The sequence below is a fragment of the Chiloscyllium punctatum genome, chromosome 40 (genome assembly GCF_047496795.1).
Source record: "Chiloscyllium punctatum isolate Juve2018m chromosome 40, sChiPun1.3, whole genome shotgun sequence".
Classification (NCBI taxonomy): Eukaryota; Metazoa; Chordata; class Chondrichthyes; order Orectolobiformes; family Hemiscylliidae; genus Chiloscyllium; species Chiloscyllium punctatum.
In genome coordinates, this window is record NC_092778.1 from 2,645,253 (window position 1) to 2,760,675 (window position 115,423).

At 40.6% G+C, this 115,423-nt stretch overlaps 3 protein-coding genes across 10 annotated transcripts; 2 read left to right on the forward strand and 1 right to left on the reverse strand.

Annotated features, from left to right (window-relative positions):
- Positions 1-2,991: 2,991 nt before the first annotated feature.
- bricd5 (BRICHOS domain containing 5) lies at positions 2,992-25,704 on the forward strand. The gene is given in 7 exon segments (XM_072560272.1): positions 2,992-3,070; positions 7,995-8,206; positions 8,733-8,873; positions 10,737-10,874; positions 14,904-15,011; positions 24,802-24,976; positions 25,389-25,704. Coding segments are annotated over 7 exon segments (948 nt in total). The 3' UTR covers positions 25,484-25,704.
- Positions 25,705-26,599: 895 nt separating this feature from the next.
- On the reverse strand, positions 26,600-62,311 carry mlst8 (MTOR associated protein, LST8 homolog (S. cerevisiae)). Of its 4 annotated transcripts, none has more exons than XM_072559173.1 (9): positions 62,215-62,311; positions 59,869-60,019; positions 55,657-55,708; positions 54,979-55,141; positions 36,057-36,132; positions 33,595-33,747; positions 32,647-32,771; positions 29,942-30,105; positions 26,600-27,512 (listed from the first exon to the last, which is right to left on the reverse strand). In XM_072559173.1, exons 2-9 carry the CDS (start codon positions 59,995-59,997, stop codon positions 27,394-27,396), a joined length of 981 nt encoding a protein of 326 aa, XP_072415274.1. In that variant the 5' UTR covers positions 59,998-60,019; positions 62,215-62,311; the 3' UTR covers positions 26,600-27,393. The 4 variants fall into 4 exon arrangements, with proteins under 4 accessions (XP_072415274.1, XP_072415270.1, XP_072415271.1 ...); XM_072559169.1 differs by having other exon boundaries at positions 55,657-55,715; positions 59,861-60,019; XM_072559170.1 differs by having other exon boundaries at positions 55,657-55,715; positions 59,861-60,019; positions 62,165-62,253.
- A 2,810-nt stretch (positions 62,312-65,121) lies between these two features.
- Positions 65,122-115,202, forward strand: LOC140464288 (hexosaminidase D-like). Of its 5 annotated transcripts, none has more exons than XM_072559174.1 (14): positions 65,122-65,202; positions 74,396-74,498; positions 78,455-78,692; positions 86,000-86,109; positions 87,036-87,123; positions 89,087-89,251; positions 92,170-92,353; positions 94,394-94,465; positions 94,702-94,906; positions 96,519-96,601; positions 104,285-104,363; positions 106,046-106,147; positions 107,583-107,672; positions 111,199-115,202. In XM_072559174.1, the coding sequence occupies exons 1-14, from the start codon at positions 65,181-65,183 to the stop codon at positions 111,380-111,382; spliced, it is 1,725 nt and encodes a 574-aa protein (XP_072415275.1). In that variant the 5' UTR covers positions 65,122-65,180; the 3' UTR covers positions 111,383-115,202. The 5 variants fall into 5 exon arrangements, with proteins under 5 accessions (XP_072415275.1, XP_072415278.1, XP_072415276.1 ...); XM_072559177.1 differs by lacking the exon at positions 65,122-65,202 and adding an exon at positions 65,231-65,300; XM_072559175.1 differs by lacking the exon at positions 65,122-65,202 and adding an exon at positions 65,307-65,460.
- The last annotated feature ends 221 nt before the right edge of the window (positions 115,203-115,423 follow it).

Below are 115,423 nucleotides of genomic sequence, written 5' to 3' on the forward strand. Positions count from 1 at the left end.
ACCACCCTCTGAGTGAAGAAATTTCTCCTCCGTTCTAAATGGTCTGCCCCTTAATTTGAGACCACGTCTCCTAGTTTTTGACTCTACAGCCAAGAGAAACCTCCCTACATCTAACATCTATGTACACTGTCAAGCCTTTTAAGAATGTTGTGTTTGAATGTGATCCCCTTTCTTTCTTATAGATGCTAGCAATTATAGCCTCAGTCTATTTCATCTTTCCTTAAAAGACTCCATTCATAGAATCATAGAGATGTACAGCATTGAAACAGACCTTTCGGTCCATCCCATCCAGGCCGACCAGATATCCCAACCCAATCTAGTCCCACCTGCTTGACCCGGCCCATATCCCTCCAAACCCTTCCTATTCATATACCCATCCAAATGCCTCTTAAATGTTACAATTGTATCAGCCTCCACCACTTCCTCTGGCAGCTCATTCCATACACGTACCACCCTCTGTGTGAAAATGTTGCCCCGTAGGTCTCTTTTATATCTTTTTCCCCTCTCACCCTAAACCTATGACCCCTCATTCTGGACTCCATGACCCCAGGGAAAAGACTTTGCCTATTTACCCTATCCATGCCCCTCAGAAGTTTGTAAACCTCCATAAGGTCACCCCTCAGCCTCCGACGCTCCAGGGAAAACAGCCCCAGTCCGTCCATTAGCTCAAATCCTCCAACTCAGACAACATCCTTGAAAGTCCTTTCTGAACCCTTTCAAGTTTCACAACATCTTTCCGATTGGAAGGAGGCCAGAACTGCACACAATATTCCAACAGTGGCCTAACCAATATCCTGTAGAGCTGCAAATTATCTCCCAACTCCTGTACTCAATACTCTGACCAATAAAGGAAAGCATACCAAATGCCTTCGCTATCCTATCTACCTGCAACTCCACTTTCAAGGAGTTATGAACCTGCACTCCAAGGTCCCTTTGTTCAGCAACACTCCCTAGGACCTTACCATTAAGTGTATAAGTCCTGCTAAGATTTGCTTGCCCAAAATGCAGCACCTCGCATTTATCTGAATTCAACTCCATCTGCCACTTCTCAGCCCACTGGCCCATCTGGTCTAGATCCTGTTGTAATCTGAGGCAACCCTCTTCGCTGTCCACTACACCTTCAATTTTGGTGTCATCTGCAAACTTACTAACTGTACCTCTTATGCTCGCATTCAAACCATTTATGTAAATGACAAAAAGTAGAGGACTCAGCACTGATCCTTTTGGCACTCCACTGGTCACAGGCCTCCAATCTGAAAAACAACCCTCCACCACCACCCTCTGTCTTCTACCTTTGAGCCTGTTCTGTATCCAAACGGCTAGTTCTCCCTGTATTCCATGAGATCTAACCTTGCTAACCAGTCTCCCATGGGGAACCTTGTCAAACGCCTTACTGAAGTCCAAATAGATCACATCCACTGCTCGTTCCAGGAATTAGTTTGGTAAACTTTCATTGTGTTCTCTGTAGAATAAGCATATCCTTGCATAGGTAAGGAGACCAAAGCTGCACACCAGACTCTAAATCTGGTTTTATGAAAGATTTGAGTCCTAAATGTGTTGCAGCTGTAGAGGACATTGTTTAGACCACTGTTGGAATATTGCATGCAATTCTGGTCTTTCTATCGGAAAGATGTTGTGAAACTTGAAAGGGTTCAGACAAGATTTACAAGGATGTTGCCAGGGTTGGAGGATTTGAGCTATAGGGAGAGGTTGAATAGGCTAGGGCTGTTTTCCTTGGAGCGTCGGAGGCTGAGGGGTGACTTATACATATTTATAAAATCATGAGGGGCATGGATAGAATAAATAGACAAAGTCTTTTCCCTGGGGCGGGGGAGTCCAGAACTAGAGGGCATAGGTTTAGGATGAGAGGGGAAAGATATAAAAGAGACCTAAGGGGCAACTTAGAGGGTGGCACATTTATGGAATGAGCTGCCAGAGGAAATGGTGTAGGCTGGTACAATTGCAACATTTAAAAGGCTCATGGATGGGCATATGAATATGAAGGGTTTGGAGGGATATGGGCTGGGTGCTGGCAGGTGGGACTAGATTGGGTTGGATATCTGGTTGGCATGGACGAGTTGGACCGAAGGGTCTGTTTCCGTGCTATACATCTCTATGACTGTATGACTTGTCTGTTTCATTGCTTGCTCTACCTGTAACTTATGACTCACGAACTAAGACACCCTTTGAAATTCAACACTTTCCCACCTTGCCATTTAAGAAATACACTGAATTTTAGTTTTTCCTATAAATGGGATAAGTTCATGTCTTTCTACATTGTAATCTACCAAATGTTTGTACAAACACTTATCCTTGCCAAATCTTGAACTGTCCTTGCCTCACAGCTCACACTCGTACCGTACTGAAAATAAGAAGTGCTACAGATCACAGTGGGTCAGGCAACGTCCATGCAGAGAGAGAAAGCAAGCTAATGTTTTGAGTCCGAAGCATCTGGATGATACCTGACCTGCTGTGATCTCCAGCCTTTTCTGTACAGATTCCAGCATCTGCAGTAACTTGCTCTCACACTCATAACTAGTTGTGTATTATGTGCAAACTTGTAAAAACCATATTTAATCCCCACATCCAAATAACTGATATAGATTAGGAATTACCCAAGCATACATCTGTTTTTATTTCAAATGTCCAGAATCTGCAGTATTCTGTTTACTCGGCTTACAGAGTGCATGCTGAGGGTCTTGCCATTTCTTGATTCCTGTGGCCATCCATGATTTGTCCAGTTACAAGTGACTAAAGAATGCTGCAGCTATTGCTCCTCTTGAGTTGCTGCCCCAGTCACTATGCTGTTGAGGTGGAGGGTGCTGCATCCTCTCCTAAGTGGTCCAGCCAATGTCCATACAGGAAGGCAAAGTTAAAAAGCACACGAACCAGGTTATAGTCCAACAGGTTGGATTATAATTTGGTGTTGTGTGATCTTTAACTTTGTCTAGCCCAGTCCAACATTGGCACCTCCACATACATGATGAGACTATGGCATTGTACAATGTCTCTGGTGATAAGGAAATTTGTTCCTATTGGTATGCAAAGGACTTCAATGATTCAACACCTGGTACAGCATAAGCCTCTGCATGTGGTTTGTTGTTTTTCCCCCTTTTACAGCGCTGATATGACAAATTCAGTCAATGACTTTGCTATCACTTTCTCCAGCTTGCTGATTTGCAGATACTGCATATACCCATGTGTTGTTGAGAAAGAACCGCTGCATCCTTAAAATGGTTTTATTTGCTGTAAGTCCATCAAATAGCTTCTCACTAAATCTAACTTGCAAGCCATCCCTGGGAAAGTTGTAAGGGGTAGGATCTTGATGTCACGGAGGACCTCAAGGAGGTGAAGGGCCAGCAAGCCTCACTCATTGCCTCGGAGGCCTCCAAGATAATCTTCCGGTCCAGGGTCCGCTCTGTGGAGCAGGACAAGACGTGCTCACATTTCTTCTTTCAGAAGGTGCACAAAGAGGGCTCCGTGCTCAGCAGCCTGAAGGAAGAAGATGGCGCGGTAACGTCATCTCAGGCTGACGTCATGAGGATCAGCAAGTCCTTCTATGCCAGTCTGTATGATGCAAAGCCAACCGACAGCATGGCCTCCCAGTCATTCCTGTCTTCTATCACAGAGGTCTTAGATGACAGAACACAGGAGAGGCTGGACCAGTTGCTATCTCTGGATAAGCTGACCAAGGCCCTCGAGTCCTTCGAAAAAAATAAAACTCCCGGAAGCGGCGGCTTACCGGTCGTGCTCTATTCCACTCTGTGGGACTTGATTGGCCAGGACCTGCTGGAGGTGTATGTCAGTATGCTTCGGGCAGGTACCATGAGTGAATCCATGAGGAAAGGCATCATCACCCTCATCTACAAGCGGTAGGGGGAGAGGGAGGAACTCAAAACTTGGAGACCAATCTCACTATTGAATGCGGATTATAAAATTTTGTCAAAGGTTATTGCCAACCGGGTCAGGTCTGCTCTGGGGTCGGTGATTCACCCTGACCAAACCTGTGCTGTACTGGGCAGGAAGATCACTGAGAGTCTCGCACTCCTCAGGGATACGATCGCCCACGTGCAGGACACAGGGTTGGACACCTGCCTCATCAGCCTGGACCAGGAGAAAGCCTTTGACAGGATATCACACAGGTATATGAGAGATGTTCTCTCCAAAATGGGTTTTGGGGAGGGAATCGGCAATTGGATCAGACTGCTCTACACCAACATTGTCAGTCCAGTCTCAATCAATGGGTGGGAATCAGATAGCTTCCAGTCAGATCTGGAGTCAAGCAGGGCTGCCCTGTCTCTCCTGCCTTGTTTGTGTGCTGCATAGAGCCACTTGCCAAGTCCAGCAGGAAGGATGCGAGCCTGAGAGGGGTGACTATTCCTGGCAGTGGGGGCCTGCAGGTTAAGGCCTCCCTGTACATGGATGACGTCGCCATTTTCTGCTTGGATCCGCTGTCCGTGCACAGACTCATGTGCATATGTGACCAGTTTGAACAGGCCTCGGGGGCCAAGGTAAACCGAGGCAAGAGCGAGGCCATGTTCTTCAGGAACTGGGCCGACCAATCCTCGACCCCCTTCACCGTCAGGACCGACCACCTGAAGGTGCTGGGTATTTAGTTGGGGGTGCTGGGGTGTGCATCAAGTCTTGGGAGGAGCGTATCAGCAAAGTGAGGCAGAAACTGGGCAGATGGAAGCTACGGTGGCTCTCCATCGCGGGATAAAACCTGGTCATTAGGTGTGAGGCACTGTCACTGCTGTTATACGTGACACAGGTCTGGCCTATTCCCAGAACCTGTGCCACTGCAGTCACCTGGGCCATTTTCCAATTAAAATGGAGATCAAAGATGGACCGGGTCCAAAGGGACTCAATGTATAAAGATCTGGGCAATGGGGGAAAAAATACACTCAATGCCACCCTCACCCTGATGGCCACCTTTGTGTGTGGCTGCATCAAGCTGTGCGTGAATCCCCGGTACGCAAACACCAAGTGTCACTACGCACTGAGGTTCTACCTGTCCCCGGTGTTGCGAAGGATGGGCCTGGCCTCATTGCTGCGGAACGCTCCGAGTAGTTGGACCGTTCCGTATCACCTGTCCTTCATGGAGAAGTTTATGAAGAAAAACACCTTTGACCACAAGTCCATCAGGAAGTGGTCAGCACGTAGTGTCCTTGAGACCCTTCGGGAAAAGGAGAGGGCGGATCCTATCGAGCAGTTCCCTGAGCAGACTGTCAAAGTCATTTGGTAGAATGCCTCACCACCAGAACTTTCCAACAAGCACCAACACATGGTTTGGCTGGTGGTGAGAAGGGCTCTGCCTGTGAGAACCTTTATGCACACCCGGACTCTCAGCCGCACTGCACACTGCCCTCGAAGCGGCTGCGGGGGGGTGAGACTGTCACACACCTCCTTCTGGAATGTGCCTATGCAGAAGAAGTCTGAAGAGGAATGCAGTGGTGTTTGTCGAGGTTCGTCCCGAGCAGAGCCGTGACGCGGGACTCCGTGCTCTAGGGTCTGTTCCCCGGGACGCACACCGAGACGAACATCAACTGTGTCTGGAGGATCCTCAACTCGGTGAAGGATGCTCTCTCGGAGGTCCGAAACCTCTTGATCTTCCAGCTGAAGGAGCTGACCCCGACTGAATGTTGCAGACTGGCACATTCCAAGGTCCAGGACTACTACGTGCTGAGGGACGCGCTGAAGCCTGAGGCAGCTGCCGCTAAGGTGCGGTGGGGAAAGATCACCGTGTAATGTCTGCCCGCCCAAGCACGGGGGGCTGACACAGTAAGGGGGCTCCGCTGACCCCCCCAGCTAAATATGTGGATAGTAATCGTACAGACCTGTATATATGAATGATTACTCTGTCTCTGTATGCAAAGAAATGGAATGTTTACGTATGTATGGCATGACCAATTGTACAGATCATCAAAATATTTTATGAATAAAGCATATTTTTGAAATTAAAAACAATCTCAAACCAATGTCATTTTCTGCAATTTCCCCACTTCAGTTGCCTGAATCATGCCTCCAATGACCCATGAAATTTCAGTTCATCATGTTCCTCATTTGCTTCCTCTTTTTCACTCTCTATGCTTGGTGTTATTCTCTATTTCACCCTTTGGGACACGTGTTCTCCAGTTGCTATCATGCCCCATTCTAATAAGTCTGCAGATTGCTGAAGCAAACATCTTTTTGTCACAGTTATTCAATTTCCTCTCGACTGACCTGCCCAGTCCAAAGGTACCAATACCACAGTGGGTAGCAGTTGCCAAGTACTGGACGTCCTCCATTGTCTATTGCATGGTTCTGGTCAGTGAACAGAAATATAATAGCAACAAAGCCAAGTATATCACCCACTGGTGCCTTCAGCACACCCTATGCAAGGAATTTGAATCTGCATGACACTTCATTTTCTGGCCCAACATTTTGAGGCCAGTTACATTAGTCACACCAATAACAGATAACATCAGCAACAATTTACATTTAATAATATTTTTACTAGTAGGAAAAAATAGTACAAATGCACCTCATAGAATTACAATCACACAAAAGTGAATGTTGAGGTACAAAAGGACTGATTACCATTGGTTTGGTCAGAGGTTGATTTTAAAAAGGACATTAACAAAGGATAACCAAAAGATTTAAGAAGGAAATTCTAGAGCAGAGACATTTGTAGTAGAAGGTTAAAGGATCATTGCAGGGTCAAGAACACAGAGTTCCAGCATTCTGGGAATGGGGCAAGGGATTGGAGGGGATGAATTGTGAGGCTCATGCAGAAATATGAAGGATAAGTATAGAAACAACAGAGTTTTAAACAACATTAAGTGAATGGAAGGCACAGAATTGGAAAGTCAGCTAGAAGAGCATTAGAATGCTTTCAACTTTAAAACAAAGGCATGGAGAAAGCCAGGGTGCTAATTTGGTTTTAGATCTACGCAGTCATGGAAAAGTAACTTGTATCTTTCACTATCATTAGGAGTTCTCAAGGTGCTTTCTAGCCAATGGAATATTTTTGAAGGGTAGCCACCATTGTAATGTAGGAATAAACATCCAGCGCCTTTCACAGAAACTGGGTTCTTTTCCTTTATTTGTATTTTTGTCTTAATTGTAATGCTTGACATACATATCATTTCTTAATTTTTCTCTAGGAATTAGACCTGTGTTTTAAAAATTGAGTCTATGATTTTCTCTGTGAAAATCGCACTAACTAAGCTAATTAGAAAAAGAATGCACAAGAAAAATAAGCTTCAAGGAGAGTAAGATAAAAGGACAGATTTCTGGAAGAAGTGAAACAGATTTTACTGAAACAGATAATAGAATAACAAAAAGATATAAAAGGACCCAAGAAGGGTTTAGGGAGCAACAGATGTTAAACACAAGGCTAAACATTCCTACAGTATCATAAGACAAACCAACCAGTTAGAGAGAAAATAAGAATTCTGACATGTGAAATTGAATATGAGGAAATTAGTTATCAGAATTAATATGACATTGAACTGACCTTTACACAAATTGTGTCTTGGCTCCTCACTTGCAACTTCTTTCTGTTTCTCTGTTACTTGATATCAATCTCCTCCTCGATTTCTTTCCACATTCTGTCACTGCTATTTGTTGTATTCCTACCGCTTTGCAAATTGTTAGCCTTTTCAGTTTTGTTTCTATTCCTCCTCTCCTGGAGACACATATTGCAATACTCTTCAGATACAGAAACTCAAGGAAGCATATTAAAGGTTCTCTTAGATATACCTGCACATGTTCCAACCCCTTTCAAATACACCAAACATTCTCTCCCTTCGATTTAAACTCCTTTTACATCTGAACTTATTCTAACTGCTATCAGTGACTGTGTGTCATTGTCCACCTGAACAGACCTGAACACCCCTCACATTCTTGAACATGCTCTTGTATCTCAGAGACTTTCTGGCACCTACTGCTCTTTGGCTCCTGTCTTGTGATACTGGCATTCTTCAGTGCTCTCCTTATTGTTGCTCCATCAGACCTGGCATCAGGTTGCAGTCCTTGGCTCAAACAAGCTGAGGCTCAGGAAAGGGAAGGGAATTCAGCCACAGAGGTTTCGGCTCCATCACAAAGTGTCGATGTCCACTGCAGCAGCAGGAGCCAGAAAGGAGAGGGCAATTGCAGGCAGCATTCTCAAAGTATGGAGAGAAGCAGCAGAATTGTGAATACCCTGAAAGGTGTATTCCCATTTGTAAGTATTAAGTATCAGTAACATTCTAAGATATGCTGTTGCTTTAAATTGGTTGTAGAAGGGGGTTGGCGGTGGGGCACAGGAAGGAGAGATTTTCTTCAAGTACAACATGCAATACGTGACAAGCAACATCATAGGTTGGCTGAGCTGGAGAGAAACTCCAGTGAGTAGTTTCTTTCATAGCTGCCAGTTTTATTATTTCAGAACCCTTGGACTTTAATATCAAGGTTTAGATTGAATGTTCAATCACAAGGGACTGTAGCAAGTTTTGCAGAAGCTGATACTCTACAATGGGCTGGATCCTCATTCACTTTTAAATTTTAATTCTGACTGAGACTCGAGTTTGTCTAGCAAAAAAAGAAGAATTCCTTTCTGAATAGGTCAGAGACCTCAGAGAAACTCCATTTCCTTTCCATTTATGCAATTCAGAAAATAATTCTACCTGATTCAATTGAATGTGAGTGCAAGTTGTGCCAATCTGCAGATCCAACATTTAAACTCTTTCCTCTTTACATTGTTCCCTCAGCAAATACAAGCAGATTCCATAGGAACTCAAGCCAGGATGAGACTGCGCATCTTATGGGGAGCTTTAGTTTTGCTGGTTGTGGCTGCAGTTATTGGGGTCTCAGCTGTGGGCATCCTGAGTCTGAGAGGAAGCAACCAACAGGTAAGCTAAACGCTCATCCTCACTCACTACCTGACCCCAAATCTCAGGTCAATAAGCAAGTTTGAAAAGTGGAAAGAAGTTTGAGACCAAATAGGAATTGGCCAGTTTGGAGGTAAATTGCAGATACTGAAGTTCAGGATTTTTGCAACAAACTGGGAATTTTGGAAACAGCAAAAGACTGAACAACCCAAAACTTTAAAATGTGTACTTACAAGCAGCCAGAACGCATCTCAAATTCTGACCTATCTGCTGTGTATTTTGGAATCTGTGGTTTTATCTCCAGTCTAGTCTTTTCACTCTGACATAACATTTCATAAACCAAAGTCACCTGACCCCAGCAAAAATAAAAATGCATTTCCATTTTAGTTAATGATTAAAGTTGATTCAAGTCATATAGGAGACAACACTAAGAGGACTTATGGATATTGCTTTTAACTGTAATTCTTTCAGATTACACTTTTGTTTTCTCGAACATTTGTGGGCCATTTCATGTATTTCTAGCATTAGCTCTGCTAAATAAAGATGTTGTTAATATTTCAAGGTGTTTAAATTGAATTTAAAATGTCAAAGTTTGATGGATTCCCTGGATTGGTCCCAGTCTCTGAATTATGAGTGCAGCAAAGAAAGAACTTGCTTTGATAAAAAGCTATTACAATCCAAAATACCCTACATCCAATAAAATATCCAGCGTTTGAAATTCTAATGCAAATTTGCCAGTAGCAAGCTCTCATAAACAACAATGAGGTTAATGTCCAGGTAATCTGTTTTTAATTATCCTGGTGAAGACTGGACCACCAGGAAAATTCTACAATTTGAATTACTGTGGTGCAGTGTTTTACGTTGACCCAAGAGAACAGATGAGGTTGTGGAGTCGTAAACTTATACAGCATGGAAACAGACCATTCGGTCCAGCTCGTCTGTGCCGACCAGATAGCCTAACATGACATAGTCCCATTTGCCAGCACTTGGCCCTTATCCCTCTGAACCCTTTTTATTCATGTACACATCCAGATGACTTTTAAATGCTGTAATTGTATCTGCCTCCACCACCTCCTCTGGCAACTTATTCTGTACATGCACCACCTGCTGCGTGAAGAAGTTGCCCTTCAAGTCCCTTTTAAATCTTTCTCCACGTTAAACCTATGCCCTCTAGTTTGGATCCCCCTACCTTGGGAATAGACCTTGGCTACTCACCCTATCCATGCCCCTCATGATTTTATAAATCTCTGTAAGGTCACCCTTCAGTCTCCAACACTCCATGGAAAAAACCGTCAGCCTGTTTATCCTATCCCTATCACTCCAACCTTTCAATCCTGGCAAAGTCCTTGTAAATCTTTCCTGAACTCTTTCAAATTTAACAATCTTTTGTTTAGTATGTGTCCAGTGCTGGTTTTTTGCTTTAAAATCCCATTCAAATTTACAGCTCCAACAGTACAGTATTCACCTGACAGTGAACTGGAATGTTAGCCAACACTTAACAATGAAATCTCTACAATGAGGCTTAGACCCACGGCCTACTGCGTGACAGGCAAGTGTTCTAGCCAATGTACCACAACTGGCACGTTGGTTTTATAGTAAGCCAATCAGCTGGATTCGTCATGCTTAGTATTCACCTACAATTGTCCTGTTCATGTGGCAAACTCATGTAAACTCAGAGTAATGTATACATTCATGTACAGTACATACACTTGAATAAACTGTTTCTTCCTGTGTACATTTGCATTATCCAAGTCAACCTCTCTTCCTCTGTCCAAGAAGATTTCTATGTTGTCATGTCTGCTGAAATTCAGTGAAACCAAGAGGAGATCGTAGTCACTACAGGTTGTCGCTGGTTTTAATATACACGTTTCTGCCTCTCTTTAGGCTGTTCAGATTACATTTCATGATGTGCAGGGTGCTATGGTCAGTCAGTCAGCGGTTGTGAACAAGGAAGAGGATCTGGTAACGTACCATATAATGGACAGGAACCACACAGCAGTAGTGCTGTTTGACAGTAAGAATGTAAGTAAGGGGCTGGTATGGCTCCAGTATGTTTTCTAAATTAATTGTGAGTTGCTGCTCAGATCTCTCTCAGCCAAATCTCAGGTTGAATTTGTAGTGGCTTCATCTCAGTACAATCGAATTTATTGTGTGTTTATGGATTAAGTTTCACTTAACCTGCTTTCCATTTAAATTCTTGTAATCTCATCAGCATATCCTTCCCTCGTTTCCATCATTGACTTAGCTAGTTGCCCCTTGTATTATATGCATCAATACTATTTCAATCCAACCACTCCACGTGGCATATTGACCACTCTCCAGATAAAGAAGTTTCATCTGAACACCTTATTGGATTTTTTTTATTAGTGACTGTTACATAATTACTGACTCCCTTTGGGATGGAAAACTTGGAAACCTGTGGGTTTCCTCCATTTTGTGGCACTTTAGTCCCACAGACTGCTACTTTTCTCAGTAAGATTTCACCTCTCCCCTCGTGGAGAGTTTCTTAGGGCAAACAACCACTGGATTATATGTGGGGAGGGGGAGAGCTTGGGAGGTACTCCTGCTCCATCCAGCTTCCATATACTTAACATCTCCCTCAATATCGTCCCTACCTCAGCAAACTGTCCCTCAACAAAGTAGATTGTCTCCCCATCCCTTATCTTATATCTCTTAAACCTGAAAATTGTTAGGTTTAAGGTTTTAAAAATGTTACTATCTCCCCAAGCCCATCCCATTAATATTTGGGTCCTAAAACATATTCCACAACTTCATAATTTTGTAACTTCTGATACATCATGAGACAACTGCTAATATTACAAAACAATCGCAATAGTGCAATAGTTCTGCATCACATATGAGAAGTCAAACTCACCAGCAAAAATCAAGGTTTGAATATTGTGTTGCTGCTCAGAGGTGCAGCAGCAACCCAATTGGTAAGTTATAGATCTTATTACTTAAAGTCAAATTTCCATATTAATTTGCTCATTTGAGACTTTAACCATATTGAAGTAACATGAGTAAGTCTAGGGCTGTAACTCAGGAAATTTTACATATGTTATAAATATTACCTATTAAAGCAGGACACCAACTTTATGGGCACACTGTAGCTGTTCCTTGCTGGTTCAAGTTAGAGTTCAAGTCAACATGGTATCTGGTTTCTCTCCAATGCCCCCGTTGGCCAGCAGGATAACTTCGAACTTCTTGCATGCCTCGGTGACTGAACGTCGTTGCGTGTTAACTCTTTCCAAACCACAATCCACAGCATGGTTAATTTCATCATTGCATACTTATTGATTTGGGTTGGGTAAGTGTAATAGGTAGTACATCTCTATGACTCTAAGTGCAAGATCAGTCTCTAATTAGCTCTCAAGGGTGATGGGCATTGACTGATGTTACCTCCTACTAATTCCTGACTGGTTCCTTATGTTGAAAAGTGTAGCACTGGAAAAGCACAGCAGGTTAGGCAACATCTGAGGAGCAGGAGAGTTGAAGTTTTAGGCATATGATCTTCTTCAGGAATGTGGAGGGGAAAAGGGGCTGAGAGATAAATAGGGGTGTGGGGGTGGGGCTGGGGGGGAGGGGGAAGATACCTGGGAAGGCAATAGGTGGATGCAGGTGGGGAATAATTGTGATAGGTCGGTGGGAAGGATGGAGCAGATAGGTGGGAAGGAAGATAGACAGGCAGGACAGGTCAAGAGGGCAGTGCTGAGTTGGAGGTTTGGATCTGGGATGAGGTGGGGGAGGGGAGATTTGGAAACTGGTGAAGTCAATGTTGTCTTACTTTCTCCTGGTTCCTTATGTTGTCAATTATCCATGGGTCCATTGTCTTTATTAAGATTGTTATCATCATTTTATGACATTTTACTAAGAGGATAATTTTAAACGTTCTTTACCTCTTTGTGAAAGAAAAAGGGAGGTTTATGCAGTCAGAATCTAAAGATTAATATTCTCGAGCTCATTTCTCAATTCTTACTTAGGAGTATGGAAAAGTTCCCATTAAATCACTGATCATTTACCTTTCCTGAGAACTCTCTGCTTTGTGATTTTACTTTTAAGATAAAACCAATACAGACAATCAGAAAGTAGTAATATAAAGATACAGGTTTTTACAGTCTTGAGATGGGAATAAGTTCGACAGAGGTCTCTCAGCATTGCATATGTAACTCTAAAACATTAATGGTCTTTACTCTGTTCATAATCCCATATGCTTTTGTTTTGTCAAATGAAGCTAAGCAAAATCACATGATATTACAGTACCAAGATGTGCATTGGCTATAGAACATAGAACAGTATAGCATCGTACGGGCCCTTCGGCCCTCAATGTCACGCCAACCTTTTATCCTACTCTAAAGATCAAAGTAACCTACATACCCTTCATTTTACCATCTTCCATACGCCTATCCAAGAGTCACTTAAATATCCCTAATGTATCTGACTCTGCTCCCACTGTTGGTAGTGCATTTCACGCACCCACCACTCTCTGTGTAAAGAACTGACATCTCCCCTAAACTTTCTTCTAATCACTTTAAAGTTATGCCCCCTTGTGATAGCCATTTCTGCCATGGGAAAACGTATCTGATTATTCATTCTATCTCTGCCTCTCATCATCTTGTACACCTCTATTAAGTCACCTCGCATCCTTCTTTGGTCCAATGAGAAAAGCCTTAGCTCCCTCAACCTTTCTTCATAAGACATGCTCTCTGTACAGGCAGTATGCTGGTAAATCTCCTCTGCACCCTCTGTAAAGCTTCCGCATTCTTCCTAGAATGAGGCAACAAGAACTGAACATGTGTGGTCTCACCAGAGCTCTATACAGCTGCAGCATAACCTCGTGGCTTTTAAATTCAATCTCCCTGCTAATGAAAGCCAGTATACCATGCATCTTCTTAACAACCCTATCAATTTGGCTGGCAACTTTGAGGGATCTATGGACACGGACCCCAAGATTTCTCTGTTCCTTCACACTGCCAAGAATCTTGCCTTTAACCCTGTAATCTGCATTCAAATTCAACGTTCTAAAATGAATCAAGTTGAACTCCATCTGCCACCTGTCAACCCATTTTTGCATCCTGTGAATGTCCCTTCGCAACCTACATCAGTCCTCCACATTATCCACCACTTCACCAACCTTTGTGTCATCGGCAAACTTCCTAACCCATCCTTCCACTTCCTCATCCAAATTATTTATAAAAGTTACCAAGAGCAGAGGTCCCATAACTGATCACTGCGGAACACCACTGGCCACCAAGCTCCAGGCTGAATACTTTCCATCTACTACCATCCTCCATCTTCTATGGGCCAGCCAATTCTATATTCAGACAGCCAAATTTCCCTGTATCCCATGCCTCCTTACCATGGGGAACCTTATCAAATGCCTTGCTAAAATTCATGTACACCATATCCAATCCTTTACTTGATCAATGTGTTTGTCACATCCTCAAAGAATTCAGTAAGGCTTGTGAGGCATGACCTGCCCCTCACAAAGCTAACCTGACTATGGTTTTCCAAGTAATCATAAGTCCTGTCTCTCAGAATCCTCTCCAATAATTTGCCAACTACAGATGTAAGACTAACGGGTCTGTAATTCCCAGGATTATTCCTATTTCCTTTCTTGAACAAGGGAATAACATTTGCCACCCTCCAATCATTTGGCACAACTCCAGTGGACAGTGAGGATGCAAAGGACATCACCAAAGGCACAGCAATCATCTCCCATAGTAACCTTGGGTATATCCCGTCAAGCCTAGGGGTCTTATCTATCCTTACATTTTTCAAAGTTTTCAGCATATCCTCCTTCCTAACATCATCCTGTTCGAGCATGTCAGTCTGTTTCACACCTGTAACACTTAAGCAGAATAATAGATAAATGAATGAATATACTTTGACTGTAACTAAACCAAATCAATCATGAAATGTTAGTTTCCCTACCAAACCTACACATAGATTGAGCCTAAAGAAATACATGATACTCTTTCTTTAACTGCACAGTGCTGAAATAAATTATTCAGCTTCTGACATAGACTAACTGATTCTTTGCTTCCTTGGCAGGGTTTAGTTTGTTATCAGCCCGGAGGGGGAAACATCTGTCTAATTCGAAAAATGTTGGCTGCTGACCAAAAGAATATTCACACTGTCATCACTGCCCAGAAGCATAAGGTAAAACGCGGTATGGAGACTCAACAGTTGACACCAAGGTCTCAGCTTCAATTCCATCTTTGGGTGACTGTCTGTGTGGAGTTTACACATTCCCCCCGTGTTTGTGTGGGTGTCCTCTGGGTGCTCCAATTTTCTCCCGCTGTCCAAAGATGTGCAGGCTAAGTGGATTAGCATTGGTAAATGAGTGGTTATGAGGATAGGATGGGGGGGTGGGTCTGGGAGCGATGCTGTTCAGAAGTTTGGTGTTAACTCGACGGGCCAAATGGCCTGCTTCCACACTGTAGGGATTCTATGAAAGCAATATTTACATCTCCCAAAACATAGCCCAAATCAGAACATAGCTTCGTGGAGCAACAGAAACAACATGTTCCAAATAGTTCTCAGATGTGTCCATGTGCTGTGATAATAACACTGTCTGGACAAAAAGTGCAAATAAACTGTTTAGTTTTGATCGAGGTATAGTTATAGAGATGTACAGCACGGAAACAGACTCTTCAGTCCAACTCATCCATGCCGACTAGATAGCCTAAATTAATCTAGTCCCATCTGCCAGCACTTGGCCCATATCCCTCATAGAGCTCATTTCATACAAGCACCACCTTTTGCATGAAAAATTTGCTCTTAAGGTCCCTTTTAAACCTTTCCCCCTCACCCTAAACTTAAGCCCGCTTATTCTGGACTCCCCTAACCCAGGGAAAAGACCTTGTCTATTTACCCTATCCAAGTCCCCCTTGATTTTATAAACCTTTATAAGGTCACCCCTTAATTTTGCAGAACAGTTGGGAAAAAAAATGATGAAACAGCAAAGATACTGAGCATACTTTTCCATAGCTGACTGAGAAACAGGAATTGTGACAAAATTGTGAGCAGCAAATATGGCAAAAGGGAAATAACTAAAAAAGACATAGTCCATCAACAAAAACTGACAAAGATGATCAATGGTTGACTAAAAAAATTAACAATGGTACCAAATGGAAAGAAAAGAATGGTGCAATGCTGCAATCTAAATGGTATGACAGAATAAAAGGAAAAAATTTAGAACCCGGCAAAGGATGACAAATGAAATAGAGAGATAAATTAGAATAAGATTAAACTAGCAAGAAATATTAGAAGACTGTAGGAGTTTCTAAAAGTGTACAAAAAGGAGGAGAGTAGGTAAAGTTCGTAAATGAGACTTGAAAATTAATAACAGCCAATAAAGAAATGGCAGAGATTTTGAGCAACTGTTGTTTATATCTGTTTTCATAACTGAAGGCAATAAAAGCATCAACCTATAATAGAAAATCAAGGTGTAAAAGGGAGGGAGAAATCTAAAACAATCTCTGTCACAAAGAGATAAAGTATTAGTAAAACTGTAAGTCTGAAGGCTGACATGTCCCCAATCCTGATAGTCTTCATCCTAACATCTTAAAGAAATGGTTATTGTAGTAGTGAATGCATTGGTTATAATCTTCCAAAATTCCTTAATCTGGAACAGCTCCAGTAGATTGCAAATGGAAAATTGCAAATGCAGCACTCCTCTTCAAGAAAGGGATGATACAAAAAGTAGTTACCCTAACATCTCCTATTGGGAAACATGCTGGAATTCTTGATTATGTAAGAAGCAGCAGGAATTTAGATAACCAAGCAGGATCATCAGGGTTTTATGAAGGGGAAATCATTTGAGAAATTTATTGAAATCTTTGAAGCTATTACAAACAGGTTTATAAACAGAAACAAGCACATGTAGTTTCTTTGGAATTCCAAAAAGCATTCAATAACATATCACATAAAAGATAATGCAGAAGCTAAGAACTCATGGTGATGTGGGTAATATGTTAGCATGGATAGTTTATTGGTTAACTGATTGCAAAGAATCAGGATAAATGTGTAATTTTCAGATTGATAAAATATTGACATAACTTGTATGGTGTCACAGGTATTAGGGAATAAGCCTCAACCATCCACAATCAATATGAAGGTATATTGTAGGCAAATTTGCTGATGATTTAAAGATAGATAGGAAAGCAAGTTGTCAGGAGAACATGAAGAGTCTACAAATGGTGAGAGAAGTGAGTGGGTAAAGTTGACAGACGAAAAATATTGTGGGAAAACGAGAGGTGGTCAACTTTGAAAGCAAACAAAATGGCAGAATATTACTTAAATGAAGAGTCTCTACATCTGAGTCGCTCATACCTAAATCATAAAGTTAGCATGCAGGTACAGCAAGTAATTAGGAAGGCAAATTGAATGTGGCCTTTCTTGCAAAAGACTGAAGTATAAAAACAGGGACATTTCACAAACTTGTACAGGGAACTGGTGAGAACACACCTTGAATACTGTGTGCAGTTTTGGTCTCCTTATTTAGGGGAATATATACTTGACTTTGAGTTGGTTTGCTCGGTTGATCACTGATATGAGTAAATGCTGAAGTTGAACCTTTACTCATTGGAATTTGGAAGAATAATAAATGATCTTAATGAAACATATTAAGATTCTGAGAGGTCTTAACAGGGTACTGAGAAAATGTTTTTCCTTTTGGGTTTGTTCACAACAAATGACAGCTTCAGAATGGATGCAGAACAGGCTCAAGAATTGAAAGGCCAACACTTACTCTTATTTCATGTGCTGTGAAAATCAGATTCTGAAGTTATTACAAGTGTATGATTGACAATTTATCCTTACAGGGGATTTTTAAAAATTATTAGTCGGAAGCAGGAACACTGATCCACAGCCTTCCGGTTTTCTTTAATGTCAGCGATATGTACTGTATTTAATTTGGAGTTAAATTCTTGCTGGCAAGAAGCCTAAATAACTCAATACAAGTAAATAATATCTGAAATGCATCTGTAGTTTGAAGTGAAACCATAAATGAGGACTGAGCAGGCTCACAAGGGTTTCTACTCAGACATCTGCAACATTCAGAATTTACATGGACAGGGCAGTTGCAGAATGTGCACAAGTGCTAAAAGACACTTCTTATAAGAAATAGGACAATGAATACTTAAGAAATATATTAATATTCTTACAGACCTGGACATCAAATTCATTAAAAGTTGAAAATTGTTGCCCATTAAAACAGGTCATTGCAGCTAGTAAGCAGAATTTGCCCTGAGTATTTCTGGTGGTAGGCTAAGGCCCAGAATGAAATGCATCCCTTCATGAGCGGCCTTGGATTTAACACAAAACCTGCTTTGTTCCACTCTTTCTGTAAAAGTTGTAGGACTAATGTGGAATGCTGGGCTGAAACATCATCTCAGTTCACATCTCCAAATTGATTCTAGTCATGCTTTTACACGGACTTCCCATCATCGAGGAAAATTAGGTTCCAATAAAGTGCAGATTACTCACTTGTATCTGGAGGAGTCATTAAATATTCTCCTATCCTCTTCTGTCGGTACTGACCATTTCTGGAATACAGTTCCACAGGTTCCAGTAAATTTGTCTAAGCAACTATTTTTCATTAGTGACCCCCGACTGAGCTGGTGAATTATGATGAGGAGTCACGGCATGCGTGATCAAAGCATTGCCTGATTTCCACTCTCCAGCAGATGACCATGTACATTCATTTTCTTCCTGTCTAATTTAAAGTCACTAAAGTCATTGTGCACAAGCATTCTCCATCTGAGTAGAGTTAATTTAGCACCAATAAGGAATCAAACCTTCTATAGTTCTGCTTAAAGCATTTCACTTACTATGAAGTGTTTGTTAGTTACTCATGAGTTTTGCAAAATTATATGCTCACATGTTCAGAGCTTGCAATCATTCATCCTGTGCAAATTGCATTTCTTCTGCACTTCATTTCCTTTAAAAAATAATTTCTTTTATTTCTCTCTTCCTTCGTTGGGAATTCCTTTCTCCAATGATCTTATGCATTCCATCTCAGTCTGTTGATTAGTCAAATGGAGAACATGGTTTATGTTCAAGATGTCTGGCTTGCACGAGTGAAAGAGGTGGTCAGCGCAGGCAAGATCAAAAAGTAAAATTAAGATTGTGGAATTTTAAACATCTTAAATTATGTACTACTTGCAGCACAGTATTTTCAGTCATACACATGTGTGTATACACACACACACACACACACACACACACACTCATCATCTTTCAGTCATGCACAGGTCATTCAGAAACCACAAACTGAATAGTCATAGAGCTGTACAGCACAGAAACAGATCCTTCAGTCCAACTCATTCATGCTGACCTTGTATCCTAAATTAATCTAGTCCCATTTGTCAGTATTTAGCCCATATCCCTCTAAACCCTGCCTATTTATTTACCCATTCAGTTGCCTTACGAATGTTATGATTTGGAGGAACCAGTGTTGGCTGGGTTGGACAAAATTAAAAATCACACAACACCAGGTTATAATTCAACGGGTTTATTTGGAAGCACTAGCTTTCGCAGTGCTGTTTCTTCCCAAGGTGATGAACACGCAGCGCTGCGAAAGCTAGTGCCTCGAAATAAACCTGTTGGACTATAATCTGGTGTTGTGATTTTTAAACTTGTAAATGTTGTAATTGAACCTGCCTCCACGACTTCCTCTGGCAGCTTATTCCATACACACTCCACCCTCTGTGAGAGAAAGTTGCCCCTTAGATCCCTTTTAAATCTTCCCCCCCATCACCTTAAACCGATGCCCTCTAGTTTTGGATTCTCATGGAAGATAAAGTCTCACAACTGAACAGTAAGATAAACTGATGCTCATGGGATAAAAAAACATGGTCAGAAACAGAACATACACAAGCTATACAGTATACTGGACATATATAGTGAAGAAACTTTAAAAAGCTAACTGATAAAGGGATGGAACAGTTTGAATGGAAATAGGGAGGTGAACCCCATGGTGGGGGGGAAGGTAGGAATTTGCATACATAAGGATGAATAATAATCAAACACACGTATTATTGAACCAAGAGTTAATGTGTCAGTGAGCCTTGGTGTGAGGAATGATAAAGAACAGAAAATGGATAGTGGGAACAAGTAGGTCATTTTTCAGGTTCAGGCTGGTATTAGTGGGTATCACAAGGTATTACTCCAGACACAATTCTCTATAATGTCTATCTGAGATGACGGGATCATGTTTGAAGTTTGCTGATCACACAAAGTTATGTCAGGCAGTAAAATAGGAGGGGGGCAGGGAAAGGCTGGGAAGGGGATTGGACAGGTTCAGTGAGTAAGCAAGCAGGAAATAGACTTTGCAACATCAAATAGAGAAATAGGCAGCTTGTTCCTTCTTTTAGACTTGAAAGTGTTTCAGTCTATTCTTAGATTTTTTACATGATGATCGTAGTCCTAGATCCAGAAGCAGAAGCCTTTCTCTGTCACCCAGCAGTTTCCATTATTCACTTGAAAACTTCAATAATCTCTGATCATTTCAGGAATATAACCCTGGATTTGTGTCATTTCACTCCCTCACCATTGAATCCGTGCTGTCCAACTATCATTCTGGTCAATCTATGCTGCACTCGAATGGACAGACTCCCAAGTCCCTACTCTTCCTTGCCTTTCCCTATTTATAAAGTCAATATCAGATCTGCGCTATCAATGAAATGGCTGCCATGAACAAACCTTAAATGGCCGACTGACTGACTCCTGCTGAACCTTGGATCATTTATACATTCCTGCACTATAGAAATGTTAATTAGCATTGATGTTGAGAACTCGGTTACAAAGAATATGTACATTTAATTGGATGAAGTTGCAAATTCCAGGATCTGTTTAAAGTCCGTATCCAGAGAAAGTGTCAGCGCTGTCTGTCTAATTTTCCAAACTTCAAACAGGAAAATATAATTGGAGTATACGAAAGATAATATATCTGGTCAGCCACTGCTGAATTTTAGGTGTTAGACCTTGTTCAGAACCTGTCACAGAGTTTGAATCTGGAGTCAGACATGTTTCATCCAAAAAACAGGAATTTATCAAATGCCACACTGTTGGACTTAGGCTTCAAATTGTGTGCTGTCTAAAAATTTTTTTAAATGTGGATTTGCAATTAAACAAATCTTCTGAACCCTTAGAGACATGTGTGTTGTTTGTACATACTTGTGAGGAAATATGTATGACAGTGAGGGAGTCTGTGTGACTGTGAAGTGAGAGTGCATGTGAGGTAGTGATAGTGACTGAGGGGGAGTGAGAGTGACTGTGGGGGGGGGGGGGGGGCACGAGAATTTGTGGTTGAGCTAATTTGAATGAGAGATTGTACTTGAGTGCGCAAGAGAGGTATGTGTGAAATTGTGTGATTCTGAGAGATGGTGAATGTGTAATTCTCTACATGTGAGTCTGTGTGAATGCGTGTGTACGTGTGTATGACTGAAAGTCTGCAAGTGTGACAGAATGTTTATGTGTGAACATGTATCTGTGCAAGAGATTTTGTGAGTTCCAGTGTGTGTGAGAGAGAGACTGAGTTAGTGTCTGTGAAAAAGGAACTCCAAAGGGATATTGATATCTTCAATGAAAGGGAAAATCTGACCTAGAGATTCACAGCAAGACTTCTTCACTTTCCAAACAACATCTCTTGGCAATAACTGGCAATGTATCATTTGTCCTCCTAACTGTTGTCTCTAACATCATGTTAACTTTCTGATATTTGTGTACAACATCACCCTAACCCCGCTGGACAATAATGTTTCACAAATTCTCATCATTTTGAATAGTAACATTCTGTTTTTCTCTTACAGAGAAAATACATAGAGTTACATAGCACAGAAACAGACTCTGGTTCAACCAATCCATGCCAACCATAATCCCAATCTAAACTAGTTCCACCTGCATCCACTTGGCCCATTTCCCTCTAAACATTTCTTATTCATGTACTTAACCAGATGTTTTTTAAGTGTAATAACTGTACCCGTATCCATGGTTAAATAGCTGTAGAATAGAATTGAGAATTACCAAGAAAGCCATTAGAAACTATCACCTAACTCTCCAAATATTAATCTGTATTTTCTTAAAATCTTTTATACTTCACCTCAGATTTGATAATTCCTAATTGTCAGCAAATACTTGTGTATACACTGAGTATCAGTTACTGTTGTTAAAATTCAGTTTAAGATAAAGACAACAATACTAGCAGAGGAAAATAACTGTTTCCATTGAGATGTAGTAATCAAGTTGCAGTAGCAATGGAAGATTAATGATAAATAACATAAACCAGACTGATAATGAAGTTTAAAAACAGAAAAGAACTGTGGATTCTGTAAATCAGAAACAAAAACAGAAGTTGCTGGAAGGGTCACCGGACCCGAAACATTAACTATGATTTCTCTTCACAGACCCTGCTGAGTGTTTTTCAACAACTTCTGTTTTTGTTTCTGATAATGAAGTTTAGCAGGGCAACATTCAGATTTCACTATTCCATGGGATCATTCTTAACTCTGACAATTAAACATATGACTTGGTTCCAGCCTTTTAGTGGTTTTTTGGAAGATGGTTGTGGAATGACATTGTTGGAATTTGCTCAACTAGGTTAAGGCCTCAATATTCTTTACAAGTCTTTAAAATGTACAATAGTACAAATAGATGTTAATTTTACACAACAATGTAATTGTGACCAGAGTGGAATTGCACACATTATACTGAACAAGGGAACATTGTTGTGGTGTAGTTATAGCCACAAACTCAGAAAGACATATCTTTTCTTTCCCCTCAAAAGGATAATAAATGTTTGGAATAATCATAAGCATGATGATTAGAGGCAAGAACACAGAAGTTATTTGAGATATAATTGTCTCTCAGTGAGCAAGTTAATATAACTGAGGAATGAACTTCAAAGACAGAGTTAACAAGCAGGAAGAGCTGAACTTAACTGAATTGATAAAAAGGATTTTCTTCAGAGTGCTGATGCACAAGAGACAGAGATTTCAATGGGAGCACATGCATCAACAGGCTGAACTTCAATATTAGATTTATACTGCTAAAACAATAGAAATTTATGAAAATATTCCACACCATTTCCATGTAGAGGGTGAAGGCTCACCTTGACAATGAATAGTGCAGTTCTGACAATGCAATTCAGGGTCAAAGAAAACAGAGAGCTAGATGGGACAATCGGGTGGGAGTTGGTTGCATTGAAAAAATGGTAAGGTGAGGTTGCGAAAAGATTTTATAATGAATATATGCAGGGGAAGGAACCACTTGAGGTTTGTGAAGTTAAGGCCGATAGGGTGATAGTATTTAAATAACAACAATTTATATAAGCGTATGAATTTAATGAAAAGACAATTGACCTTTGGTGCAATGAAAAGGTGTTACAGAACAAACCATGACAATAAGCCACTTAAGGAGATATTAAGTCAGATGACCAAAACCTTCAGAAGCGAAATAGATTTTCATGAGTGACTTAAAGAAGGAAATTGAGGAAGAGTGTTGGAACAAAATTTTGTCATGCTGAAAATGTGACGTAAAATCAGAAAATGCTGGTAAACTCAGCAGGTGCGGTAGCAACTGTGAAGATTGAAACTGAACTAACACAGAGTTCAATATGACTGTTCCTCAGAACTGAAAAGATTTAGACGTGATTAGGAAAGGAAGAGGGTAAGGAATTGGTTAGAGAGCAGGCAATATAACTAAAAATGGAACAAAAGGCAAAGAGAGTAGAAGTAGTTGTAATGAAGATTTGGGGCGAAGTGTTAGTCGCAGAAGGAAGCAAACTCTATCAGAAAGGAAAATCACGAAACAGGGCACATACTAGCACTAATATAAAGAAACAAAGTAGATGCCAGAGTTCACGGTCTGAAGTTTAGTTGAATGTTGAATCCAGAGAGTCTTGGAGTTCCTAAATGGGAGATGAATTGTTGTTCCTCAAGCTTGTGCTGGAACACTGCAGCAGGACGACAGAGATGTGAGTATGAGAACAAAGTGGTGAACTAAAGTGGCAAGCAAAGTGATCACCCAGTTTGTATTTTGCCTCCCCAGTGTAGAGAAGACTGCATTGTGAATAGCAAATACAGTGTTCTAAACTGAAAGAAGCAAAAGTAGTGTCCTTTCTTCTGGATGGAGGGTTTAGGGTCATGGACAGTGAACAATGTCTTGACAATAATAAAGGAGGAGAGAAAGGTGGAGAGATAATAGGAAAGAATTCTATAGCTTAGAGCTTAGGCAGCCAAGGTACAGATACTAATGGGATACATATAGAAAGAATGCTGTGAAACTTGAAAGGGTTCAGAAAAGATCTACGAAGATGTTGCCAGGGTTGGAGGGTTTAAGCTATGATGAGGGGTTGAATAGGCTGGGGCTATTTTCCCGGAACATTGGAGGCTGAGGGATGACCTGAAAGAGTTTATAAAACCACGAGGAGCATAGATAGGGTAAATAGATAAGGATAAGGTATAAGGCAAAGTCCAAAACGAGGGGGCATAGATTTAGGGTGAGAGGGGAAAGATATAAAAGAGAACTAAGGGGCAACATTTTCACACAGAGGGTGGTGCGCATATGGAATGAGCTGCCAGAGGAAGTAGTGGAGGCTGGTACGATTACAGTATTTAAAAGGCATCTGGATGAGTACATGAATAGGAAGAGTTACAGGGATATGGGCCAAATGCTGGCAAGTCGGACGATATTTATTTAGGATATCTGGTCGGCATGGACAAGTTGGACCAAAGGATCTGCTTCCCCGTTGTATATCTCTATGACTATAAATGGCCAGTTGAGAGCTGCACAGTTATCTCACGAGGGTTTTGGGGTGGAGGAGGTTAGAGACAGCAAAAGGGAAGGCAAATGCCGTGGAAGGATTTCAACAATAAGGACAAGTTCAGGATTTACAAAGTATAAGTAACCAATTTATCATGTGGAAAACCTGAACAGTTATACAGAGAAAACATTGATTTCCTTTTAACTTAACCAGCTGTTGCTGCCAAGAAATGAAACCCAGTTCTCCAGGGAATATCTTGGAATTCTGAGTAGAAAGAAAGTGGACCCACTGACTTTGGGCGATCATATTGACAGGCTCTGCAATCACACCTCTATTTATTGGCTGCAGAAAAGTAACAGTAAGTGTTGTATTTTTAAAGGGCTTTAACAATTGCAGTGTTATTTTATAAAACACTAAGTATCAGGGTTGGATTAGCTCCTTTTACTTATTTCTGACGAACTCAATGTCAGTTGTGTAACTTTCCTTTTGCTCCTTTACATTAAACTCTATTCAATAGTGTTCTTGGAGAAGAACATGATGCAGACAATCCATTTAAAGACGCTCTAGCTCAACAAGTAACATAATTTTACTTGTAACTTGTTCAAGTGCCACTGAAGGGAGGTGTTTCATAACTTACAATGCTGTGCCATGGAAAAGGTGCGGCTATGCTGTATATTCAGTGAATAATTAAAGGTACATTAGTGATCCTAAGAGCTGCGTTCCATTTGGCTGCTGATTTTTCTCATAATGCTATCTTTCTGCTTCCACAGGGCCTGCACGGCAACGGCTGATCTACTTCTGCATCGATATCTGTTTTCCAAACAATGTCTGTGTCTCTGTGTGTTTTTACTATCTGCCAGATTAAACATTTCCTGCATTATTTCCTTACATTAACCTTTACGATGAACATAGCTGATTTGTTTTAAAAACAGTGACTTAATTGCTTTTCCCTTACTCTTACAATTCTGATTTCTTTCTTTCCCAATTCTTATTCAAAGCTCCAACTATTAATTAATAAGCTTCAATGCAAGAATAGATAACAACCTATATATGCCGGGGGGGTTGTTGTTGAAGGGGAGGAAGTTATTTTTGTTAGCCTGGTTAGTCTGTTGAATACAAAATGTCACTTCTTCCCTATTTCAGAATTAAACTATTTTGATATTGAAGTATTAGTGGTTAAAAATCAACAAAATTCAAGATTTTACGATGACATCAGAGAACTAGTTTCTTTACATTGCTTAATGCCATTGCCTATTTGTTCCACGATGTACCTCATCAATTTATATGTTTTTGAGGTTTCCAGAGAAACAATAAAACTGATGAACTCATCATGGATACATCTTTATTGCCATAGTTTATAATATCCAGACATGGGATCACTTCATTGTCAAAGTCTCTAAACTGCACCCATTCACAGAACATGGGATGTGGGAGGGTAGAATAAGGCCACTCATTGCAAACTCAGTACTGATATGGAAGAGGTCCTTAATCTGAACCATACATGCAGAATACCAAGAATATATGTGCTCAAAAAAAGTGAGACTGAAAAACACATGTGCACTTCCTCAAAGCTTTTCTTGATCCTGGATCTTTCTAGTGTTTTACACCCAAAGGACTTTTGGGTATAGCCACTATTTTAGTTTAGAGGAAAAAGCATCAAATTTGCACACATATTTTGTACACAGTGTATATTGCAAAAACGTTAAATCTGTTCCTCCATAGATGTAATCTGACTAGTGGAGTATTTCTAACATTCTCTGTTTTTATTTCAGATTTCCAGTGTCTTCAGTAATTTACTTATGTATGTGTGCTGAAACATTACGTGGTTTTAAAACCATACAGTTATTCAGAGACAAAAGAGAAATAAGATTTGCACTTATAGAGTGCCATGTCTCCACAGGCCATTCCAAACATAACAGTTTAATGATAGGATATTATAGATTCTTTCTCCTGTCTCTCAAAAAAGGAAAGCAGCATCCAGTCGGGTGTAGAAATAATTTTTATTTGTCTATAATTTTAATAATCTTACTCAGCATCAGGTTAATGATTAGGGCATTCAAATGATTGCACTGTAAGTTCATTGGCCCATATTGTCTCAGTGCACAAAATGTTCAATGATTATGCTACTGGCACCAGGTATGCCCAGTTCCTGCAAATCAAACAGCTTCCATTCTGGCTCCCACAACAAGTAGGAGTAAAAGCAAACCTGTTCATGTTGGAGTTCTAGAATTTTTAATAAGCTTCTCTTCTATCAAAACTACTCCATAGAAGGAAGTAACAACAGAAAACTTATGCTTTAACATTGCACAAGACATCCCTAATTTGTACCTTCAAAAATACTCACACTATTGTCACCAATAATAGACTTGTACTTACCAATACTTCAATCCAGTATTAGAAAGTTCACAATTTACACCTGACTGTCTAGGTCTGGAAGAATAGTATCTAGAATTGTGCTGCTGGACACTTCTTCACCATTCAAGTGGATACTGTGTGGAAGGTTCACTCATCCGTCGCTAACTTTATTGAAACCTTGGTGTCAGAACTGATGCTTCTTGGGCTATTAATTACTGCCTCACAGGTCATGTGATGGTGAGCCTGCCAAAGTTGCAACCACAAATGTTCCAGCATTCAGCAACTTAGACTGATCTCAGAGACTTCCAAAGAAAAACTTTGACTGGGAGTTCATTTAAAAAATAGCTTGGAATGGAAAAGGGAATGGGGCAAAGACAGGGATGGAGGTGAGCTGGGGAACAAGCTTTTTTTTGGAAATCTTCAGCCCAGAACGCTGTCATTAAAGGCCAGGCACACGACTGCCTTCTGATGGCCACTGTACTCTCGTTTAATTTCACCTGTCTCCACACACCACAGGCGCGCAAGGTTATCTGAAGAGGCTGTGAGCGAGAAAAATAACAATATTCTTCAGTACGCAAAGAATGCTCATTGGCAATCAATTTAGTCTTCTGGATTAAAACATTATAACATACTCTATAAAGGTCTTGAGCTCACTGCTGGATAAAGTCAGTTACCTAAATGGATTTATGCAGAAGTGGGTACGGTAGATAGAACATAGAACAATACAGCACAGAACAGGCCCTTCAGCCCTCAATGTTGAGCCAACCTGTGAACTATTCTCAGCTCGTCCCCCTACACTATCCCATCATCATCCATGTGCTAAATCCAAAGACTCTTTAAATCTCCCTAATGTGGCTGAGTTAACTACATTGGTAGGCAGGGCATTCCACACCCTTACCATTGTCTGTGTAAAGAACCTGCCTCTGACATCTGTCTTAAATCTATCACCCCTCAATTTGTAGTTCTTCCCCCTCATACAAGCTGATGTCATCATCCTAGGAAAAAGACTTTCACTGTCTACCCTATCTAATCCTCTGATCATCTTGTATGTCTCTATCAGATCCCCTCTTAGCCTTCTTCTTTCCAATAAGAATAGACCCAAGTCTCTCAGCCTTTCCTCATAATACCTTCCTTTCAGACCAGGCAACATCCTGGTAAATCTCCTCTGCACCTTTTCAAATGCTTCCACATCCTTCCCAAAATATGGGGACCAGAACTGTACACAATATTCCAAGTGTGGCCACACTAGCATTTTGTTCCGTTGCAGCATGATATTGCGGCTCTGGACCTCAATCCCTCTACCAATGAAACCTAACACACCATATGCCTTCTTAACAGCACTATCCACCTCGGTGGCAACTTTCAGGGACCTATGTACATGGACTCCAAGATCCCTCTGCACGTCCACACTACCAACAATCTTTCCATTGACCCAGTACTCTGCCTTCCTGTTATTCTTCCCAAAGTGCATCACCTCACATTTAGCTGCATTGAACTCCATTTGCCACCTCTCAGCCCAATTGTGCAGTTTATCCAAGTCCCCCTGCAACCTATAACTTTCTTCCAAACTGTCCACTACTCCACTGACTTTAGTGTCATCTGCAAATTTACTAATCCATCCACCTATGCCGATGTCTAAGTCATTTATAAAAATAACAAACAGCAGTGGTCCCAAAACAGATCCTTGTGGCACACCCACTAGTAACTGGACTCCAGGCTGAATATTTTCCATCAACCACCACTCGCTGCCTTCTTTCAGAAAGCCAATTTCTAATCCAAACTGTTAAATCACCCTGATTCCATGCCTCTGCATTTTCTCCAATAGCCTACCATGTGGAACCTTATCAAAGGCCTTACTAAAGTCTATATATACCACGTCTACTGCCCTACCCTCATCTACATTCTTGGTCACCTTCTCAAAAAACTCAATGAAGTTTGTAAGACATGACCTGCCCTTGACAAGACCATGTTGACTATCAGAAATCAAATCAGATGCTGGAGATCAGAGTCAAGATTAGAGTGGTGCTGGAAAAGCACAGCAGGTCAGGCAGCATCTGAGGAGCAGGAAAATTGACAGTCTGGGCAAAAACCTGATGAAGGGCTTTTGCCTGAATCGTCGATTTTCCTGCTTCTCGGATGCTGCCTGACCTGCTGTGCTTTTCCAGCACCACTTTTACCTAAATGGTTTTGTCAAGTCAGTGTACTTTTAAAAAATATAACTTGCATTTACACAGTATCTTTCACAATCTCAAACAGGTTCCAATATGTTTTAAAGCCAATCAAGTATTTTGAAGTGTAATAATTATTTATCCAAATAAATACAGCAGTCAACTTTTTGACAGGGGTAGTCTCACAAACAGCAATGTCATACATGACTAGTCTATCTATTTCAGCAATGTTGTTTAAGAGACAAATATTCAGCTGTATTGTGGAAGAACATCCCTGCTAGTTCTCAAAGTATATTCCAGAATCCTTTGTGCCCAGGTGAGGTCAGCTGGGGCTTCATCTTAATGTCTCACCTGAAAGTCAACAACTCTAACAGTGTGGTCATCTGTCAGTACTAATCTGGTGCGTCACCTTAGATTATGTGCTCAAGTCTTGGAGCAGGACTTGACTTTACAACCTTCCAATTCAAGGCTATTGAGCAAAGCTTGGTTTGAAAAGCAGAGTATGTTAACGGTCTTTAAGGCACAAATAGAGTTTTATTTCAAACCCATAACTCCTCGAAACTGCTCTGCTATCTGACACTTCCACAATACTAATCTGTAAGATCTCATTTTGACATCATGATTAAGAGCAATGAATCAAGATTTTTTTTTAAAGAGGTCCAAATCACAAATGTTTCCATGAAATCAATTTTAAGTTGGAGTGAATCATTCATTTTCACAAACCTGATGATAATACCAGAACAGTTCTAGGCAGATCTAAAAATGGAACCATTTCCATCCTTGTATGGTACTCTTCTTACCTGTGACGATATATTGTGAATCCCCAGAGAATGCACAGTCCCACATCCAGCCTCGTGATGTCTCTCCTGGATTGTTGCTCTTGATGCTAAGCTCTGTCATCAGCGAAAAATTTGAAGTCCTCCATATTTTACAGGTCTGGTCAGCTGAGCATGTAGCAAGAAGTCTAACAGAAAATAGTAATTGGACTTGTAATGGGATCATAATATAGTAAACAAGAATATATATTAACAGGATGATTTCAAGTAGAGTTATTATAAAACACATTATTAACAGTGTGATTTAAAGTGGAATCAACTTATAATATGCAACAATAGAGAGTACGAGAGGGTTTGTTCTAAAATACTCAAAGCTTTGTTAGCCTGAGCCTTCCCTGTGGCAGCTTCTCTGACATAGTCAGGTGTTTTTAATATCAATGATGTATCGCCTGAAAGGACAGCACAAGTCATTTGGTTCTGATTAGTTCTTCCTTCAATTGCTTGTGCTTGTCCAGATATCTGAACGCAGGCTGTAATAAGGTCAGGAGCTGAGTGGCACTGGCAGCACCCAAACTGGGCATCATTGATCAGGTTATTGCTGAGCAGATACTGCTTGACAGCACTGTCGACGACCTCTTCCATCAGTTTACTGATGAACAAAAGGAGACTGATGGGGCAACAATTTGTTGAATTGGATTGGTCCTGCTTTCTGGGCAACTTTCCACATTACTGGGTAGATATCAATGTTGGAACTGTAGTGGAACAGCTTGGCTAGGGGCATGTCAAGTTCTACAGCATAAATCTTCTGTACTATTCCTGGAATGTTGCCAGGACCTATAACCTTTGTATTACCCAGTACCTCCAAATGTTTCTTGATATCAGATGGATTGATGCAAATTGGCTGAGGACAGACATCTGTAATACTGGAGACCTGTACCTTGCAGGACTATGCAGATGGAGAAGCAATATGGGACTGACGGGATTTCTTCACAGAGAGCCAATAATGAAGCTGAATGGCTTCCTTAGGTGCCATAAATGAACTCTGCTAACTTTTCTGATAGTATTGACTAAGGGAGTAAACCACCTCCTCCAAAGAAGTCAAAAATTAGCAGAAGCACAAGGCTGAACATCAGTGTGACCACAGAGAAGCACCACTGACTTTCCGATATAAGGTTTGATGGACAAGGGAAGGAAGCATCAATGTCGTCGAGTACTTGAAGTAGTGAAACAAGGTAAGTACCGGTAACAAATACCATAGGAGAGTGTCTACTGATTCAGTACAAAGTTTGGAGCAGAATTATTTCATCATGTCAGATGTTGTGAAACTTGAAAGGGTTCAGAAACGATTTACAAGGATGTTGCCAGGGTTGGAGGATCTGAGCTACAGGGAGAGGCTGAACAGGCTGGGGCTGTTTTCCCTGGAGCGTCGGAGGCTGAGGGGTGACCTTATAGAGGTTTACAAAATTATGAGGGGCATGGATAGGATAAATAGACAAAGTCTTTTCCCTGGGGCTGGGGAGTCCAGAACTAGAGGGCATAGGTTTAGGGTGAGAGGGGAAAGATATAAAAGAGACCTAAGGGGCAACTTTTTCACACAGAGGTGGTACGTGTATGGAATGAGCTGCCAGAGGATGTGGTGGAGGCTGATACAATTGCAACATTTAAGAGGCATTTGGATGGTTTATGAATAGGAAAGGTTTGGAGGGATATGGGCCGGGTGCTGGCAGGTGGGACTAGATTGGGTTGGGATGTGTGGTCGGCGTGGATAGGTTGGACCGAAGGGTCTGTTTCCATGCTGTACATCTCTTTGACTCTATGACTCTATGTCCAGTCTTTTACTAGACTTAATATTAAGTAAAATAGAGGGATGAAGAAAATTGCAAACATTTCAGACATTTATTACTTGAAACAGTTAATCTGAAGTGTGTTGCTGTTCTATTTGGGTACAACTTACACATGCATCGATTTATTATTCCTACTGCACACTTTCAAAGAGAGTAGGGTCATTGTTTGTTGCCGATGGGCAGCGCGGTGGCTCAGTGGTTAACACTGCTGCCTAACAATGCCAGGGACCCGGGTTCAATTCCCATCTTGGGCAACTGTCTGTGTGAAGTTTGCACGTTCTCCCCTTGTCTGCATGGGTTTCCTCCAGGTGCTCCGGTTTCCTCCCACAGTCCAAAAAGATGTGCAGGTCAGGTGAATCGGCCATGCTAAATTGCCCATAGTGTTAGGTGCATTTGGGTATGGGAATGGGTCTGGGTGGGTTACTCTTTAGCGGGTCGGTGTGGACCTGTTGGGCCAAAGGGCCTGTTTCCATAGCATAATGAATCTAATCTAAAGTATACTCGCCTGCAGATTAATCTAAAACATACATAAAGCTGCAACAGACCTAGGGCCATAGGGCTGCGTTCTTATTAGAGAGATACGACTGGTGGTGATTTAATTTGAGGGTCACCGTTCCTCAGGTGAGGAGCAAGGTCAAGAAGGTAGGACTTTCATGGTGACCTTAGCTGGTATGGGAATTAAACCCATGTTGTTAGCATCATTCTGCATCACAAACCAGCCATCCAGCCAAGTAATGCAGTCAGTCATGTTTTGGGTCTCAGGAAACAAAGTACTTTGCAGCAGGAATAAAATGAACTATCGTCCCCAATACATTTCAGACCCACTTATGACACTGAGCAGAGTTTGACAGCAGGTTAGGAAAACACAGAAACAGAAGGACCTACGTGGAATCAGGGCTGAATTTGCAGCGGAGAGCATAACGTTTGTGAGCTGGGATCTTGGTCTTGGGAATGAGCTGAGTGACATCATCACCAATTCCACCTGTCAGGTTCCACACATAACAATTACCCTGGAGATAAAGAAAAAACTGAGAAATCAATTAAGCTTTTATGGATAGTATTGACCTAGGGAGGAAACCAACCTCTCCAAAGAGAACAAGATTAGCAGAAGCACAAGGAGGCCGAACATCAATGTGACGAACAAAAAAAACACTATTGACTTCCGCCATAAAGTTTGATAGATAAGGTAGAAGAGCTCAGTGCCACTGTGTACTGAAATTGTAGTGAAACAAGCGTGAAGAAGGAAAAAACACCAGGTCGACAATTGTTGCATAACACCCCACCAGCACTGATTACACCATCCTGCTTTTCTTACACAGCCCCTGCTGCTCCCATCCACCCACACTAGGTCCCTGCTCCCAGGGTCCAGCACAGACCCTGACACCCCACCAGCACCAGGCCCATGCTCTCACCCACTAGCACTGTTCCTGCAAAATTCATCTATGATTTTCTAATTTCTAGATAAGGTGAATAGCAAGGGTCTTTTCCTAGCATGGGGGCAGTTCAAAACTAGGGGGCATATTTTTAAGGTGTGAGGAGAAAAATTTAAAAAGGACTCTAGGGATAATGGTTGTACATAGAGAGCAATTCATACATGGAATGAACTGCCAGAGGAAGTAGTGGATGCAAGTAGAGTTACAATATTTAAGATACATTTGGATAAGTACAGGAATTGGAAAGGTTTGAAGGGGTATGGGCCAAATGCAGGCAAGTAGGACTAAGTTTGGTTTGGGAACATGGTCAACTGAAGGGTCTGTTTCCATGCTGTATGACTCTATGCCTCAATCTGGTTTTGACACAAATGAAGATATGTTCTACTCATGGTTTACTTACTGAACTATTGATAGCTGCCATGTAACTCGCATCTGGATCGATGTGTACTGCATTGACTGAAACATCTGGCTCTGGAATCAGCTGCTCATTGTGGTCAGTTTTCAGATCCCAGATGTGAATGGCACCACTCTGATCACCAACTATCAGTTCTGCCTGTAAAACAATGGTGGCAACATCCCATGAACATGATCCATATGGTCCAGAGTCCAAAACAGAGTTTTGTGTTCTACAATGGGGATAAGATGGTGAGCAAATAAAGACACCAGGAGCTGATGCTATTAACATTCTTGAATAGAACAACTTCTACTATGACACTCAGACATTCGTGGGAATTAAACATTTCACTTATAAGCAATTCAGTGGTTGTTCTCCTTAAAGCAGAGAAATATAATGAGAGGTATTCAAAATTCTGAGGCCATTTTGATAGATTAGATAAGAAAATACAGATTTAAACATCTTTGGCAAAAGTATCAGGGAAGATGAGGGGACAGCACATTATGGTGATTTGGAATGCATATCCATAAAGATGGAGGAAGCAGATTCAATAATATTTTTCAAAAAGGAATTCGATTTATACTTCCCCAGGAAAATTTAGCACAGCTTTATGGATGGAGTGGAGCTGGGTGGAGAGCTCTTTCAAAGAACTAGCACAGGAGAATGGCTTCCCATTGTAATGAGAGAGTTTATCACTAATCCAATCTCTAAACGAATATTCTACTTATTCTATATCCCATTATATGAAGACATAGTTAGTAATTGAAGCATCCATCAGCATTGAAGTTCAGACCTTCAGTTGCCCTGCTACACCCTAACTCTTTCTATCCAGCCATCATATGATTTTTCACATGGTTATCTTCTTCAACCTGTTACAAAACCTGAATTTATCTGATTTCTGCCTCTATTTCTCAGCAGGCCCTGAGGTCAGAGCACATACTCGGAAGAGTAATGCGGCAGGATACATTTGCTTTCTGTCTTTCTGTTTTACATTTAAAGGGCTTGACCATCAGGGTGTCAGAAGCACACCTATAGGATTGCAGAGGAAGCAGAACTGGCCATGAGACATGGACTGGTGCAAATCCATGGCACAAAACCCAGGACAATGATAAAGAGCAAATGAACAGCAACTGGGAGAATGAGACCTATCCTGAAAAGTTGTCTTTTAACAGATTCTAAGCAGTTAGGGCTCAGAGAAGTCATGGGAGCCAGGAGATTCAGTTAAGTGTTGGGGTAAGGCTCAGGAAAGGTGCAGGAGTCACAGGGGCTAGAAAGAACCCTGAGGGTCACTAACTTGCTTAGAGAAGCTGTGACAGATGTGATGGAAGCCCACGAGCAGTATTTGTTTGCAACAGCTGAGAAAGACTGGAGCTTGGAGAAACCCAGGGACAGTGCTAGCTTCCAGAAACTAGCAGCCAGTGAAAAAGTTAGAATTGTATCTTTATGTAGGTGCTGCAATGCAGTCTCAAGAATCCAGGGGAGACAGTGTCAGAAGAGGACTTTAAGGTGCCAGGATGTGAACAATCATCGAGGCTGTCCATAAAGAAATTACTTCAGAGGGAATTTGAGGCTGAGTTTTTGGAAGTGAAGAACTAGAATCCTTTATAAAGAGAGGTACGGTGACATTGACATTTGGGAGGATTTCAGAGAAAATAGGATGTCTCTTGAAAAGTTTGTATCTTGACGTGCTCTATGGGGTAATTCAACCATGGTTTGTCTAAAATCCATAGTTATCTTTTTATTTCTGAATAATTTGAAAGTATAAATTGCATATTTAAAAATCAAGTGTTCCACCATTCTAGTTTTGTATAGTAAAGTTCATTTCATTTATTCAAAATCATTGAAACTGGTGGTTTTATTCTCTTCAAAAGTACTTGGAAATCACTTTTTATCTACTTCAAAAAAACCTTATTCTTTTCTAGCCAACTTGTAACATAAATTTGGTGGTCTTGTCAGAGGTCATAACAATCTCCGTCCTTTTGTTTCATTTGCTCAAGTTTAAAAGCTGACTTCAATTTAGGTTGTATATATTGGTCATTTTTGCTGATGTGAAATAGTTATTACTTTCTTCAACACATGTACAGTGTCCAGCACTAAAAAAAACTTTGCTCTAACATTATAATTATCACCAGGGCATTGAATCATATCTAAATTCTTGATTTTCATAAGATAAACTTTCAATGCTTAGGCTGAATTTGTAGGTCAGGAGCTACTGAAACAAAACAGTTTAAGTCAGGCTGGATCAGATCAACGATCCAATCAGTACCAACAAATTATTAAGAGACTTTGCAGAGGACAGCAGCGCCACACACTGGCAGGAAATGTTTACTGTGGCAAAATTGAAAGATAAGATTTCCAGCTTTAACTATTTGCATGTCTCCATTGGAAACAGCACAAATTTAGCTTCTCAGGGTGAGGTGACAGGCAAAGTCTGTTTGCAGTTTTGGGCGCGCAATGTTTCCCCTTACCTGATTGGGATGCAGGCAGACACAATTAATAGGAGCATTGACCTGGAAGATTCTCTGACATTGCAGGTTACGTGACCTGTTGAGGGGGAAAGATTTCAGTCCAAGTTTGAGATGAAAAACAACTTGTACTTATCTAGCATCTTTAATATAACTTCCTAAGGCACTTTGAAGCAGCATTATAAAACAAAACAAAGTTATTTGCATAGCCCAGAGCATCACAGAAGCCAACCTCCCATCCATGGACTCTATTTACACTTGCCATTGCTATTGAAAGGTTGCCAACATTATCAAAGACCCCTCCCACCCCGGTCATGCTCCACTACAACCTCTTCCATTGGGCAGAGGATACAGAAGCTTGAAAACACACACACACACACACACACACACACACACACACACACACACACACACACCCCAACAGGTTCAAGAACAGCTTCTTCCCTGCCATGATTAGGCTGATTAACTCACTAACTTCAAATAATGTTGATCTTGCTTCATGCACCTCCTGTGCAGTATAACCCGTGTGCCTCATTCTGTCTAGGTAACCTATGCTCTGAATGTCCTTGCTTACTATGATATACCTGTACTGCTCACAAAGCTTTTCGTTGTACTTAGGTACACGTGACTACAATAAATTAAATCTGCAAATCAAAACCATCAAATATGATGTTAAGAGAAGTAAGGAATCATTAGGGCAGCAATAAAAAGTTTAACTAAAGAGGTAGGTTTTTAAAAAGTGGACCTTAAAGGAGCAAAGGGAGGCTAAGATGTTTAGAGGGGGGACCTCAAACCTGAGGGCTCGGACAACTAAAGGGATATCCATCAATGGTGAGGTGAATTTTTTTATTTATGCATTCAGAAACATGGTGGTCTTTGGCTAGACCTGTATTTATTGCCTGCTCCTAATTGCCCTTGAACTACACAAGAAGATTAGAATTACAGAAATGCAGAAACATTGGTATACTGTGGACCTGGAGAAAGATGCATAAATAAGCAATGCAAAGACCATGAAAGGTTGCATGAACTTGAAAAATCATGGTAAGTAAATCTGAAGATTCATAATAGAAATAAAAATAGATTCAATGGTTTGATTCATGCACACCCTCCACCCCACCAGGATTTCTCTCAGGTAATTGGCTGGGCTGAGCCACACATCACTAGTGAGCAAGTGCTGGAGACAGGGACAGTAGTGGCAAGGCAAATCTCTGACAGAGGTGTGGGACACTTTAAGCTCTGAGAGAGAGGCTAAATGTTGGCTTGGAATAGAAAGTAAGTACACGACCAGCATGATTGCGTGACCAAGATGGTGCCAGAAAATGGTGACCCTGTACATCTTTTCACTGTACTTACTCATTTGTATATATGACAATAAAATCTAATTCTCATTCTAAATGACAGGAGTAGCGAATGAGCAGCAAGTGCCAGTGAAATGGAAGGATTATTGACTATAGAAATGCTTCAAACTGGGCTAGGCGAAAGAAGAGACCAGTGGGAACAGCTGACAAGCCAGGTGTCTACATAGCCTTAGCTGCAAGACACCTAACTGGACATCACCACTAATTAGGTATGCAGCTGCAGGCAGCCTGGCAAAATCAGACTTCTCTTCCTCTTGGTGCTAATCCTCTTCATCTAAAGATAAACGTGATCATCACATTTGTCTCCTGCAGCTCCAATTCTTTCTGCTCTGCCATGTTTTTCAAAGTATACTAGTTCACTATAATTTGATACATATTGTGCATACTGAAAGGTGGTCACTATCTGTCCAGGTAACTCAATCACACTTCAACAGCCTAACTGTTTACACAATAACCATCCTTGTTCATGTGGCTTCTGTTATATCTTTCCTATACACTAATGCACAATTAGACCCCCTCACAGGCATCATTAGCAATATCTGCAGAGGTTATTCCTTGTCTCAAATGAGCCTTCTGTTAAGTCGTTTTGGAGTTTGGAAGATCTGTGGCATGCTTCATAAATATTTTACACAGATATGCACCCAACCTGATCCATTCCCTTATTCCTCCACACTTCCCCTGACTAATGCACCCAACATTACAGGGTAATTTAGCATGGTCAATCCATCTGACCTGCACAGCTTTGGATTGTGGAGGAAACCGGAGCATGGGGAGAATGTGCAAACTCCACACAGACACTTGCCCGAGCCTGGAATCGAATCAGGGTCCTTGGTGCTGTGAGGCTGCAATGCTAACCACTGAGCCACCGTGGCACCACCTTCTTTACTCCTAAATGCTCCTAGTTTCCTTGAAGATGCCTGGGTTTCCTGATGGGTGCAATCTGACTTTCTAGACTTGTAGGAATCCAGTCACTGCATCTAACACAAGGGCCCTCTCATTCCAACTGGCTTTCTAAGTTGAAAAAATGGTTGGAAGTGGCAGTCTTTGCAAACATGACAGGAGCCTGGAATATAAACTGTTGTCGTACAAATTGTGAAATTCTTCAATTCTTCTTCCAGCTGATGCCTGGAAGAAGTTGAAGTCAAAGAAATCTGGCACCTTGACCACAACTAGCAGTATATGACTACATGACTCAGTGGACAGTAAATCTTCCAGAACAATGCAGATGTGTGCAACAATCATAATCTTCATATGGATTTGCAACATGCACAGCAGCAGCTCAGCAAATCCTCTTTTAAATAGGCTGCCTCAACTTCTAGGAGGGCAAGGGCATGGAAAAACCACTATAAGACCGCTTCTAAGTGGTCTACCATTCTGATATCATTATTCCTTCACTTTCACTGCATCAAAAACCAAGGACTCCCTTCCTAATGGCACTGTGAGTTATTGACATCAAATTGATTGCAGAGGTACAAGGAGACGGCACGGTGACTCAGTGGTTAGCACTGCTGCCTCACAGCGCCAGAGACCCGGGTTCAATTCCTACCTCGGGCAAATGTCTGTGTGGAGTTTGCACATTCTCCCTGTGGGTTTCCTCCGGGTGCTCCGGTTTCTTCCCACAGTCCAAAGATGTGCAGGTGAATTGGCCATGCTAAATTGCCCGTAGTGTTATGTGGATTAGTGAGGGGTGAATGTAGGGGATTAGGTCTGGGTGGGTTGCTCTTCGGAAGGTCAGTGTGGACTTGTTGGGCCGAAGAGCCTGTTTCCACACTGTAGAGAACCTAATCAAAAAATCTAGCGAATCTAATCTAATTGAGGCAGTTCAACACCTGCTGGGTAACAAATGCTGGCCTTGTCAGTAACACCTGCATCTCATGAAAGAATAAAAGTAAATTCTGCCAAGAAATTCTTGCTTCTAGAGGATCATAGTTACGTCGTATCCTGAAAGTTACAGCACACCCCATCAGGGAATTGTGTCCTGTGGACTGGAGCACTGAGGTCATCCTGCCCTGTAAAATGTCAGGTTGCTGAGACAAAGACAGCTGCCATTCCTGGTGTTGCTCCTCTTTATTATTAACTGGGATATTCTCTATATCTGTATCAGTCAAATTTCACTTGCCATTCAATCAGTACTCTCTCTTTATTCAGCATAAGAGTTGGTTTTCCCCTTAAAATAGTATTCTTACAAATTAACCTGACAAGTGCAAGAAGAAAAGCTTCAACAAAATGAATCTTTTTTTCAGCAAGTTCGGTACTGCCAAATGACAAAAAGCAGCCGCTGTTTTGGTTCAATACATAAAAGATTTCCAACTGTTAATTTCCCAGGTTCACTCTCCATTGTGCTCCTAACCTTGTGGACCCTGACAAGTTTCACCCAAGAAACCTAGTTAAAGTCAGGAGAAAAGTAAATCTTCAGATAACGGTCTCTCTCTATATCCAAATTACAGATTTACCTCAAATTTCACACCAGTTAAATACAGAAGTGGGTAAGTTCATGTCAGGTCTCTGGCAATTTCTTCTTCTTAAACACCTTCCAGGAATACATATACACCTGTATCCTCTTACAGGTTAAAGTTCAATCCAATGTCACCAAGATCGTGTACTATTTGCCAGGGCATTGTAAGAGATTTAAAATAAATAATGAACTCATGAGGATAAAACAGGTCAATTGACTTATGATGTGACTTATGGAAATAGTAGTATGAGTTATAGCCACAAACCCATATCTTACTGATTGTAAGAATAAGGCACTCCTTCTGCCTTATCCAAACAGTTTGGACAGGTGATTTACTCCACTTTTCTAGCCCTGCGGCAGAATTCAAATATTTCAATATTTAGAAAAAGCTCCAATCCGGGCCCTTGAAATGATCATTGGTTCTGTGGAACTGTTATGGTCATGATAGGACAGTAAATTCACAACGTTAAGAAAGACAGTGATAAATTTGCAAAATGATTCCTCAGCTTAAGTTATCTGTATGTTGCGTAAAATTGTCAATTTAAACACATATCCGTGACATGGTGTGCATAAATATGGGGCATCTCATCGTTCTGCCATATGTTGTACATGTCTGCTCAGAGTTTAGACCCAGTTGCAGAATTCAAATATGAATAGAAGAATAATCAGTCTCCATGCCTGTCTCACAGGTTGTGGGTTCAAGCCCCACTTCAGAGACTGGAATAGAAATCTAGGCTGACACTCCAATGCAATACTGAAGGGGCTCTGTACTGTTGGAGGTGTCAAACTAACGTAAGGCCAATCTTAATCTCTCGGGTGGTCATAAAATGTCCTATGGTAATATCTAGGGAAGAGTTCTCCCAGGCATCCTAGCCAATATTGAGCTCGAAATCACGCCATTAAGTAAAAAAGATGATGTAGTTATTAATATATTGCTTTTTACTTGTAAATTAGAATATAGATACCTAAAGAAATACTTCACTTGTGAGGTGCTATGGATCATCCCATGATGGGTGCATAGTGGGACTCAGTGGTTCGCACTGCTGCCTCACAGCGCCAGGGACCCGGGTTTGACTCCCACCTTAGGCAACTGTCTGTGTGGGGTTTGCACATTCTCCCCATGTCTGCATGGGTTTCCTCCGGGTGCTCCAGTTTCCTCCCACAATCCAAAAAGATGTGCAGGTCAGGTGAGTTGGCCATGCTAAATTGCCCGTAGTGTTAGGTGCATTAGCCAGGGGTAAATATAGGGTAGGGGAATGGGCCTGGGTGGTTTACTCTTCGGAGGGTCAATGTGGACTTGTTGGGCTGAACAAAATCTAATCTAATCATCCCAAGAACAAAGAACAGTACAGCCTATTCATACATCTGCCAAGATGCCTCTTAAATGTTGCTAATGTATCCTCCTCCATCACCTTCTCTTGTAGCACATTCCAGTGTTTACCATCCTCTGTGTAAAGAATTTACTCTCTTTTACCTTAAACCTATGTCCTCTACTAATTACCCTACTAATAACATAACTACCCTTCACATCTTAGATTAGATTACAGTGTGGAAACAGGCCCTTCGGCCCAACAAGTCCACACCGACCCGCCGAAGCGCAACCCACACATACCCCTACATTTACCCCTTACCTAACACTACGGGCAATTTAGCATGGCCAATTCACCTGACCTACACATCTTTGTGACTGTGGGAGGAAACCCACGCAGACACGGGGAGAATGTGTAAACTCCAGACAGTCAGTCGCCTGAGGCAGGAATTGAACCCGGGTCTCTGGCGCTGTGAGGCAGCAGTGCTAACCACTGTGCCACCGTGCCGCCCATGTTTCTGCTGCTTGTCCCATTTTAAACCTTAACCATAGTGTTAAAAACTCTGATTATCCATTCTATACATGCTAAACTTCTATCAGGTCTTCCCTCATCCTCTGAAGTTCAAGAGAAAACAGATCAAGTTTGTCCAATCTCTCCTCATTGCTAATACCCTCAAAACCAGGCAACAACCTGACAAACCATTTCAATACCCTCTTCAAAGCTTCCACATCCCTCTTGCAGCATGGTGACCAGAACTGTACACAATATTTCAAATGTTGCCCAACTAAAGTTCTAATGAGCTGCAACAACTTGCCAATTTTTATATTCTATGTCCTGACCAATGAAGGCAAGAATGTTATATTCCTGTTTTGAGAAAATTTGTAGCTCAGGTTGGGGTTCTGGATGTAGGTTTGCTTGCTGAGCTAGAAGGTTCATTTTCAGACGTTTCATCACCATACAAGGCAACATCTTTGGTAAGCCTCCAAATGAAACACAGATGTTTCACTAATAGAAACACTTTCTATTAATATGTTTGAGTTTCCAAGGGTGGGCAATGTCATTTCCCGTGGTGACGTCATTTCCTGTGGTGACGTCATTTCCTGTGGTGACGTCATTTCCCGTTCTTTTTCTCAGGGGGTGGTAAATGGGATCCAAGTCAATGTATTGTTGATAAAGCTGTGGTTGGAATGCCATGCTTCTAGGAATTCTCACACGTGTCTCTGTTTGGCTTGTCCTAGGATGGACATGTTGTCCCAGTCGAAGTGGTGTCCTTCCTTATCTATATGTAAGGATACTACTGAGAGTGGATCATGTCGCTTTGTGGCGAGTTGATGTTCATGTATCCTGGTGGCTAATTTTCTGCCTGTTTCTGCCAAAACACTACATTGAACAAACAGGTAGAAAACTAGCCACCAGGATACATGAACATCAACTTGCCACAAAACGACATGACCCACTCTCTCTAGTATCCTTACATATGGATGAGGAAGGACACCACTTCAACTGGGACAAAACATCCATCCTAGGACAAGCCAAACAGACACACACGAGAAAGCCTGAAAGTATGGCATTCCAACCGCAGCTCTATCAACAAACACACTGACTTGGATCCCATTTACCACCACCTGAGAAAAAGAACAGGAAATGACATCACCAATCCTAGGAAACTCAAACATATAAACAGAAAGCAGGCTGCACTACCAGTACTTTATTTGGAGGCCCACTGAAGGTATTATCAGGTATGGTGACGAAACATCTGAAAACAAGCCTTCTAGCTCAGTGAGCAAACCCACATCCAGATGTTATATTCCTCTTTGTCCACCTTATCCACTTGACTTGGCACTTCCAGGGAACTGTGAAACTGTACACCTATATCCCTCTGTGTGTCGATGCTAAGGGTCTGCCATATACTGTATATTTCCCTTCTGCATTAAACCTTTCTCAAAATGCATCATCTCGCATTTGTCTGCATTAAACTCCATCTGTCATTTTTTTGCCAAAGTCTTCACTGTTCCAACTGCTACTCTGTCTTCTGGATCCAACTTGCCAGCTCACCGTGGATCCCATGCAACTTCACCCTCTGTATCAGCCAGCCATGAGGGACCTTGTCAAAGCCTTTCTAAAGTCTTTATAGACAACATCTACCACCTGCCCTCAGCAATCACCTTTGTCACTTTCTCAAAAAAACTCACTCAAGTTTGTGAGACACTACCTTCCGCACACAAAGCCATGCTACCTATTGCTAATAAGTCTATTCTTTTCAAATGTGAGTAAATCCTACCCCTAAGAATCTTCTCCAATAATTTCCCCACCACTGATGCAAGACTCACTGGCCTGTCATTTCCTGGATTATCTGTATTACTTTTCTTGAACCAACAAACAACATTGGGTCTTCTCCAGTCCCCTGGGACCCCTCCTCTGCTTAAAGAGTAACAGAGTTTTCATACAAGACCCCAGCAACTTTCTCACCTGCCTCCCATCAGATCCTTGGGACTTGCCTACTTTAATGCTCCTTAAAACACCCAATACCTCTTCCTTTTTTATATTCACATGTTTTCCCCCCGCCCCAATATCTACATACCCCTTCCGAGACTCACCATCCACCATGTCCTTCTCCTTTGTTAATACTGATGCAGAGTTCTTTAAGGAACTCACCACTTCCTCTGGCTCCACACATGAATTCCCTCCTTTGCCCTTGCCCTCCTTCCCTTTCCCTAGGAACACCCTTTCTCCTTACTTATGAATAAACCACGTGGGGATTTTCATTAATCCTATTTGCCAAAGGCATTTCATGGCCTCTGTTAGCCCTACTAATTCCTTGTTTGAGTTATTTCAAGCTATCTTTGGAGTCTTCGAGGGCTCCGTCATCTTCAGTTTGCTAAACCTTAAGTATGCCTCCTTTTCCTTTTTGACTAAGCTCTCAATTCCTCTCGTCATCCAAGGTTCCTGAATTTTGCCATCCTTATTCTTCACTTTCACAGATACATGCTGGTACTCTCAAGCTGGAACTCTAATCAACTGGCATTTAAAAGATTCCCACATGCCAGATGTGGATTTACCGTCAAACAGCTGCTCCCACTCTACATTCCCCAGTTCTTGCCCAATATTGTGCAAGTTAGCCTTCACCCAATTCAGTACTTTCACTCAAGGACTACTCTTGCCCTTATCTGTAAGTAACTCAAAGCTTACAGAATTACGGGCACTGTTCTTAAAATACCTCCCCCCCCTGAAATTTCAATCCAGGTACATTCCCCAATACCAGGGGAAAGTGAGGACTGCAGATGCTGGAGATCAGAGCTGAAAATGTGTTGCTGGAAAAGCGCAGCAGGTCAGGCAGCATCCAAGGAACAGGAGAATCGGCATTTCGGGCATAAGGTTCCTGAAGAAGGGCTTATGCACGAAACGTCGATTCTCCTGTTCCTTGGATGCTGCCTGACTTGCTGCGCTTTTCCAGCAACACATTTTCAGCAGGTCTAATATGGCCCCTTCCCTAGTTAGACTACTGAACACATTGTTATAAAACAATCATCCTAGACACACCTAACAAATTCTCCCTCATTCCTAACTGAGGCCCAATCAATATTGGGGAAGTAAAAATCTCCACCATATCAACCCTGTTGTTTTTATATTTTTTCCATAATCTGTCCCCATGTCTGTTCCTCTATTTCCCACTGGCTGTTGCGAGGCCTGTAGTACAATCCCATCAAAGCGATTGCACTCTTCCTATTCCTGAGCTCTAACTATATGGATGAGCTCTCCAACGTCATGTCTCGCAATAAAACTATGAAATTCTCTCTAACCAGTAAAGCAACTTGCCCACCTTTTTTACATCAGTCTCTTCCATGCCTGAAACATCTAAGTCCCAGAATATTAAACTGCCAGTTTTGGACCTCTCCCAACCAACTCTCTGTAATGGCTACAGCATCATAGCTAAAGACCTAAGACATAGGAGCAGAAATTAGGCTATTCAGCCCATCAGATTTGCTCGACCATTCAATCATAGCTGATAAGTTTCTCAACCCCATTCTCCCACTTTCTCCCCGTAATCCTTGATTCCCTTTACAATCAAGAACCTATCTATCTCTGTCTCAGATATACTCAATGACCTGGACTCCACAGCCTTCTATGGCAGTGAATTCCACAGATTCACCACTCTCTGGCTAAAGAAGTTTCTCCTTATCTCTGTTCTAAAAGGTCTTCCCTTTACTCCAAGGCTGTATCCGCAGGTCATACTCTCTCCTACCAATGGAAACATCTAGCCAACATCCACTCTGTCCAGACCATTCAGTATTCTGTAAGTTTCAATTATATCCCCCCCCTCATTCTTCTAACCTCCATCGAGTATAGACCAGAGTCCTCAAACGTTCCTCAGATATAAAGCTGTTCATTCCTGGGACCATTCTGGTGAATCTCCTCTGAACACGCTCCAAGGCCAGTACATCCTTCCTGAAATTTGTGGCCCAAAACTGTGCACAACACTGTGATCTGACCAGGGCCTTATAGAGCCTCAGAAGTATATCCCTGCTTTTATATTCAAGTCCTCTCAAAATAAATGCCATCATTGCATTTGCCTTCCTAACTAATGATTCAACCTATAGTTTACCTTGACAGAATCCTGGACCAGAACTCCCTCGTCTGTTTGCACATCAGACTTCTGAAGTCTCTCCCCATTTAAAAAAAATATTCCAAGCATCTATTCTTCCTACTAAAGGTGTATAACCTCACACTTTCTCAAGTTGTACACCATCTGCCACTTCTTTGCCCACTCTCCTAACCTGTTCCAAATCCTTCTGCAGTCTCTCCTCAATGCTGTCTGTCCCTCTAACTATCTTTGTATCATCTGCAAACTTAATGCCCTCAGTTCCTTCATCTAGATAGTTAATGTATAAAGTGAAAAGTTGTGGTCCCAGCACTGAGCCTTGTGGAATACCACTTGTCACCAGCTGCCATCCTGAGAGACCCTTTTATCCCCACTCTCTGCTTTCTGCCAGACAACCAAGCTTCTATCCATGCAAGCACCTTTCCTAACACCATGGGCCCTCATCTGACTCAGTAGCCTCCTGTGTGGCACCTTGTCAAAGGTCTTCTTGAAGTCCAGGTAGGTAAAATCCATTGGCTCTCATTGGTCTACTCTGCTCATTACTTCCTCAAAGAATTCCAGCAGATTTAATGAAACCATGCTAACTCTGCCTATTTTACCATACACATCCAAGTAGGTCAGAAATCTCATCCTTCACAAGGGATTCCAGGATGTTACCCACGATTAAGGTTAAGCTAATCGGTCTGTAATTTTCCATTTTCTGCCTTATTCCCTTTTTAAACAGGAGTGTCATGTTAGCAATATTCCAGTCCTCTGGAACCATCCCTGAATCTAGTAATTCCTGAAAGATCACCACTAACGCCCCCACTATCTCTTCAGCCATCTCCCTGACAATTCTGGGCTGTAGTCCATCTGGTCCAAGTAATTTATTTACGTTCAGGCCATTCGGTTTTTCTAGCACCTTCTCAGTCATAGTCATAGAGATGTACAGCATGGAAACAGTCCCTTCAGTCCAACTTGTCCATACCGACCAGATATCCCAACCCAATCTCGTTCCACCTGCCAGCACTCGGCTCATATCCCTCCAAACCCTTCCTATTCACATACCCATCTAAATGTCTCTTAAATGTTACAATTGTACCAGCCTCCACCACATCCTCTGGCAGCTCATTCCATATACGTACCATCCTCTGTGCGAAAATGTTGCCCCGTAGGTCTCTTTCATATCTTTCCCCTCTCACCCTAAATCTATGCCCTCTAGTCTGGACTCCCCGACTCCAGGGAAAAGACTTTGCCTATTTACCCTATCCATGCCCCTCATAATTTTGTAAACCTCTATAAGGTCACCCCTCAGCCTTCGACGCTCCAGGGAAAACAGCCCCAGCCTGTTAAGCCTCTCCCTATAGCTCAAATCCTCCAACCCTGGCAACGTCCTTGTAAATCTTTTCTGAACCCTTTCAAGTTTCACAACATCTTTCCAATAGGAAGGAGACCAGAATCGCACACAATATTCCAAAAGTGGCCTAACCAATGTCCTGTACTGCCACACCATGACCTCCAGACTCCTGTACTCAATACTCTGACCAATAAAGGAAAGCATACCAAACGCCTTCTTCACTATCCTATCTACCTGGGACTCCACTTTCAAGGAGCTATGAACCTGCACTCTAAGGTCTCTTTGTTCAGCAACACTCCCTAGGACCTTACTATTAAAGGTGTATAAGTCCTGCTAAGATTTGCTTGCCCAAAATGCAGCACTTCGCAATTACCTGAATTAAACTCCATCTGCCACTTCTTAGCCCATTGGCCCATCTGGTCAAGATCCTGTTGTAATCGGAGGTAATCTTCTTCGCTGTCCACTACACCTCCAATTTTGGTATCATCTGCAAACTTACTAACTGTACCTCTTATGCTCGCATCCAAATCATTTATGTAAATGACAAAAAGTAGAGGACCCAGCTCCGATCCCTGTGGCACTCCACTGGTCACAGGCCTCCAGTCTGAAAAACAACTCTCCACCACCACCCTCTGTCTTCTACCTTTGAGCCAGTTCTGTATCCAAATGGCTAGTTCTCCCTGTATTCTGTAAGATCTAACCTTGCTAATCAGTCTTCCATGGGGAATTTTGTCGAATGCCTTACTGAAGTCCATATAGATCACATCTACCGCTCTGCCCTCATCAATCCTCTTTGTTACTTCTTCAAAAAACTCAATCAAGTTTGTGAGACATGATTTCCCATGCACAAAGCCATGTTGACTATCCCTAATCGATCCTTGCCTTTCCAAATACATGTACATCCTGTCCCTCAGGATTCCCTCCAACAACTTGCCCACCACCAACGTCAGACTCACTGGTCTATAGTTCCCTGGCTTGTCCTTACCACCCTTCTTAAACAGTGGCACCACGTTAGCCAACCTCCAGTCTTCTAGCACCTCACCTGTGACTATTGATGATACAAATATCTCAGCAAGGGGCCCAGCAATCACCTCTCTCGCTTCCCACAGGTCCTGGGGATTTATCCACCTTTATGCATTTCAAGACATCCAGTACTTCCTCCTCTGTAATATGGACATTTTGCAAGGTGTCACCATCTATTTCCCTACATTCTATATATTTAATATCATTTTCCACAGTAAATACTGATGCAAAATACTCGTTTAGTATCTCCCCCATTTTCTGCTGCTCAACGCAAAGGCCGCCTTGCCGATCTTTGAGGGGTCTTATTCTCTCTCTAGTTACCCTTTAGTCCTTAATGTATTTGTAAATATTCTTTGGATTCTCCTTAATTCTATTTGCCAAAGCTATCTCATGTCCCCGTTTTGCCCTCCTGATTTCCCTCTTAAGTATACTCCTACTTTCTTTATACTCTTCTAAAGATTCACTCAATCTATCCTGTCTATACCTTACATATGCTTCCTTCTTTTTCTTAACCAAACCCTCAACTTCTTTAGTCATCCAGCATTCCCTATACCTACCAGCCTTTCCTTTCACCCTGATAGGAATATACTTTCTCTGGTTTCTCGTGATCTCATTTCTGAAGGCTTCCCATTTTCCAGTCGTCCCTTTACCTGCGAACATCTGCCTCCAATCAGCTTTCGAAAGTTCTTGCCTAATACCGTCAAAATTGGCCTTTCTCCAATTTAGAGCTTCAACTTTTAGATTTGGTCTATCCTTTTCCATCATTATTTTAAATCTAATAGAATTATGGTCACTGGCCCCAAAATGCTCCCCCACTGACACCTCAATCACCTGCCCTACCTTATTTCCCAAGAGTAGGTCAAGTTTTGCACCTTCTCTCATAGGTACATCCACATACTGAATCAGAAAGTTTTCTTGTACACGCTTAACATATTCCTCTCCATCTAAACCCTTAACACTACGGCAGTCCCAGTCGATGTTTGGAAAGTTAAAATCCCCTACCATAACCACCCTATTATTCTTACAAATAGCTGAGATTTCCTTACAAGTTTGTTTCTCATTTTCCCTCTGACTATTAGGGGGTCTATAATACAGTCCCAATAAGGTGATCATCCCTTTCTTGTTTCTCAGTTCCACCCAAATAACTTACCTGGATGTATTTCTGGGAATATCCACCCTTAGCAAAGCTGTAATGCTCTCCCTTATCAAAAATGCCACTCCCCCTCCTCTCTTGCCTCCCTTTCTATCCTTCCTGTAGCATTTGTATCCGGAACATTAAGCTGCCAGTCCTGCTCATGCCTGAGCCATGTTTCTGTAATTGCTATGATATCCCAGTCCCATGTTCCTATCCAGGCCCTGAATTCATCTGCCTTCCCAGTTAGGCCCCTTGCATTGAAATAAATGTAGTTTAATTTATTAGTCCTACCTTGTCCCTGCCTGCCCTGACTACTTGACTCTCTTCTGTTCTCATCTGTACCAGTCTCAGATTGATCTCTTTCCTCGCTATCTCCCTGGGTCCCACCCCCCCACCTTACCAGTTTAAATCCTCCCGAGCAGCTCTAGCAAATTTCCCTGCCAGTATATTAGTCCCCTTCCAATTTAAGTGCAATCTGTCCTTCTTGTACAGGTCACTTCTACTCCAAAAGGGATTCCAATGATCCACAAATGTGAATCCTTCTCCCATACACCAGCTCCTCAGCCATGCATTAATCGGCTATATCCTCCTATTCCTGCCCTCACTAGCTCGTAGCACCAGGATTAATCCAAATATTACTACTCTTGAGGACCTCCTTTTTAAATTTCTGCTTAACTCCCTGTAATCTCCCCTCGGAATCTCAACCTTTTCCCTTCCTATGTCGTTGGTTCCAATGTGGACAATGACCTCTTGCTGGCCCCTCCCCCCCCCATGAGAACATTCTGCACCCTCTCTGAGACATCCTTGATCCTGGCACCAGGAAAGCAACACACCATTCTGATTTTTCACTGCTGGCCACAGAAACATCTGTCTGTATCTCTGACTAGAGAATCCCCTAACACAATTGATCTCTTGGAGTCTTATGTACCCCTCGTTGCATTACAGCCAGTCTCAATACCAAACCTTGGCTGTTCATGCTACGTTCCCCTGACAGTCCATCAGCCCCTACATTTTCCAAAACAGCACGCCTGTTTGAAATGGGTATATCCACAAAAGACCCCTGCACTAGCTGCCTACCTCTTTTACCCTTCCTGGAGTTAAGCCATCTATGTGACTGTATCTGAGACTTTCCCCCCCTTCCTATAACTGCTATCCATCACATACTGTTGCTGTTGCAAATTCCTCATTGCTTCTAACTGTCTCTCCAACTGATCCATTCGATCTGATAAGATTTGCAGCCAGCAGCATTTATGGCAAATACAATCCACTTTAAACTCCCACATCTGACAAGAAGTGCATATCACTCTATTAAAGGCCATTTTTGCTCCTTCACAATCTGCAGACCCAGAAATTAACACCATCTTAAATTAATAGTTATGTCTTAAATTTTAAGTTTAAATCAAGAAACAGATCTCTAAAAGCATACAATCAGGCAAGAACCCACTCTACTCACAACTGCAGATTCACTGTAGGCCACACTTAAAACAACAATTAACTTATCTGATTCTGTGCTGTGAACTTTGCCCAACAGTTCCTCCAAGATCAGTTGTGAATTTCACTGTTTGTTAATTTTCCCAGATGCACTCCAATGTCCAACGATACATGAATTCAAACAGCAAAGGCAGTAACTGTGCAGGTTCTCTCTCTCTCTCTCTCTCTTTCCCCCCGCAATGACGTCACCATGTGCTTCCTTTATCTGTTATTTTCCCTTTTAAAACTGCTGTTGTTTTGACTTTTTTTTCCCCCCCAAGGTTCCAAAACAATGCAACAGCATATAAAACAGTAATTACTGCTCCTGGAATTAGAGGAAGTCACCTCCGGCACCTAAAATACCTCAAAAAAAAAAGGAGCAGCTGTTACAGCCAGAAATTTTTCCCATCCTCCATCTTGGATTCTCCTTCGTGATGGCCACCATACCCAGCTCTGCCCCTTCACTCTCTTGAATTTTTGGGATATTATTCATGTCTTCCACTGCGAAGACTGACGTGAAGTAATTATTCAGTTCCTCAGCCATTTCCTTATTCCACACTACTATCTCTTCAATGTCATTTTCCAGCCGCCCAATGTCCACTTTTGTCTCTCTTTTGCCCTTTTTTCATTGAAAGAAGCTATGACAGTTTTCCTTTATATTCCTGGATCGCTTATCTTCATATTTAATCTTCTCCCTCCTTTTGTTTTGTTGCCCTTTGTTGGTATTTGTAAGCTTCCCAATCCTCTAGTTTCCCACAGTCCACATTATATGCTTTCTCTTTACTTTTATGCTATCTCTGACTTCTCTAGTCAGCCTTGGTTGTCTCATCCTCCCTGTACCATGCTTTTCTTTCATCAGGATGAATCTGCTGTGTCTCCTAAATTACTCCCAGAAACTCCTGCCATTGATGTCCACTGTCTTTCCTGCTAGGCTCCTCTCCCAGTCAATCCTACCCAACTCCTCTCTCGTGCCTCTATAGTTGCCTTTATTCAGCTGTCATACCATTACCTCTGATTCTATTTTCTCCCTCTCAAATTGCAGAGTAAATTCGATCATATTATGATCACTGCCTCCTAAGAGTGCCTCCACCTTAAGTTCCCTTATCAAGTCTGCCTCATTGCACAACACTAAATCCAGTATTGTCTGTTCTGGTGGGCTACATCACAAGCTGCTCAATCTTGTAGATATCCCACAAATTCCTTTTTTTGCAATCTACTACCAACCTGGTTTTTACAGTCCACCTTTACATTGAAATTCCCCATGATTACTGTAACATTGCCTTTGCTGCACATCTTTTCTATCCAATTGTGTACCTTATGCCCCAGCTCCTGACTACTGTTTGGAGGCCTGTACATAACTAATTATGTTTTTTTTTACGTTTACAGTTCTCAATTCTACCCACACAGATTCTACACAATCGGACCCTACTTCACTTCTTAGTAATAAGGTAATCCCATCCCCTCCGCCCTCCTGCCTATGTTTTCAATAGGATGCATATCCTTGAATATTCAGCTCCCAATCCTGATCCCCTTGCAACCATGTCTCTATGATGCCCACATATCATAATTGCCTATTTCGATCTGCTCATTCCCTCTTCTTATTATCATTCATTTATCCAGTGTACTTGAAGTTTGATTGCTAACCCTTTCCAGATATTCTGTCCTACTCGTGCCTGTGCTGAAGATTTTAATCTTACCTCCTCTTTTAATTCAGGCTTTCTAATTCGTCCTGTAACTGATAGCCCCCACCAAACCCCCACATTTAGGTTATGCAATTTGCCAAGACTCTGGTCCCAAAACAGTTCAGATGAAGACTGTCCTAACAGAACAAGTCAATTCTTCCCCAGTACTGGTGCCAATTTGCCACGAATTTGAACCATTTACTTAGATTTAGATTACTGACAGTGTGGAAACAGGCCCTTCAGCCCAACAAGTCCACACCAACTTTCCGAAGAGCAACCCACCCAGACCCATTCCCCTACATTTACCCCTTCACCTAACAAGACGGGCAAATTAGCATGGCCAATTCACCTAACCCGCACATCTTTGGACTGTGGGAAGAAACCGAAGTACCCCCAGGCAGACATGGAGAGAATGTGCAAACTCCACAAAGACAGTTGCCGGAGGCGGGAATTGAACCCAGGTCTCTAGTGCTGTGAAGCAGCAGTGCTGACCACTGTGCCACCGTGCCGCCCACAATTTCTCCCACACCAATCTTTGAACCATGCACTTACCTGCTTGATCTTATTGACCCTGTGCCAATTAGTTCATGGCACAGGTAGTAATCCAGACAATATTACCTTTTTGGTTCTCCTTTTTAATTTAGGTATATGTGCTAATCCAAGTTCTAAGCGCATCTGCCTTACCTTGCATTTAAACAAATGTCTTCTGGGGCAGGAGGAACCTGTACAAGAAGAACAAATTGCACAAACTAAAACTTCAGACCACCACTCCTGCTGTGTTCAGTAACCTCCTCTTGTCTGTTCTTCCTCTTAGTTTTGCTGGCCTTAATCTCAGATTCTTCTTCAGCATTTTATTTGCTGACCTACTTCTCTTCCTCTTGCTCCTCTGACACCTTAGTTTAAACACTCCCAAGCGGTACAGGCAAACTTCCCTGGCAGGACATTGCACATACACTGAGGAGGCACCAATCTGTTCTACTTGTACAGGCTCCACCTGCCCCAGAAGACATGCCAATGATCCACATATCTAAAGCCTTCTCTCCTACTCCAGGTCTTTAGTCACATACTTAATTATGCTATCTCCCTATTCTTAGTCTCACTGGCATGTGGGACAGGAAGTAAACCTAGAGGTACTGCTTTTCAACTTCCTAACTAACTCCCTGGACTCCCTTTGAAGGTCCTCATCTCTCTTTCTGCCTATATCATTGGTACCAATATGGAAAACAACCTCTGCCTGCTCACCCTTTCGTTTCAGAATATCCTGTGTGTGCTCAGAGTCTTCCTTGACCCGGATACCAGGGAGGAAACACACCATCCTGGAGTCTTGTTTGCAGCCACATCTGTGCTCCTGGTTACAGAGTGTCTATCACTACTGCTTGCCTACACTTCAACCCTCCCTGTTGTACAACAGAGGCAGTTGTGGTGCCACTGATTTGGCTGTTGACATCCCAAAGAATCTCAAAACTAAATATTTTGGAAAAGCAGTCACTGCTACATTGGAGTTAAATGAGGTTGTGCACTGCAAGATCCTAGAAATAGCTCCACTACATTCTGTTTGGTTTGCAGGTGCTGGAAATTGGGGTTGCCTTTAAAACTGTATTCTCTTACTCTTCTTAATCCAGTATTTCCTGTGTAGCTTTAGAACACATTTAACTGTGGTATAGTGGTAAATAGCCTTCTATCAGTGTAAACAAAAGATTTATCGGGTTTCATAGTAACTTATTAGGAAGCAAATTAAAAAGAAAATTGTGCTTGGAAGGAACAAAAGCTAACTTTCAAATGTAGTTGAGCAAGGAGTCAAAGTCATCCAATGTCATGAGTAGCTGCCCATGGCTATTAGCCAAAAGGATTCATACAACTGATTGACACTGCGTAAGCTAAGCACCTAGAAGGAGGGTATATCGCAAAGTGCTCAGGAGCAGTCACCAGTCCTCATCAGGCAGTCCTTGTAGGCAGCGATGCTCATCAGGAGCTGTCTTCTCTAGGTGGAAGATGGTCCAGAAGAGGAGGAAGACCACCTAGAGAAGAGTTCTTTAACATTTTGGCTAGAAAACAGGATGCTGTATTCACAAATCTGTGCCAATTGCCTGTTTGTCCTCTGGTATTAGTGAACCAACCTGATTATTATGGTTGTATACTTGCTTTGACTAATTAGCTAATGTATTATATCTAATCTGCTGCTTCTTAATCATCTCAATAAGCTATCTATTAATTGTTTAGAAGTTATCAATTGTCTACATTAGGCTGTGATTACAAATCCCTACAATCAACAAAGGTTAAATATTGGACAGAATACTAAAAAGAAATGTATTGTTCGTCTTCAGAATAATGCAGCAGGGTCTTTCCCACCCAAGAGGACAAATAAGGCATATATTTAATGATGCATTCAAAAGACAGCAACTCCAATGGTACTAAAGGAAGACAACATTGTTAACCAAGATTATGTGCTCCTGTCTCTGGCATGGTACTTCAATCCACAACTTTCTGGCTCAAAGTCTGAGCATGCTCCTGAATGGACCACAGCTGACAATTTGTTATTGGTGTCTTAATAAATACCTCAGGTCCCAGATTCGCGCCATGCAGTCCTCCCCGCCAGTATACATCCAGCGCCCATCTTCGTGGAATCCCACTGAGGTGATGTTTTTGCTGACTCCATCATAGTTGATAACTGGGTTCGGGTTGTTAGAATTCAGGTCATACATTCGGATATGCTGGTACCCTACAAGGTGAACCAGAGATGTAACTTTACTAGACAGCACATGCACTATGGCACCATCTACATGAGATAACTTGGTTCAAATCATGCTCCATGCTATAAGACTGTGCAGCAACATGGTCAAAAATGACGTTCTTGTTCTTCAAGAAAGTGGGCAACAAGATGCATCAGGTCCGGTGATGAAATAATGCCACTCATTTTCATCTTTCAGGAAAATTAAGTACTTTGGGCATAAGTAAATAATTGACAAGCCTTGAACAAGAATAGAGATTGAAAAAGACATTTATCCTTTTCTTCTCTCACTCATTAGGAAGTAAATCTATGGATGTTAGAATCCCAGACATTAGGAGTAAATGTCTGCCTTAGTTACTAATGCCATCTCAACTTTACACTCAAACAATGTTAGATTTTCATCATTAATAAGGAACTCAATTATCACACATTTCCCAGTATGCAAGGGTCATGACTATGGGGCTGGATAAAACAAACATGAAGAATAGATTGCAAATTGTGCTTACCAGCTGCTGCAATCATACTGCGGTCTGGGGTGATTTCCAAGGCATTCACTTGCTGGAAACTTTGTTAAGGAAGCAGAATGAATGAAACAGGAATTTACAGTAATTCACAAACTCAGTTCCTAAGTGGATCCTCAATAAAACACTGAAGATTTCACTGAAGCTTTTCAAGGCATACATGCGCAGCAAGTGAGGCTCAGTCACTCTACACAATAAATGGTCAGAGACATTACTTTCAGCTTCAGACACAGACTAACACTTGCACATTGGTACAGTATGTGGACCTGGCCTATAACCACAAGGGGAAGGCATACTTACAGCATTATGAAGCTTAGGCTCATTCTCATGGCAAGAATAAGGTAACACGAATGTTCTAAGTACCGTGAGAAATAATAAGGAAATAGGAAATATAGAATGAGGGGAAAAATGTTGCAATTCAGGAAATAGAGTAAAAACAGCTGGAAATTGACTAGAGGTCAGTTGAGCTTAGATGGGGACTGTGCAGCAAAACCTGCTTCTATTTAAGTTTTACTCCATTTAGTTTTTTCTTCCTATATTTGTACTTGCTTAGTTTCACTTAAAAGCATAATTTATCATAAAGAAGCCTTACATAATATAAACATTTATTGGACTTCCTGTAACAAGTCCTGAATTCTGTATATTCCTGATATTTCACGAAGTACAAGCATAATGTCTGCTGTCAAGATATGATGCATCAACCACTGCATATCCTTGTATAATAGTATAGGCAAAGTAGGTGCCACAGACTGTGTAACTGTATTAAATTGCTGTTTTACACATACTGTTTATGCAACGAGGGGATGTTCATTCACATTTCTATCTAAATTTACAATTGGGATCCATTGACCTCTGGAGATGTTTGGACTTTTCAGGAATTGTGCATACAGTTGAACAGCATGTGAATGAGCAACAGCTGGAAGCAGCCTCGGTGTGAGCCAGGAGGTAGGATGTGGATGGGAATTTAGGAGACATGGTTAGAAGTTTGCAGATGACACCTAAATTGGTGGTATAATAGATAATGAAGGTGGTTATCTAAGATAACATAGGGATCTTGATCAATTGGACCAATGGGCTTAGGAGTGGCAGATGGAGTTTAATTTGGATAAATGCATTTTGGTAAGGCAAATCAAGGCAGGATTTATATACTTAATCATAGAGCCCTGGGTATGTTGTCAAACAAAGAGACCCAGGGGTTCAGGAACATAGTTCTTTGAATGTTGTGTCACAGATAGACAGAATGGTTAAGAAGGCATTTAGCACGCTTGAGTTCATTGCTCACACCACTGAGTATAGGAATTGGAATGTCTTGTTGAGGTTGTTCAGAATGTTGATGAGGCCACATTTGGAATACTATATACAGTTCTGGTCACGCTGCTATAGCAAGGATATCATTAAATTGGAGAGGGCTCAGAAAAGATTTACAAGGATGTTGCCAGGACAGAAAGGTTTGAGTTATAAGGAGAGACTGGAACTTTTTTCACTGGAGTGTAGGAGGTTGCGGGGTGACTTTATAAAGGTTTATAAAATCATGATGGGCATAGATAAGCTGAATAGCAAACGTCTATTCCCGAGGGTGGGGGACGTTAAAAATAGAGGTCATATTTTTAAGATGAGAGGAGAAAGATTTAAAAGGGATGTGAGGGGAAACCTTTTCACACAGAGGGTGGTCCTTATGTGGAATGAACTACCAGAGGAAGTGGTAGATGCAGGTACAGTTAGAACATTTAAAAGACATTTCGACAGGTACATGAATAGGAAAGGCTCAGAGGGTTATGGGCTAAACAGAAGTGAAGACACTAGTTTAAATTTGGAATTCTAGGTCGACATAGATGAGTTGACTGAGCAGTCTGTTTCCGTACTGTATGACTCTATGACTCTAGGTGAGGAATGTATCTGCCACGGTGATTGCAGAGAGGCCTAACTCACACACTAAGGAGATTGTGAATGGAGGGGTGCTTACAATCCCTTTAATAAAGATCATTATGTAGATCCACAGTTGCTAGGGACAGGGCACAAGGAGTTCACTCTTACTCAAAACAGGAGGAATTTTTAAAAATATTTAATTTAGATGCTTGGTTTTCCAAAAATATTTGGACTACTACAACCCCAAAGATTCCAGAAGAATTCCTATTGATTATACAGGACCAAACATAACCTTGCTGTTTAACAAAGGAGAAAGACAGAAAATGGGGAATGATAAGTCAGTTAGCCTAATATCAGTAATAGATAAAATCATTGATTTTATTATTACAGATGTGGTAAGAAGGCACTGGGAACATTATGGTATGGTTAAGCAGAGTCAATACAAATTTACTTTTGATAAATCTGATGGCAATTTTTTGAAGATAAAACCAGTAGGATGGATAAAGGAGAACTAATAGATAAGAACAGAAGAAATAGGATCGGGAGTAGGCCATCTGGCCCAGTGAGCCTTTTCATGGACTCAGTTCCACTTACCTGCCCATTCATCATAACCCTTAATCCTTTACTGTTCAAAAATCCATTTATCTTTGTCTTAAAAACATTCAACCAGGTAGCCTCAAAAGGGAATTCCACAGATTCACAACCCTTTGGGTGAAGAAGTTCCTCCTTAGCTCAGTCCTAAATCTGTCCCCCTTAGGCTATGCCCCCTAATTTTGGATCCACCCATCAGTGGAAACAACCTCCCTGCTTCTATCTTATCAATTCCCTTCATAATTTTATAGGTTCCCCTCATTCTTCGAAATTCCAATGAGTATACTGGTATATTTGACAAATTGTCATACAAAAGCTTATACAACAAAAGCTTAGGACTCATGGGATTGGGAATCATTACACAGATGAAAACTGGTCGAAAAACAGGAAAGAACAAGCAAGAATAAAAGTAATTATTAGTCATAGAGATGTACAGCATGGAAATCCCTCGGTCCAAATCATCCATGCCGACCAGATAGCCCCACCTAACTTAGTCCCATTTACCAGCACCCGGCCCAAATCCCTCCAAATCCTTCCTATTCATATACCCATCCAGATGCCTTTTAAATGTTGCAATTGTACTAACCTCCACCACTTCCTCTGGCAGCTCATTCCATACATGTACCACCCTCTACGTAAAAAGGTTGCCCCTTAGGTCTCTTTCATATCTTTCCCCTCTCACTCTAAACCAAGCCCTCTAGTTCTGGACTCCCCAACCCTAGAAAAAAAGACTTTGTCTATTTATCCTATCCATGCCCCTCATGGTTTTATAAACCTCTATAAAGGTCACCCCTCAGCCCCTGACGCTCCAGGGAAAACAGCCCCAGCTTATTTAACCTCTCCCTATAGCACAAATCATCCAACCCTGGCAACACCCTTGCAAATCTTTTCTGAACTCTTTCACGTTTCACAACATCCTTCTGATAGGAAGGAGATCAGAAGTGCACACAGTATTCCAAAAGTGGCCTTACCAATGTCCTGTACAGCTGCAACACGGCCTCCCATCCCCTGTAGTCAATGCTCTGACCAATAAAGGAAAATAACCAAACGCCTTCTTCACTATCCTAGCTACCTGTGACTCCACTTTCAAGGAGCTATGAACCTGCACTCCAAGGTCTCTTCATTCAGCAACACTCCCTAGGACCTGACTATTAAGTGTATAAGTCCTGCTAAGATTTGCTTTCCAAAATGCAACACCTCACATTATCTAAATTGAACTCCATCTGCCATTCCTCAGCCCACTGGCCCACCTGATCAAGATCCTGTTGTAATCTGAGGTAACCTTCTTTGCTGTCTACTACACCTCCAATTGTGGTGTCATCTGCAAACTTACTAACTATATCTCTTATGCTCATATCCAAATCATTTATATAAATGCCAAAAAGAAAAAAAGATATGGTCAATGCCTAGGCCTGAGTTACAAGTTATATTAATAAATTAAAGGCAGGTACTGAATGTAAAGTATCCTGGTCTGGATGTGGTACAAGTTAAGTGGAAAGTTAGCAGTGAGGAAGACATAAAAAGGCCATAGAGGGATACAGACAGGTTGAATGAGTTAGCAAGAATATGACAGATTGAATACAACGTGGTAAGAAAAGCTTAATTGGAAAAATGAAAGAAGCAGATTATTTTTGGAAAGGTGAATGTGTAATTTTTTCTGTCTACAGAGAGATGTGGGCGTCTATGTACATGAACTACAGAAATAATCAGGTATAACCACATATAAACTGACACAGATACAGAGTCCTGATGTTGCACTGTTCGAGTGCAGATACCGCTGTGTGCTTGCCAAAAGCGGACGGTGTGATCATAACCAGCGGTGGCCAGAATGACAGGGTCACTGCCCACTGTGCCCGGACTTGTATTCATTGTATCAGCCTTGAACGGTCACCTGTAACAAAAAAAAGAGTATCAGCTTCACTGCCTATCATCAAGTCCTTAATTATTGTTATACCAACATTTGTCAATGTAGTAGTATAGTGACCACAGGCCTGGATTAGAACCCTGAGGATTGTACCTTCAAATCAATTTAACCCAAATTAATAAAGATGAAAAAGTTAGAGAGCAAGAAAACTCTAGCTAGATATAGAAAATCAGACAGTAAGAGTTTCTAAAGATATTTATGAAATAAAATAGTTAATAAAGTAAACATTGGTCCTTCACAAGTAGATTCTGGAGAATTAATAATGGAAAATAAGAAGAAAGCAGATGAATTAAACTGGTATTTTGCATCAGTATCTATGATACAGGATAGCAGTAACATGCCAGAAATAACTAAATTAGCAAAGGATATGGAAGAACTTTAAAAAATTACAATCACCAGGGAAATGGTACTAAGTAAATTGTCAGAGCTGTGGGATGACAGGTCCGTATCCTGAGACACTTCATCCTCAGATCTGAAAAGAAATGGCTAATTGGATAGATAGTTTTAGTTTTCCAAAATTCAAGGAAGGCTCCATTTGATTGGAAAATATAAATGCAATTCCTTTACACAAGAAGGGAGACAGAAAGTAGGAAATGACAGTTCAGTTGGCTTAACATTTTTCATGGGAAAGACAGTACAAGCTACTATTAAAGACATTATAGCAGGTCATCTCAAAATGTTTAAGGTAATCAGGAAAATTCAACATATTTTGTAAAAGACCAATTGATTGTAATTCTTTGAGGAAATGAAATGCACTGTTTTGGATAAAACATGGATGTGCCAAACTTAGATTTCCAGAAGGAGCTTAATAAGTCCACACCAAAAGGTTATTACAGAAAATAAAGGTTCATGGCATACAGGATAATACATTGGCAAGGACAGTAGATTTACCAGCTGACAGGAAAGACAGAGTAGGCATAAATAGGTCATTTTCTGTTTGGCAAGATGCAACAAGTAGTGTGCCACAGAAATCAGTGCTGAGTTTTTAACTTTTTACAATTTATATGTTACTTAGAGATAGGGATTGAAATTGTGTTTGCTAAATTTGCTGATGACACAAAGATATGTAGGAAAGCAAGGTGCAAACATGAAATATGATGGCAACATATACATATAAGATTCAATATAAGTGAAAAAGGGGGATCTGACAAGTAGAGGATATTAAGTGAAATTGTCCATTTTGTGGGAAGAATAAAAATGGTGAGGGATTGCAGAAACATGTGCATAGAGTAATCTGGGTGTCCTCGTGCATGAATCACAAAAGTTAATACACAGAAACAGCAAGTAATTAACAAAGGTAACAGAATGCTTTCATTTATTGCAAGAAAAATTGAACATAAAGGTATGGAGGTCATGCTTCAGTTGTTACAGGCACTGACAAAACCATATCTAGAGTGGTGTACAGAATTTGTACCCTTACTAAAGAAAATACATAAATGCATGAGAAACAGTTCTGAGCTTTAACTGACTAATTCTCAAAATGGACAGATTGGCTTTTGAGAAAAAAATGGTCAAGCTCAGCTGGTATCCAGGGGAGTTTAGATGAGCAACATGTGACTTCTTTGAAACAGACAAGACCCCGAGATCTTGATAGGACGTAAAAGATATTGCCTTTTGTTGGAAAATCCAAAACTCTGGGTCACTGTTTAAAATAAGAGGAAATCCATTTAATACACAAATTAGGAGATTTTATTTCCTCATGAGTCTTTGGAAATCTCTTCCTCAAAGGTGGTACAGGTAGAGATTTTTGTCAATAATTTAAGGCTTAGATAGGTGGATTCTTTGGAAGCGGGAGGGGTGAAAAGTTTTTGGGGGATAGCTGGAATATGGAGTAGTCAGATTAGCCATGATTTTATGGAATTGCGGAGCAGGCTTCAGAGTCTAATAAGCCTACTCTTGTTTCCAACTCAAATGTTCGCGAGGCAAACTGCAAAGCTAATTCAACAAGATCTAGCAATGAATGAGTTACCGAATTGTTGTTGAACAGAACCTCACTGATATGATAGTCCATTAATTATAAAACCTAGACTCGTCAGTCAATCCTACCCTCCCCGGACTCAATCCACTCCTCTAGCCGGCTTTTGTTTACCATCATTCAATCCGCAGACCCACCTTTCCTCAACATAGCCCCTGCTTTATTTCACTCTACAGATTCTACTCACAAACAAGCGTCTACTTCATCTCTACATATGTCCGCTGGTTCATTCATCTAAACGCGCCGGCCTGCCGCACCACCCACTAACAAACGGTCCGCCTGAGTTACTCGTCCCTTCAGTGAGCGTGCTGATCATAGGGTATTCCTCCTGTCAGTGATTACTGATAGACTTTGGACTCAGACGCTCATTACTTTCTTGTGCCACATCATCCATATTTATAACCCTAGTGTTTGTGACCTAGTATCCCAAATTACACTAAAATTATCAATAGCAGGGAAGCATCATCCCTATCAGTACATGACAATGGAGATACAACCTTGTAGCAGAGATCAGAAACAGAAATCACCCATTTCCATTTGATTAAGAGTGGAATGTTTTAATCTCTTTGACTCTGAGCAATAAATCCAGAATCATAATTTTAGATCTGTTTGCCATCTATGTTGCTGTTGTACCACTCCTAACATTTATGTTTTCAGAGCAGGCTGTTGTTCTTCGTAAACAATGTTAATATTTGACATTGCAGTACGTTTATCCTAGTGCCTCCCCTCAGCCAACGTGACATCAAATTTTGCCAAACTGACATCCAACTCAAATAACTCAACATTCGGATGTCAGTAATTAGCAAATTACATAAATAATGAAAGTAGAGCAAAATTATTGTTAAATAGATTCTAAGCTAAAGGTTCTTGGACGGATAGAAGTGATGGTATCGTACAGAGTCCATTATTGGTCACATAATTTAGACCCAGAAATTGGAGTATTTGTATCAAAATTTTACATCAGTTGACATCATATGGAAGTGGGTTTATATCATGACGTGAAGGACTGCAACAAACACAGCAAGATGCAGACATACTTGCAGATGGGTGAAAAATGGCGAAGTGAAATTAAATATCCAAAATAATGAATTTTTAAAAGCATTAGAAAATGCTGGGGAATCTCAGCAGGTCTGACAGCTTCTGTGAAGTGAGGAAAAGAGTTTGCTTTTCGAGAGCAACTTTGAATTTGAAGGGAGCGGCAAAGTAAGGTTTGTTTTCTACTGTTGACGACGAGGGAAGGAGTATGTGGGACAGATGGTGGGTGAGTCCAGAGCCAAACACACAAGGCGCCCTGCTGGTAATAAGGGAGAGTTTGATATGAAGAATGAACATGAGTGGTTGGTTGGAATTAAAGAAAAACAGGTCTGTTCTGTTGGCAGCAAAGCAACAAGAAATAAGCAAGACATGTTGGGGGGGCGGGCGGGAAAAATCAAAATAAACATAGAGGACAGTATTCATGCTCTAAAATTGTGAATTTAATGTTGAGTTCTGAAGAGTGTAAAGTATCTAAATGGAAAGTGCTATTTTCCTCCAGCTTGTATTAAACTTTGCTGGAAAACTGCAACAGGCCCTGAAGAAGGGTCCCTGGAGCACACAAAAAAACCAGATTTCTTTTCACAGATGCTGTCAGACCTGCTGCGTTTCTGCAGCAGTTTTTTTTTGTATTTTTCTAGATTTCTAGCACCCACAGATCTTTGTTTATCATAGAATGGAAATGTTGGGCATTGCAGGAAGATGGTCTATTGAAATGACAAGGAAGGTTATTCTTATAGAGTGAGTGGGAGTGTTCTGCAAAGCGGTCACTCAGTTTGTATTTAGTCTCACTGATATAACATTGTGAGAGTGAATACATGGACTAGATTGAAAGAAATACAAGTAAAATACTGCTTTACTTGTTTTTAGGATCTCGGACAGTGAGGACGGAATCTCCTGAAGGGCAGTATTACACCTTGGTAAGGTGAAATGGCTCTTTCAGTCCAGCCTCCCCTTGGCATTCTTAGCAGTTAAAGCGAGAAACATAACTGGACTGGTAATACAAGTAATTTGGCTTGTGAAATTACGAACTCTGCAGGGGGGTAAATCACCTCATGACTCCCAAAGTCGAGAATGTAGTGCTGGAAAAGTACAGCAGTTCAGGCAGCATCCGAGGAGCAGGAGAACAAACATTTCGGGCATAAGCCCTCATCAGGAAGCCTCATTCCTAATGAAGGGCTTATGCCCGAAACGTCGATTTTCCTGCTCCTCGGATGCTGCCTGATCTGCTGTGCTTTTCCAGCACCACACTTTCGACTCACTCCAGCGGCTGCAGTCCTCACTTTCTCCTTCCATGTAATTTAGGTTGACACTTCAGTACAGTACTGAGAAAGTGCTACTATGTTGGATGACCATGTTAAGTGAAGACCCTGTCTGCCCATTTAGATAAGTGCAAAATATCTCACTGCACTTCGCAAAGAACAGCAGGGGAACTCTCCTGTTTTGCTGGTATTATTCAGTCTGTTTCATAAACAGGTTATCTCGTAGTCATTTCTCTCAAAGCTCAATGTCAGCTCATGTACAAATTAGCTTATTTTATGTTACAATAAAAACAACAATTGAAGTATAATTAATTAGCCATGAAGCACTTTGGGGTATTTTGTGTGATAGCTCTAGAAGTAAAATCACTGCGTGCGAAACATGTTAGAAAGGTATAAAAAATAAATACTGAATACTTCAATTGTTCCTGGCCAGTCCATGGGAAACGGTATCTCACCGCTTTAAATCAGTGTGTTCCATATATCAGACTCTCCACACGAACACATACACAACTATTTCAAGGTCGAATCTAGAATTGAGTGATTTCCATTTCATGACAGCAGGGTGAGTATTTTGCCCATCCAACATTGTGTTTGAATTTAGAGGTTATTTTGAGGATTATTTATTTTACGTAAAATATACTAGAGATATTGTTGTATACTGTATATTATTATTTTGTGCATTGACCATTGTGTCCAATATATACTTGTAACTGACCGTCGGCAGGTGAGAGGTATTTAGGTCCTGAGACGATAAATGCTAAAGTGAAAGAGCGACAAGTGGGTGACTTGCTTTAAATAGGCTGCGGGAAGCGGAAAAGGGAGAATAGTATTGGCATAGACACGGAACGGACGAGTGAAGATGTTTGGACGACGGGGACGAGGTGAGTATTCAGGATTGGAGACGGAGAATTGATCACATCAGTACGAGCTGAAGATTCTAGTGGATCAAAGCTGTTCTCGCACACTCAAGGACTTGGCGGTGGGAGGAGACTGTCCATCTCCATTTCAGCACTCCCCGTCTTCATGCGGAATATCCCAGAACCACGTTCTGAGGATTCCTGACACATTACAAGATTGGACTGCAATTACTGCAGAATTACAATCTTTTGTTTACATCTGACTTAAGATTTAGCATTAAGGTTAGAACCAGCCCCGAGAATGATAGAGGTTGCCAAACCCTCCAGGAATGTCCTAGAATCTCCTAGGATTTGAAAATGAATCTCCAGGAAGCTGCTGGGGACATAGTTGCGTTTAATATTCTTCTAATTGTATTCGTTATAACTGTATTGTAAATGGGTAGTGAGTGGTAGGAGAACGGAACGTCAAATAATATTATCTCCAAAATGTATGTTCATTTGATAGACCTGTTTATGTGCACTATTACAATTGAATATTCAGCGTAGCACATTCTAAGTTGGCTCAGGTAGGTTGTGCTATGATGAATGCGTATTTTACTGAGATATGGATTTTTAACGGGCTGGATTAACCCCTGGGTCCATAGATTCTATGCTGGAGACTGCAATATAGCAAAACCCAACCAAGTTCAAACGAAAGGTTTATTTTAATAGAAATATCATCTTTGTTTACACGCTACTGGTCCACTTTGACGTGTATTTTATTGCACGCTTGTGTTTAATGCGTTCGGAGAAAATGGGAGTTGGAAAAAGTTGTGATGTTCTTGCTGCTTATAGGCGTAACAATTCAGCTTACTGGCAGATGATGCTTCGAGGCTGGGTATGTGATCAGCGTTCTGCCATTCCAGTGAAGGAATGCTGCAATTGTTGGAAGTATTGTGTTTCAAATGAAACATTACATTGAGTTGGTTTGGTGGATATACAAATTCCTTGACACCATCTGAAGTGAAGGGTAGTTCTCCCTGCTGCCTTGGTCAATACTTATGCAAATTGGAATGGAAGTTCTTTTTTGTAAGTAATGGATTAACTATATGCAATGCAAGACCACAAACTAAAAATTTACTTTCTTGGTTCTGTTTGATTCATTCTTGGGATGTGTGATGCTGGAAAGGCCAACATTATTGCATAATTCTAGCTGCCCTTGAGATAATGCATTTTCTTGAACTGTTGCACTTGGTAGATACAGTACACAACGTGTCAGTAACTGTTTTACTTCTTGAACGTACACAGTACGTAACAAGCAAAGATATGATTGATTGTTTCGTCTGGTATGAACAATTTTTTTTATGGAACTGATTACAGATCCTCTGAGAAACAATGGTAACAATCAGTTGGCAGCAATTCGATTCTAAATATCTCAATATTAAATAATGCGTTAAAACAACAATTTTGCTAAATAATTGTTAGATGATCCCATTTGGTTAGATGAATGTGAGATGTTGCATTTTGGTAGAACAAATAAGGGCAGGACTTATACAATTAATGGTAGGGCCATGGGTAGTGTTGTAGAACAGAAAAACTTAGGGATTCAGGTACATAATTCTTTGAAATAAACATCACAAGTAGATTGGGTGGTCGAGAAGGCATTTAGCACACTTGCCTTCATTGCTCAGACCTTTGAGTTTAGGAGTTCGCATGTCATGTTGAGGTTGTATTAGTGAGGCCTCTTCTGGGGTACTGTGTGCAGTTCTGGTTGCTCAGGTATAGGAAAGGTATTATTAAAGTGGAGAGGGTTGAGAAAAGTTTGATTTGATTTATTGTAGTCACATGTACCTAGGTACTATGAAAAGCTTTGTTTTGACAGCAGTACAGGCATATCATAGCAAACAAGGCCATACAGATCACGGGGTGAGTGAGGCATTCAAGGTTACAGCTACACAGGAGGTGCACAAAGCAAGATCAACATTAGCAAGATCAACATCATTTGAAGTTAGAGAGGTTCAATAAGTAATCTAATAACAGCTGGGAAGAAGCTGTTCTTGAATCTATTGGTGTGTGTGTGCTTTCAAGTTTCTGTATCTTTTGTCTGACAGAAGAAGTTGGAAGAGTGATTGGAGGGGTCTTTAATGATGCTGGCAGCCTTTCTGCAGCAATGAGCGGTGCAAATGGAGTCCATGGAGGTTGGCTTCGGTAATGGTATCGGCTGTGCACACAACTTTCTGTAGTCTCTTATGGTCTTGGGCAGAGCAGTTGCTGTACCAGGCCATTATGCATCCAGATAGAATGCTTCACATGGTGAATCTGTAAAGGTAGGTGAGGATCCTTATGGACATGCCAAACTTCCTAAGCTGCCTGAGGAAGAAGAGACATTATTGTGCTTTCTTAACTGTCACATCTACATGAGAGATCTAGGACAGATTGTCAGTAATCATCATTCCTAGAAACCTGACCCTCTCCACCTCAGCTCCGTTGATGTATTTAGGAGTATGTCCTCCTCCTTTCTTCCTGAAGCCAATGATCAGTTCTTTGTTTTGCCGACATTGAGAGACAGGTTGTTATTATTGCACCATGACACCAAGCACTCTATCTCCTTTCTGTATTCTAACTCATCGTTGTTTGATACCCATCCTACCATGATGGTGTCATCAGCAAACCTGTAGATGGCATTCATATGGAATTTGGAAACACAGTTCTGGGTGTACAGGGAGTACAGTAGGGTGCTGTACATCCTTGCGGGTTGCCAGTGTTGAGGGTTATCACAGAGGAAGATGCTGTTATCTGTCTTCACTGATTGCGGTCAGTGGGTCAGAAAGCTGAGGATCTAGTTGCAGAGGGTGGACCTGACACCTAGATCTTGGAGTTTTGAGATTAGTCTGGTAGGGATTAAGCTGTTGAAGGTGGAGCTGTAGTCAATGAGTAGCAACCTGTTATCCAGAAGTTTCAGGAATGCGTGCAGGGCTAGGCAAATGGCATTCACTATTGACTTGTTTCGCCTGTTGGCAAATTGCAGGGGATCGAGGCAGGCTGGGAAGCAGAGTTGATGTGAGCCACAACCAGCCTCTTGAAGCACTTCATGATTATGGAGGTCAGAGCCACTGAGTGGCAATCATTGAAACACGTTGCAGTGTTTTTTTTGGTACTAGGATGATGACCAGGACGTTGCCGGGAATGGAGGATTTGTGCTATGAAAATAAGCTGGGATTTTTTTTCACTGGAATGTAGGAGGTTTAGGGGTGACCTTAAAGCAGTTTAAAAAATCATGAGGGGTATAGATAAGATGAATAACAAGGGTCTTTTCCTTAGGATGGGGATTTCAAAACCATGGGGACAGGAGAAAGTTTTAAAAATAACATGGGGGGGTAACATTTTTTTACACAGAGTGGTTTGTTTGTGGAATGAATTACCAAAGAAAGTGGTGGTGCAGGTACAGTTACTAACATTTAAAAGACATGATTAGGAAAGGTTTGGAGGGATGTGGACCAAATGCAGGCAAATGGGACTAGTTTAGTTTGGGAATACGGTCACCATATACTAGTTGGACTGAAGGGTCTGTCTCCATGCTGTATGACTATGACTCTATGACTCACACCAATATTTCTTCTTGAATAAGATTATAAAGCGTTAGCATGGAGTTTAGGGACTGGAGTTTCTCAGTATTTGGAAATGTCCCCAGAGAATCAGGAAAGTCACTGATGTAATGGTGATGTCCCCATGCACTGGAGGTTTGGGATCAAATCTCACCACAGCACCACCATGTCACAAAACAGTGCCATTGAAACTCGTTGTTTATTGTTATTCACTGCCATCATTACCCGGTCTGGCCTACATGTGACTTCAGACTTACAACAACACCATTGACTCTTAACCACTCTATTAAATGGCTGAGTGAGCTACTCCGTTTAATGGCAATTAGAGTTGGGAAACATGCTATGCTGGTGACACTCACATCCCATGAAAGAAGTGAAACAGCTCCTACCTTAGGCTAACCCACCCATCTGTGATTGAGCAGGATTTTATAAGGTCTTAGTGAACCTTAGAAGTAGTAGGTGGTTATTGTTTTTCCAAGTCAGGAGCTCAGCCTTGTTACAACATGTCTGATTCAGTGGATGTTGAACTCTGTGGTGTATTTAACCTTCCCAACAGTAGCAGACACAAATATTATTTGTTGCACCACCGTGTAATATTATAGATATGACCATGTTTGTTTGTTTTCTATGTTTCATCATTTTTAATTTGATCTCTGAAATCTGAGGGAGAAGTTTTTTATTTCCTATTCAATGGCTATAGAACCTCAAAAGGATTGTGACACATTTCTGGAGCAGGGCAGTGTGAGGTGATACATTTTAATACAAAGAACATGAAGACATAGTATAACATAAAAAGTACTATTCCAAAGGGTGTGGAGGAGCTGAGAGACCTAGGTGTGTATGTATATAAGTCATTAAAGATGGTAGGACAGGTAGATAGAGCTATTAATAAAGGATATAGTAGTGTCAACATACAAAGAATACAAGAGCAAAGAGTTTTTTACAATTTTATATCAGACACGGGTTAGACCTCAGTGTTATGTACAGTTCTGGTTGCCACACTGTAGGACGGATAGAATGGAAAGAATGCAGAAGAGATTGGTTGGAGGGATGAGGCATTTCAGTTATGAGAAAAATTGAAGAAGTTTTACTTGGCAAAAAGAAGACTGAGAGGAGATTTGACAGATGTTTTCACAATCAAGAGGAGTCTAGACCTAGTAGATTGTGAGAATCTGTTCCGATTCATGAAAAGATCAAGAACCAGAGCAAAAGAAGCAATGGAAGGTGAGATAATCTTTCTCACACAGCAAGTAGAGTCTGGAACGAACTGTCTGGAAGTGTGAGGGTGGCAGGTTCACTTGCAGCAGTGAAAAGGGCATTGCATGGTTGTTCAATTAGAAACAGCATGCAGGGCTATGGGGAAAAGACATGCAATTGGCACCAACTTAAAATATTTAGAGGGCCAGTGCACACACAATAGTCTGAATGGTCTTCTTCTGTACCCTAACAATTCTGCGATCCTGTGATTGCAGCAAATCAAACATCTGGTCAAAGATGAAGGTTTTAAACTGCACCTTAAAGGTAAAGAGAAGTTTTCAGAAGGAATTCCAGAGTTTGGATTCTGTTTACAAACAGCTGCTCCTCACAGGATCAAACTTATGTTTTGCTTTGTTCCTCCACTTATCTTTTGATCAAAATATTTATGTTGAAATTTTCTAAAATAAAATATTCTACTATTCCAATAGAAAATGGCATTTTAGGGAACTGATATTTCTGTTGAATTTTGGTATTTTGCTCCCTGTATTAGAAGATAATATCTTAATGTAAAGTCAATAATTTTTTGTTACTTTATAAGAATTAAACCTAAAGTATGCTCAAAAATGCTTCAAATAGTTCCACTTTCCAGTAATTTTATTTTAAATTAAGTACCTGGGAATGGAGAGTGCTGGAGAGAGAAAATGTATTGGAAAGAACAAGGAAAGTCAGTTTGATGTCAGTGGTGGGGAAACTATTGGTAAAAATCTGGGGAACAGGATTAATCAACACTTGGAAAGGCAAAGATTGATCGTGGATAGTCAGCACAGATTTGTTAAAGGGAGATAATATCTGACTAATTTAATTGAATTTTTTGTTAAGATGGCTAAATATGTAGCAAATCAGTGTGGTTTACATGGGTTTCAGTAAGGCCTTTAACAAGATTCCACATGGAAGGCTGGTCCAAAAGATAAGATGGGATCCAAGGCAAGTTGGCGACTGGATCCAAAACTGGCTTAAAAACATTAGGAAAAGGTGATGGTGGAGGGATGTTTTTATGATGAAAGCTCGTGACCAGCGGTATACCACAGGGACCTTTGCTGTTTGTTATGAATATTAACAAGTCCGATGTGAATACAGAAGGTATAATTAGTCAGTTTGCAGATGACATGGAAACTGATGAGAGTGTTGATAGTAAGGAGGATAGTCTGAGGCTGCAGTCTGATATTGATCAGTTGGTAAATTGGACAATGACAAATCAAATTTAATCCTGGTAAGTATGAGGTGATGCCTTTGGGAGGTCTCGTATGGGAAGGATACATACAATGAAAGGTAACTCCCATGGGAGTACTGAAGAACAAAGAGACTATGGTGTACAAGTCCATAGGTCCCTGAAGGTGTCAGCACAGGTAGACAGAGTGAGAAGAAGGTACAATGGATGCTTGTCTATATTAGTCAGAGCATAGAATATAGGAGCAAGGAAGTCTTATTACAACTTTATAAAATACTGGTTAGGCCACAGATGGAATACTATGTGCATTTCTGGTTGCCACACTATCGAAAAGATGTGATTGCACGGGACAGGATGCAAAGGAGTTTCAACAGGATATTGCCTGGGATAAGAAGTCTCAGTTATCAGGAGAGACTGGATTTGTTTTCATTGGAGCAGAGGAGGCTGAGGGGAGATCTGACTGAGATATACAAAATGATGAGGGGCACCGACAGTAAATCTGAGAATCTGTTCCACACGGCAGACATTTCTAAGACCAGAGCTGTAAGTTTAAGGTGAGGATTAAGTGGCTTGTACTGTGTCCAGTTCTAGTCACCCTGTTACAGGAAGTGTATTATTGAGTTGGAGAGGATTCAGAAGAGATTTACCAGGATGTTGCTAGAAATGGAGGATTTGAATCGCTGACTCCACATATGGAGTCAGTGATTACAAGGGGGCATAGCTTTAAATTAAGGGGGGGTAGATATAGGACTGATGTTAGGGGTAGGTTCTTCACTCAGCGAGTCGTAAGTTCATGGAATGCCCTGCCAGTAGCAGTAGTGGACTCTCCCTCTTTATGGGTATTTAAGCGGGCATTGGATAGGTATATGGAGGATAGTGGGTTAGTGTAGGTTAGGTGGGCTTTGATCGGCGCAACATCGAGGGCCGAAGGGCCTGTACTGCGCTGTATTCTTCTATGTTCTATGAATTATGAGGGGCTAGATAGGCGGAGACTTTTTCCACTGGAGTGTCAGAGGCTGACGGGTGACCTTACAAAGGCTTATAATATCATGAGAAGATAGAAAAGGTGAATCGTAGATGTCTTTTCCCTAGGATGGGAGAATCTCAAGACTAGGAGGCATGTTTTTAAGGTGAGAGGAGCAAGATTTTAAAAAGACATGTAGGGGAAACCTTTTTATACACAATGGTGTGTGTGGAATGAACTTCCAGAGAAAGCAGGATGCAGGTACAATTATGGTGTTTTAAAGACATTTCGATAAGCACATGAGTAAGAAATGTTTGGGGGGGGGGGGGGGGGAAGGGAGGATATGGACCAGGAACAGGCAGGTGGGACTAGTTTAGTTTGAAATTATCCTCAGCATAGACTGGTTGGATCAAAGTGTCTGTTTCCATGCTGTGTGACTTTATAACTCTGTTACTAGAGGAAATTTGAGAAAAATATTTTTCATCCCAAGGATGGTAGAAATATGGAATGTGCTGTTTGAGAGGTTGGTGGAGGAAGGTACTGTTGCAACATTTAAGAAACATATGCATGAGCATTTAAAAATGCCAGGGACCAAATGCAGGTAAGTGAGATGAGTGTAATTTGGTATTGGTTTGTTAGCATACAGCTTGTAGGTTGAAGGTTCTATTTCTGTGCTGTATGACTCTGACTCTACTGGAAGATTTTCAGGTCCACTTGGTCCCTCCAATTCCCACCATCAGATCTTCTTGGGAGTAAGGACTGCATTCAGTATGGTACCACTCTTGTTTACTATTAGCATGCTCATGCTGCAGCACGGCATGTAGACTTGAGTAGCATTTCCAGCTAAAATCAAACGGAACCACATCATTGAAATCATCTCAATTGCAGAATAATGTCTATCTTGTTGCAGCCTTGCTTTTGTTTCTATATCCCCTTACCCTCCAGGAGTGGAACAGTTCCTTATAGAACGAATTGTCCTAACACTTTGCAACACAGTAGCACTTCACCTGTACATTGCCATCACAGAAGTGAAAACATCAATTTAAATGGCTCGATGTTGGTGTGCATTTCATTTTACTACTGTAAATTCCAAGAGCAAGCGATTCACCTACTTCAGGCTGTGCTGCCATAGATACATTTTCCTTTTAAGCTCATCTTGCAATGCTTCCAGGTGCCATTTCAAGGCAACATTAGAGAAAGTAGATGGCTGATTATATTCTGCAGAAGGGACTGAAATGTCTCTCACATCTTGGCAGTTTGATGTCACCTTTTGGATGGGGCATTAAACAAAGGTCCTCAGCTGAACTTGAAAGATCTCAAGGCATCTTTTCAGTGCAAGTATTTAGATTCTGGCAAATAATAGTCCCTACCACTTATCATGGGCGGTTTTGTATGAATGTGGTTTGTCTGCTATTGAAATGCAACTTCCATGTAGTGTCATTATGACCTGCAGCTTGATTTAAATTACATTTAGAAACTGCAACCTCACACCACTTTAGACATTATAAATACTTAAAACCTAATTGAACATTAACTAAATGCTATTTGGAGAAGTTTGTACTTGCATTGTTTGCACCTTTAATGAGCTATGAAATAATTAGTAATCCCAGTTGTTTCTACCCAAAGGGTGGCTCGGTGGCTCAGTGGTTAACACTGCTGCCTCACAATGTCAGGGTGTGGAGTTTGCACGTTCTCCCTGTGTCTGCACAGATTTCCACCAGGTGCTCTGGTTTCCTCCCACAGATCAAAGATGTGCATGCTAGGTGAATTGGCCATACTAAAATTGCCCATAGTGTCCAGGGATGTGTCGATTAGTTGGATTAGTGATGGGGAAAATGCAGGGTCATAGAGATAAGCTAGAGGGGTGAGTCTGGGTGGGATGCTATTCTGAGAGTCAGTGTGGACTTGTTCGGTCAAATGGCCTGCTTCCACATTTAGGGATTCCATGGAAACTAAACTTAAAACACTATCAATGGCAATTTTGAAACTGATGGTAGTGCAAATGAAGACTTGTTTGAAGTGATAAAGATTGTATTACCCTAATTGGATAACTGATCACTCATCCTTTGGCAGTTTTTTGGACCTTAATTTGAGCAAATTGTTGTTTTCCCAAATTACCACATTTTGCATAAGTATTTATTTGATCCTTAGTGCCCGAAAGCTATGCAAGAATATCATATGAACTTAAGTTCTAAGATGTTTTTAAAAATTAACATTACTGATCTTGTTTTCTCTTCCCTGTAGGATTACAGTTGGACATGGCACGGATAAACTGCATGACTGTGCTGCGTTTCCTAGTTTTGTTGATTGTAGTAATAATGGGTTTGAAGATGTATCCAATATTCAAGTACGTTATCTTTCAAATTTATTTTCAGCATGTGGCAAGGCCAATGTGGGAAAAGATCTGCTAACTCACAATTGGCCCACAAAAGCAAAATTGGCCAAACTGTACCAAAAACTCCCAGAATTCCCAAGCAGGCCCACAAGCCAAATCAAGCAGCCCATGCAGACAAGAGGATACACTTTAAGATTGTTAACAGTGACAGAGCACCACAGATATTTCAAAGCCCCAAGGGCAGTTTCACAACCCAGCAATACCAAAGCCACACAAAGAGCAGGTCAGACAGAGAGGCATCAGTAAGGACATGCTTCAGGAGCAGGACAATGGAAGCACCTCACCACTTCAGAGGGGACATTAACATCTACCTGTGAAAAGGAATTGAACCATCAATACTGTCAGGATGTTGCATTGTGTGAAGGAACAAGACATTCATCGATAACTCTTTTCCAATTAACATGCTTGTAACTAGATTACTCCATTTCCAGATACATTGTAGTTTCCCATTTTTTAATCAGCCTCATTGTGCACATTACTATAAAACTGGTCTCATCCTCAGCTCTGGGAAGAGAAATATAATCCACCTGTACAGACTGTCAATTCTGTGTCAGCCTAATCAATTTCTCTTCCACCTACATCACTTGCAATAACTGTTTAGCAATTTCACTTTGAACTATGTTTTGTGATCTCTAACCTATTGGGCAAATTTCTCTGACAGCCAACATTTATAGTTCATCCCTAATTGTCCTTGAGAACTTAGTAGTGAGTTTTGTATAATTGCTAAAGTCTGTGATAAAAGTGTCCCCACAGTTCTTTCAGGTAAGAACATCTTAGACATTGACCTAGCGTAAATGTGAGAATAGCCAATCTATCTTGATGTCAGGATATTATGTGATCTCAAGGGAAACCTGGAGATTATGTTATCCCTCAACTCCAGTTGCACTTGATATTCAACCTTATTGAGGTTACAGGTTTGAGAATGTTTTCTTGAAGAAAGTAACTCAAAGTGTGATGAAGATTCAGCTTGCCCTTGCCATGATCCCACTAGGTTCTAGCTGTGGGTTAGTTCTAGGTTGTGATGGTAATTTATGTTTGGTTGAAGGTTCTTGCCAACAGGCATCAGGTGAGATTCTTAGTTGGTCGGGTAAATGCGGAAAGCATCTTTCCCCTTGTGGGTAAGTCTAGGACCAATGGGCAAAATCTCAGAAGAAGGGGTTGTACATTTATGACAGAGTTGGTGAGGTATTTCTTCTCGCAGTGGGTAGTGAATATGTGGAATTCTTTACTGCAGAGTACTGTAGTGGCTGCATGATTAAGTATATTCAAGTTTGACAGACAGCTTTTTAATTGGTAAGTTAATCAAGGCTTATGGGGAAAGGACAGGAATGTGGAGTTAAGGATTATCAGAATGGCCTACTTTGGCTCTTAGGTCTTATGATCTATTCATGACAATTGTAACTGGAAGATACAATAGTGAGAATCTCTAGAAAAGCATTAACCAGGTAAGATAAGTGTCAGTTAATCAGTGGCTCTGTTTTCCTGTACTAGGGGCAGTATCACTGCCCAGTATGAAATTACAGACAATTTTCTGCTTGGGATACACAGATTTGCACTTTTTAAAATTTGATTTATTATTGTCACATGTACTAAGGTTGAGTGAAAAGTATTGTTTGAGATTTGGGAGAACATTTGTAGATCCAGTTGTGGATCAGGTTGTAAATTTGCTCGCTGAGCTGGTAGATTGTTCTGTTTTGTTTTGTGTGCTATCCAGACAAATCATAGCTTATATAAGGATAGAGGTACCTCGATTATCCAAACAAGATGGGCGGGCACTATTTTGTTCAGATAATTGATTATTCGGTTAATTGATTTCCTCTGGGGCTCGGAGTTTTCTGTGAAGTCTGCTCCCCGTTCAGGAGACTTGGCAAAAGCACACTGTGCGCGAGACCCTACCCTCCCTGTCCACCCCAACCCCATCTGCTGCAACCCCGCCCCCAACCCCATCCAACCCTGCCCCCCGGCCCGGCCCCAACCCCATCCAACACCGCCCTCTGCCAGTTCCCCAACCCCGCCTGATCTCACCCTGCCCCTCGCCCCCCCCCAACCAGTCCGCTCCCACCCCGCATCCCCAACCCCGCACACCTGTCCATCCCTACCCACCGTCTGACCCCCATCCACACACACCCTCTCTCTGGGGCAGCCGTACTTTACACCAACAATAAGACTGCTGCTGCCTTTGTGGAGTAAATCTCCAAATAGACCTGTACAGGACAATGTTGGAGAGATTATCTGGGAAGGGGGGTTCAGGGTACACCCCTGTGTAGAACTTCAGGGGAAATGTAAGGCAGGAGAGAGAGAGAGAGGGCAGGAGGTCAGTCATTTAGAGACGGTGCCTGGACAGTCCAGGACTGTTCTTGGCAGCATTTCAGTGAGCTGAGTTCATTTTTAATCATTGTACCTGTAAACAAAAGATGCGATCAGGGTTGAAACAGATCTTTGACATAATGTTTCTATCAGGACCTTGAGATGCCCTTTGGGTAATCCGATATTCAGATAATTGATATTCAGACAATCGAGGTTCCTCTGTACATCAGGGTAAAAGAACAGAATGCAAAATATAGCATTACAGCTACAGAGAAGGTGCAGAAAAAAGATCAACTGTAATATATGAGAGATATGTTCATAAGTCTGACAACAATCTAGCAAAAGCTGTTCTTGAATGCGCTGGTCCATATTTTCAAACTTCCATATCTTCTGAGGGTATAATTGGAGTGGGAGGAATCATTGATTATATTGGCTGCTTTCCCAAGGCAGTGGGAAGTATCAATGGAAGGAAGGCTGGTTTGTGTGATGAACTGGGCTATGTTCACAACTCTGTAATTTCTTGTGGTCTTGGGCAGAGCAGTTGCTAAACCAAACTATGATGAATCCAGATAGGATGCTTTTTATGTTATATGTATAAAATTGCTAACAGTCATTGTGGACATGCTGAATTTCCTTAGACTTCTGAGGAAGTAGAGGCGTTGATGTGCTGTCTTGACTGTAGTGTTGATGTGAATGGACCAGGACAGTTTGTTGGTGATATTTACTCCTGGAAACCTTAAGCTCGATCACGTCCACCTCAGCATCATTGATACAGACATGGGTGTGCTCTCCACTTTGCTTCCTGAAGTCAAAGACATTGTTTTTCTGACATTGAGGGAGAGATTGTTGTCTTTACATCATGGCATTAAGCTGTCTATCTCTTTTATGTACTCTGCCTTCCCACCACTACTAAGTTGGGCTTCCAGCCCTTCTTCCAATGAAAAAGAGGCTTGCATTTATATAGTGTTCTTCATGACCATCAGACTCATAAACCATTTTACAACCAATGAATCACTTTTGAATGCAGTCACTGATGTGATGTAGAGTATTGAATCTTTTCCAAGTGAATTTTGTCTTTCATGACAATCTTTCTTTTATTACATTCCCAAGATGTTATTAACTTTCCTAAATAGCTTCCATTTTCAGTAGCTACCTCATGTTTTGATACTCTGCCAAGTCTTTCCCAAACACTGATCAACTATCTCAGCTTGTTCTCAATTTTCATTGTGCGTTGTTACCTCCATCTTTTCTGGCCTCTGTATCCCCATTACTGTTTTACAAAATCTTTAATAATTTAAATGCGTACGTTAATGAATGTTTGTGATGTCTTGAAGAAATCCCTATCATTTTACTATTATTACTTCTTTCTCCTTCTCTAGCTTGTCTTTCCTCATCCCCATAACTGCTAATCTTCTGATTTCACACGAGTTTAATTAAATAAAGTCATTTCTACTTTAATTTTGAACTTCAAGATTTACATTTTAATGATTAATCCGCTTTAACCAAATTTAATCTCACCAGTGTCCTCGGTTGGAGAACCTGTTATGAGCCTCTGTTTTAAGAGAATTTACTAATTTAAAGTAATTGGTTGTCTATTTTAGAACAAAGCAATTGGGCACTATTGCAAAAGATAGCTTTTGGAGTAAGCGTGGAGGAGCAATTACAAATAACCAAAAAATGGAGCATGAAGTAATCCAAACCACACAGCAGGTAAAGGAAATCATAAAGGCAGAGGTGAAACCAAAGACTCGGAAACAGAAGGATTATGGCATTTCAGGGATGAGAATTGTACACTTGGACCTCAAAGGAGCTGCACCAAAACTTTCATACTTGCAACAGGTAGGACATGTCATTTCAGTAGTTGAAGCTACTCTTTATGTATACTTTTGAATGTATTTAAATGAACTATGTTGAAGCACATGTAGTTGAAAAAAAATAGAATATTCTGTTGATAAGGCTAAATGAGTGAAGTGGGAAATGTTTAGCTTTAGCATAAACACTAGCTTGGACTTGTTAGGACAAAAGGCCTGTAAATACTATATAATATTTATGTTAGAATAAGTTGTAAGATAGCGCCATAAGATCTAACCAACTCACTTTGAGAATAGGAATTGAGGGATAATCTGATTTAAGTATTTTACATGTTAAAAATATCAGACAGAGTTAGGTAGAGAGAAACATTTTTTAGCAGGAATTGAGGACAAGGGGACATAATAAAATTGAAGTTAGGCCAAACAGTAAGGAAATAATGCTCAGCGGACCTGGTAATATTGAATGATAGAAACACAGTTAAAATTTCAGATTGATGATTTTTCACCATAACTCCTAATAAAGGGTCATCAATTTGAAACACTGACTCTGCTTCTTCCTGCAGAAATGCTGTCTGTCCTATTGAACATTTCCAGCATTTTTGGTTTACAGATTTCAGTATCCACACTATTTTACTTTTGTAAGGTATTAGGCCCGATTGAATCTTTTGAGCAATGTCAAATACATTGGATTTTTAAAAAAGGGAATAGACTTTTGAAATTTTTCCCAGAAGGCTGCAGATACTGGCAGCAACATTTCAATTTCAACTCAGAGATAGATGGATTTTGTTTTGCTGAGTTACAGTACTAATGTACAGTATATGATACAAAGGGAGATATGTGAAGTAGAAATCAGCCATGACCTAAGTGACTGGTGGAGCAATCCTAAGAAGCTGAAATAACAGGAACTGCTGTTCCTATCTTTCTAGTAGACCTGATTCACTGGGAAATAAACAGAATCACAATCCTTGGCTTTACTCTGAGGCTTGATGCTGTTATGTAGAGCCTTATTCCCATGCATAGTAATGCAAAAAGGCTGCATTTTAAAATGAAGCTATATGGATGCTCTAGATACAAATGGGCAACAAGGTGGATGGTTTCAAGAATGCAGTCTTTAAGCAACAAGGATTTGGAGGGAAGAAATACAAAATAAATATTAAGACAATGCTTAGCTTCCACCAAATCAGACGTTTGTAAGTTCAATCCTTAATATAGGCTGATGTTAAGGAGGGTACAGTCTTTCAGGTGAGATGTTAGATGGAAGATAATGTAAAAGATCCCATGGTACCTGCTTAATTTGAGAAAATGCATGAAGCTCTCTCACTGTTCCTTCTCAATCCAGCATTACCAGACAAGATAGCATCTTGCTCATTTCACTGCTGTTCATTGATCTTTGCATGCCAATATTTTCCCAACCTGAAATGAATTACAATAGACAACATCTGTGAACTTCCCCATTTTACTTCTATCGGCGTAAAACACATTGATTTTTAATCTATATTACTTGCCTCTTGTACCTATGTCCACCTCTGTACTAATAATGAAATTTAAGATCGTTAAACGTCATTGCCTTTTGACAGATTTGGAACCAAATTGTCATGCAGCATCATTCAGATTCTCCCATTTAGATTTATTATATCTCACCTGTTAGCAATGCAGCACAACGTGGTTCCAGTAAAACTATAATAATCTAATCCCATCCTTCTGTGTAGTACTTAATCAAATGATTTGTGGAAATGCAGTTATACGACACACAGAGTCATAGAGATGTACAGCATGGAAAAAGGCCCTTCGATCCAACCCGTCCATGCCGACCAGATATCCCAACCCAATCTAGTCCCACCTGCCAGTACCCAGCCAATATCCTTCCAAACCCTTCCTATTCATATACCCATCCAAATACACGTACCACCCTCTTTGTGAAAAAGTTGCCCCTTAGGTCTCTTTTATGTCTTTTATGTCTTTCCCCTCTCACCCTAGACTTACGCCCTCTAGTTCTGGAATCCCCAACCACGGGGAAAAGACTTTGTCTATTTATCCTATCCATTATTTTGTAAACCTCTATAAGGTCATCCCTCAACCTCCGACACTCCAGGGAAAACAGCCCCAGCCTGTTCAGCCTCTCCCTACAGCTCAAATCCTCCAACCCTGGCAACATCCTTGTAAATCTTTTCTGAACCCTTTCAAGTTTCACAACATCTTTCTGATAGGAAGGAGAGCAGAATTGCATGCAATATTCAAACAGTGGCCTAACCAATGTCCTGTACAGCCGCAACATGACCTCCCAACTCCTGTACTCAGTACTCTGACCAATAAAGGAAAGCATACCAAACGCCTTCTTCACTAACCTAGCTACCTGTGACTCCACTTTCAAGGAGTTATGAACCTGCAGTCCAAGGTCCTTTTGTTCAGCAACGCTCCTGAGGACCTTAGCATTAAGTGTATAAGTCCTGCTAAGATTTGCTTGCCCAAAATGCAGCACCTCGCATTTGTCTGAATTAAACTCCATCTGCCACTTCTCAGCCCATTGGCCCATCTGGTCAAGGTCCTGTTGTAATTTGAGGTAACCCTCTTCGCTGTCCACCACACCTCCAATTTTGGTGTCATTTGCAAACTTACTAACTGTACCTCTTATGCTCGCATCCAAATCATTTATGTAAATGACAAAAAGTAGAGGGCCTAGCACCAATCCTTGTGGCATTCCATTGGTCACAGGCCTCCAGTCTGAAAAACAACCGTCCACCACCACCCGCTGTCTTCTACCTTTGAGCCAGTTCTGTATCCAAATGGCTAGTTCTCCCTGTATTTCATGAGATCTAACCTTGCTAATCAGTCTCCCATGGGGAACCTTGTCGAACGCCTTACTGAAGTCCATGTAGATCACATCTACCTCTCTGCTTTCATCAATTCTCTTTGTTACTTCTTCAAAAAACTCAATCAAGCTTGTGAGACATGATTTCCCACGCACAAAGCCATGTTGACTATCCCAAATCAGTCCTTGCCTTTCCAAATACATGTGCATCCTATCCCTCAGGATTCCCTCCAACAACTTGCCCACCACCGAGGTCAGGCTCACTGGTCTACAGTTCCCTGGCTTGTCCTTACCGCCCTTCTGAAACAGTGGCACCACATTTGCCAACCTCCAGTCTTCCGGCACCTCACCTATGGCTATCGATGATGCAAATATCTCAGCAAGAGGCCCAGCAATCACTTCTCTAGCTTCCCACAGAGTTCTCGGGTACACCTGATCAGGTTCTGGGGGATTATCCCCATTTATGCGTTTCAAGACATCCAGCACTTCCTCCTCTGTAATACGGACATTTTGCAAGACGTCACCATCTATTTCCCTACATTCTATATTGTCCATATCCTTTTCCACAGTAAATACTGATGCAAAATATTCGTGTAGTATCTCCTCCATTTTCTGCGGCTCCAAACAAAGGCCACCTTGCTGATCGTTGACGAGCCCTATTCTCTCCCTAGTTACCCTTTTGCCCTTAATGCATTTGTAAAAACCCTTTGGATTCTCCTTAATTCTGTTTGCCAAATCTATCTCATGTTCCCTTTTTGCCCTCCTGATTTCCCTCTTAAGAATACTCCTACTGCCTTTCTACTCTTCTAAGGATTCACTCGATCTGTCTATACCTTACAAATGTTGCCTTTTTTTCTTAAACCCTCAATTTCTTTAGTCATCCAGCATTCCCTATACCTACCAGCTTTTCCTTTCACCCTAGCAGGAATATACTTTCTCCGGATTCTTGTTATCTCATTTCTGAAGGCTTCCCATTTTCCAGCCGTCCCTTTACCTGCGAATATCTGCCCCCAATCAGCTGTTGAAAGTTCTTGCCTAATACCGTCAAAATTGGCCTTTCTCCAATTTAGAACTTCAACTTTTAGATCTGGTCTATCCTTTTCCATCACTATTTTAAATCTAATGGAATTATGGTCACTGGCCCCAAAGTGCTCCCCCACTGACACCTCAGTCACCTGCCCTGGCTTATTTCCCAAGAATTAAGGTCAAGTTTTGCACCTTTTCTAGTAGGTACATCAACATACTGAATCAGAAAACTTTCTTAACAAATTCCTCTCCATCTAAACCCTTAACACTACGGCAGTCCCAGTCTATGTTTGGAAAGTTAAAATCCCCTACCATAACCACCCTATTATTCTTACAGATAGCTGAGATCGCCTTACAAGTTTGTTTCTCAATTTCCCTCTGACTATTAGGGGGTCTATAGTACAATCCCAATAAGGTGATTATCCTTTTCTTATTTCTCAGTTCCATCCAAATAACTTCCCTGGATGTATTTCCAGGAATATCCTCCCATCCCTTATCAAAAACGCCACTCTCCCATCTCTCTTGCCTCCCTTTCTATCGTTCCTGTAGCATTTGTATCCTGGAACATTAAACTGCCAGTCCTGCCCATCCCTGAGCCATGTTTCTGTAATTGCTATGAAATCCCAGTCCCATGTTCCTAACCATGCCCTGAGTTCATCTGCCTACCCAGTTAGGCCCCTTGCATTGAAATAAATGCAGTTTAATTTATTAGCCCTGACTGTTTGACTCACTTCTGTTCTCAACTGTACAGTCTCAGATTGATCTCTTTCCTCACTATCTCCCTGGGTCCCACCCCTCCACCTTTCTAGTTTAAATCCTCCCGAGCAGTTCTAGCAAATCTCCCTGCCAGTACATTAGTCCCCAAATCTGTCTTTCTTGTACTGGTCACTTCTACCCCAAAAGAGCTTCCAATGATCAATGGGAATTCTATAATCCAATGTATTTGACATTGCTCAAAAGATTCAATCGGGCCTGAAAAAGAAGCCTTTAGTTCATTGGTGAGAAGCCCAAATAACAACCCGACTTGCTAAGTATTCATAAATTCATTCCAATTTCTTGCTTTCCACAATTGGCACCAACCTGTGGAACAATAGTCCTTGGAATTCAGTTCTTTTCTCTTTAATGTGACCAAATGACTTGGATACATATCTGCACATATGTAGATACATCTGTTGGGGTAGCACATCTGTACATAACTCTTTACACAAAAACTCACAGGCTGATATCTACATGCTGACTGGTATCTGAGAGGAAGCTACTAACACATTAACACAACTTGCATTTAAGTTATATGGGATATGAACATAGAATAGACTAGCATAGGAATAGCCCCTTCGACCCACCATATCTTACCTGACAATGATGCCATTATTACCTAATGCATTCTGCCTGCACATGGTCCATATCCCTCTATGCTCTAGCTGTTCATGTTTGTCTAAATGCCTCTTAAACATTGCTATCATATCTGCTTTACCACCTCCCCAGCTTTAGGCTTTTGCCTAAAATGTCGATTTTTCCAGTTCCTCGGATGCTGCCTGACCTGCTGTGCTTTTCCAGCACCACTCTAATCTAAACTCTGGTTTCTGGCATCTGCAGTCCTCACTTTTGCCTAGCACATTCCAGCCACCACTCACCCTCTGCGTGAAAACCTTGCCTCACACATCTCCTTTAAATTTCACCCATCCCACTTTAAATCAAAGCTCTGAATATTTGACATTTCCAGCTTGGGAAAAAGATTCTGACTATCCAGCTGATTCATGACTGTCATAATTTTATATACTTCCATCAGGTTGCCCCTCAGCCTCCAATGCTGTATCAAAACCAATCAAAGTTTGTCCAACTTCTCCTTATATCTAATGCACTCCAATCCAGGCAACGTTGTGCCAAACCTCTTTTGCACCCTCTCCAAAGACTCCACATCCTTCCTATCATGTGATAACCAGAACTGCACACAACACTCCAAAATGTACCCTAACTAAAGTTGTATATAGCTGCAACATGCCTAGCTATGTATAAAATGTCTTTGATTCTTTTTAATCCTACTTTCCAAGGAGATTTCATGGCTCCTTTTAGCACTCCTCATTTCTTGTTTAAGTTCTTTCCAGCTTCCTTCAAACCCTGTAATTATCTTTCCAGGCCAGTTCACAACAGCAAGCATCAGTCTTTTGATTTCTCTCTTTTAAAAACAAGCTATTATTCAAAGTTCAATTCTCACTGCAACTCACAGTTCCAAACCAAAATTGAGAAAACAGAAGAAAAATAATGACGGTGTCAACATACTCTCTTCTGCATACACTGAAATAAACCTTTAAATGTCTGCAAGTCCAGCTCTAACTTAAATTGTGAATTCAATTTTGCTAGCTCTGTTTTCATGCCCTCATAATTTTACTTATTTAAATTTTTAAAACTAATCTCTCAACTACTCCTCTCCCTCTGACTTAATGTTAAATTCCAATTGTATTATGATCACCATTACCCATGTGCAATTTCAGTTAGATTATTACTTGATCATACCTTGTTACACAATACTAAGTCTAGTATAGCCTGCTTTCTGGTCCACTCCAGAACATGATTTGCTAAGAACTTATCCCCAAAATCATTCTCAGAGCTACTCGTAAAGGCTATTCAGGAACTCTCATGATTCACACTATTTGACAAATCCCCGTTATCTCTTCTCCATCCTGATGTGTGGATACTGTTTGGGACTTTGGAAGCATAGGCAAGCTAATGAGTGGACTGTTAGCTTAAACTACTTTAGACATATTCAACCAGTGTCACTGCTTTCTGCCCATCGGGGACCCCGCTTTATGATTGCTGGTCTGGAGAACTAGGGTTTCCTGCCACCGGTTGCGATCTCAGTCCAAGGTGGAGTCAAATGATTGTTGCAGAGTCCCTGATATTAATTTTATTCTGGGTGCTTTCCGTACTTTCCCAGACATTCCACTGCGTAGAAAACCATTCTCCAGGTGGCTGTTTCACATGGTTCACTGACAGCCGAACCAATAGTCTTGCATTTAAACAAGTAATTTTCCACTTGATCTTCAAGTGCTCATTGTCATGTCCAGTTCACCCTTAATGTTCTGGTTTGAAGCTATCATTTTTAATCCTACCACTACAGGGAGCTGATGACCATTAATTATTCTGAGACATTTGGTCCATTGTGTCTGTCCTGAATTTTTCAGATATCAGTCATCCTTTCTTTCCCCACATTGTTGCAATTTTTGTTTTCTTCACATGTTTATCCAATTCCCTTCTGAAAGCAACTGTTGAATCTATTTCCACTACCGCTGCTTTAATCATTAGTGCACTATAATCATGTTAACACATTATATTACAATGTTCTTCCTTATGTTACTTTTGGTTCTTTAAACCTTGGACTTTTGGTTTATGTAGGGGATGCAAAAGTGAATCTAGTATTTATTTGAACTCTTTCTAAGAAAGCATAACTGAGAGAAGAATTCCAAAAACACAGCCTGGGAGTAAATATCTCTATTTTGCAGATTTTTCCCCTTCTGGCCAGCACTGGGGTCAACGGTATACTAATGGAGTATGAAGATACCTTTCCCTACCATGACGACCTTGAAATTCTGAAATCCACCTATGCATTCAGGTAGGGATTGGTCAGCACGTTCAGCTGTTAACTAGAAGGTTGTCCACCCAGAGACGAAGCAAGGATGTTGGAGTGGCATGGTGCCACAGTGGTTAGAACTGCTGCATAACTGCACCAGGGACACAAGTTTGATTCTAGCCTTGTGTGAATGTCTGTGTGGAGTTTGCAAATTTTCCCTGTGTTAGATGTGAGCACAGAATCATAGAATCCCTACAGTGGTAAAACAGGCCATTTGGCCCAACAAGTTCATACTGACCTTCCAAAGAGTATCCCACCCAGATCCTTTCCCCTACCATATGACTCTACATTTCCACTGACTAATGCACCTAGCCAACACATCCCTGAACACTACAGGGCAATTTGGCATAGTCAATTCACCTCACCTGCACATCTAGGAAACCGGAGCACCCGGAGGAAACTCAGGCAGACAGGGGGAGAATGTGTAAACTCCACACAGTTGCCCAAGCCCAGAATTGAACCCGAGTCCCCGGTACTGTGAGGCAGCAGTGCTAACCACTGAGTCACTGTCGTGAGGGCTGTGACCTGGCAATGAGCATGTATAGATGGGAACATTAGTTGTTACCTCTGTTCCTTTTCTTTCCTCCATCCCATGGTTCCATAGCCTAGAATGATGCTGCAGCCAATAATGGACATCGAGGGGTTCATTTCTGGCTGACTGTTATCAATGAGTCTAGAAGTTGTAGAATAACAAGAAATCTAAAAGTTACAGGTTGAAAGAATGTTAGATATGTGGGAGAGAATTGCAGGCTGAAATCTAATGGAAGGATTTGAATAGTTTATGTATACACTAATGAATACTTAACAGCGACCTATATGGAATTCAGTATTCTTTTACCTCTGGAGTGTCTCTGTAAAGAGTGTATTGTTATACACTTGCATTAATTCCATTTATTTTCTTTGTACAGTTCTGCTGACATTGACAAGATCCAACAGTTAGCTGAGAGCAATAATCTCGAGATTATTCCCCTAATTCAAACCTTTGGGCACATGGAGGTAAGGTCAATGGCTGAGTGTGGGAGGGACTGAGTGGACAGGTAATTTTACTACTGAATGGGTTTCCTTGTAACTAGGTTTGTAACACCAGGAACAAGGTCTGCTGCAGGTATCAGGCAGGTCTGAGGTGTTCTGATAATTAAAACAAATCAATGTTTCCAGTGAGACCCTTCCTGAAAATGCTGCTTGGATTTGGTTTCAACCAAAGTCAAGAATGTACTTATTCACAAAACTGCTGAACCTTTTCAGTTTTTTCCTATTTTTAATTCTGCATTTTTTTTTTGCTGTGTTAAACCCATTTACTGAATGACAGACATGGAATTTATTGTGATATTGAAGTTGCTCTTCCATGTTTATGGATGCGGTTCCATTGATTAGTCTCTAGGATCCAAAATGAGAAGCCTGGTTGAATTTCTGACAATATCAGTGGACTGTTGTCAAGCAGTTGAATATGGGAAGACATTTTAGATTTTTAACTATATGGCAGTGCGGTACTTGTTAAAAAATTCAATCACGATATGATCTTTGCCAGCAAAGCCAATGTTTATTGCCAATCCCCAATTGCCGATGAGGAGATGTGGTGAGACATCTTCGTGAATCACTAAAGTTCATGTGGTGTAGGTACACCGAAAGAAAGTTCCAAGATTTTGACACAGTGATAGTGATTGTATTTCCAAATCAGGATGTTATATGGCATTAGGAACTTGCAGTTACTGGCTTTGTTCTTCCAGATGGTAGAGATTGCAGCTTTGTAAGTTGTTGTCAAAAGGAGCTTTGTTGATTTGCTGCAGTGCCTCTTATAGATGGTACATATTGCTGCCATTGTGTAATGGTGGTTGAGGGAGTGAATGTTTAAAGTGATAGATGGGGCACAGATTAAGTGATCAACTTTGTCCTTCATCCTGGCAAGTGCTCTTTGTTTCTCTTTTGGAGATAGCAGACAGGCATTGGGGAATTGGAAGGTGAGTGCCTGGTAACCAGGTCTGGTATTTAACATAGCAACTCTTTTCTTCTCAAATATTAGATCTTCTGCAACCGCCCTTCATGAAGGTACAGACTCCATACTGTACCTTAGATGTCTGGCCTATCTGTCTCAGTGCTGCATTTAGCTTGCACTAGGCAGAAAACAAGTGACACACAAATATTTAATAAAACATCTATTGTAAAGATATTTTCTATTTTTAAAAATAAATGATCAATGAATTGAACAATGCAAATTATACAACCAAATGTGATTTAACACTTGGAAAAAGTGAACTGTCAGTAAATTGAGGGTTGTAATTGGGATTAGTGTTGATTTTAGATCATTTCTGATCATGAGGGAAAGTTTTGTGCTGAGTTGCTCCCTTTAGATCCATCGATATGAAACACAGACATAAAGGGGCTCAGGGCATTAAATAGGTTCTGAGTGTTCCTCATGAATTTTCCTTTTGAAAATTTGGTTATTCCTGTGATTTATCTTTCATTCTAATAAGACATGAAATTTACAAACCTCAATCTTGCCTGAAAGAATCTTAGAATGTTGAGGGAAAGCCCATTTGCTGCTTTGTGCAATAGAATCTTAAGCACTTGCCAACAAATTTTTTAGTTAAGGAAATTAATGATGGTCTATCACTCATGAACTTGGTTAACTGTTGACTTTTAAACTGCTGTTAATTTCCAGGTCTCAAATCATTATTGAGATTTCTTGAATAGGATCAAGTAATTTGACTTTATTCAACATTGTCAAAACCTGTAGCGTTGGAAAAGCACAGGTCAGGGCACCATCCAAGGAGCAGGAGAGTCGACGTTTCAGGCATTAGCCTTTCATTAGGAATTCCTGATGCTTTTCCAGTGTCACATTTTTCTACTCTGATCCTCCAGCATCTGCAGTCCTCACTTTCTCTCTTTATTCACCCTTGTCCTAATATCCGAAAACTGGTCAGTTGTTTTATTGTTTAATTGTAGATTGTTTTCTTGACAGTTTGTTCTCAAGCATGATAAATATTGGAACCTCAGAGAGGTAAAGAAATATCCCAATAGCCTGAATCCCCATTTGGCTGGCTCTTTGAATCTGGTGAAGGAGATGCTGTCTCAAGTACTCGATAAACACAGCAAATCTGGCTGGATCCACATAGGAGCTGATGAGGTAAGTAATATGCTGAGATGCTCATTAATTGTAGGGTATAGGATAGCAATATTGTGGTGATAACCCATCATACAGTTTATTGTCTGTAGTATTTCATAGAACCCCTACAGTATGGAAGAAGGCCATTCAGCCCATCGAGTCTACACTGACCTTTCAAAGAGCATCCCACTCAAACCCACCCTATCCCTATAAACCTGTGTTTCCTATGGCTAATCCACCTAGCCTGCACATCTTTGGATTGTGGGAGGAAACAGGAGCACCTGGAGAAAATCCATGCAAACATGGAAAATGTGCAAACTCCACACAGATAGTCGCCTGAGGGTGGAATCAAACCTGGGTCCCTGCACTGTGAGGCAGCAGTGCTAACCACTCAGCCATCATGCCGCCCTTATAATCTTTGTACTTGTGCAGTTTACACATCAAGCCTCATGCAACAATTCACATTAATATATAGTAATGGCCTTCAGATGGAGCTTCTCAAAGCTGGGAGATGGGTGGTGTAAGAAATTAAAATAAAATTAAATGTATTGGGGGTGAGTGGGGAATAGCAAGATGGTGTATAGTTGGTCAACACGGAGAGAGTGCAATAGGATCGTGGAATAGGAGTTGCTGTGCTCCAGAAGAGTTGGTGTTTTGTAAGGTGGAGGATGGATGTTGCCCAACTTGCTGCTGTGGGAATTTTCATGATGTTGCATTGTAGGTTATTGATCTTGTATATTATGTAATTGGAGCAACTAAGTATAATAATAGTGAGAAATGAATTATAGCAGAGAGTGAAATTGACTGGGGGAGAATTGGAAAAGTGCTACTCAGACTACAGGTACTAGCTGGATGGATCAACCTCAAATTCCAGTGTGGTTTCAAAACTGCACGGTCTACAATTGACATTATTTTTCCAATCTGGCAGTAGAAAGAGAAATGCAGCAAAAATATAAGATTACGACATATTGGCCTCATTGATCTCACTGTGATCAGAGGTGGTCCATTTCAGCTGCTGGAGAAAACTGGCTGCCTGCTAAATTTGCTTAATGTAATCCCCACTTTCCTTGACCATATGACAGATAAAGTCTGTTATGATTGGGTAACATTGAAACCCTTTGAGATCTGCAGTGTGTTCTAGCACTGACTTTTGTGGCACATTCTTTTCTTTGCTGCTGTCAGAGCATCATATACCAGACCTGAAGGAAACTGTTCAATGTTATTTCTCTGGGTTGCAAGACAAAGATGTATGAAGTTCTCATCAGTGAGCTGCTCTGTGCTAATGATACCTGTACTAGCATCCTATAGAAAGAGTTGCTTCAGCAGCACATGTCGGACTCTATCATGCCTATGAACTTTGTTTGAATCAACGTCAGGAAGACAAATGTTTTTGTCAAGTATGTAGTCATTATCTATAAGCACTGACAATGTAATGCTTCACATATCTAGGCTCCAAATCACCAGCAATGTCACTTGAAGCTGAAATGAATACACCCAGGTCACCAAGTTGAAGGTCATCTGTCCAAGATCATAACAGTGTGGAACAACAGCAACCTGAGTGAAAACATCAAAACGTGAATCTATCAAGCCTGTGTCTTCAGTCAGTGAGACCAAAACAACATGCTAAGAAAAAAAAATTGCTGACAAATTTCTCTTGGCAGGACATGATCACCAATTCTGGAGCATGCAGATCCTATCTGCATTCACCCCTTATTAAGTCAATTATATCAGTGTTGACTTGGCCACATTCATCAGACGGATGACAGTTGCAGACATGAAGACCTTTGATATGGACCACTTGGTCATGACCTCTTCTAAATAAACCTGGAGAGACAATATCAAGATGGCAGATATTGATACTGACAACTGGGAGAGATTTGCTGACAGTTAGGATCTCTGGAGGCTGATTGTTTGGAAGGTCAACAGAAGAGGCAAGCAGAAATGAAAATCTTAGCAGGCCAAAAGAAAACCAAGAGCAGTGAATCATGCACATTCTCAACCTATTGTCTTCCTCTGCAGCAAATGTGGCAGAGACTGTTGACTCGGAGCAGAATTGCTGTGGTATCAGTCTGTGTTGGCCATCACATCAATCATTATCTTACAAGATGGAGGAATCACTTTGTGATGAATGGGATATTTACAGCAGTCTTGCTTTCTCCATTTTTCATTTCTAATAGCTGTGCTTAGTAATCAGTCAGAGGACTAATGAATCTGTTTTTGCTTAGTTTAACTCTGACAATGGAGATAGATTCAGTTTCTTGACAAGTGAACACTTATTAGTGCAAGACTTGCAGTTCCTTTAGCAGGGGTTTTGTTCTCCCAGGTCTTTTGGAAAAATTGCTTTCAAAGAAATTCAACGTGCTGTCCAAGTGAAGTCTATATGGTTGACTGAACTATAAGATTGGAAGATACATGAAAATGGTTTTGCAAACTGGCATCTATCACATTAAAGCTTTTTATCCAGTAGAAGCAGTTGCATTATTTGGAGAATTTCTATAATGTTGAATTTTCAACAATGAAGCAGAAATTCATAATTGTTTTTATTGCTATGAACTAATAAAATCTTTTCTTTTCCTCAGATTTACACAGTTGCAATGAATTCTATTGAGAATCCCCTATGGTGGGGCTTGGGGTTAGTTTACCATTTGCTGTATGAACACTGTGGTTAGATACTAGAGTACTTGAATAGCATGTGTTATTATGTAGTTTGTACCAAACTTGTATTTATGCAGTATGTTTAATTTTTAAAACCAAGGGAGAGAGCAGAAGGGTATAGATAGGGAGGCTGTGCCAGAATCTAAGGCCTAGACAACTAAAGGCAGACTCACCATTGTGAAGCAGTTAATTCCAGGATTCTAATTAAAGGAGTATGAATACTTTGAAGGGTTGTAGGGCTGAAGTTACAGGGATTTTATGAAGAATTTACTTTTTTTTTTGAGGTTTTTAATCTTGGAGAAGGTACTGAATCCAAACAGTGGATCAACGAACAACGAGGAGACATTGGAAAGATGTATTTGGACCACATAAAGCAAGTTGGGAGTTTCGTGGTCAAAAGATATCCTGGAATTAAGCTCATCATGTGGGATGACATGATGCGAAAGATTAGTAAAGAAAGAATCATTGGTGAGTCTTTTTAATTTTTTTGTTTTAGAAAGGTAAGTAATAAGATTTTATGATTTGTTTATTCTATGACATGTCATGCAAGTTTGGTGGCAAATTCAAAGATCTGCAGTCTGTTCTTTGTACTGAAAGAAGCTCTAAAGATAAAATGGAATTTGAAAAGATATCCCTCTTGCTTAATGCCACGTTAGGGTGAGAATTAGGTGCAGTCTGTATAAATACAATGCTTCCATTCAGTTTATTTCAGGATCTCCAGACACCCCAAAGTGCTTTAAGCTACTTACAAGTTTTTGAAGTGCAATCACTGCTACAATGTAGGAAATGTAGTATCAAGTTTCCACAGAACAGCAAATACAATTATTTTTTGTGATACTATTTGAGGGATAAATATTTGAATAGGACACGAGGTAGTGATTAGTCAGTTTTGAATGACACCACTAATGTGGCTTGATTCGAATTGCTCTCCTCGAAGAAACCCCAGAAGAGTTGCTATCCCTCTACAGGGCCATGATGAAAATGTTCTGGAAATACAGGCCAGTATTGAGTGATTTCTATGACCAGCAGCTTCATAATATTTCTATTGAAAATAGATCTCTTCCATAGCTGGAATCCATCTGTGGTAACCAACATTCCCTTACAAAAAGCGACACTATGGTATGTTTGGTCCCACTCAATGTTTTAGAGATTGGACATTAATCATTGTTGGAAAACCATTCTGGGTGTCTTGGAATTGTTTCTAGTTCCCCCTGCTGTTGCTATGAATTTAGCAAATACTTTGTATATTAAAAATGTCATGAACCCCAACTTATAAATAAATCAAGACTCTAATCATTTTGGTTTGTAAGCAATATAAAAATGTGGAAGTGAATCTACCTGTGTTTTGATGTTTTCATATAATCTCATGTCTTTTGATACCATTCCTGAAGTCTCACCATGAGACTTGTAATTAATGTATTAACACATTACCTATATTAGCTATGGCTTACAGGGAACACTCTTGCTTCCTAAGACATTAGTTTGTAAGTTTAATTTCCAGTCTGAAGACTTGAGCACAAAGTCTAGGCTGACAGTTCGTAGAGTGCTGTAATGGGAGGAACGACTTTTCAGATGATACTCACTTAAAACCATGAACAGAATTTTGTACTAACAGTGAGGGTCTTGGTCATCAGCTTGAAAACCAATGAAAACCAGTTCCCCATCACTTCACTTCATTTTTGTTTTGGAAAGGCCCACTGGTGTACATGCCAGTTAGGCAGTTAACAGGCTATCGGTGAAGTTTTCACTGAAATCAGAGGTCTGCTATCTTAACAAAAATCACCCAAAGCCCACAATACATGCCACAAGTAAGTGATGGTGGGAAGTGGTTCACAGGTTTGGTGCTTGGCAGTTCACAGGTCGAGGTTTAGGGGAATTAGCAGAAGGGACAGGAGAGGCATTCAGATTGTCCCACCCTTGTTGCCAGATCCTTTTCATCAGGCAGTGAGTGCCTTTAAATGAGAGGCCTCATTTCAAGTGGCTAATGAGCAAATGCATGAAATATGGCAAGCTCCTGCCAACTATGCAGTTAATAGTAGGGCTAATGGGTGAGGCCTTTTTTTTTAAAGTGGACATTAATTGATCACGTAAGAGTACAGTTGGCAGCTGAGATGGTCACTCATGGTAGTGGTGGGGATGGGGGAGGTGGCAAGATTCTGCTCCAAGTCCCTTTTTTTGTGTTTGGCATAAAAATGTCATAGCACATTTTGAAGAAGATCAGAGAAGTTCTTGGTGCTCTGGCTAACATTTATTCCTAAACCAGTCTCACTAAAACAGAACACCTGGTTATTATTGCTGTTTGTGGAACCTTGGTGCGTGCCTGTTGGTTGCTGAATTTCATACAGCAGTGACCACATCATAAGTACTTAATCGGCAGAAAGACCTTTGGGGCATCCGAAAGCCATCAAAGGTGTTACATAAATGTATGTTTTTATTATATTATATATATATTATATATTATACATGCAGATATATATTTTATACGTGTAACGAATGATCTCTTCCCAGAATCTGGTATAACCGAACATATTACCCCGATGGTGTGGTTCTATCATCCAGACTTTAGAATTGACCAAGTAGGTAAGTAGAAACAATCCTCAATGTTATCATCATCTTCCCTCTTTTGACTGTTTCTTTATGGAATCATAGAATCATAAGCATAGAAAAGGCCCTTTGGCCCACCATGTCTATGCTGACCAACAAGCCTCAAACTACACTAAGCCTATTGACCTGTATTTGTAGTTAATCATCATTTTAAGATGAATATCAGGGTTTGGTTGTATTCTTTTGTATTAAAATAACCATTTGGTATTTAGAGGCATTCCTTACCAAGTACATGGACAGTGGATTCAAGAATGTTTGGTTTGCAAGTGCCTTCAAAGGGGCAACGGGTGTTAGCCAGAATTGGACCCCCATTAAGTTCCATCTGGAAAATCACCTCCGGTGGCTGCAGGTGATGAAATCCATCTCAAAGTTCTCATCTCTCCGCTTTCAAGGCTTGGCATTAACAGGCTGGCAAAGGTAAGACACTTCCTGCACTTATTTATTCTCAACAATGTCAAAATTGAAAATAGAAACAGTCACTTGGGTAAAACAGTACTTGAAAGAAATTCACGTTGTTAAAGTTTTTCATCTTGCACTCATCAGGACAAAGACAAGAATGCCAAAATTTCAACCAATCACAATTTATCATAAATGCTACCAGTGATGGTGAAACAACCAATATGTGTAGAAACACGCCACTGAAATACTACATCACTGTAGCACAACAAAATGTCAACTGCCTCTCAAAGATGGTACTGCCCAAATGTTCACAGGAAAGGGCAACCAAAATTAATTAATCATTCCTGTATTTCCAGCAGGTACAATAATTCAAAATCATGAGATGTCCCTCACATGTGCAAATGGGTATTCAATTTTTATTCGTTTTCATTTGATGAAAGGAACAGATCGATTTAAAATAATGCTTTACCAATAGAGAATTCATGGTTTTCCGATAATTGTCTTTTATTTTTAGTCTGCCAATTATAGTAGCATCATTGACAAATAGTTTGGTTGTAATTCACAATTTCATTCTTGTTCAGAGCCATGGAATCCCAAGAAACCATACTAGCATTCAGTCACAATCTCACAATATCTGATGGTCCTGGAGGTACAGAGGACAAGTTGAATTTTTTACCTGCGGGGTTCTTATGTATTCCAAATACATGAAAGCATTAAAGCAGCCAGGTCATAAGGTTATTTTGACTAGTGGGTCAATGGAAAATTGAACTGCAAAGCTTCTATTTTGTTAAAGCTTAATGCATTAAAAATAAATTGCTGCTTCAAACAGAGTCAAAGAATTATTTTAACAAATCACAGATTTAAAAGCTTCAATTTTCAACATTAGCAGCTGGTCGAAGTAGCTATAAGCGTTGTAAAACATAATCATAGTGGGACAATTTTAATTTCATGTTCTCCAGTAATTCTGACCATATTCTCACTGATATGTCTGAACTGGTCATTAGCACATGCTCAGACATATACTGGCAGAAAATGACTGACTGATGTCTTGGTGCCCATCTCTGCTATATGGGCCCCAGGAGAGCTACCATTGATTTTGGGAACAAACTCCAATTTCATTACATTAAAAAAAAGTGCTGATTGATTTGCAAGTTTAGTTTGATTGGCAGAGGCTTTCCATGTCAATTTGTTTTAATTTTAAATACTGTGTAATGGCTTCTTGACAGGGATTTCAGTATTTCCTCAAGAACTTGCAGATTTATGAACACTGAGAAATTTGTAAGGCAGCATTTATTGCTGGTGTGGACAATCTTGAAGGAATTAATGTGCAACTCTGTGGCTTTAGGTCAGTTCAGTAGGAATGGGATCAGAAAGGCTCTAGTGTTCAATGTACCATCAAGTCCACCAAACCAATGATTAGAAATTATAACTGCTTATACAATCCTGAGTCATCCCAACCTGTACTTTAGGTGCTTCGTCAGTTAATAGGAAGCCCTTTCTGGATATGAGAGATTGTGGATATTGTGATGGTTTCAGAAGATTATGATCTTTTTCAAAATTTCTTTTAAAATGATGTCAATTAGAAAGACATATCAGACAATTTTATGCTGTTTCTATATCCATTCTTCAGGTACGATCATTTCTCAACTCTTTGTGAGCTGCTGCCAGTTGCAATCCCATCCCTGGTGGTCTGCATGCAAACTGTGACACATGGTGAGTTTCTTTTAGTATAATAAGTTGCAGTTATTTTGTTTTGGTTGCCATTCACATTTTCTTTGGATACTTTTTATTTCCTCTTTTTGTTTTACTTATTGCTTCACCACTCTGTTTTTGCCTTGCACCATTAAACTTTTTGTCAATTCATTGCTCAAAAAATCTTTTTTTGTTCTTTCTCTAACCCTTTCCTCCCTCTCACTGACTCCAAATGCTTCAGACTTGTTATATTAATTTCTGTCAATTATAATGAAAGGTTATTGACCTGAAACAGTCAAGGTTTTTCTCCCCACTGATGTAGCTAGACCTACTGAATATTTCTAGTACTTCTGTTTTTGCTTAGATTTCTAACACTCACAGTATTTGGTTCTCATGTTCAGCACCACTTGATGTAACATGCTGATTTGATGTATATCTTCCACAGGCTCCTCCTGTCAGGTGTACTGTAATAACAGTGTTCTCCTTCACAGCCACTGTACTGTAAATATTTTGCCTAGTACTTTCTCCCTTTCTGCATTGCCCTGAACTAATACAGATTATCTTCTCATATCTGCGCTATTATAATAGTAATACTATAGTGTAATATTCACTTGTATAACTTAATGTTCTGCTATAGAGAAACACAGCTGTTTGTTGTGTATTTTGGTGCACTATCTGAAACTTGAAGTCTCAGACATGAGAAGTTTGATGCTGCTGTTGAAGCAAGAACCCCACAATGTACTTAACACAAGCCAGTCTAACTGGAAGCTCACTTTGTCTTTTTTCTATCTTTAATGCACATTAATATAAAGACTGTTGGAACTGGAGAATTACACCAAGAATCCACAATAAATACACCTAGAACACATACACCAAAGGTTATATGTAGATTTAAAGTCCTTTTAACTGTCCCATCAAACATTTGTAGCGAAGGTACAGCAAAGGTGAGGGCTAGTGATGACCTAGTGGACTGTTAATCTACCCATCCCAGGTAACGTATTGGGGACCCAGGTTTGAATCCCAACATAGGAAGTGGAGGAGCCACAGTCCTTGTCCAACAGGTTCAAGAGTTTTTCTCCCTGTGTGGACAAGAATGGGGACTTCAGGGAGGATGAGCCAATTGACCACAGCACCGTGGTGCAGGGAGCCATTCAAGTGGGGGGGAGAGAAGAGAAATGTTGTTGTAATTGGGATATTATAGTTAGATGCATAGACATTGTCCTCTGTGACCAGGATCAAGTGTCCCAAAGGTTGTGTAGCTTGCCTGGTGCTCAGGTTTGGGATATCTCATCTGGAGTGCAGAGGAACTTGTAGCAGAAGAGTAAAGATCCAGTGGTCGTGGTCCACGTAGGTACCAATGAAATAGATAAAACTAGGGCAAAGGTTCAACTAAGGGAGTATGAACAGCTAGGAGCTAAATTAAAAAGCAGAACCCCCAACATTACCGTATGAATCCTTTCTTATTGAAGGATAGCAAATTTATAAAGTATTTTTCGCAGGAATTCAGAGCCTTCTGGGCTATTAATTCAGGTACGGCTAGGAACCCTTCAATGATGAGGGAGACCACTAAGGCATATGCTCGAGGCTTGGTCATCTCATATTCTGCGACCCGAAAAGTCAAAAGGGAGACTCGCTTGAAGGCAGCTGAAATTGTGTATGTTGATAGGCCCTCCATTACTAAGCTACAAAGGATCATAGCCCGTAGGGCAGCCTTGAAAGAGGGAAATATTATTCGCAAAGCAGAGATTATTTGAATATGACAACAAGCCTGGCAGATATCTAGCATATCTTGCCAAAAAGAAAAAGACTCCCCAAGCCATTACGTCGATTAGAGAAAGTGCTGGTACCCTGAATTGTGATCGTAAAAAGATCAAAACAGCGTTTAGAAAGTTCTATTCTGGAGGAATGTGAGGATAGAACTGGGAAGATGAAATCCTTCTTTGAAAGTGTGGCCCTTCCGGGCCTAACCTCAGAGCAGGTGTTGATCTTGAATGCCCCCTCGATAACCCAGGAAGTACTGGACACGGTTAGGCAGCTTCAAAGTGGCAAAGCACCTGGGCCAGATGGATTCAAGGTTGAGTTCTATAAAGAATTTATAGTGGAACTGGCCAGGCCACTCATAAATATGTACAATTACTCACACAGTCAGGGCTGCCTCCCGCCTTCGTTGAGAGAAGCAAATATTTCTCTCATTCTTAAGAAGAGAAAGGCCCCAAAAGATTGCTCTTCATATAGAGCCATATCTTTGTTAAACTTGGATTTTAAAATTCTTTCAAAAATGTTAGCATTAAGACTGGAGAGGGTTTTACCATCCATTATAAAAGAGGACCACAAGGGGTTTATAAAGAGTCGCAGGTCAACTAATAACATTAGAAGGGTCTTAAATATGATACAAGCCTGTCAACAGGCAACAATACCGGGTTACCGGGTTTAGTTGGCTCCCTAGACGCAGAGAAGGTATTTGAGCACGTAGAATGGCCATATCTTCTTTTATACGTTGGAAAGGTTCAGTGTTGGAGAGGTCTTTACTAAATGGGTTTCAGTATTATGTAATGATTCCAAAGCAGCGGTGATCACCAATGGTTTAAGTTCGGATAGCTTTAGCGTTGGCGGGGGCTGTCGTCAGATAACAAAATCAATTTTATGAAATCAAGAGGCCATGCCGGTGGGAGGCCTTGCAATATATCTAATTTACCAGACGGATCTTGCTTTCCCTTTTGGTGGTCACCAGGTTTTCTGTACTTAGGCATTTTTATCACTCCAGTATTTGGTCAGCTATATAAAGCCAATTACGTACACTTGAGAAAATAAGGGAGGACCTTCAGCGCTGGGGAGATCTCCAATATCCTGGCTAGGCAGAGTGGCCTTTGTTAAGATGAATATCCTACCTTGTATTCTATATCCGATAAGAATGCTCCCCTTGATGCTGCCGAGACAGGCGTGTGTAAGCTTTACGGCTGGCTCGGCTCCTTTATCTGGAATCATAGGCGGCCCCTTATCAAATTAGAAAAACTGCAGCACTCACAAGCAAGGGGAGGACTGGACTTTCCAGATTTCAGATGTACCAGTTGAGCTCCTTATTATCTTATGTAGCTGATTGAGTCACTAGAGACCCAATCTGGTTAGATATTGAGACCTCCCAAGCAAAATGTCCCCTCATCAATCTATTATTTATGGACAAGATGAGAGGTATTATGGAGTATTGTAAAAATCCTATTGTACTAAATACAATTAAAGCCTGGAGGACAATGCGACAAGATGAGGGTAATCTGCAAAAAACCTCCCCTTATACCCTACAGTGGGAGCACCGGGATTTCAGCCTGGGTTGACAGATGATACATTTAAAACTTGGGAGTCCAGAGGTATCTCCTGCTTGGGAGATCTGTAGGATGGGGAGGTTATGATGTCCTTTGAGCAGCTGCACCAGAAATTTGGACTGCCTAACAAGGACCTTTTTCGGTATTTTCAAATACAAGACTTTATACAAAAGAAAACCGCACTGATAGTCAACCCTTACAAATCGGAACAGGGAAAGGAGAGTGCTATGACCGATGGGGCCACCCTCGGTCAGTACTCTTTATCACTCACTTTACAGTAAGGTCTCAAAGGACATGGAACGACTATATAAAACCTGGAATCAAGAATTAGGGTTGGAAATCTCTAGAAATGTGGGAGGACGTCTGGGAAAATGCCAGGAAGATCTCTATCTGTAATAGAACTCAGGCTATTCAATTAAAGATACTTCACAGGGCTCACATGGCACCTGAATGACTCTCAAAATTCAAGGCAGGAGCATGCCCAATGTGTCCTAAATGTAAAATAGAAGTTGGCACTCTCACACATTGTCTATGGACGTGCCATAAGATCTGTAGGTATTGGGATAGAGTAGCGAATGCCTTGACAGAGATTTTGGGTACAGAGATTAATCAGATCTAACGTCCCTATTTTTGGGCTCACCAAATTTCCCTCCCTGGATGTATACGGGAGGAAATAATTTTCTATCCTCTTCTTTTGTGCGAGGAAACATATTTTGGTGAATTGGATATCAGAAGGCCCCCCAGGACTTTGACTGGCAAAGGATAATCATGGAATATATCCCCCTTGACTTCCTCACGAATATGGTGCACCAGAAAAACGGAATTATTTTATAAAACATGGCAGCCCTTTTTTGAACTATATTGACACAGATATTTCAGCCATATTGTCCAGGGCTTTTGTTTAGCTGTGGTAATGGTTCTGGCTGGTTCAGGGGCCCCCGGGAGGAGGAATCCCATTTAAATACGGGTTCTATTATGACTTGATGTATACCTATTTTGAGCATGTATCTAGTTATTTAATTACTTTGTTGTTTATTGTTAGTAATGTTTGATATCCTATTTTATGTTTTAGTTGTTTGTAGAATAGATTAGTAGTTAGTTGGGTTTTTTCCTTTTTTATTATTTAATAAAATTTATATTGGTGCTGTTATCATATTGTAAAGTGGAATACTCTTGTTTGTATTATTTTTGTAATTTTGGAAAAAAATCTTACATTTTTTATAGGTATTTTTATTGAAAAAAAAATTTAAGAAGCACAACCAAAAAGGTAGTCTGGATAACGACCTGAGCCATGAGCTAAGTGGCATAGGGTTAATAGGATTAAGCAGGCAAATGCATGGCTCAAAAATTGGTGTGGGAGAAATGGGCTTGAAATCATAGGACTATGGCACCAGTACTAGGGAAGAAGGGACCTGTTCCGATGGGATGGTCTTCATCTAAACCATGCTGGGACCAGAGTCCTAGCGAATTGCATAACTAGGGTTGTAGACAGGGCTTTTAACTTAATGGGAGGGGGTGGAATTCAGTTATAGTGAAATTAGAAAACCCTAATTAAAAAAGGAAGTAACAGTGCAGAACTCAGGAGAGGTTATTAAAATCTCCAGCGCAGACACAAATAGGACAGAGTGTATGGAAAGGCTTAACAATTAAACTTCAAGCACGCTGAACAAACAAATGACAATGAGAAGAGGGACAGTTAATACAGGACTGAAGGTGTCATATCTCAAAACATGCGGTATAAGGAATAAGGTAAATGAGCTTGTGATGCAGATCGAAATTGGCAGGTATAACGTGGTAATTATCATGGAGACGTGGCTGTAAGGGGATCAAGATTGGGAGCTGAATATTCAAGGATGTGCATCCTATTGAAAAGATAGGCAGGTGGGCAGAGAGGGTGGGGGTGCCTTATTAGTAAGAAATGAAGTTAAATCAATAGTAAGAAGTGAAGTAGGATCAGATGGTGTAGAATTGAGGAACCATGATGGTAAAAAAAACATAGCTGCAGTAACGTACAGACCTCCAAACAATAGTCAGGAGCTGGGGCGCAAGAGACACGAGAGAGAAAATATATGCAGCAACGACAATGTTACAGTGATCATGGGGAATTACAATATGTTGGTGGACTGGGAAAATCAGGTTAGTAGTGCATTGCAAAAATAGGAATTTGTGAGATATCTACAAGACTGAGCAGCTTGTGATGTAGGCCACCAGGGAACAGACAATACTGGATTTAGTGTTGTGCAATGAGGCAGACTTGATAAGGGAACTTAAGGTGGAGGCACTCTTAGGAGGCAGTGATCATAATATGATCGAATTTACTCTGCAATTTGAGAGGGAGAAAATAGAATCAGAGGTAATGGTATTACAGTTGAATAAAGGCAACTATAGAGGCATGAAGAAGAAGCTGGGTAGGATTGACTGGGAGAGGAGCCTAGCAGGAAAGACAGTGGACATCAATGGCAGGAGTTTCTGGGAGTAATTTAGGAGACACAGCAGAGATTCATCCTGATGAAAGAAAAGCATGGTACAGGGAGGATGAGACAACCAAGGCTGACTAGAGAAGTCAGAGATAGCATAAAAGCAAAGAGAAAGCATATAATGTGGGCTGTGGGAAACTAGAGGATTGGGAAGCTTACAAAGACCAACAAAGGGCAACAAAACAAAAGGAGGGAGAAGATTAAATATGTGGGTAAGCGAGCCAGTAATATAAAGGAATACTGTATGAGTTTCTTTAGACGAAAAAAGGGCAAAAGAGAGGCAAAAGTGGACATGGGGCAGTTGGAAAATGACATTGGAGAGATAGTAGTGGGAACAAGGAAATGGCTGAGGAACTGAATAATTACTTCATGTCAGTCATCATAGTGGAAGACATGAGCAATATCCCAAAAATTCAAGAGAGTGAAGGGGCAGAGCTCAGTACGGTGGTCATCACTAAGGATAAGGTGCTAGAAAAACTGAATGGCCTGAAGGTGAATAAATCACCTGGACCAGATGGACTACACCCTAGAGTTCTAAGTGAGATAACTGAAGAGATAGTGGAGGCGTTAGTGGTGATCTTTCAAGAATCACTAGAATCAGGGAGGGTTCCAGAGGACTGGAAAATCACTAACGTGACACTCCTGTTTAAAAAGGGATTAAAGCAAATGACAGAAAATTACAGACCGATTAGCTTAACCTTAGCCGTGGGTAAGATCCTAGAATCCATTGTGATGGATGACATCTCTGAATACTTGGAAGTATATGGTAGAGCAAAGTTAGCATGGTTTCATCAAGGGGAGGTCATGCTTGACAAATCTTCTAGAATTCTTTAAGGAATTAATGAGCAGGTTAATTAATGAAGGAAAGTCTATGGATCTTATCTTCCTTTACTTCAAGAAGACTTTTGACAAGGTGCCACACAGAAGGCTACTGACTAAGATAAGGCCTTTGGTGTTAGAGGCAAGATGTTTGGCTGCCTGGCAGAAAGCAGAGAGTGGGGGTAAAAGAGTCCTTCTCAGGATGGCAGCCAGTGACTAGAGGTGTTCCACAAAGCTCAGTGTTGGGACCACAACTTTTCATTTGGAGCGTATTTAGAGGAGGTTCAGGTGAATGGTCCCAGGAATGAAAAGCTTAACATATGAAGAACATTTGAGGATTGGGTTTATACTTGATGGAGTGTAGAAGGATGATGGGGGATCTAATTGAAACATACTGAATACTGAATGGTCTGGACAGAATAGATGTTGGAAAGATGTTAGGAGAGACTAGGATCCGAGGGCACAGCCTTAGAAAAATGGGAAGACCTTTTAAATGGTGATAAGGAGAAACTTCTTCAGTCAAAGAGTGGTGAATCTATGGAATTCATTGCCACAAAAGACTGTGGAGGCCAGGTCATTGAGTATATTTAAGACTGATAGATAGGTTCTTGAGTATCAAGGAGATAAAGGGTTAAGAGGAGAAAGCGGGAGAATGGGGTTGAGAAACCTATCAGTCATGATTGAATGATGGTGCAGACTCAATGGGCTGAATGACCTAATTTCTGCTGCTATGCCTTATGGTCTTATAGATGGTAGAATTTTAATTCAATAAAAATCTGGAATTAAGACCATGCAACCATTGTCTATTGTAGTAAAAACCCATCTGGTTCACTAGTATCTTTTCGGGAAGGAGAGTGCCACCCTTACCTGGTTGGCCCACATGTGATTCTAGACTCACAGCAATGCGGTTGACTCTTAACTGCGCTCTGGGCAATAAATGCTGGCCAAGCTAGCAACACCTTTATCCCATGAGTGAATTTTTAAAAAAGGCTAGATGCAAAGTTCCCTCTACACTTGAATGTGTTTCTTGAAATGAAATTGAGCCCTTTCAGCGAAATATTTTTCTCTTTTTTTTCTATTCACTTCCTCAGGTTCTTTCACAGAGAAGGCGAAAACCAAATCACAGCAGCTTTTGGGATTTAAAAATATTAACCCAGAAAATAATTCGAGGTAATTTTAAAAAAATGTTTTTAGGGTGTACCTGAAGGGAGGTGAGCTCTGGCAATCACAGAAAGCTTGTGACATAAGGCAATGGAGGGTATGTGGCAATTAAAGTTAGGCATATGGAAGACAATTGTTTTAGATTAGCATCCTGGATGAATCAGAACTTTGGGTGTCAACACTGACAATACTGATGCTACCTTTCTCCATTTTACCAAAACTCTTGATTTAACCCTCTTCACTTGGGTGGCCACTTCCAGTACAGTCCAACAATACACCTTACGCTTAATCCTGAGCTTAATTCGAAACTTAAAAGAAAACTAGTATTTAAATACTGCACTCAACATTGATAACTGACCAAGTCCCTTTTCTAAACATCACCATTGGCTTATTTCTGTTTTCTGTCTCCACTCCTACTTCCCATTATGAGTAAAACTCTCATCCATGCCTTCAGGGTCAACCACATCCACCCAAGATCCTATGCTCACTCCAAGTGAACCTGAGTGCCACTGTCTGCATTCTATACCACTAGACCTGCTTAACTAGATTGTCCATGTTAAAAGCATTGGTTCCTCATCTCAAGAACAACTTCAAAATTCTCCATCATGTACAAGTTCTTCCCTGTGAGGAGGCGATGGCCTAGTGGTATTGTGACTGGATTAGAAATCCAGAGACCCAGGTAAGGATCTGTGGACCTGGGTGTGAATCCCACCATGACAGATGGTGGAAAAACATAATAAACTATCCAATAAAAATACCATTAGATTTGGAATTCCAAGGGCAACTAGGGATGAGCAATAAATACTGGCTGAGATAGTGACACCCAAATAGCTTGATAATAAAATCAATAAATAATTAATATCAATAACAATGTCACTATCACCCAAAGGAGACAATGGATTGGTGGTATTATTGCTGGGTTGTTAATACAGAGACCCAGGATAATGTTCTGGGGACCCAGGCTCAAATCCTGCCACGGCAAATGGTGGAATTTGAATTCAATAAAAATCTGGAATTAGGTTTGGAGGGATATGGGCCGGGTGCTGGCAGGTGGGACTAGATTGGGTTGGTATGTCTGGTCGGCGTGGACGAGTTAGACCAAAGGGTCTGTTTCCGTGCTGTACATCTCTAAGAGGCTAATGATGACCATGAAATCATTGTCAATTGTTGTAAAAATCCATCTGGTTCATTAATGTTCTTCAGGGAAGGAAACTACCCTCCTTACCTGGTCTGACCTACATATGATTCCAGACCTACAACAATATGGTTGAATTTTAACTGCCCTTTGGGAAATTGGGGGATGGGCAATAAATGCTGGCCTAGCCCTCATCCAGTGAATGAATTTTTTAAAAGTCTTGTTAGATTTCCCTTTGCCAGTGAGTCTTCCTGGTTGCCAGCTTGGACAAATCAACTCAGCTGGCTGGATGGATGGTTAGTTTGCAAGGCACAGTGAAGCCAAAAGCGTTGGTTCAATTCCCACTGCGATTACCAGGAAGGACTCTCCATTTCAACTTTTCCTCTTGCCTGAGGCATGATGACACTGAGGTCAGACCACCACTGCCATTTCTTTAATGAGAAAGCAACCCGATGGTTGTATCATTGTTTACCTTTATTGTTTTTAAGAATGCTATTGAAACACTTTGAATTGCTCAGGTATTTTTAATTCCATGATGACTACATTCCTTTTATAGTGAAGGTGAAGGGACATTTGCAGGAGCTGAGATTTATCAAATGGTTCGTTGGATTACTCAAAATCTGAAATCTGAAGTAATTTCTGTTCTTGAAAATAACAGGTGAGGTGTACAGATGCAGAGACATTTCATTATGGGAGTTAACTGGTCTGTTGTGATTGTGGAAGTTCTTATTAATCCAAACTTCCTATTCTTTCACTTTACTCTAATTTTACAATTTTGCTTCTACCATCCATGTAGTTTGCACAAATACTGATTAGCTCAGTTTCGTTACATCTTTGTGGTAATATATTGCGTTGGAACTTAACCTCCACAAGAACAGCAGTTTTAATCCCATATATTTGTTTTGTTGCCTATTCCTTGAACTACCCACCTGAATGATATTGATCATGAACAACCTCACAACTTTTTCTATTTTTTTGAAATACTATTTTCCCCATTTCATCTGGCATTTTATCTTAATTCAAGATCCTTTAATCAATGGAAATAGTTATTTTTACATACTCTGTTCTAACTCTCTATTTTTAAATAGCTCAAGTGAAATTAATCATCCTAATTTCCCTCGTAATATGCTGAATTTCCCTACTGCAACAAGCTCTTTTTTGATTTAAAAAGTTTGATGCTTATTACCTATTGATCACAATGTTCTTTGGTTTCGAATTTGCACTTCTCCCCTTCTTTATTTGCCTCCCTTTGTTGCCATCTCTGTCTCTTTCTATAATGTATTGCTAAGGAGAGACATAAAGTCAAAGCCTTTTGTTCTTACACTATTCAGGACTGAAGCACAAGAAAACCAACTTTAAAATCGAAATTGTTTAGTAGTACAGAACTTGAATATTGCTGAAAAAAGACAAATTTGTTAAAGCTTCTTGTCTTGTCCTCATCAGGACAAATTGCGAGAATACCAATTTAAGGGAAAAAAAATTATATTGTATGAGGAGAGTGCTGACTGGTTGGCATATGGACCTTTTGATTAGTAGAGACATTGTCATTGATTACCAACAATAAACTTCCAAACTTTGCTTAAAGTTTAAACTAGGCAGGTTGACACGAATTAGTTAATTTCTCAGGGCAATCACTGTCAACCTACCTGGTTTAAAATTTAAACATAGCCCAGGAGTTAACAGTACATCATCATTAATTGTTCTGATGAGTGCAAGACAAAAAGCTTTTGACGAAATGTGTCTTTTATTCAGCAATACTCAAGTTGGGTTTCTTGCATTTCAGTCAAGATGAATCCAAAATGAAAAGCTTCACGTCTCTTATTAACAAAATTTAACTTCTGTGTTACCAGGCAATTACATCTACATATTAACTTTTGGAATGCAGTAATTGTGGAGGTGTTTTGATCTTCTACCACTCCCATATTTTCATGCAACTCTCAATCTATTCTGAAAGTGAGGCTAAAACTTTACCCAGATGTTCGTAATTACATTCTAGGGTGTCCTAATCTCCAGTGACATATTGAGACTAAATTTTTCTGTCCTCAGTAAAGATTGACAATGTATTTATTTGAATGTATACTCCATCTAAACAGAGAAATCAAAGGCTGGTTCAATCGCTATAACAGGAAGCACCAGTTTGCAAATCCTCGCAACATGGAGCGTTTTGACAGTGAATTACACAGGTGAGTTCAACTTGAGATTAATAACTTCCTTAATCCTTGGTTTGTCCTGATGTCTCCTAGAACTAGACAGTTTTTCAGGCTAAGGAATATTAACTTGGTGGTTATTTAACTGGGAGAAAGTGAGGACTGCAGATTCTGGAGATCAGAGTTCAAAAGTGTGGTGTTGGAAAAGCATAGTCAGTCAGGCAGCATCCAAGGAGCAGCAGCGTTGACATTTCGAGCATAAACTCTTCATCAGGAATGTCTTACTGGACTGGCAATCCAGATGATAGGATTACCCATCACTACAGCTGTTGAATATAAACTGTATTGAATGTTAGAGCAAAAAAAGCTGCATCAATTATGGTGACCAGACCACTACAACCACAGAAAGATGCTGTTCTTAGAAGAATCAAAGAATCCCTACAATGTGGAAGAAGGCCATTCACCCCAACGAGGCCACACCACCCCTCTAAAGACCATCCCACTCATACTCATACCCAACCATATCCCTGTAGCCCTGCATTTCTCATAGCTAATCCAACTAGTCTAAGCATCCCTAGACACGAGGGGCAATTTAGCAAGGCCAATCCACATAACCTGCACATCTTTGAACTGTTGGTGGAAACTAGAGCACCCAGAGGAAACACATGCAGACATGAGAAGAATGGTTAATCTGGTTAAGGTCTCAACTCCACTTTAATGTGTGCCCCTAAGAACCCTTGACTCCCTTGTCTATCAAAAATCTAACTCAGCCTGGATAAATTTAATGATTCAACCTCCACTGTTTTCTGAGGAAGGAAATTCCATGAAGTACCAACCTGCAGAGAAAACAATTCTCCTCATCCTGGCCTTAAAAGTCAGATGTCTTTTTAACTAGGACTAGGGAGGAGTAACTAACAGAGTATTCTGTGCCTGGATAATCTCTGTTGATTAAAAGACAAAGTGTATTATGTTTGTTAGGGCAATCTGTGTTAATGCAAGAGATTTGGTTTAATTTGTGTATGGATAGGCTCTGAAGTTACTGTGCAAAATAAGAGTGCTTGGTATATGGGGTAAGATAGTAGTGAGAATAGAGGACAAATTAGTCAGTAGGAAACGTACAACGGGCATAAATAGGTTACTTTTGGGTTGGCAAGCTATTACTAGTGGACTACCATAGTGATCAGTGCTGGGCCCTCAACTATTCACAATTTATATATAGGCGGTCCCCAGTTTACAAACACTCATACTCATAAACAAGATCCCACACAGGAATATATTAATATTCATTTTAAAGAACAGATATATGAACATTTCCTGTACTTACAATGGCTATTTTATAGATTTCCTCTATTGTGTTCTGACTTGCACACAAGTTGACTTGCAAACTGATGGAGGAACAGAATCTGTTTGCAACCTGGAATTGCCTGTAAATTATTTGGATGAAATAACCAGTATTTGGTTCCAATTTGCTTATTACACTAATATAGGTAAGAACATAAATTATGAAGAAGCTATGTGAATTCTGCAAAAGGGATACAGAGAGGTTAGGTGAGTGGGAATAAATTTGACAGGTGGAGTATGATAATGGAAAATGTGAATTTGTCCACTTTGGCAACAATACTACAAAAGCAACATGTAATCTAACTGGAAAGAGATTGCAGAATTGAGGCATGGAGGGATTTGAGTGTACTGGCTCATGAAGTGCATGAAGTTTGAGCCCTTCAGCTGCTGACTGATCTCATGGTGGTCTCAACTCCACATTCCTGCTTATCCTCAATTACCATCAATTCTCTTAAATAGAGACATAGAAAATAGGTGCAGGAGTAGGCCACTTACTTGGTCTTTCGAGCCTGCATTACTGTTCAATATTATTATGGCTGACCATGCAATTTCAGTATACCACTCTCACTTTCTCTCCATACTGCTTGATCTGTTTGGCCACAAGGGCCACATCCACCTGCCTCTTGAATCTAATAAACTAGCCCCAACAGCTATCTGTGATAGAGAATTCTACAGGTTCACAACACTTGAGTGAAGAAATTATTCATCATCTCTGTCCTGAATGGCTTACCCCTTATTCTTAGACTGTGAGCTTTACTGCTGGACTTCTCCAACATTAGAAATATTCTTTCTGCATCTAGTTTGTTAGTCCCATCAGGATTTGATAGGTTTCTATGAGATTCCTCATTCTTCTAAATTCCAGTGAGTACAATCCAATCTTTCTTCATGTCTTCTTAGTGAAGAATCTGTTCACCTCCACTTTTAAAATATTTAATGACACTGTCTCTATTGGTAGAGAATACCAAATGGTCATGACTTGGGAGAAAAAAATACTTACCTCCATTTTAAATTAAAGACATGTTACTTCTAATCTTTGTCCCCTGGTTCTAGGAAAACATTCTTTCAGCATCCAAGTCTTTTCAGGAGCTTGTACATATTAAGATGACCACTTATTATCTAAACTCCAATGGATACAGGCCCAGCTTATCTCTCACCTTTCCTCACAAGATAAGCCCCAACCCATTCTAGTTGTCAGTTGCATGATCCATCTCTGAAGTATTAGGACCAAAATTGTACACAATACTCCAGATGTGATCTCGCCTGTGTAATTTCAGCAAAACATTCCTGCTTTATATTCTGTGCCATTTGTAATGAACAACAACATTATATTTGTCTTCCTTATCATAAGCTGCATCTGTATCCTAACCTTTTTTGATTCATGTACCAGAACACCCAGATCCCTCTGCCCTACAAAGTTATACATTTTCTCTCTATTTGAAAATATGATACTCTTTCATTCTTCTTGCCAAAGAGGACAAGTTCATATTTTGCCCAATTATACTCCGGTAGTCTAACCTTCACCCACTCACTTAATCTACATATATTCCTTTGCAGTCCATTGGGCTATTATCCCTCTATAAGGCAAGATTAAGAATAAATTTGATAGGGGTGTTGAAAATCATAAGGGGTCTGCACAAAGTAGATGGGGGAACCAGTAACAATTTAGGGTGATAGGCAAAGAAGAAGTAATATTGTGATGAAACACCTCTTTATGCAGTGAGTCCTCTGGATTTAGAATGCACAACCTTAGAGAGGAGTCAATGGAGGCAGATTGAACCATGGCTTTCAAGAGATTTGGATAATTATCTAAAGATAAAAATTTCCAGTGTTACAGGTAAAAGATGGACAGTGGGACTAAATGAATTGCTCCTGTATGGAGCTGGCACAGACACAAGGGGTCAAATGGCCTTCTTCTGTGTTGTAACCAATCAATTATTTTCTAAGTGCAGTCTTATATTGTCTTGTTGTCAGAATATTTTGGTTAGTGTGACTGAAATGCATGGCATTCCAAGGGTTATTGGGTCACTGTTGGCAGTTGTACTTTTTTGAGGATTCATCTGTATCAAGTATACTTGTTCAATTTGCTGGATCATCATTTATCACTACAATCTGATAACCCTCAGTTTGCTAGGGAAATCTATACTAATACAGGGTCTGCTGGTGCTTGTAGAATGATTTTTTATTATGCAACATTGTTAATTCAACTATAATATGTGTTCAGAGTTCACAAAAACTGGGAAGAGTACTTGGGAAACTTTCGTGCACAGATGGAAAACATTTACTTTCCCGACACTGTGGAGGAATGGATGGAAGTGAATGTAAACCTGTACATGGACCCGCTGAGAGAACTTGTGAAGGACTACAAGGAAATTATGGCACTAATGGCTGCGCCAAAACAAAATTAGAAAATCAACAAAAAACAAATTCAGGAATGCACTGCCATTCGTGCAAAAACTGGAAGCCATCAATCTAAACTATATTCAGAATGACATATTTTAACAAGAGATCTAGAATCAAAACTCAACAAAGCACAGGAACAAGGTCCTATTTCATTGCATTTTATTTCAACTTTGGAAAGAATCTGAGCTGTTGACTCTGTATGGCTTCTTGCTTTTACCAGTCTGGATCTGATTGTGTGCATACTCCAGAACTTAAATGTTTACAACTGCAGGAAGCTATATACCTGTATCTCACTCTGTCTATTCAATCTCACCCTCAAACCTTGTGGCAAAAAAGGATTACCAAGTATCATTATGACCAACCACTGCTGCAAGCTCAGCAGGTGACTTCAGAATTGCAGAAGCAAGTAACTCACTCTAGTTAAGGTACTGTACTTGTTTCGAGAATACAAAATGAATCGGTAATTCCTGTTGTGCAGAGACATGTTTGTTGTCATCCTTTCTGAGGATGTATGAGCAATGCAAGAGGACTTGGACTTTTAAATACTACATAATAGGGAAGTTGATTTGTTTGCAGGGGATTTACCAACATATTAGATGAACTTGGATTTAGATTTTTTTATAGTTATTTAATTTTCAAATCAATTTCTTCATTCCATTTGACACAATGGATTGTAATAAATCAATCTACGTTGATTTTTTTTAGCAAATTTACAGTGAGAGATCTGTTGATTTTAATTGAGTTCTCCAATTGCTGCTTTTGTCTGGGGTAAATCACTATTTGATAATAGGTTGCTTATTTACATTTAGTTAATTAATTTAATATAAAAGAATGAAGAATAGGTAATATGGTCTGAGAAGGATATTCCATTAAACTGAGGCTAAAGTTCAAAACGAAATAAATTGAGCTATTCTCTAGAATATTAAATGTCGCTTGGTAGCTGTTGTCAGAGAGGGATCATCTGCAAAAGAACAGATGCAAATAATGAACAATACAAGGGATTCTTATTTCAGGAATGTAGGCAAAGGTTTGATTAGAACAAGCAGGTCAAGAGTCCAAGCTTCAAGAGACTGTTTCTTTCAAATATACGTAAGTGACCTTGTAGAACTGGTACTGCCATTTGCACTGAATACTCATGGCACTTTGTAAGATGTTGTTGGAAACATGTTGTTTTGACTCTTCTACACTTCACCCAAATTCCAACTCGCAACTTATGAAGTTGTAGTTTCAGGCCACACTACTTGTCACTTTTTTAAAAAAATTGCTTTAAAAGCTCTTGCCCTTAAAAATCACTGTGGGGTGCAAAGAGCAGAAACAATCAAGTAGACAAAAAAAGTGAGATGAGGTGGAAACATATTCAATAAACTTTTAAAAATAAAGTGAATTCATTCTTGGAAAAATAAATTTATAGAAGTTTACGTGAAAGAAAGTGAGACTAATTGGATAGCTCAGGTACTATAAGCCAAATGGCCACCTAATATAGAGTAGGCAATGGTTGAAAATCAACTCTGAATATTGCCAATGAAATATGAAATAACTCCACTGAGGCTGATATCCCATGACCAAGTCACCCTTTATTTGCATGTTCATAATATATGACACTGATTCTGCTAGCTCAGAGCCGGTTCCTAGCAGGGTCAGTTTAATCTCCTGTGCACTTGGACATAAAGGGTGACTTGGTGATGGGATATTGGCCTTCGTGGAGTTATTTCAGATTACGTTTTGGATGAGTACTGGATAAAAACAAGGACTACAGATGCTGGAAACCAGAGTAGAGATTAGAGTGGTGCTGGAAAAGCACAGCAGGTCAGGCAGCATCCGAGGAGCAGGAAAACCGACGCTTCGGGCAAAAGCCCTTCATCAGGATTGGAGGCAGAGAGATTCCAAAGTGGAGAGATTGGGGGGGGGGGGGGGGGCTGCTGGGGAGAAGGTAGCAAAGAGTACAGTAGGTAAATGGTACCTGGATGGAATTTTAGTGAAAAGGAATAGGAATTATACTTGAAAGGGAAGAAAATTACAGGGCAATGGGGAAATGATGGTGCACTGGAACTAATTTGGATAACTGTCAAAAAACATGATGGGTTGAAACCTCTCCTGTGTAATGCAATCACTGATACACAAGAATGGCTCTCGATAAGCTACATTTGAAATGATCTAATTTCCCAGTGGGAAATCATTTAGTCTTTTATTTTACACTTCCACTAACACTAGCTAAATTGTATTAGTGGCACAATGAAAATTAATATCTCCATTTAAACATCCTCTATTAATAATTAGCCAATGTAGGCACCTTCTTCTAATAGTGCATCATAATTTCAAATCAGTTCCTCACACCAACAACATACGTAGAGCAGACAAATAGAGCACATACCTCTGGCTTGGTGTGTTAATTCAAACTTATTACAATTACACAGCTTTTCCTAAGGCCTTTCCCTACCTGCTTGCAGCCCTGTAACAACAAAACTGATTTTTTTTATTAAAAGCTTTCTTTTCAAAAGAAAGTGTCAGATTAATCCATTATGCTAAAACCCACTCAAAGTTGTGTTTACATTTTGATAGATGAGAAATTCCATTATATCAGCTGAAATAAATTCACGATGTTTCAAAATTAACCAAGCTATAGTATGGTTTGGAATGTCAAATTGCCCTATTTTGCAATGTTAAAAATCCTTTAAAAAGTTATAGGTTCTGGATCTGCAACATTGCCAAAAATCAATACATTCTTTCTCAAGATATACTTTGGCTGTGCAGAAATTTTCACTGAAATCCATTCATATGTTTTTGAGAAATATAAGTTACAAATAGACTAACAAATGTGAACAAAAATATTACCTCAGCCCATTGTCAATTAAGAAGTAACTGGAGTGACTCGTCACACCTGGTTTCAGGTATGACTCAGTGTCAGTACTCTCACCTCAGTCAGGTAGCTATGGATTCAAGACCTATTCCATATATAATCCAGCCTGACACTCAGGTAGCACTATGCCATTAAGGGCATAATTTTTTTCCATGAAACATTAAACTAAGATCCAATGTGAAAATACACATGACACCATTTAAGAGAATGGCAAAGAAGTTCTTTCTGGTGTTCTGGTCAAAGTGTATCCATCAAAAGTGTATCACAAAAATGGAATATCCAGTCATTATCATATTGCTGCTTGAGGGATCTTACTGTGATCAAATTAGCTAAGTTATTTACAATAGTATGAGAGTAATAACATTTCCATTGGTACTTAACTGACCATAAAATGTGTGAGATGCTGAGATTATGTCTGGTGGTTTATTATTAGAAGCATTTTCTTTTTCTGTTAACACTAAATAGCTGTAGCTTTAGCCAGCATGTTTTGTTTGTATAAAACTTGAATGTTGAAACTACCTCCAGAAATGGAGATAGAAAGTCAAACAAAGTTAAATGGTATGAATCTGACACTATCCATTATAAGCACTTCACACAAAAAAGAAATACTCATCAGCAGGTCATGAGAGGAAGGTGATTGCTTTGAATATGCACATAGCTTGGTTAGTTTACTTGATATGATTTTGAAATTAATAGGTCTGTTAATGAATGCTTCTGGTAATGGGCAGGATAGAGTTTGCATTTTACATCAATCCACCAATACATGTAATTATACCTTACTTGGTAAAAATATTTACTTTTTTTCTATAGCACATGGAGTATCCCCTGTTTTCGGTTATACTGATGTGATCCTGTGTTTTCAGTGCATGATTCGTTCATGTATCTTCTGGTAATTTATGACCTGTAATGCTGCTGTGATTTTAATCTTTTTGCTGTAATACTTGTTCTCAATAAATAATTTCACAAAACTGAATTGTGTAATAGCTTCTGTAATAGACTGCTTGAAATTAGGTTGTCAATGTTGTGTTTTCTTTCAAGTGGCTCATTCTTTCATGTTTAGCTCATTCCTAAGGAACTCTCTTTGTGAAAAGGCTAATGCATTTCACCTTTGACCTACAATGCTACAGAAACAGATAAATTGGTAATTTGTGCCGATTGCAAGACTTTCCCTGAGGCACAGTGGCTTTGC

Excerpts from the sequence above, each read along its gene's own strand:
- mlst8 (XM_072559169.1), bottom strand. The coding sequence starts at position 59,997 with ATGAATACAAGTCCGGGCACAGTGGGCAGTGACCCTGTCATTCTGGCC. Across the intron at positions 55,716-59,860 it reads CATCAGGACTCTGTATCTGT|TTTCCAGCAAGTGAATGCCT; the intron begins GTCAGTTTATAT and ends TCCTTAACAAAG. Across the intron at positions 55,142-55,656 it reads CAGTATGATTGCAGCAGCTG|GGTACCAGCATATCCGAATG; the intron begins GTAAGCACAATT and ends TTCACCTTGTAG.
- LOC140464288 (XM_072559174.1), top strand. The coding sequence starts at position 65,181 with ATGTTTGGACGACGGGGACGAG. Across the intron at positions 86,110-87,035 it reads AAATCCACCTATGCATTCAG|TTCTGCTGACATTGACAAGA; the intron begins GTAGGGATTGGT and ends TTCTTTGTACAG. Across the intron at positions 106,148-107,582 it reads TCTGTTCTTGAAAATAACAG|AGAAATCAAAGGCTGGTTCA; the intron begins GTGAGGTGTACA and ends CCATCTAAACAG.